The following is a 124,971-nucleotide window of genomic DNA, read 5'->3' as shown; positions in this document are numbered from 1 at the left end:
TGCTCAGCGAGTGTCCATGCCAGTTTCCGATCACCTTGGTGATAATGGCCGAGTTGCATTATTGCCAACTTGCACCTCCGTGTTTTGTTTTATGGTCCTTACTTCTCGATAATTGACACCAATTGGCTACTTGGTTTCAATCGACGGGTGCAACAGTATGGAAAGCTAATCTATGCCTTATCAAATAAAATTATTTCAATTGGTCAATCAATATTTATCTGTTTTAAAATTAGAGCATAAATAAAGTTGTGTTTGTCTTTACTGTTGTATTAACAGTCTACTGAACCGAATACTGTGAGATTTTTTGTGAATTTCTATATGTGTGTATAAGCGTTCTGAATTAACAATGCCTCCACCACAAACATCGAATGTTTGGAATCATTTTACGAAGTCAGCAGACAAGCGAAGTGCAAGATGCAAATATTAAACTGAATTGATTAAATATATGTTTGTAGAATGTATATATAGTAAACCTGGGCCAACACATGGGGCATGCGATTCAACGCCAAAAAATGCTACATCCTGACCATTAACCAGAAAACCTCAAAATTTTACCAACTCGAAAACCACATCCTTCAACAAGTCCCAGAAAACCCATACCTCGGAGTGACAATATCAGAAGACCTAACTTGGAGCTCACACATAAATAGGATCACCAAAAAAGCAAATTCTACACTTGGCTTCCTAAGACACATCCTGAAACACTGCCCCGAATCCTGCCGTAAAACAGCATACTTTGCCTTAATCAGAAATACTCTAGAATATAGCTCCATCCCAGCAAACAATCTATATGGGACCCATATGGGTCCCATGTGGGCACCTATATGGGCCCCATGTGGGCTGCCAACATGGGACCCAGATGGGAAGTGCAACCGGGCTCCACATGGGTCCCATCTGGGCTGCCCCATTAAAGTATATGGGGCAGCCCAGATGGGGCCCATATGGAGCCCGGTTGCACTACCCATCTGGGTCCCATGTTGGCAGCCCACATGGGGCCCATAAAGGTGCCCACATGGGACCCATATAGGTCCAACATGGGCATTCCTTTTACTCAATATGGGCTACAGACGGGTAGCCCTTTTACTCAATATGGGCTACATACGGGCAGCATTGTACTAAATTTGGGCTACAAACTGGTAGCATTGTATTCAATATGGGTACACAGAGCCTGTAAAATTTTGGACAACGCATTAATGGAAATTCAGGTTATGTTAGAAATAATATGTAGGCTGCAAACATGAAATACTGTTTGTTCAAATTGAACATCAGACAAAAGATTCTTGTATATGTACTTCCAATTTCATTTTTTTATAAATGTTTTATCTATTTCTTTTTACTGGAACAGACTGATATCAAAGGGTTTAAGAGCTTAATAGCATTATCCTGCAAGAAATACAAGGTTTTTGTTAAAAGACTTAAACATTTATTAAAGTACTCTCAACTTTTATTTACATAAAGTATTACACACATATACATGGATTCATACATACATAGCAGGAGGATCCCACGTTAACTATTCTACCAGAAAATTCTAAAATAATATGGTGATTCCAAACTTTTTGAATGTAACATGAGCAAAAATATTATACATGAAGTTGCTAACAAAAACATGTTTCTATCTAATGTTCTATCCGCATTGAGTAATGTTACTCATAATCTATAAACCCAAACCAACAGTAAAACTATTTTATGGAACAATAAAGACATAACTTCAAACAATAAGACCTTTTTTTATAACATTATATATGTCGACCAGTTATACGACTATATAATTAAGGACTTCTATTATTTTGATATTAAATATATATTACATATACAGAATACCTTCAAGTATTTTCCTGATGTACTACACATTACTACAAAGCATACCCATGCAGAGCTCCAGATAAGGGTCGTATTTTCGTAATTACGAATTATTTTCAAGTCTGTTACATATTTATTTCAAAATATTGTCATACCATTAAGAATTACAAAATCAAGTTACGAATATTATTTTTACATCGGTTCGTATCGATTTTTATTGAGTTCTTTTCACGTATTAAAGATCATTGCGGTGCTTATATAGAATTAGTGTTTTTCCCAGGAGGGCAAATGGGCATGGCGCATTACTTTCAAAAAGGGCATTTTAGCGCGCAGTTTAGGCAAAAAAGGGCAAAAACGTTCCGTGAATACCTGAATAAGGGAGAAACATGTAATCGCATCAGATGCAGCTGTGGAAAAAAACATAAAATATAAACAAGCACATTAAATGGTATATAGTAATTGATGTATTTAACCTACTATGATTTATATTAATATATTTACCTTGCAATGTACATTTAAGTTCCAAGCTGTTTCAAAACACTGTACAGCACGACAAACATAACTAGAAATGGCGCGGCAGAGGCCGACGCGTATCCCCACGCCGCATGTTTGACCCAGGGGCGCCCCAGGGTTGGTAATGGGGCCATGCATAGTTGAGATTGACCGTATTGTCATAAGAGAAGTTCAGTTTCAATTAGAAGTGAATCGGTGTAGAAATGAAGAAATTATAGTAAAAGGCAATTTTGGCTGGGCGTTGACTATGTGGGCGGGGCGCCCTAGGGTTGGTAATGGGACTATGCATAGTTGAGATTGACTGTATTGTAATAAGAGAGGTTCAGTATCAAATTGAAGTGAATCGGTGTAGAAATGAAGAAATGGTAGTAAAAGGCAATTTTGGGTGGGCGTGGCCTATTATGGGCGGGGCGCCCCAGGGTTGGTTATGGGGCCATACATAGTTGAGATTGACCGTATTGTCATAAGAGATGTTCAGTATCAATTTGAAGTAAATTGGTGTAGAAATGAAGAAATTATAGTAAAAGGCAATTTTGGGTGGGCGTGGCCTATGTGGCCGGGGCGCCCCAGGGTTGGTTATTGGGCCATGCATAGTTGAGATTGACCGTATTGTCATAAAAGAGGTTCAGTATCAATTTGAAGTGAATCGGTGTAGAAATGAAGAAATTATAGTTAAAGGCAATTTTGGGTGGGCGTGGCCTATGTGGGCGGGGCGCCCCAGGGTTGGTAATGGGGCCATGCATAGTTGAGATTAACTGTATTGTCATAAGAGAGGTTCAGTATCAATTTGAAGTGAATCGGTGTAGAAATGAAGAAATTATAGTAAAAAGGCAATTTTAGGTTGGCGTGGCCCATGTGGGCATGGCCTTTGTGGGCGGGGCGCCCCAGGGTTGGTAATGGGGCCATGCATTGCTGAGATTGGCCGTATTGTCATAAGAGAGGTTCAATATCAATTTGAAGTGAATCGGTGTAGAAATGAAGAAATTATAGTAAAAGGCAATTTTGGGTGGGCGTGGCCTATGTGGGCGTGGCCTATGTGGGCGGGGTGCCCTAGGGTTGGTAATGGGACCATGCATAGCTGGGATTGACCGTATTGTCATAAGAGAGGTTCAGTATCAATTCGAAGTGAATCAGTGTAGAAATGAAGAAATTATAGTAAAAGGCAATTTTGGGTGGGCGTGGCTTATGAGGCCGGGGCGCCCCAGGGTTGGTAATGGGGCCATGCATAGTTGAGATTGACCGTATTGTCATAAGAGAGGCTCAGTATCAATTTAAAGTAAATCGGTGCAAAAATGAAGAAGTTAATGTAAAATAACATAAAAAAAATGAGTGAAAATCTCTGACCCGGCCCCGCCCCTACCCCATAACTTTTGACCCAGGGGTCAGATCAAAATTCCGTCACTGTCACCGTCGCACATATGCTCATAGCTATCATGTTTGTAAGTTTCAAGGTTCCAGTGCTAATAGTATAGGAGGAGCAGGTGGCCAGGACGGACGGACAGACGCACATCACCACAATATCCCTACTTTTTCTCCGAAAAACGTGGGAATAATAAACATAGCTTATATGCTATATAAAATCAAATTACGTTAGAAAAGAAATAAAACGCATCGCAAAAAGCATGCGTTGTCGGCAGGATTCGAACCTGCGCGGAAAAACCCCAAAAGTGCGCTACCTTAAAATTTGCAATTTTACAAGAATACATGTAACAAACAGTTTTTACTGCAAATAATGCATTACTAAAACGGCGCAGGTGGAAAACAACTTATATATGCTCAAGAACTTTAAGTGTTCTAGTTTTTCATGTTGTTTTTTATCAAAATATATTCATTGTTTTTAAAACCTATTGCAATACCAGTTAACAGTAGTGCAGAAAATAGATATCATGGCTAGCATACGTACACAGAATAAATTGGTAATTTTAAACTAAACAAAATGATGTGTAACATTAAAGTTATTTCTATTTTAGTAACATTTCAATAGGTATCACATATCTTCTTTTGAGCTTGCATGACGATTAAGCTGAACGAAATTCACTGTGGAGGGATATCATGTTTAGTCTATTTTAGGCGTATTAACCCTCACCAAGTTCATTTCTTTGTTTTATCAATGACAGGAACAAAGAAACACTGATTGTTTTTTATGATAAACCTATTGAAGAACAATGTGCTTATACGCTTATGGCTGCCTTTTGTATGCTGACATTTCTTTTTAATTTGAATTTCAAACTACAAAGTCATTTAAAGTGACAAACCGGTACCTTTCAATGAAAATGTAAAGCTATAATTCTTAAACAATAGATAATATTTTGAACCAATAATGCATTGACAATTAAGACAGACAATATAATTTCATGTGTAAAGCTATTGAGCGGAAACAATATTTTTACTGCAGTAATTTTGAAAAGCAAAACAAAGACCATGTGCAATGCAAAGTGCCATTATAATAGCATAATTAAATCTCAATTTATTGGGCTAAAACCAGCTGTGTATTATTCATTACACTTATCATATAGACCTTGAATCCAGCCATCAAACCATTATCAAGTCATTATAATTTATTAACCATGATATAAAGTTTCGCATTTTCAATGATCACTTTTTAATAAATTAGCTCTTTTTGTTTCATTCAACTGAGTAATTGAGCTGAAGCCGTTTTTCAAGAAAGGATCTTAACAGATCCCAGAATTCATATCTAGATATATGTATGTGATATCGGGAAACTATCATGATTACCGTAGAGTTCAGCAATATCTCGTAGAGATCAGCGATGTCTGCCTACATGACGTATTTGTATATTCTTTTACCAAAGTTAATTAATAAATAATATGTTATGTGCAATAATATTGCTTTTAATGAATTTATAACAATCAAATTTCTAAAATCCGCAAAAAACAGATAAAAAACACGTTTTCACAATGTTACACATTGAAACAGTTGGTGACGGTTTCTAAAAGCATATGCATATATTCAACATAATGAGTACCATAAGCGTTCTTAAATGTGTTGTAATACAAACACTTTGTGTAAATAAAATTTGTAATCTGATTAAGGTAATAATTGTGTTCGCGTACAATGTTATTATTGTTGTCAATTAAATTACAAGAACACAAATTAATTTATTTTACAGGTGTCTGGTATACTGTATAGCAAATCTGCAAATTGCATAATTTACCTTAAGAGATTTGTTCAGAGATTTGTGCATTTGTGAACAATGTCGTTTAAGTAATATACTTATAAAACTGCAGAATTTTACCAGTTTTATATAAGTATAACTACACTTGAAAACATAGAAATTACTAGAAATGGCGCGGCAGAGGCCGACGCGTATCCCCACGCCACATGTTTGACCCAGAGGCGCCCCAGGGTTGGTAATGGGGCCATGCATAGTTGAGATTGACGGTGGAAATGAAGAAGTTAATGCAAAATAACATAACAAAAATGACTGAAAATCTCTGACCCGGCCCCGCCCCAACCCCCATAACTTTTACCCAGGGGTCAGATCAAAATTCCGTCACTGTCAACGTCGTACATATGCTCATAGCTACCATGTATGTAAGTTTCAAGGTTCTAGTGCTAATAGTGTAGGAGGAGCAGGTGGCCAGGTCGGAAAGACGGACGGACAGACGCACATCACGACAATATCCCCACTTTTTCTCCGAAAAACGTGGGGAAAATAAAGCAATATATGCATTATATCTTATTATACAAAGATCCACTAACATATAAATAAAACCATGTTTGTCTTATCCCATTTCTAACGATACTCTTTGCAGATGTCTAATATTGCGAGTAAACTGATCGCAAACAATATGCAAGCACTCGTTTCCGTGAAATATCGTGATACACCCACTGAGTAGATTACAAATAAGTATGTTGTTGCTATCAAAAACATGTTTATGCATCGTTGATTATCACAGACATTTCATTAATTCCTTCTGAATGTATAATCTCCATTGTTAATTCGATCTTTAACGACGTTATTTGCCATGTTTGCCGAGTCACAATTTAATTCTGTATGTCCGCCATGTTGTCAAAATGTCAAATGATGTAAGCGACAGGTGCGCATAGCAACGTAAATTTGTCTATACGTCCGCCTAATACGCGATTCTCATTTTGTTTAATTAGTGTACGTCTCAGTAATTAATTTAATAAATAATTATCTTTTAGACGATATCGAATAATAATTAATTTGTTTGTGTTTTTAAATGTCATTATGGGTAAAAATATATGTTTTGATATAACTGAATTATGTATGAAATGCCACGAGGATAACATCGAAATTTTCATCAAAAGTCTCTGAAGTAACAGTCCACGATTTTATCGTGGAGGAATACACATTACCGACCGATTAGTGGTATAACATATCGATTGATACTGACATGGGGTTATTCACGCATGACTAATTCACAAACGCGCTGCCTCGGAGGTCATAATCTGATACTAGTCGGCTTAGAAATTTGGTCAAGATGTTATCAATATGGACAGAAAACAGCGGGTACTCATAAAAGGGCAGGGCGGCGGCCTTTGGAAAGGGCAGCGTGGCGCTAAATGGCTTTGAATGGGGCAGCGTGGCGCTACAAAAAAGGGGCATGGCGATTCGCCACGCTAAAACGGCCTGGAAAAAACACTATTAAGAATGGTTATCGGGTTTGTTTAACAAAGCGCATTTTTTCCAAAAACACGGGTTTAACATATTGTACACAAAGTGAGCCAAAGTTAAATGTTTAGAAAGACATTATAGAAAAGATCTTATATGATGTTGTATGTTCAGTTGCCGACACAGTCGGAAAAGCTAAACAAAAATGCGACACGATGGGTCCAAACTTAAACACACAAAAAACATTGAACGAGTGGAAGGGACAAGTCCCGTGGCTAATCGTTGAAAAGATTGAAGGGGAGACCCATTTTAATTGTGAAATATGTAAAAATTCATCTAAGGCATGCAATCTGAGCACAGTTTGGGCATATGAAGGTTTTTGAAAAATAAAATTGTATAATACTGAAAAGACACTGTTGAACTAGTATAAATAAAGTTGCTAGTATGTTTATTTTGATTTTTTTTTGCATGAAAATAACCATTATTATTTATTTTTAGGTCATTTACAAAAAATAAGAATTATTTTCCAAAACTTAGTAGTAACGTTAAGAATAAAATTTCAGAGTTAAGAATTCTTTTTGAAAATCTGGTAGTAATTTAAGAATTTCACAAAACCTTATCTGGAGCTCTGCCCATGCATATTAAATCTTTAACCAATACAAGTAACACACCATGTACTCAAAGAACATTCGTAGAAAACATACTTGCGAGACTAAACCAAATATTTTATAAACTACAAATTAAAAACCCTGCAGAAAAATCCAAAACTCAAATAAATGGCAAATCCTTTTTCGAGAACAAGTCCACATTATTATCTTTGATATCTTCATACATTCTAGTGTTTTTCGTAACTGCACATGATATATATATATATATATGTCTTTTAAAACCTTCAAAAACTGGAATGCTGTTTCTTCTTTTGCAAAGGAATATATACCGTTTCATTTCCAGATAAAAAAAGATTGTATGCTTTCTTAGAAGATGAGCCTTAAAGGAATGGTTTAGGATCAATGGAGAAAAAACTGTCAATTACATTTACAACATTGCTTAATATATTTGATAAAAAAGCTTGAACTATGCAGCAGTCCTAGAAAAGATGGATTGTAGCTTCATCACCAAGATGCTCTTCAAAATCATCCATTTACTCAAATGTTCCAATTGGAAGACTGATGTTCTCTGGCAGTTGCATTGGCTCGTCATCAGTAGCTGACCTCGCCAAGAGCCGCTGCAGCATCCGCTTCATTTCCCTGTTCTCATCTCTGATTATTTCCAACACCGTTAAAATCTGTGTAACTGCATCTGACGACAGAGTAAAAAACAACTGTACCTAAAATTATGTTGACAATAATATATATCACAGCTGGGTCGGATATAATTATATCGGATGTGTGACGATATAATGGTGGCGGGCCCGATTTGTCCCAACAGCTGTTGTACAGCTAGGGCTGATTATAGCAACTTACACCTATATGCCCGTCAACGTCAATTTGTTTCTTTTATTAAAAGAAGTATGTATTATTATAGATCACTAAATGACTGTGTATTTTATATTTTTTATATTAGATTATCTGTTTACATCAATTATTTATGTAATTAATTATCAGGTATTTTATAAGCAGTAATTCCAAAACTAAAATTATTTTAAGTTAAAGTTTCAAGCACAAAAATCAGTTACTTTGTCCTATGAACTGTCTTTGGGAAGGCTCTTCAGCTGCCTGGACTTAATGGAGTGACCGGCCTCTGTCATTCACTGCTGTACATTCCTTTTAAAGTCGATGTTGGCAAACGAGGCGGTGGTGAATATTTTATTTTCTGAAATAAATTTGTACAATAAACATTATGAATTTAATTATTTCTTGATACACAGACTGTTTTCAGGGGTTTTTCAGCACTGTCTGCGCCTCCGGACAACGGAGGCACTCCCAAAGCAAACGGACCCGATCCCAAACCGAAATTATAAAAAAAATTCCCAATTTCCAAAAAAAAAAAAAAAAAAAAAAAATTTTTTTTTTTTTTTTTTTTTTAAGAATGAAATGTCTTATAACTTGTGTGACTAACCAGTGTTTGTTTTGGTCAAAAATATTTGCTATAAGGTTTTGACTGTTCAGTTCTTATCACAGAGTGTATCTGTAACTGAAAAAAAAAACTGCAGTACTTGAATTAACATTGAACATGCCCAATATTGCATCTGTTTACATAAAGAAGACAAAATAACCAAATAAAAACAAATTTATTTGTTAAACCACTGAATTATTTAAGCATGATTAATTCACAATTTTTTCCCAAATGAGCCGTTTCATCAAAGCAAAAATTCCCAAAATGACCAATTTTGTCGATAAAAAATTCCCAATTTGGTCAGACTCCTTTTCCCAAAATAGGCAGAAAAACCCCTGGTTTTAATAATCTGCAAATATGTGTTTAAATAATCATTAAAATTTGCCCACAGGCAGACAACCTTGGCTTGTGTGCAAGTAATCAAAGACCTATAAAAAAACATTATAGTATACGTCTTTGATGTAATACGTTTAAATTAATATTATCAATGTACGAGATGAGTAAGATTCTCATGCATTAGCATGATTACTTATTAAGTGTTCCATTTTTTCAGACATGCGCCTGTCTGTTATAAAAAGTTTGTATTGAATTTTAGGCATAATCAAGTTGAATCAAGCAGTTTAACTAAGAGATTGATCTATGGCGACAATCGTACGTAACGACTTACGTCGCGAAAATACATGACAAAGGCAAAGCGAATAAGAAATCTAATAATTTGCAGTTCAAATTATTAAACACACAGGCATTCATTGAAGTAACAGATAAATAAATAATGCGTGATCAGCAATATATATCTGATTTTAAAAGAAATAAAAAATTACGTGTATAATATCACAATTTAACAAATTACCGTTTCGAGTGTTTTTGTTTTGAATGTTTTCGCGAGGCGGAATTAACATCTGCGCATGCGCATATTATTTAAATACTACTATTTTTCTGCGCGATTATTTAAATTAAAATTATCTCACGAATATAACAACATATTAATCATAGTATATACATTATTGAAAACAAAGCAATATCAAAAACAGAATTTTCAAAAAATGTGCGCCCGATAGCTGATTTTGTCCTTTGTTGGGCGGCCCAAATGGGCTGCATATTATTTGCTTATGCATTGATTTTATATTTTTGGGTTAAATATTAGCAGTTGAGATCAAGTTTGTCATATATACGTTTTAAGAAATTAGTCTTTAATCAAATAAATAAAAGTTTATATCTTTTTCCTGATAGCGCAATAATATGGGACCTATATGGGACCCTTAATGGCATTCCCATATGGGCTAACCCATAAAGGTCCCAAATGACTCCCATTTGGGCTTACCCATATGAGTTTGCCCAGAAACAGCCCGGTAGCTGATTTTGTGCTTTGTTGGGCGGCCCAAATGGGACCCATATGGGACCTATATGGACTGCATATTATTTGATTATGCATTGATTTTCTATTTTCGGGTAAAATATTAGCAGTTTAGATCAAGTTAGTCCAGCATACGTTTTAAAAAATGAGTTTTTAATCAAATAAATACAAGTTTACATCTTTTTCGTGATAGCGCAATAATTTGGGACCTATATGGGACCCTTATCGGCATTCCCACATGGGCAAGCCCATATAGCTCCCAAATGACTCCCATATGGGACCCGTATGGGACCCATATGGGCCGCATATTATTTGCTTATGCATTGATTTCTATTTTTGGGTAAAATATTAGCAGTTTAGATCAAGTAAGTCCTACATACGTTTTAAGAAATGAGTTTTTAATCAAATAAATACAAGTTTACATATTTTCCCGATAGCGCAATAATATGGGAACTATATGGGACCCTTGTGGGCATTCCCATATGGGCTAGCCCATATGGATTTGCCCAGAAACAGCCCATATGGGACCCATATGTGCATGTTTGCTGGGATTGTCTGGGATCCACTCCTTCAAAAAGACATTGATAAAATTGAAAAGATCCAAAAACAATCGACGAGGTTCATAACTGGCGACTACTACACCAAAACACCAGGCTGCGTGACATACATGCTGAAGAGTATGAAGATCCCACCTCTCCAGGAAAGAAGGAAGGCAAACAGACTGATCTTCTTCTTCAAGGTGGTTGAGGGGCTGGTGCCAGCAATGCCTAGCCAAGATTTTCTAACCCCAGTCTGGCAATCCAAGCGTAGAATTACCCCTAAACATTTCAAAGACTTTAAAGCAAACAATATCGTTGAACAATATTCAGTTAAAAACTCTAAGTGTTTCACACCAATCCAGTGCAAAACTCAACTATATAGAAACTCATTTTTCCCTAAGACATTAATTGAATGGAACAATCTTGATGAAAGTGTTGTTCGCGCAGACACAGTTGACACGTTCAGGTCAACTGTCCTACAGTAGGACTAACCACCCTCTCCCCCCGTTGCGCCTACGCCGAAAGGTCCTGCAACGTACCTATCCAGATCCAGATAGCTTTTGTTATAGTTTTACGATGTGTCTTTTAAAAAGAACTTACACAATATAAATTAAGAAATCATTTAAATACGTTATATTGTTTTTTAATTCATAAACAGTGCAAATTAACGTTTTCACAGTGTTGTGATTATGGTAAAAGCCTTTTGTAGTTTACATACAAAAGAATACGGATATCCGGATATATTCGGATAGAGGATACGGTTATCCGGATACCGATTTCGGATACGATTCCCGTCCCTAATTATAACATTATATGCATAACAATATTGATTATAAATTTTAGCTCAGTGTTATGAGTTATTAGCTATAACGAGTGTACATCCATTTAATATTTTTGTACAATAAAGTCAATATCTGGAAACACAAATTAAATATAAACATTGATTAATAGGCCTAATTCTACGCGAAATAATTTACCTGATCACCGATTCAGGGCGTTTGCATCATTTCGCCTGAATAACTAAAAAAAAAAATGTTCGCTTGCTATTTACATAGGTGAATATTGAAATTCCATCAACATATTTAATTAATTCATGACAAGTAACCGAAAATTATATTTAAAAAGAATACTTCTTTAAATATTAAATGTAGATGATATAAGCATTCAAATTGGACAAACTTTTATTTTGATAATGTCGGATGTTAAAACTGTCAGGATAGGTTGTGAGCACTATGCCCGCACGTGTGTGTTTGTGGTATGTTTGATTTATTATGATTATCTTATTTTTTGTTTTAATGAATTGCTTAATTTTGGTAATCTTTGATAACTCATGTCAATGTAGCGATTACATGTATGATGTATGGCGATTACAAAATCTGTTATCTGTCACCATGGTAGAACATACACTAGTTCTATTTGAATGCTCTGAACCGTTAAAAGTACATAAGTACAGCTCAGCGATCCGGATGGTCAATAGCTGGGAGTTGTATTATTGCAACTAGAACATACACATGTAGCATGTAGTTACATTTTTATCATCATTCTTCCAAATAACTTTGCAACTAAAATGTTAACCTTGACTTATATGAATATTTTTTCCTTGATGTTTGAGATTTCTTATCTATTGCATTTGTATGATCATGGTTGTGCATTGCATTTCATATTGTGGCATCGGGTAATTTCGACGTTGGGGTATTTTCGACGATTGCGCATTTTCTGGTGTAAACATGGGTACCGCGCATGCTCGACGGAAGTCACCTGTTGTTTACATTGACTATACATAGCTCCATCAACGATGACCTAATTTACCATTTTATGGCTATACGGACGGTAAATAAACATACTTTTGTTCAAATATGGTACTTTTCATGCCTTTCAGGTAATCCCTAAATATCACCGTTCATGAATAAAGTTTTATTTTATTTAACAACAACTTAGATTTTTGACAGTTCGTCTGCTTCACTCGTCATACGTATACCATAGTAGTATCGTGATATTCATTTGAACCTGTAGTAAACTGTTCATCATAAAAAACGTGTAATAAGTTATGCGAGTCTTAGCATCGTTTTTATTGTTAATTAAGATATTAAATCAATAAAGAAACTGTATTTGGCACTTACAAAAACAGTAAAATATATATTTTGTAGCATAAGGGTCCTTCTAGAGGCCCTTACAGGAGGTATGACCCTGGGGATTTGACAGAAGCGTACCAGGCTGTGGTAGAGGATGGGATTTCAGTAGAAAGAGCTGCAAAGATGTTGGCAGTGCCCATAACCACTTTTAAAGATCGGGTTAAGGGCAGGGTTGACATAGATGTCTTAAGATATGGGCCGCACACTTTGTTCACGCTAGATCCAAAGGCATTTTAAGCTAGCCATTTGCAAATAATGGCTGAAGTAGGCTACGGTTACTAACGTCAGGAAACAATCAATTTGGCATCTGACTACGCTGGACACCTAGGAATAAAACAGAAAGCTCAAACCATAGGATTTGACTGGTTTTATGTCCAGATGGCCAAATTTGAAGTTGAACAAGCCTAGAAGTTTTGAAATATCGCGTGCCATGTCTGCTAATCCAATTTCGATCAACAATTTCTTTAAAGAACTGATAAACATAATGACTAAATATGACTTAACAAGCAAACCTGAATGTTTTTTCAATATTGACAAGAAAGGACTGAATGTTGAACATAAACCACCAAAAATTGTTTCTGGAAAATTATGCAAAACCCAGGCAGTTACATCTGGAAAGTCAAAAAATGTTACTTTGAGTGGATGTGTTAGTGGTGTCGGACACCAAATACCACTTTATTTTGTGTTTCCAGGTAAGCGTATGTTGGACTCTCTTTTGGCAGGAGCTACCCCTGGAGCAGCAGGCACAGTCACAAAAAGTGGATGGTCAAATTCTATCATATTTGACCATTACATGAAAAATCATTTGTATTTGTATTTGCCAGCTAGAGACAGTGGTTATGTTTGATATTGTATGATGGCCACAAGAGTAACGTATCTTTGCCATAGATTGAATGGGCAAAAAAAGAACACATCATTCTGTTTGTTTGCCCCCTCACTGTAATCATCTGTTACAGCCCTTAGATATCAGTTGCTATGGGCCCCTAGAACAAGCCTAGAATTCTGCCTGCCATAGACACTTAAGAGAAAGGGGTGGTAATGCCATCACCCGGTATAAAGTGTGTGCGCTTGCTTGCAGAGCGTGCACAAGTACCCTGACTGCCTCAGATATTCAGGCAGCTTTTAGAAAGTCGGGTGTATTTCCCTTAAATCCAAATGTGATAAGCCCCTTGGATCTTGCTCCATCAACAGCTTTCAAAAATAACAACTCAACTCAAGCTGTTCCTGAAAAATCTGATGAATCATTTTTTCAAACAAAAGGTGGTCACATTCTAAAAACGTTCAACAGAAAAAGCCAAGGAATACCCTAAGTAAAGTTGTGGGAGGCAGAGCTATTATAACAGAATCGCCAGTTGTTGGCGCAATAAAGCTTCACTTGAAGTCACAGAGCAAACAGTGTACAGATGTCTCTTCCGCTATACCCAGTACCTCCGGCCTTCAGATGAAACGAAAACAGCCCCCAGTTGAAGAGGTGGTCAGCTCTGACTCAGATGACAGTGACATTGCAGAGTCTGACAAGTGCATTATGTGCAAGCTCTTCTATCCCCCTTGCACTGACACAAAGCTTTCATTCATTAACATCGTCAAGTGGGGATGTTGTGATTTGTGTCAAGGATGGGTACATTTGACATTTTGTACACAAATCAAAGTACTAAGGCGGGGTGACTCTTTCCTTTGCCCTAAGTGTACTTCTGAAGATTAATAAAATAGACAGCTGACATAAATAAAACTGTAAATCAGTTCTTAAAGCTGTTGATTTCTGTTCAAACTAGTTAAATACAGTTTAAATATGTTCATTGTTTTATTGGACCATACCCCTTATCTTTGTTGAAGAGTATGGAACTATTTACTATTAGTGCAACACAACCGTCGAAAATACCCCACCCGATACGCAGAACACAACCGGTGAGTATCGGACATTTTTATGCCCCTCTTCGAAGAAGAGGGGGTATATTTCTTTGCTCATGTCGGTCTGTCGGTCGGTCTGTCGGTCCGTCCACCAGTAGGTTGTCAGACGATAACTCAAGAACGCTTGGGCCTAGGATTATGAAACTTCATAGGTACATTGATCATGACTCGCAGATGATCCCTATTGATTTTGAGATCACTAGGTCAAAGGTCAAGGTCACGGTGACCCAAAATAGTAAAATGGTTTCCGGATGATAACTCAAGAACGCTTAGGCCTAGGGTCATGAAACTTGATATGTAGATTGATCATGACTCGCAGATGACCCCTATTGATTTTCAGGTCACTAGGTCAAAGGTCAAGGTCACAGTGACCCGAAATAGTAAAATGGTTTACGGATGATAACTCAAGAACGCTTAGGCCTAGGATCATAAAACTTGATAGGTAGATTGACCAGGACTCGCAGATGACCCCTATTGATTTTGAGGTCACTAGGTCAAAGGTCAAGGTCACAGTGACCCGAAATAGTAAAATAGTTTCCGGATGATAACTCAAGAACGCTTAGGCCTAGGATCATGAAACTTGATAGGTAGATTGATCATGACTCGCAGATAACCCCTATTGATTTTCAGGTCACTAGGTCAAAGGTCAAGGTCACGATGACCCGAAATAGTAAAATGGTTTCCGGATCATTACTGAAGAACGCTTATTCCTAGGATCATGAAACTTGATATGTAGAATGATCATGACTCGCAGATGACCCCTATTGATTTTCAGGTCACTAGGTCAAAGGTCAAGGTCACGGAGACCCGAAATAGTAAAATGGTGTCCGGATGATAACTCAAGAATGCTTATGGCTAGGATCATGAAACTTCATAGGTACATTGATCATGACTTGCAGATGACTCCTATTGATTTTTAGATCACTAGGTCAAAGGTCAAGGTCACAGTGACAAATAACATATTCACACAATGGCTCTCACTACAACGGAGAGCCCATATGGGGGGCATGCATGTTTTACAAACAGCCCTTGTTCTCTATTGTAAACACGTAGACAACTTTTCTGATTAAGTTTTTTTAATAAAAATCTATTTACGGTAAAACAAATTTGTTTATCAAAATATTCATGACTTTGATATTTATTTGCATAATTTATATTGCCATTTGTTGAAAAATCGTTACATCGTCGAAAATACCCCACACCAGGATATATGTGAAATAAACAAACAAGGTTGGTTAGCAATACCCTGGTAAATCTTATTTAAGTTATACAATTCTGAACAAGAATACCGATAAACCATTAAGCTAATCAAAAGTAGTTACTGACAGTAGGTTGCTAAGCTTATTAATAAAATACAGCCAGAAAAGCTGGGGATCGTTTCAATAAGATATCGTATCGTAAATATTACGTTATCGTAACTCGAGTAGTTGCGATTGGATTTACGATTATCGTAAACCGTTTCAATTGACCTTTTCGACATTATTTTAAGGGAGACAACTCTGAGTGGATTAAGTGAGGTACTCGATCATCTACTGCAGTGCGTCTGCATAGAGTTCTGTCATAGAGTTCTGTGTTGATGCAATTATAATTTCCCAATAATTTGCAGATATAACTTATATGGTATGATTTTTTTTGTAATTTGTTATTAGCTTAGTTAGTATCTTTGATTTAATTGTAGTTCATGTTTATGCTTTATTTTGATTTTATTGTGTTTAAAGTAGGTAAAAACGAAACATGCCAAAAGCGGGTGGGGTATGGAAAAATATATTATTTGTTAAGTTTGGGCAAATTAGAAGTTTGATTACCTTTGGTAAAATACTTTTCCTTGAAAAGAACAATTATTTTAAAACAGATAACTATGCTGTCTTTAAATGTTATTAAATGGTTTATTGTTATAACTTATAGAAACCTTTTTTTCAGGAATATCACAGTGTCAACAGAAGTCAGAAACTGGAATACTGTATCTCATTCTGCATGAAGCTCAAGAATTCTACACCTGGAATGTTATTAACTCTTGCAATTAATATTATACATCACCACAGTTACATAACTATCTTCTTTGAAAAAAATAAAATAAAGATACTTCAGATGTGTGTCTACTTCATACCCTTACATTAAAAAATAACCTACACATTCAGAAATATAATAAAATGGATGGTGGTTTAAGTTGCTACACATCCAATGTTGTCATGTAGTCATTTAATATAACATGTGATGTGTTGACATGACTATTAACACTGCTAAGACAACATTTACTTCGAATTAAATTAAGTGTCCCTGGTCAAATGTCCATTGGCTAAATATCCATATTGGTGAAACTTACAGCAGTATCACAGTCATCCTTAACTGGTTGTTTGTTGGGCTATCCCCATTAACTACCTGTCATGGCAGATTTGTTCAAAACAAGACAACTATCAATGTTTGAAGAATTGTTATTGCTTTTACAGTCTTGACGCTAACCCCTAGCCCAACAGCCCGGGGCTAGTGAAATGTATTAAATTTGGGCTATTAAAATTTCCTGATTCATATAGTCGGGCTAGTGGGTATTTTAATCTGTTCTATTAATGCATAAAGATTCAGGCTAGTTGTTCAAAAATGCTAAAGTGAAGGCTGCTTGTATATCCTGGTTAGTCTGAGACATTCCAACAAGCAATAACTGTGACAGTCCAAATACTTGCTCATTAAAGTGTGTATAAAATTTACAGGAGCTTGTGTGTGTGTGTTTGGTACAAGCTCATCTCAAAAACTGATTCACTATTTAGTTTTTAACCTAATAGAAGTAAAACCTGACTGTAAAATGAACACTATCATTATAAAGATTTTGTTGTTGGGATGAAATATTATAAATTGTAATCCCTATGATTAACACAGAAAACATGAACCCAACGCTAATTCCTGTTGATGTAGCAGAGCCAAAAGACCTGGAAGTATAGATGGTTAATGGATGGTGTTCCTTAGGAAAGTACTAGTAGGTACTTGTTGGTTTGTCTGTTTGATACATCTAATAGTATATTTAAATTTTTTCATTAATAATATGGGGTTAACTTAGATTTCCTGCTCAGTGGTTGAATCTTCAGGAAATGTTAACATAAGCACATACATTTATTTGATACATGTGTCATAGTGTAACATTTACAGTTAGTGTTTTTATAGTCGGTCGATCAAGGCTTAAGATCAATTTAACAAATCATCATTCCCCAGTACTAATCCCATTGTGATCAGCCTGTAACGCATGAGTGAACATACCATGACCACTATTCTTCACTTTAACGCACTTAGTTGTTTTTTTTTTCACTTCACTTTCAAGTATTCAAGTATTCACTTCTAACTACATGCTTTCCTTTTATTAACTTCTCAGTATTTTTCTTCACTTCAAAGTATTCACTTCTAAGTACTTATACACTTCCAAGTACTTTTCTCACTTCGCTTCCTAGAACTTATTTTTACTCCTGTTTCACGAATGTTGTTATGTGTCCAGTTGTTCACTACACTTTGAACCCTTTTATGTATTGTGTGTGACTATTGTATGTAGAAACAATTTTATAATATGTTTTTCTTATCTAAGCATCTATATTATCAAAACTCAAAGTAATCAACACACTTATCACATTAAGTAATGTTATTTCTTATAGCTAATACATTCTAACCAACTTATAAGCACATTTATATCTTATTCAACAAAACCGATGATTTTACCAAAACGGATAAAGTAATACAGTCAAGTTATTCTGTAAATAAATCTTCGCCACAAAATAAGTTATTTCAAAAGAACAACTCTAAAATTCCAGGATCTAAGCGTAATTATACAGCAGTAACTATATCAAGTCAAACAAAACTTGAACACAAAAATTGTAAATACCGTAAATTTTATACTCTCAGAAATTAAAACTTGCAGAAAATATCAATAAAAATACTGATGTCTACAAAAAGAACAATACTAGATTACAAAACAAAATGTACAAAAAAAATCCAGGAAAATATTTTGGGCGTCAACAGGACTCGAACTACCGATCTCTAGATTACAAGTGTATAGTTCTACCGACTGTGCTAAGGCCATAGCCCACAAGACTGTACGGGGCAACTGTGATTGGAAAAGAGAGAGAGAGGGGGAGGGAGGGAGGGAGGGAGGGAGGGAGGGAGGGAGGGAGGGAGGGAGGGAGGGAGGGAGGGAGGGAGGGAGGGAGGGAGGGAGGGAGGAGGGAGGGAGGGAGGAGAAAGAGAGAGAGGGGGGGAGCAAGAACATGAACAAGAGGCTAAAATGGAGCCTTTTTTTTAAAGCAGGGGAGTATGTCATAGTGTAACATTTACAGTTACAGTGTTTTTATAGTCGGTCGATCAAGGCTTAAGATCAATTTAACAAATCATCATTCCCCAGTACTAATCCCATTGTGATCAGCCTGTAACGCATGAGTGAACATACCATGACCACTATTCTTCATAACACTTTATGAAGTTGATGAATAAAGTGATCTCCATGTGTTACAGTTATCCTTGATTGCCCACATACAGAACCTATACAACAAGAAGAAGAAAAAAAAACCATGACACATGTATGTCGGTGACCCTCGACTGCAATTTGGGTTACAGACAAGGTAGCCTAAGGTGTAATTATTTCTAAGAGATGAACCCGAGTTGAGGCTTAAACTTACCAACCCATGAGCGAGTCAGAGATCAGCACTCTACTGGTTTAGCTGGCCGGGGTAAGCTTTCGGTCAAAAGCTATTCATAGCTTAAGTTATAATGTTTGTATACCATACCGACAATAAATAAATATTGATTTGATTTGATTTGGGGGACTTACTTTTGCTTAATAATGATCTTAAATAATATTATAGTTGTCAACGATATTATTTTTATGTATTTTAAAAACACAACAAGTTAGGCTTGCAACAGAACTAATAAAAATATATGGATTATTATACAATTTACAAATCAAACATATTTAACTTAAATTAGGCTTGCAACAGAACTAATAAAAATATATAGATTATTAATTTATTATACAATTTACAAATCAAACATATTTAACAATAAAGTAGTCTTAGGTTTACTGAAATGTGCAAATACAAATTGTTTTTTATTTCTGAAAATTTAGAAAAATGAGCTAATATAAAAAAAAGGTTTAATTTTAATAAGTGGGTGTGTTTAAATAAACTTGCACTCAAAAATTATAAGAATCTGGAGTTGTTTTAATTTCTGACAGGTTTCTGCACACCGTACGGTAAGGTATGACCATGTTATTTTTGTCAGTAGTTAATTACGGCGCCGTTAATTACAATGGTACTGAACTATTATCGAGCAGATTTTCGTTGAACGTTATAATAAAAATAAAGATTGCTTTTATTAGTTACAAATCGGCAATTTATCGCTTTTATTTTATTTATAAAGTCAATATAGCGGATAGATAAGGTGTGTATACTGTAGAGCGAATACTGGCAGAACCCCCCCCCCCCCCCCCCCCCGAACCCTTAATCTCGCGTTATCTCGGCAGTCTCGTTACGCGTGATTTAATATTAAATAATGTCGAAATCGTGAATAACCCCATCGTAAATGTCCTCGTAAATCGCTCTCGCAATCTACGATTTCTTTATTGTACATTCGGTTTTCTTTTGGGTTATATTCTTCTTCGGTGTGTAGAAATACCGAAATCCCCGTAATTACCGAAATCCCCAGAAATCCCCAATAATATTTATTATTTATCAAAATACTGCGGATACTAAGATAGAATATTGCAAAATACAATCAATTCACTGATGAAAAATTGTTTTTATCCATGTTTGGTAGTGAAAAACTAAAATATATACATAATTTTATTAATTATTGGGATTCCGAGTATCAATCCATAGTGCATGCTTTCACAAGCACGATCAGGTACAGAAATCCCCGCTGTAAAGCTCTTCAAGTGTCAAAAAATCATCTGGGTGGCTTTTTGATATTAGAAAGAAGAGGTACAGACAAAAACTTAACAACAATATCCCACTTCTTTTGAAAAATATTGACTTGTAGGGGGGATTTCGGTAATTCTACATTCGCCCACCGAGTACCGAAATCCCCCATGTTTACATCTGAAAATGTCAAAAATATCATTTGTATTCTTGGTTTTTGGCTTTGCTTGAATGTTTACGTGCAAAAAATAATATTAATGTTAATTATTAAGCACACTTGACGGCATAAGTTGCCTCTTAGGGGGGATTTCGGTAATTCTACATTCGCCTGCCGAGTACCGAAATCCCCCATATTCACGCCTTACAGGGTCAATATGTCATAAGTATGATTGTTTCTTGGCATCGCATAACTGTTGATGTACAAATAATGATATTAATATTAATTTTTAAGCACTCTTGACACCATACGCTGCCTCTTAGCGGGGATTTCGGTAATTCTACACAAGAGCATAGACGCGCACCGAAATCCCCACTGTACACAACTGCAAGAGTAAAAAAAAAAACATCAAAGTGCTTACTTATTGTAAAAATATGTCAGACAGACAAAAACTATCAACAATATCCCCTGGTGACTTCTGTTGAAAAATTATCACTTAGGCCAGGGATTTCGGTAATTCTACATTCGCCCGCCGAGTACCGAAATCCCCCATATTTGCGCCTTATAGGGTCAATATGTCATCGGTATGATTGTTTCTTGGCATCGCATAACTGTTAATGTACAATTTAACAAATAATGATGTTCTTCTTGAATGCTCTGAGCTTTTATGAGTACGTACGTACAGCTCATACCCGGAGGGTCAATAGCTGGGAGTTGGATTATTGCAACTAACTGGAATTGTTACTAACGTCGTGACGTTAGTGGAAATGGAATTTAGAAATGTCTAATCATCATGCTGAATTATCAACAGCATCATTTCTGTGGAACATTGCGATATGCCTTATATAAGTGTTTCATAGTTATGGTGCTTTTAAAATAGTTCACTATCTGCCAAGATTGGAATGGTACTTGTATACAGGTAAAATACATAATTGTGCAGTGCTTATTTTACTAACATATTGTAGTGAAATAAGGTCACCTCCAACAGCCTTGCTGTTGGGCTAGCTCTTTAGCGACGCGGTTAAAGTGTCTGACTACCACTCTGGAGGTCGTGGGTTCAATGCCCGGCTTGAGCTCAGTACTTTCACATTAATGGCGACGAGGCAAAAAACGAACTGTGAATGCGGGAATGGGTCTGAGCTGTTTAATGGTTTCTGGGAGGGCCATGTGGATGCAAGACATGCTGTAGCGAGCGTGTCTGGGCCTTGAAACATTAAAAGGGGGAGGAGTGTAGTGAAATAAGGTCACTAAGGCTGTTGGGCTAGCTCTTTAGCAACGCAGTTCAAGTGTCTGACTACCACTGTGGAGGTCGTGGGTTCAATCCCTGGCTTTTGCTCAGTATTTTCACATTAATATCATACACTATCACATATAAATATCTATTTAACTCTTTGTATTAAAGCTTGATTCCTGAAAAAGTATGATGCTTATCAAGACACTGGAGTCTATTTCCCGAGTAGAACCAATACTTTGTGTCATCAGAGATGATCTTGAGGACCCTCCCTAATTCCCTCATTGCCAGTGGGGATCAAAGTGGGACCTTCTGATAAAAGTAGCTAGACAGACACTATAATTAAGTAATATTCCAGGGCAACCTTTTTACCCCAGGTATTGTCATAGCCAGCTCGTCGCCCGCCGTCTGCCTTCCTCATCGTGCTTAAACTTTGACATTTTGCTCTAAAATCAAAGTGCTTCCACCTGCAACTTTTTAACTTCATATGTAGATGCACATTGTTGAGTTCTACATGCAAGGTGTAAGGTCAAGGTCACTGTGACCTTTAAAAAATCTGACAAGCTTTTATTTATTCAAAAGTGCATATAATCATTGATGATTCTTTAATACCTGTAGTTACATATTTAAAACATTTACAATATGTGTTACTCATTTTTTTTGCTTTATAAAACATGGTTTACCTCCATGCACATCCAACGCTCTCAGTAACACTTGATTGGTCATTGTCGGCTCGGGTACTTTTTACATGTACCTTGAGTTCTCTTAAGTATACTTAAATGTACCCCGGGTCACCGATTACCCTCAAACGATATTGCTTATCTTCAACAAACTAATCTTTAAAAAAAACTGTTTCAAAATGCTTTTTGAGTAAGAGTTTTGATAATATAGAGGCAATTGTACAGAAAATTTGACATGAATGTGAACATAATTAATAAAAAAAATAGCAGACAACAACCGATTTAGCGTTAAAATTCCCGGGATTGTTTTAATATATTTACCGTACCCGGGGTACATGTAAGTATACTTAAGAATACCCGCGGTACAAGTAAGTAGTACCCTAGCCGTAAATGACCAATCAAGCCTCAGTAACTGTTCCTAAATTACAGTCACTGTGTTGCCTTTTTAACTCCAACACAAAAAGGTCTTGACAAATGAAATGTAGCAGTATTTGCACCATATTTGTCTGTGTTTAATGATCATATAAATAAACTTGACATGCAGAAAAATAATATACTTTTAACATAATTTTTATGTCCCCCACCACTATAGTGGGGGTGCATATTGTTTTTGCCCTGTCTGTCTGTTGGTTTGTCTGTCTGTTGGTTTGTTTGCTCCAACTTTAACATTTTGCCATAACTTTTGCAATATTGAAGATAGCAACTTCATATTCGGCATGCATGTGTATCTCATGGAGCTGCACATTTTGAGTGGTGAAAGGTCAAGGTCATCCTTCAAGGTCAAAGGTAAAAACAAGAAACCATCGGAGACGGGTGATGCTCCCCAAAGATTTTTTTGTCACAATATTGCACTTTATATTCAGATAAAAGGAAACATCTTGAGGGCACAGTAGTTGGGGGGACAAGAATATTTTTATATAAAATTTCAAAGGGCCATAACTCTGTGAAAAATCATCCGACCAGAACCCGCTGATAATATGCACATCTCCTCTTGGTAGTGAAGCTTCCCATAAAGTTTCATTGAATTCTGGTCATTAGTTGCTGAGAAATAGCCCGGACAAAAATTGTGCACGGACGGACCGACGAATGGATGGACAGACGAAGCGGCGACTATATGCTCCCCCCAACATTTTTTGGGGGAGCATAAAAAATCAAAGTGGCGCAGAAGGGGACAAAGCGTTTCCGACAAACACATTTTTTGTTTTTCCTGCATGTTTCCTGCATACATTCATTTTTGTGTATTAAAAAAAATATTTTCATTGTGAAAAATGCACTTAATCAGAAAATAAGTAGGTAACCATAAGACTTATTAAGTGCATTTTAATTGTGTTTTAAGTATATTTTCAAATAATTTAATTAACTTTTTGGAATAAACAAAACTGAAAAAGTACACACAAGTGTATTAAATTTGCATTAATTACATTTTCATATACATACATTTACCAACGCCTATTTATAATCAGTAGTCCTATAATGGTTTACTTATGGTTGAAAAAATGCATTTTGTATTGCTATTTTTTCAAAATATAGCTACCCATCCAGTTCAATATACAACTGTAATGTTAAATTATACACAGTGACACTATGTGAAGTTGGAATATAACATATTTTCAACAATTATAATGTGTTTTTTTTTCCTATTGTGTTAATTTATTTGACAAAATTATAAGTAAAATAGATACTTGCATATACAAATTCATTTCATGCTCTGAATGTATTTTTAAAAAAATCTGTGTATACTTTTTGTATTATTTGTTCTTTTCTAATGTTTAACAGCGATGGTATTTTTATTATTTTCATTGAATTTTTAAACTGTGTGCAGGCACACATCCACAGGGTTTTTATTTTTTTAGGATTTAAGAAAAAATCAAATTAAACACCTAGTGAAATCAATTAAAATGATACAATTATATATGCAATAGTGTCTATTTTACTTATATTTTGTACAAATTAATAACAGGTTAAACTGCATGTACTGCAGTGTTGAAAAAAACACTGTTTTTTCCCAAATTGATGTCTTATTCCAACTTCACATAACAGTGTGTTCCTAGAATAATGAAGAAATACTGGAATCTCAAATTGGGTCATATCATTGTTTCTAATATCTGCATCAGCAGTAACCCTTCTGAAAATGAAATGTGCTTTTTACCAAAATGAACTTAAAAAATTGCATTTTATCTGCACTTGTTTAAGCGAATCGTCTGCATTTTCTTAAGAGTACACTTTATTGCATTAATTATTTAGAATCAGATGAAGCTTTTTATCATGTTCTTTAAATTCGGAAGTGTATTTTTCTTTTTCTTTTTTATAAATAATCCACTTTTTCTTAGACAGTGGAGTTTTAAGTACATCTTTTTAATTTATAAAATGTTTAAAGTGTATCTTTTCTAGGTTATGACATATTTTTACTTTAGAAACAAAATAACTCATTCTTTAAAGCATTATTAGGTGTTTGCTAAAATTTAAATTAGTAACAAAGTATTTTTTCCATTGGGGCCATACAATCAAAATGTTCACCATGAAAATGCTGACAACTTCAAACATCATTCTTTTTAAGTACAAATGTAAGCGCTTCTTCTGCGTTCTCTGTATTGCAATCCACTTTATAATTTAAAGTGTATTTAATTACATGTTGAACAAAAAGATTGTGAAGTAAGAAGTTAAAGTGACATTATTCAAGAAGCTTCTTCTCTTAAAGATTCGCTAACACAACACCCAGTTTAAACAGTTTTAACAACTTTATTCGCAACAACAGTAAATATTTGTAGTGGTTATAACAATGACCCAAAGAAATATTATTTATATGATTTAAAAAAATCTGACTACATATGTGAAGGATTATTTCAATATCTGTGGAAAATATAGGGATATGGAGTAGCTGTACACACAATTTAAGTGGAACATTTTAAGTACAAAAGGGGCATTATTAAGCTAAATGCAGGTCAGAGATAAGCAACTTGGTCAGTGACCTCACAATGACATAATGACCCTGAATACATAAGTGCTTTTAATGAAAATATGTAATAGAAACAGTGATATAAGGATGTTGCATGTTTACCATAATTTTATGCACAGCTTATCATTCAAGGTATAGTCGAGCTAAAATTAAATATATATTTTACATTTAAGTTCAAATAAAAAAATACACATTTTTAGATGATGCTGGAACAGCAGCGTCCAAGGTTTGATAACCAGTAAAAAAATTCTTCACAATGGCGACCTATGTAAAAGTCCGATTGAGATAACTCGATTTTTCAGTTACTTCCCTTGGCATTTGCCACTGCGTAGGAGATTGCTCGTTGATTTTCATTGATAACATTCTCCTAGCAGAGTTGTCGTTCGTGTTGATAAAGGTAAATATAAATAGAACAGCATATCCTGGGGAAACAGATTCAATAAGTGTATCAGAACATTAATTTAAAATTAGTAATTTTGCATACATTTTATTTTTATGGACCAATGAAACAATTATATATTTTCTCTATTTTGTTTGATATTTGTTCTCGATTAAGTAAATAAATTGCGAATAAAAACATGTAAAATTAACTTTTTACGTGATCACAAAACTAAAGAATGCGAACGATTTCGAACCTGCAAATTGTAAACGCTGCACTGCTATAATATATATAGATAAAACAACATTTTTTGCGTAATTGTCCGTCCCGCTAGCGCAGTGGTAGCGGTTCGCTTTTTCACCTTTACGACACAGGTTCGATTACCGCTCCCGGCGCATTGTATATTTTGTATGTTTTGTGGTCACTATTCCGGACAGGTGTTTTTTTCGGGATAATCTCACCCCCCCCCCCCGCAGCATTTGACCATATAAAAAATTAAAAAGTATTTCAGTACAAAACAAATAGCTGGAAATTGCAGCTAACATTCAAAATTCATCCCAACTGTCGTCAATCTAATCTTATTAGGTAGGAGTGCTGGACACACTCCGGGTCCCAACATTATGCAGCTTTAGCGCGGAGGTAACTCATTACCTTGGAAAAACACAAATACACACACTGGGTGCAGCCTAGGCGCGTATAGACTCAAACAAGGCAACAAACTCAAGTGCGGGCACAATCATTTAAAATTTACATATTGAATACAATATTCTAACAGAAATTACACAACCACCTAATTGTACATACCATGTTTGATATTTCGTTCGATTGTTAGATTTCAGCATATACATGTATAAGGTCATTTCGCTATTAGTTAACTTATCCATATGTTCGTGGGCGAACTCGGATAGTCAAGTGCTCATACGATTGAGCTCACATGGTCCGGCTATGTGCTCATACCTACTTTCGAGAATCATCATGAAGGTATTGCCATACTTAATGAACAAGAATGTGACCCGCCTCCCAGTTTCGCTCAATGGGTCAAGTTACCCACGGGTACTACTTCCGCGTACCCCTAAACTTTTTTTCGTACCAAAAATGTTTCGTACGCAAATTTTTTTCGTACCAAATTTTTTTTCGTACCCAAAATTTTTATCGTACCCAAATGTTCGTATCAACATACACACTTGTGGTGATATAGATAAACTTAAATTGATGTTTTATATCCATCCTCTTCAAAAGCATCGTCACACCACTACTGCCAGTACTTTGATTTCTTCAAGAGTTCCTGCTGTGTTCAACTGCATGTGTGTATTATAACGTATTCAGTATTATGGGTATGAGTGTCCCATCCACTGCTCCCAGGCCTTGTGGCAGAATCCAACCTTCATGCAAGTTTGTTGTTGTACACGGACTGGAAACCTATGGAATGTATCATGTGTTTAAAATTAACAGTACATGATAAAGCATTTATATACATGATTTGATTAACTGTGTTTAAATTTTCATTTATTTACTGTGCTCAAGTTTTTATCATCTATTGATTTTTATTCACATATAGTTTATGTATCAAATTAAAAAAAACAAATGAGGAATAAAAAAAAGATGAAAAGTAAATAAATTATGATTGTACCATGCCTGTAAAATGAAAAATGATTTTAACTTTAATTATTTGACCCAATATCTATATAATATTTTATCACATGCTATACCCTGTGTAATATACTTTTTAAGCATTTTCATTGGCTTAGTTTTCGTTAATTGACCAATCGCATTTTGTTATTTCACCGAAATGACGTTGCAACGTCAAATGATGCCACGAAATGTAAACAATATTTGGGATTTATCATTATGTTGCGTAAATATTTATTTAATTTGCTCATTTAAAAGCATGTGATAAAAAAGATCTCACACTCGTTGTCACATCATACATGTACCATATTTTATTAAACACGTCTAGAAATTCATCAGTAGGCTCGCAAAAGGCTTACTTACAAAATTCCTGAACTCGTAAAATATGGTATGATATGACAACTCGTGCCAGATCCTATATGTAAGACATGATGTATTTAAATAAATAACATATTTTCTACAACAGTTTAAAATCATGATTGAGTAATTGATTTTAGAAATACAGACATTTACCGATCATATGTTTGCTGATTGAACTCGTGAAGGCATGTCAAATAACGAAAGATGATCTGCTGATTCCATGAAGATCTGCCAGCTTGGAATAGATGTTTCCTTTGGCCAAAAATCTTTAACTGATGTCAGTGATGAGTACCTGTTGGTGTAGTGCAATATGAAAAAGTTAATAATACTTCTAATGTAATGAAAATACTATAATATGTTACTGTTGTGTATGTGTGTTCAAGAACAACAAGATATTTTGATAACTCAGTAACTGATTTGTTATTTCATGATGATCATCACTTTGGTGTTTTGTGGTTGTAGGTTTGATACACATGTAGGCTAACAGTTGCCTAACTGGGCACATTTTACAATCCAACATAATTTAGCAATACATGTATCGTTCTGACAGAATATTAAATAAACATAATACAAAGAAAAGGAATAGATTGTAACGAGTTGTATAGCGTTGATGGATGTCACCCTTTACGTACCAGTCCCCTTATGTACCACCCCTTTATGTACCACTATCTGACCCTTTATGTACCATATATATAATATATAGAGATAAATACAGCGCCCTCACACTATTTTGGGGGAAGTATTCCATTATCAATTTTGTGAATGATAAATGTGTTTGGCTTTTCATGTGCTACTTTTATGTATTAAGCATTTATATATGTATTAAAATTACAATATAACAGAATAACAATAAAAAATTATGATTTGATTAAGAAAATGTATTATGAGATTATGTGCTGGACTATGTTATTGTTATGTAAAATTGAATAAAGTATAAAAGTATAAATGTTGTTGTAAATTGGTCTAATTATTTGAGGAATGTGTCACTTGTGAAGAAGGACCCATTTGGTTTGGGATTTTTACTAAAAAAACATGACATTTCACACCTGGCATAGGTGAGGAATTTAGAGCTGTTGAGCACCAGACAGTGTTATTAGTCTTCATTAGAGATACTGTAACCATGCATAAGGTTCATTTCATTTTAGCTTTATCATTTTATTTTTGCTATTGGAAATAAAACAATTTATGAATGTGAACAAAATTTTAATTATAATTCTAATTGAGATTTTTTACTTGTAATTTAGATTGCTACATTTATATATTTAACATATAATTTAGCAATATTTTACTTAGTAAGAACTGAGTTACTAAGTTACTGAGTTTTATTTAATTTTTTTTTTACTCTTAACATTACATTATGAATTGCAATAACAAAATAGATATAACATATAATTCAGCAATATTTTACTTAAGTAAGAACTGAGTTACTAAGTTAATCAGTTTTATTGAACTTTTTTTCCAAATTGTCAAAACTTTTCTGATAGCAAGAAATAAATGATTCAGTACAATGAATTGCAATGTTATAGTAGACAATATTTGATTAACTCAAATTTGACTCGATCAACACTTATTAATGCCCATTCACACTGCTATGAATAAAATGGACAACACCTTCATAATATATAGGTGGTACATAAAGTCTCAAAGTGGTACATAAAGGGACTGGTACATAAAGGGAATGGTACATAAGGGGTCACACCCAGCGTTGATAACAAACATTAAATATAAAAAACAAGGCTCCATTGAGTACTTATCCGAACAAAAAAACTTCCGAAATCACATGCAAATTGCAATGGAGATAAAAGCTTACAGCAAAATTAATCATTGCACAATAATTCGAGCGGCAGAAAGCGCATATACTTCAACTGCTGTTGGACAATATAATTGAATCACACATAATAAACACATAGGGTTTTCACGTATGATAAATTGCAATTTATTTTGATTTATTTATCCTTATCGAATATAAACAAAGGGCAGTAACTGACTTATTGATTCCAACGTTAAATATTTTGCAGAAAGTAATCAAGGGATAAAAAAACAATATGTTTACTTTCTCTGTATTGTCGTCGATAAAAAAGACGGAGCCAAAAGCTTCTTATTCTGTAAACTGGTTCCCCGTTGAATATAACCGTTGACTATAATATACAACAGGTACAGGCTATTGTATCGGCGATTTTAATTGGATAACACAGAAGTGCGTTACAAGGTGACACAATTGGCATTCTACCGACAGGATGTGGAAAATCGTTAGTATTTGAATCGTTGCCGTATTTCAGAAACAGCGTCATCTTAATAGTTTCACCATTAAATTCCATTATCGAGGAACAGATAGAAAGATATGGTGATTCGGCTATCCATTTGAATGAAAGTATTATTTCTCAATTAGATGACACAAATAAGGATCCTTCTATTGAAATAACGAGACTGAAAACATGCGGTTTTACTTATGTGATCGGACATCCAGAACAGTTCATCAAGAATTCAGTGTTCAGACTTTTTCGAAGCAAACATTGGCAGAGCTCTGTATCCCATATTGTAATTGATGAGGCGCATTGTGTGGTCAAATGGGGGCCGAGTTTTAGACCAACATTCCTGGAATTGAGGAAGCTGAAAGCCTTGTTCCCTGATGCCTTTGTTTTAGCACTGACAGCTACAGCTACAAAAGCGCTACAAAAACAAATAGCTAGAGAATTACAACTGAGAGAGCCAAATCTAATAACAACAAGCATTGACAGGCCGAATATTAAATTCGAGGTAAAAAGGAGACCATCTGTAACCAGTGGCACTAACGTTGAAAAGACTTATGATTTCATCTTTGGAGACGTTTTGAAGGAGCTCAATGAAAAACTTGATAATTATCCCAAAACCACAATCTACACGAAATTGAAATGGTGCGGCTATGGCTATGAAGAAGTCACAAGACCTTCAATTGATGACGAACTCAACCAATCCCTCTTACAACAGTTTGTTGCCCAACTGGTCCCTGTACAACCCAAGTGAGTATACTGTATTACTTTTTAAAGTTAACATTGTTATGGGTTATCCGTGCACTGGTAACATCTTTATTTCATGACTTAAATTATTAAGAGATTTACTTTACTCCAGTCTTTAAATTACAGGAATTTCTTTTCATATTTTTTTTTTGTCACAATGATTATCATCACTTATGATGATATTAATTTGCCAAAACTACTTTTTACAAATTTTAGCTTAGCCACCCCCTCCCCCCACCTCAAAAAAATAAAGAATAAATAAATTATTTTAAACAAGAAATATCTTTAAAAAAAGATATTCGGCGTGTATTTTCTGTAGGCCCTATCTTTAAAAAAAGGTCTGTTACAGTAAAATGTTTGTGAGTTACAATATTACGTTTCAGCAGATATATTCAAAACTTAATTACACCATCCTCTTGAAGTACACATGTATACCATACCAAACTTTATTTTGTTTTCATACGTTAATGATGTTATGTGTACAGACATGATTTCACATGCCCATTGGCGTCATATATTTTTTCCTTTTGATTATTGTTTTTTACTCCAATTCAATAAGCTTAGGCATATGTTTTTTGCGTTAAGTACGGCAATAATTTCATGGTGATTCCCGAAAGTAGATATGAGCACATAACCGTACCCGTGTCGTATGAGCAATTAAATGCGTGAGTTCGCCAATGAGCACATATGGTCAGGTTAACTAAAGCTACGCGTTATGACCCAGAAAACCGCAAACCATAGGCTGCTAATACCACGGACTCTAGATTACATGGATAAGAAACGGGACCGTTACGCCAAATATCTTGTTGTGTCTAAGTCACGTGACCGTGTCGTAACTATCGATCTTTTATCGAAGCGCCGAGGTTATACATTTGATGTACCCACTCACGTATTTTGTTAAATTATTGTTTCATTTCTGGGCCGATTTTGACAAATTATATATCATTAGAAAGCTTACGTAACGTAGTTTTCAGATATATACATATATATATTAAGTTTTTCTTCTGATTTCGGCAGCCCGGCATGTTATAACTTAAACTTTTGCAAACATTATACCGTTTTGGAGTTTTAGAATCTAGATTTACGGTTGACATGTTCGTACTTTATACCGATTTGTAGCGTTTATATTTGGAGTTCAGTTTTAAAAATAACATCTTGCTTAGGAGAATAGAATTCTGTATATGATAGAGAAAAAAAATGGTTTAAAAATGAAAGCAAGTAAGGAATGAAGGCGGAAGAAAGTAGCGCTCGGTCCTAACGAACCGAACTGATGCTAAGGTCTTGGCGATTATGCTTTTGTTGAGATACCGGCCATTGAATTTCCTTTGCCATGATTATTATATTTTTTATGAAATATATTGAAATATTTTGTTCTAGAGACATATCGATAAAGCTAAGTATTAATGAAGCTTAATAATTTAACGATTTCAGCTCTTGACATAATCAATGCAGTTTGTCAGCAATCTGCCTGATTGTAGTAGATACTTTAATTAAACAGTCGAAAATGTGTAAAGGGTTATTTGATGTGATATATTATCAGAAAAGGAAATTGTAAAGAGTTTTTATGAGATAATGAGATATAAGCATATGAAAGCTCTATTATTTAGTTAAGCAGTTTACTGACATTGGATATTGGATTTACAATGTAAAAACTATTGCTTGTATAACTGGTTGGTAAATTCAATGTACATTACAAATTCAGATATTCACCCTCATCTCTCCCTCTTTGTAAAGTTCAAGAAAAAACAATACTTTGGAATTAATGACAAACATATTACAAAACGAGATAATTATAGGCAATGCCCTAAAAATGCTATATTTCAAACATGTATCAATAACACGTGTTTATGCATGCACACACTAACAGTAAGTTTAGTTTACACACCCAAGTGATTTTATGTGACTTTTCCACCCATTTTCATTCACTATGCAAAAGCATGACTTCTCTCTAAAATGACAAAGAGTATGAGCCGTAACATGGGGAAATAGGTCTTACACCATGTGCAACCAGAGTAGTCAGAAGCTACTTGTCCGCTGAAACAGCACGTCAAGTATTGTGGTCTTATTACCGGACATGATATCCCCTGATCAGAGGGTTAAATTTGCAGATTGGTCTGAAGATGCACTATTTATGGCATAAGACCCATTTTTGCAAGGACGCTGTTCATTTGATATTTTATGTCTGTTTATGCAATTGCTGATTAGGACACATCTTTTAACATGTATTTGTTCTTCAAGAGTATATTGCTTTTGCAAACATAACTGATGAAATATCTAATTCCCGAGATCAGTTGCATACTTATACTTTTGAGTTTCAATCCAAGTATGGTACTTTTTCTCATCCAAGTCACAAGTCATTTGCTTTGGTACATTTGGAAATGATAAGAGTTTTCGTCCTGCTTTGTAAACAAATGGTTGAATTTGATGAATATCCTTTATCATTTCTGCTTCATCATGCAGAGAGGAAGTTCTAGTATGTCTCTTTGACCTGATGATCACACCGGTAACGTCATCAAATGCCTCTGAGACTGCTTAAATAACAGGCAATGCACTGCTTCTTTTAGTTATATTTTGGTCTGTTTTGTTTGAAAACATGTGCTTGATATTGGACTTTATGTCTTTCACTATGTGCTCCATTTTCAAATCACATGGAATGTGTGCATTTTCTTTTCCTGTAGTATTGACAAACATTCCAAAAAACTCTTCACAAGCTTTCTTTTCGGATAATATACATAACTGGTGAACTAGAAGACGGGCTATTTCATATGCATATTTTGAGCATTCATTGTTTGCCTTAAAATGTAACATGGTTGTTTTAAGCAATGCTAATCCTCTGTTTCTGTTTGGACTATGGCATAAACTTATTAAAGTTTTAAACTGCAATCCTAGTTCAAGAACAAGATGGCTGTACTGTTTGACATAATCGGGTAACTTTGGCTGAGATGTCTTCTTCTTCAGAAATAGGTTAACTTTCCTTCCATTTCCTAGTTGTACCTCAACAACAGTTCCATCACCTGAAATTAAACAGTATAAGTACATGTTTTTCATATGAAAATAGCAGAAATTGATTAAAATGTTTTCAAAGGATAAAAAATGCATTGTATATCTGCTTTTCATGAAAGCATTTCATGAAAACATTTTTACATACTTAAAAATAATTGTTTTAAATTAATTTTGTTTTTCCAGGTATATATTTCTCATATTTCAATGGTTTAATTATATTTAGACCTGATGAATGGTATTGTTTAATTTTTATCTGTGTACATTGTCTTCTAAAGTCAATGTTATAAAAAGTATTACTGTTTACTAAAGAAAAGTTTTCATTATATCATTATCAGGATATATTTATCAATATTTTGGTCATTAAATATAGACTGTTTTAACAGATTTATGTATTTGCAATAAAATAATTTATACTGCAATTATTGTGTGTAACTATATTTTGCCTTCTAAGTTGAATAATTGTGCATATTTTCCCTGTACATAGCACCAACTCTGTTTACATTTGACTGACATCTGCATTTGTAGGTCAACTGTCAGCTGATTGAACAGCTGTTTTCATACATATATAGGTCATGATTTTTTTAATTTTCCCACGCACCTGGTAAACACTGTTTACTCTGGTGGAAAGTGTACGTCAGTAATGTTAATTGCTGGTATAGTCAAGGGTGTGCTATGGTAGGTATGTTATTTAAATTTTTGTGTTCTATATTTAAAATGTCAGGAGCCATTTTTTCCAACAGAGGGAGTATGTAACAATGCATTGTATTGTTAATTGTAATATACATGTATTTGCCTGATTATTGTGTATTTCAATGAAATATGTAATTTAATATTGTTATTTAATTTGTTATTCATAATTGTTTTTCTTAATTTCAGGCCATCATTTTTATTATTATCAACATAAATATAATAAATAATATGTACAACCAAACCACTTCTGTTATGAATACACAACCGTGCTACATATGAAATATTAATTTTTATCTTTCACATACATTCAACTCCAGACACTTTGAATAGAGATGTTTTTTCGTCTTTAGCCCACACATAATTTTTGACAATTTCACAGAATTCAATCATGACCCAGGACTGTTTTTCAGCTTTGGTTTGTGTCTGAGAGAGAGGGCAATGTCTAGTTGGTGAGCTTAGTGGGTCATCCATTCCAAAATAATCCATAACTGCTTCTACAATGTAGGCATCAACGTATGAAACTATAAAGTCTTTATCTGCATCATAGTTTTCATTCACATTCTCATTTACTGAGGTTCTAAATATTCGTGTTGCTTCACACTTCATTGTCCCAAGTTCACCTGTACTATTTTCATTGTATAGTTGTTTAAAAATCAACTTCACATAGTTCATTAGCAGATGAAACATTTCGAACGTAATTGGAGACAGGCGCTCAAAACATTCCTTAGCACTTAGTCCACCTGCTCTTAGTCGTTTTGCACCAGAAAACCTTTCTCTGGTCAATTGATCGCCACCAATATGTGTTTTTATGGTACCTCTATCCACACCAGCTGAATTGTAGCATTCTGTGAGGAAATCCTCAAAAAAGTCCAGAATATCTACAACTTCATCATATTTCTGTTCATTTCTGTGTAGTACAGGCAAGGGAATTACATGATTCTTTTGGTTTAACCCAGCAGGCGTTAATTCATTCCAAACATTTTCTGGAACCACATCTTGATAGTTTTTTAAGAAGGGAATATGATTAGCTGCCACTTTTATCAATGAAATTGCAAAGTCTTTTTGCATGTTGTCATACTCTTGATTAGTTGGTAAAAAGTTCCTGGAATTAAGATGTTGGATGGGAATCTGTAGTTTAATGTCTGGCAAATGCTCAAAAGAAGTATTCTGGATTATAACTGCGGATCCGAATGCATGGTGCATCTCTCCATGGTGATCTTTCCTTTCGTCATGCACACTTGTTCTCCAATTGATATTGTCACCAACCAATCTCAATCTTTTCCCTTTTCTCAATGCATCGATTACTTCTTTATTGAAATATCCAGCATATTTTTCTATTAACTGGATTCTTCCACTATATGATAAGCAGACCCCAAGAGGCTGTAGTCTGTCAAAGACCTAGGAGAAATTTAAAATGAAAGAGATCAGTTGCTTAAATTCAATGAAAAAGTACACAAGAGATCAAAGTCTTTGAACTTTTGAAGTTGTCTTAACCTGTTACCAAAAAATAGCAGAATTTGTATATGTCTTCATCTGACAGTTTGAAACAATTGTAGGAAAAGGTGAGGTGTTTTTAATGATTAAATTTTTCTTTTTTTATAATGATGACTACTTCATCAGAGATATACTGTTAAATAAAAAAAAAACAGATATACCTGCTTAACCCATTACCAAACAATGCCTGGATATTTCAAGGTGTTCGAGACAACTCTATAAATTATATAGATACAAGTTGAAATTGCTCATCTCGAGCATGGAAGTTCTGTTTTTACCAAAATGCTTTACATATATATATATATATATATATATATATATATATATATATATATATATATATATATATATATATATATATATATATATATATATATATATATATATATATATATATATATATATATATTTAACTTCAAAACTAATATCAAAACAAACTGCTGTTTAAACAATCTTTGATTTTAAAAAGGTTCAAAACGTGTTGTCTTGATAAAGAGTTATCACATAATTAACAACAGACAATTTGTAAGTTTTTAACTTTTTCCCTGTTTCAATAAATATGTTGCAGACAAGTTGGAAAAAATTACAACAATGAATGCAACCTTTAAAAGAGCCATTTTCTATAAGAAAAAGAAAACCAGAAATTAAAAAAATAAGAAAAAGTAATCAGCTCATCTTGAGAAAATGACCTGTTTTCATTAAATAAGTGTGCTGTAAAGTTGAATCTGTACAAAGAACACTGTATTATGTGAATTGGGAATAAGACATCAAACTGGGAATGGACATCATTTTGGTGATTTTCTCAAACAAAACTATTCATTTAATGATCTTCATTTATTTTTGTAATGTATTATCTATAATTTAAGCTTAAAAAGCAATATTCCATGACTTTAAGGATTATAGTTTAAACAATTAAAAGTACAATCACAAATGCACCTGACATTGTAATAAAATATACAGCCTCTTTGGGTATGGTTGGGGTGGAGAGGGAGTTATAATGTGGGGGTGTGGTCATTTATTAGATGATCTTTAAAAAAAAGGAAAAACTATTATTTTTTTTTTGGGGGGGGTGGATTCTGGGGTGTGAGTGGAGGATGGTTTGGGTAAAGTCCATTGTGGTATGCCAGGCAAGTGATATGTAAAAGTATGAATCAAATCTGATCATCAAAAAAATATTTTTTTGGCAATTTAATGCAAATTTATTAATTTGACCGTAAAAGAAATATGACAAGGAACATAGAGAATATTTTAACATACTTTAAAATAGATTTATCAATAATATGCATATGCAAAGTGAAAAAAGGGCCATAATTCTTACAAAATGCTTGATACAGTTGTCTGCTCTTGTTAATAGGTTGGGGTCATGTTGATAAAGAAGTATGCAAAATATAAAAGCAATACATGTGCATGTCAAGAGACATAGGACATATTTGAGGTGGTACGCAAAATTTAACAATTCAAACACTCACAGGAACAGGAACGTGAGTAGGATAGCTCCACTAGATTTATTTCATATATAATAGTAGAGCTAAAAATGAAAATAAATTTTTATGAAATTTCTTCTGACAAAATGCTCTCAGAGGGCCCTATTTAATAGGAATATAAGGGCCTTTACAAGACAGTTACATGATAATTGTTCATTAAATCCTACTTTGTTGATGCTCATTAGAATCATCTCAACAACATAGAATTTTTATCAAAAATTAAAAAGTTAATGGTTGGAAAGGCCCTTTATCTATCTTCAGAGCTCTGGATCAGAATAATGGTGCATTGCGTAAATACACAAATTATTTTACATTAAGACAAAAGAGTAATAAATTACCTTTTGATCACAGATGTTGTCAAATAAGACAGTACCAACGATTCGTTGCACCTTGCTAAGCATCGTATTGCGTCCCTGGGCTAACATGGAATAAATCATTCCTATTCTTGGAATGTGACTGGCAGTTCTACCTACTTTCTGTTCATCCGAGATACTGTCAGGTACAAGAACAGCTAATATCACTTTAAGGAGAAATGGACAACTTAACTTCAGTTCTTGTACAACATCAATCCATTTGAAGTTCTTGAGGTCTTCATAGTCTTTAGACATAAGCACACTAACGTGTTCATGCTTCCTGTTAATTAAAAAGTCACAATTATTTGATATTTGCTTAATGAATGCATTTTCTATGCAGCTTTTCATGCCATCATGACTTAATAGACACTGAACTAACTGCTGTCTTGACCGTAAAGGTAGCTGGCTCATTAAGTCATTAAATTCGTTGTTGTTCATGAAGTCATCATTTTTATTAAAGTCATTGCTGAAACTTTGGAGTATATGAGATTCTTCATGGTATTTCTTATATTTCTTAGATCTTGATCTGATGTTTGTTTGTCTTTTTTCAGTTTCTTTGCAATAATCATGCTCTTGCAAAATACAAATTACAGGAGAAAGATATTGTAAATCAATGTTCTTCCTGACAATTGGTGTTGATGTTGTAATATATGTATCTACAGAAATTCTGGAGTCTGCAAAGGAAGAACTATCTTGGAACACTGGGGAAAGTTCAGGAAATTGAAACATCGGTTTTGAACATGATATTGATAAAGGAAAAGAACCTGTGTTTTCTCCTGAAACCGAAAATAAGGATTTTTTCAAATGTTTTCTTCTCTCACCCGTGTCGAAGGAATCACTTGAACCACGTTTTGAATATAATATATGTAAATTTGTTTGACACGCTCTCCGGAAGTCTGACACACTCTTATCGAGTCGAATTCCTCTTTTCTCACAAGCGCGACAAATCAAGCCACCAACAATATCGATTTCACCATATTTCAACAACAAACCAGATAAATTTTTCTTATTGCCCGATGCCGAATTCAACCGCCTGCCATTTCCGTTTTTAATTTCATCCTTACACACAGCACAGATCTCACGTTTATTAACTTTCCTTGGCGTTACTTCACTATGTGTATCCATCGACTACTATCTATAAATCTTATTTAACTAGAACGAGCTTTTATTCTTACCTGTCAGCTGTCAAAAAGTTCGGGAAATGTTTTGTTTCCGGTTCGGAAATGGTACACGGATTACTTCCCCTGAACCTCGTATAATCTCGCGATATGTTAACCGGTCCAAATTTTGACCGGTAAAATTAGCTTGTACCGATCCCTATATAGACGAGTTAATTGTTATTGTTTACATTCGGGATTTTCCGCGCATGCGCACTGACTGGTTGGCAAAAACACTGGTTGCAGTCACGTAAAACATATATAAAGGGCTTTTGTTTAGTCAATTAAACGATAAAAAATAAATAAACATTACAACTCTTAAACAATAGTGCAAATATATCATATTTAGTACTAATTAATGTATCATCATATATATATAATTTCCTCTTTATAAAAATACAAATTAGTTATTAGCATCATAGTAAACGTGGTCGGAAGACTAAATACTGACAATACCACACAACAAAACAATAAATTAGCCGTATTCTTTATTATAGTAAGACTTATAAAAATGATATTTCAAAACTTATAAAACATATATTAATTTGATTATAACTATAAATGGTGTGGATATTGTTATTGCTCATCAGCGACCAAAAGTGTATTATAAGAGGCGCATTAAATCAATTATGAAACAAAGCCATAAAAACGGAATACATTAACAATCGTTAAATGTTGTGGTAATTTTCTTTTCCATAGAATGAATTTTCGTTTCGTTTCCATTGAATTACAATATTAATAAATTTTAATATACAAATGAAAATAAAACCTGCATCTTGTGCAAATTGAACTGTCTTTGCATGTATATTGAAATCTCTTAACAAGTAATAAGGAGTGATACATTTAACAATCTAGCATTTTATGATAAATATATATATTAATTTAATTTATTTCACGCAAATATTGTTTATCCATTGTGATTGCTTGGTTTCATGATGGTGTTACGTGCAATGCAAGAAGTGTATGATCTTTACACTAGATTGACGAGTTTACATTTGCCGGTACCCGCGGTAAATACATCAATTGTGTAGCAGTAATATTGAACAATATTTTAAAGTTATAAAGCACTGTATTATAATGATTAAACTGGCTAACATATAAATACACATGTTCCTGTTAATCCGTTTCGGACAAATATCTTCTATTTTAATATGTTAAATTATTTATTAAAGCAAATGTTACGTATTTTGGCTTTAATATTTGGCTTGCTCAATATGACTGCTCAATATGCCAAGAGATGACATGGAGGTATCATAAAGTCTGCCTCATGTGGTCTATGCAGAGACCCAATTAAAGTATAGGTCCCTATGTTTATGACACCGGCATGTTTTCTGTGTAATTGTCTGGGCAGTTCCGATCATAACGAGATAATATGCTTGTGACGAACAACGGTGCAATTAAACACCAGGTTAGAAATGCTGAAACAAGTGTCAAAATTGGTGTGCACAATTAAATAAAACAATTAGATTTATGAATTTATTTGTTGTGTAACAAGGTAAGTTTGTACAGATATATTAAGATTAAAATCAGTTACTATATGTTGCGAACAAAAAGCGATCTATTTGTTGTTTGTTTCCATCCTTATTTGTGTTCTTTCATTAAATTTAATCTATTCTAAAAGAATTTCCATTTCTGAAATTTTGTATCTAAAATGGACGTGAAAATGCGGTTAGTAGAGATTTTTGTGGTAACCACATACCGAGCTCGAAGATAGTGTACGTTCCACTCCAGAGCTCGTTTTTAGTAAAAACAAATAATAACAACAATATAATCGTTCCAAAAATGAATTTTCACGCATGCCTATGTTTTATTCAGACATAAATAGTAAAATTATATTTGATACAGTTCATGATTATCAATAAAAACGATGATTATGTCAATCTTCTCTATATGCGCTTATATGAATTCCACCCCTTTTTGCCAACCAGTGGGCGGAGTCTAAACTTGGCAGGTGCGTGTGACGTCACGCGTTAACTCGTCTATAGAGAGTAACGATAGATAGGGGAAGGTAACCAATCTACTTATTCTGCGTCTATATGCACATCATACGCGGCGTCCATTTTGGTTTCGACGTAACTACGACTGCTATAAGATAAGATAAGATAAGATTTATTTTGAGTCGGCAAGGGTTAAACAACAAACATAAGCTCAGACAGCTTGTACAACCGACTATAAAACATGATGAATAATAAATAACAAGTGTATAAAAGCTGAAAGACTGGAAACAATTTGTTCTACAATTAAAAGGCAGATATACACATAAATATATAGCATGATATTACAACATCAGATATGGTACTAAAAAATTTAGATTTGTTTACATTAAAAGTCAGATAATTTTTTAAGAGAAAGAATAAAATATCAACTAAGACACGGCATGCAGAGCATAAAAAACATATCAAGCATAAAGAGCATACATAGCATGCAGAGCATACAAAGCGTACAGAGCGTACAAAGCAACCTGAGTATACAAAGCGTAGGGCACATAAAGTATACATAGCATACATAGCAATTCAACGCAAATAAAGCACATAAAGCATGCCAGGCATACAAAATATACTAGGCATACACAGCACACAAAAATACACCTAGCAAACAAGGCATATAGAGTATATAGAGCAAGAAACACATGCAAAGCACACAAAGTATACATGCAAACAATGCATATAAAGTATATAAAGCACACAAAAAACATGCAAAGCACACAAAGAGTACAAAGCATACAGATCACACAAAGCATATAAAGCATATAGGGCCTACAAAGCATATATAGCATGCAAAGCACACAAAGCATACAAAGCTAAGAAAAACACTAACAGCATATAACATTTAAGTAAAAATAAAGCATATAGAGCATGCTAAGCAACCAAAGCACACAAAGCTAAGCAAAACTGACATTATATAACATTATAGCAGAAAGTGTACTTGAAACTAAGTGATGTGATGCTCCCTTGCTGTGGAAATCCCATTCAGTCTACAGCATTTGCACCTACAGATTTTTCCATTCCATGTCCCAATTAAAGTTTTAAATTGCGAAAAATTTGTACATTTTCTAAAATCTTCTGGTAGGGAGTTCCACAGCGAGGGGGCAGCATATCTAAAAGAATTTTTACCATATGTTGTTGTGCGTACCTGTGGTATCTGTAAAATATTGGTATATCTAAAATTTATGGTTGACTGTCTCTTAACAATTAAATCATTTAACAAAGGTGGAGAAATTTCATTTATGATTTTAAATGTTTCAATAGCCATTGATCTTATACGTCTTATTTGCAAGGACGGAAGGTCTACCTTTTGTAAAAGATCGATATATTGAGTGCTATAGTCGTTGTATATAAAACGAATTGCCCTTTCTTGAATTTTTTCCATCTTTTTAATATTAGTTTCTGAACAGAAATGCCAGGTCATTGGGCAAAAATTAAAATTTGATAATACAAAGGTATGGAAAATTAAAAGCTTGCTTTTTACACTTAAATTTCTACCAACTCTTTTTAAGATGTTAATTTGAGTGGCTGCCTTCTTACATAATCCTTGTATATGAGTATCAAAATTTAGTTTATAGTCTATGTCAATACCAAGTAGTTTAACAACTTTTTCACAAGTTATAGTAGCATCACCTATCTTAAATGACGGTTTTTTACAAGAAGTTAATTTGCCTATTGCAAAAGATTGAAATTTGTCAGGGTTAGCTTGCATCTTGTTAAAGTGAAACCAATCAATAAGAATGTTACTTTCATGTTGTAAAACACTTATAAGTTCATAAAAGTTTGTTGTGTAAAATGAAAGAGTATTATCATTTGCATAATTGTAAAGGGTAGATTTGTTTATAAAATAGAAAATATCATTAATAAAGACATTGAACAGTAAGGGCCCCAGGATAGACCCTTGGGGTACTCCTTTTGTTATACTGGCCCATGAACTAACTGTATCTCCTATTTTGATTTGCTGCTTTCTGTTAAAAAGGTAAGACTGGAGGAGTCTGGACGCAGGCTCTGACATACCATACGCTGACAGCTTTGACAGTAATATATCGTGCGGCAGGCAATCGAAGGCCTTGGACAGGTCCATGATAATTGCTGCGGCGTAATGGTCTTTATCGAGAGCCTGCCTCCAATCCTCCAGGAGTTCTAATAGGGTGGTTTGACAGCCATGTCCCTTTCTAAATGCACATAAAAAATTATTAAAAATTTTATCAAAATGAGAGTTAAGTTGATTAGCAATTACTTTCTCAAAAATTTTAGAGGGCATTGGTAGGACACTTACTGGTCTATAGTTAGCTACTTACGTCTCGTAGACTTACGAGAGAATTCTACGATATCGTAAGTTGCGAAAGTTTATTGAAACGCAAAATGGCAAGTTACGATAATCGCAACTGGTTTACGAGTCGTAACATACTTACGAGAGCTGACCTGGGAGAATATCTTGTGAGTCTTAGAGTAGTATGTGTTTCCGTAGTATCGTCCCTCTTAATGCATACATCTAAATATTTGATGTGAAAAGATTGTAAAACCCACATATTTTATATGAACATCTATAGTTAAATGTGTATTCTTGGACACAACAACTGCATTAAAATCAGCAATATTTTGACAAAATCCTTGATTTAATTACATGTAGCTCACTGTAGTAAAATGTATAGAGACATATATTGAAAACACACCCAGTTTGAGAAAAAAGCTAAATAAAGATCTGTTGTAGGCACCATGCTGTAAGAAATTTTACAAATGCCGTGTGTGCCATGACGAAAATGAGACTCATGATGAGACTTATGTGATTGATCGCAAGGCAGTGGAACTCATCAAGTGTAGCATGTGTGATCTGGTGCAAAATGTAAGTAAAAATAATGCTTTTAAGCTCACAAAGTGCTCATGGGGATCCTTTAGGATAACATGATTGCGGTTGTCCTTTAGTGAGCAGGTGTATGAGGTGTGCATGTGAAGTTTTTTTTCTAACCCCGTCACAGATTTTTAGCGAGGCTGTTTTCGGAGAACCCGAGCTATTGTCATAGCCAGCTTGTCGTCCGCCGTCTGACGTAGGCGTCGTGCTAAAACCTTAACATTGGCCATAACTTTTTAAATATTGAAGATAGGAACTTGATACTTGGCATGCATGTGTATCTCATGGAGCTGCACATTTCGAGTGGTAAAATTTTAAGGTGAACATCATTCTTGAAGGTCTAGGGTCGAAAAAACAAAGTCAAGGGAAGTAATAAGCTTTAAATGGACATAGTTATCTGACCTGCCCACGTATATATTTTTGTTAAATAAATCAAAGCGGCGCAGTAGGCGGCATTGTGTTTCTGACAAACACATTGTGGTAAAAGGTCAACGTCAAGGTTATCCTTCAAGGTCTACGACAAAAAATACACATTTCAGGGAAGTAATAAGCTTTAAAGGGAGATAAATATTCAATATCGAACATTGCCACTTTATACATGTATATTTGGCATGCATGTGTATCTCATGGAGCTGCACATTTTTAGTGGTGAATCTACAGTTACGGTAGTGGCTTCTAATTATTTGCTTCTAAAAATAGAGATTTGTTATAGACAATTTTTAAAAGTGGCGCAGTAGGGGGCATTGTGTTTCTGATGAATACATCTCTTGTTGGGTCACTAGGTCAAAGGTCAAGGTCACTGTGACCTCTAAAAAAAAAAAATTCTGACAAGCTTTCGCAGCCGAGCCTGGCACCCGTTATGCGGTGCTCTTGTTATGAAACATTGCAACTCCACGAATGATCATTGGTGACCCTGTTATAAAATTATTAAACTGATCCTGTGTTTTGCATATGAATCTCCATAGCTAAATAGATTTTTTAAAAGATAACTTAAAAAATATCCTTGTTTAAAACCATAAAGGTGAAGGCATTAAGATTTGGTGTGTAACATCGTGTAGAGGTAATCACCTACCGGGTATGTTTGTTCAAATCATGCCCATGTTGTCAAACTGGCCATGCCCTGGGGGTTACTTGTTATCTTTATAATGATATAGTACAATATACAATAATCTAGTTAACCACACATGGGAGAAGTTTGGTATTTGGCATGTCACATGGTATGGTGGTCTTCAACCAAACTGGTTTAAATTATGCCCCTGTGGTCAAAACTTGACACGCCCAGGGGTGACAAGATTTTTGTAGACTTGTATGGCAGAAAACTTAAAAAATCTTGCTGTCTGAAACTGCAATGGCTAGTTATTTAATACTTTTTGTGCGACATCACATGCTGGTATTCTACTTAGATTTTTCAAACCAATGCCCTTGGATCAAAATTGGCACCACCCTAGTGGTTATTTTATTTTTACCCATCTGAACTAAAAGTGCTGAAATTAAGCTTTTGTGATCGCCATTTGTTTGACGTCTGTCCACGTTCAAACAATGTCTCTGGTGTGTGGTGTGCATTATCAACTTTTAGCTTGTTATCCCCCGCAATCGACAGAGGGATATTGTTTTGGCGTTGTCCGTCCGTCCGGAGCTATATCTCGGAAGTGCTTTGACGGATTTCATTGAAACTTAGTATTAGTATATATAGTATATATATATGGATAAGGGGATGATGCACACCAAATGGCATTGTACACAATCTGTTAATAACGGAGTTATAGCCCGTTGTATCTTCAAAAAAAAAAGCTATTTTGAGTGTCAAATATAACACTTTTGTGTCCAGAAGCCTTTTGGCAGGAGATATCTATTCAGCGAAATTACTTTTTATCTCTCTAGAGTCTAGAGGCCACTTTATTATATCCAATTATAAAGGAACTTAGTCACAATGTTTACTAAATTGGACAATATCAAGGCCGAAAGCGAATCTGATCTACATGCTTCCCAAAACTACATCCCAGGTCAAATCATAAAAAAACTTGTTACCTCTCTAGAGCCCCAATTGTTACTCAGTTTTCATGAAACTTGGTCAGTTTTGTTTTTGTTTTGTTTTTTAATTTAGACTTAATTATGAATATGGGTCTAGTGCATCTAATAATTAGGTCACCAGTTCAAATCTTTGTTTAAAAAACTTGTTATGTCCCTAGAAGCCACAATTATGAGTCAATTTTGATTAAATTTGGTCAGAATGTTTATTTTGATTATATGAAGGAAAAACCTCTCCCTACCTCAAAGGTCAAGGCCACATGTAAAGGTCAAAAGTAAAATTGGGCCGTAAAACAGCTTAAAATTATGTCTCCGTCACAACTTTGAATGTATTGGTGGGGTTTGAAATAAGTAGACACAAATGCAATCCATTATGAGGCAACAAGTTGAGTTTAAAACGTGTTTCCCTTTAACAAAGGTTAAGGTCACTCTTTAGAGATCACTTTAAAATACATAGATGGATTTTAAAATACTAGTAATTTGTTACAAATGCAATTCATCACAATAAGATCTGTCATGTTTTACAGGTGTCTCATAACCTCAAAGGTCAAGGTCACTTTGCAAAGATCATACTAAAGCATTTAAAAGCTTTTCAGACTTTTTTAATTTCTCATTTATCATGCTATTTTCAGATAATGTTACACTTATGAAAACCATTAGGACTTATCATTTTGAGTGTGAAACATGTCTCAATGGTGATGGTCAAACTTAGAGGGCAAAGGTCAAACTTGGCTTTAAAACAGCTTGTCCAGACTATCACTTTTTTATTAAACAATTCAATTTTAAAACAATTTGCCACAAATGACTAACATGAGGAGACTTTATGTTGCATGTATCTCGTGTCTCAATACCTGAAAGGTCAAGGTCACATTTTAAGGTCAAAAGCCACATTTTCCTCAAAAAGCTGGCGTTTGAAATAAGCGGAGTTATGAGACATGAAATGTGAAATATTGGGGCATTCATGCCCATGGACACGTGTCTTGTTCATTTAAGTCTATCCAATTGTTCTCTTTTAAGTTCGTGCCTGATATTAGGTAAAATCTAAAACAATTTACATCAGTGAACTTAAGTGAGCACTTAAGGGCCACACTTAAGGGCGGGCAATTAAGGCCCTCTGTAATAAAAATATGTATATAACAATAACTTCAATACTCTCTCATACCATATCAAGTCTGTGGCATACAGAGTAAAACACCTAGATAAAAGCCACAGTTTTTACACATGACATCTGCATAAAACAGATGGAGTTTCTACATGTCTGAGGTGAGTAACCTTGGGCATAATGACCCTCTTGTTTAAGTTAAATTAATACTTAAAAGATGATTTGACTGGCTAGATATAACCAGAAAATGACCGTATATGGAATGATATGCAGTCACTGTAAGCACATGATATGGCTCAACTAGCGAAAAGCAAGTTTTCTGGTTAAGGTAAGAAACAGAGATTTGTAATAACCTCTTGATAATGATTCACGTAAATTCACTTCTACTAATTAGGTGCGAAATATCTGTGAGAGCTGCAATGTGGTTTTTGGGAAATATTTCTGTGAGAAGTGTCGGCTGTACGATGATGAGGACAAGGGTCAATTCCACTGTGACGAATGTGGACTGTGCAGGTAAAACATGTTTTAACTAACTAAATATCATGTTATGAGTTGCGTTCTCAGAAAACTGGGTTTAATGCTTGTGCGTAAAGTGTCATCCCAGATAAGCCTGTGCAGTCTGCACAGGCTAATCAGGGACGACACTTTCCACCTAAATTGGATTTTTGCGCACATGCATTATGCCCAGTTTTCTCAAAACGCGACTCATATAGTTACAGGTCCTTTTTTGTGTGTAGCCCGGTTATATAAAACAAACCTGCTTATTGTGTTGGGCCTGACGGTCTTTAAAATTACTGTTGTAGTCCCTTGGTCAGATACTTATGTCAGCAGAAGTTGATTCAATGCAGAGTTTTGTTAAGAGCTTAGAAGTTAAGTTTATAATTATTTGATTTTGGCATTTTTCTAGACATGATCAAATTCGTATTTTCAAATGTGTTTTTTTCCCTTTAAGTCTGAGAATATAAGTTGTTTATTAATTTTCATATTGATATTGTATATGAAAATCTTACTTGCATGCTTTAGTGATTGATAATCTTACTTGAAATTTAGTATGGATTAAACTTCACCTGTGTAAACCCAATCGAATATTTTAGGTTGAGAATAACTGCCATGGAAATTAATGACTCTTTCAACAGGTGTGTTTGAGTTTGTTTTGTATATTTTTTATGTCCATATTTGATCCGTGAATCTGAAATATTTCCAGGATTGGAGGACGGTCCAATTTCTTCCACTGTGAAAAGTGTTGCACATGCTTGTCAAACCATCTAAAAGGGAAACACAGGGTATCACTCTTAATTTGTACATAGTATACATGATATTATTACCGGGGTAAACAATATCTTTATGGGGAAAATATTTTAATCGAACTAGATTGTCTATGGTGTCAATAGGTAAGATCCACATTGTTTTGTAAAATGTTTTTTAAACTAACAATATACAATAATTCATTGGGTTCTCTCTAGAAAATCCCATAAACATTCAATTTATTCTGTATGCATTTGCGATTAAAATATAAACAAAATAATATATGTACATGTTCAGTTGTGATTAGAAATGAAATTATTGATAACTTCATAACATAAGCTAATGTAAAACTCAAATGCAGCACTCTTGATAAGGATTGGACATAAATGGGAAACATGTCTCTTCATATTAATTTGCATTTAGCCCACGTTTTTAATAATTTGACTTTAACCTAGTTTTCCAACAGTAAGTAGAATCCCAGTTTTTCCTGAATTTACATTAAGCTAAGTTTTCCCACAATAACCATTTAGCCCAGTTTACCCACTATTAACATTTAGCCTTGTTTTTCAATAATGAGCAATTAGCCAAGTTTCCCCGCAATCTGCATGAAGCCCAGTTTTCACAGAATCTGCATGAAGACCAGTTTTCCTGCATTAAGTCCATTTTCCATTATTAGCATTAAACCCAGTTTTCCCAAAATGTGCCTTTAGCACAGTTTGCCCACTACAAAAATTGAAGCGAAGTTTTCCCGCAATATGCATTTACTGGTAGCCAAGTTTTCTCACAATTTTCATTTAGCCCAGTTTGTCCACACTTTGCTTTTAGCCCAGTTTTCTCATACTGTGCATGTATCCAAGTTTTCCCACCAAGTGATTTAAACCCAGTTTCCTACAATACGCAATGAACTCAGATTTTTCACAGTAGGCATTAACCCAGTTTTCCAACAATAATTGTAAAGCCCATTTTTTTTTATACAATATGCATAAATCCCAGTTTGGGTGACAAATTGCAACAATTTAAAGACAATAATGGTATTGGAAGAGATGGCTTCTGCTTAAAAAGAAAAAGCCCAGTTTTTGTATTTCTTTTGTTTATCACAGTGCATTGAGGAGATCTCCCGCCGTAATTGTGCAGTGTGTCTAGAAGACCTGCACACATCCAGAAGTAATGCCCACATCCCACCTTGTGGTCACTTGATACACAGGTAGGCAGTACTTGAACATGAGCCTTCAGTTGGGATATTAAGTATCCCGTTACTTGAATACTGAGTCGACTTAGGCTGACAAGAATAAGTAGCAAAATTAATCGAGAATAGTCACATCTATAATAGCCCTTTCTGTTTGGAATGAAAGCTCAATTCAAAACTGTGAATATAGTATTATAAGCAAAAGCTGATGTGTGTTAAATGTTTACTGTCTCTTACTGTTATGCCTGTGATCCTTTTATTCCCGAAAACGGAAGTAAGTGCCCTTGAACTTAGCTGTTGGAATTGCTCATTCTGTGGGTAGTAAGAGTGGATATAAGTAATATACGTAACCAAGTAGTGTGGGATATAAGTCATCTGTTGTGACAAAGAAGTGTTGGATATAAGTCATGTCTATGAACAAGTAGTGAGGGATATAAGTCATGTCCGAGACAAAGTAGTGTGGGATATAAGTCATGTTTGTGACAAAGTAGTGTGGAATATAAGTTATGTCTGTGACAGAGTAGTGTGGGATATAAGTTATGTTTATGACAAACTAGTGTGGGATATTAGTAATGTCTATGACAGAGTAGTGTGGGATGTAAGCCATGTCTGAGAGAAAGTAGTGTTGGATGTAAGTCATGTTTGTGACAAAGAAGTGTGGTATATAACTTATAAGTCATGTCAGAGACAAAGTAGTGTGGGATATAAGTCCCTTTAACAAGGCCCTTGTTCAAAATTCTTGTAATGTATCAAAACATTAAGTTACTTTTACTTCATATAAAAATGTTTGCAAATACCAAAAATTATTATATCTTTTTCATTACACTGATTTTTTTCCTTTCTGTGTCATAAATCAATTATTTCACATTTAACCTTTGTCATATCATATTAAGATCATACTTGATTTTCAAGCCGAACAAAATGTATCCGGATATGTTCAGATTTGATTGGTAGATATAATTATACTTTTCACCATCATGTAAATTGAGTAATTATTGTTTTTAAGTACTTGTATGGAGCAATGTGCACAGACTGGGTCAGTAACTATGACAACAAGAGGTATTTAGCAGACAAGCATAATGTATCAAACCAATTGTGCCTTACTCTGGGAAAACAGGGTTCAGTGCATTTTTGTAAAGTGTCATCCCAGATTAACCTGGTCAGTCCACAGGACAACACTTTCCGTGTTTGTAAAGTGTCATCCCAGATTAACCTGGTCAGTCCGCAGGACAAGACTTTCCGTGTTTGTAAAGTGTCATCCCAGATTAACCTGGTCAGTCCGCAGGACAACACTTTCCGTGTTTGTAAAGTGTCATCCCAGATTAACCTGGTCAGTCTGCAGGACAACACTTTCCGCCTAAACTGGATTTTTGCTAAGAAGGGACTATTTCTTTATATGATAAATATCATAAAAGCGGAAAGAGCAGTTTATGTTTGTGAAAAAATAAGTGTGGGATATAATTGATTAGTCATTAGCCTTTACGCATATTTATTTAACTCCATTTTTACAGAACGAGGCTTATTTATATTAACAAGGTGAATGTTAAATGGCTTTATAATGGGCTATTCAATTCATAGGTTTGTCTCTGTCATTAACACAATAAAAGGGGATAGACTTGCAAAAAAGAGCGGTGTCAAAAAATTTGCTATTATGAGTGTGGACATGTGACTTTGCATGAAGACTCAACAATGTCTGGTTGAAAAACTCTAATACACAGTAAGAAAACACAAGAGCAAAAGTTTGTTGCAAACAATCAAATTATTTATTGGGATTAAGTAGTATAAAATACACTCTAAGTATTTAAGTGATGCTGTAAATACTTTGCTGTGTTTAATTTACAAACAAAACATGTCAAAACGACTTATTATGATAACATTTTCTCTATACTTCTTACCTCTATTTAAATTTAAAAAAAATTAGTATGTATAGGATTCAAAAACGAATTCCAAGTTTTTACGTCTTAAAACATAATGTCTGAAATGAAAATTGTATTATTTTTTTGCAGCAAGTCATGCTGATCTGTAAATATCCAAGATCTGTCATTCACTTCAGCAACTATTACTGCCCCACATGTGCTGAGAGCCTGTTTGACATGAAGCAGGCGTGGAAGATACTGGACCAGGAGGTGGCCAATACCCCCATGCCTGATGAGTACAAGGACTACCATGTGGCAATACTCTGCAGGGACTGTCATCAGGTGAGATCTCTTTATATAGAAGGTGAATTTTTTATTTATATGTACATAGTGTTGCTCTATATATGTATTTTTGTGATCTTCATATTCGTAGTGGTTTCCTTGATACAAGTAGTCATGATCTTGATATTTGATTTAAATGGTGGTTTGCTGCTATAAATTGTTATAAAGTGTTGTTCTTGATATTAATTATGATGCTCTTTATTGAAATGGTGGTGTTCTTGATATGTATAGTAGTGCTCATTATATAAATGGTGGTGCAAGTGATATAAATGTTGGTGTTCTTGATATAAATGGTGGTGTTATTGATATAAAAAGTGCTGCTCTTGATATAAAAGGTGGTTCACTTGATATTAATGCTGGCATTCTTGATATAAAAAGTGGTGCTCTTTATGTAAATGGTGTTGTTCTTGATGTGAATAGTGGTGCTCTTGATATAAATAATAGTGCTCTTGATGTAAATAGTGGTGCACTTGATTAACATATTGGTTTTCTTCATAGAAATGGTCCTGTTTTGGATACAAAATTGTGTTGATCATAATGTAAATAGGGGTTCTCTTCATATAAATTGTGGTTCTCTTGATAGAAATGTGGGTGCTTTTGATATAAATAGTGGTGCTCGTAATTCAAATAGTGATGCTCTAGATATAATATTAGTGTTCTTGATATAAATAGTGGTGCTCTAGATATACCGGGTAAGTAGAGTTATTCTTGAAATCAATAAATCTTGATCAGGTGTGGTATATTTGCTTCAAATTTTAAATGAATTATGTTACTGAATATTTTTAATAGAAGTAGCATTAGTACCTGTCATTCCTGACCCCTTTATAAGTAAATCTATATTTTCTAGTGAAGCAATTTTTAAACACACATCTGATATGTCAATTTAGTTTAATTTAAACCTATTTATTATGCCCCCCCTTCGAAGAAGAGGGGGTATATTGTTTTGCACATGTCGGTCGGTCGGTCCGTCCACCAGATGGTTTCCGGATGATAACTCAAAAACGCTTAGGCCTAGGATCATGAAACTTCATAGGTACATTGATCATGAAAGGCAGATGACCCCTATTGATTTTCAGGTCACTAGGTCAAAGGTCAAGGTTACAGTGACAAAAAACACATTCACAAAATAGCCTCCACTACAACTGACAGCCCATATGGGGGGCATGCATGTTTTACAAACATCCCTTGTTTTAGCTCAATTGCATCAGAAGCCTCAAGCTCTCGAGTTGGTTTCCTGGGCCTATTACCAGTACTTGATGTCTTTGGAAAGATCTAGAGAACTCTTCCCGAGTGGGGATCGAACCCATGACCTCCTGATCGATAGGCAGACACCATATCCATTACGACACGGCGAATTTGACATGGCAATTTGTAGTTATATATGTACTTTTGGAAATATAAAAAAACAGTTAGTAAATGGGAAATATAATACATGTACCAATTAACTGGCTAGATTTAGTTCCCCCTAAATATCGAACACATTTTCCATCACGTCCAATCCTTCTGTTGCCAAGGCTTATTTCTATGCATATGTACGTGTTACTCGCAAATTATCAAATGTTGAGCATTTCTGAAAGGTAATTTAAAGATGACTTCTTAACCTCCCAGCCTCATTATCAATGTATACTGTTCGCTTTTAAATTCAATAAGGTTGTTTTAATTAGTTAATTCTACCGTATAGTTAAATGTGACATTTGTATTGCCAAAATGTTACTATTTTGTGCTGGTGTGGTTGAAAGGCAATATAGTTCTAGCCAAAATAAAACCTTGGCAAAAAATAGCATTGCAGTAAATGTTATTTTCTGAAAAATCTTCAAGCTTAAAAGAAGTAATATTGTATTTTCAGAAGAATAAGGTTCTGTTTCACGTGATAGGATTGAAATGCCCGAAATGTGGCTCCTACAACACATGTCGCTCAGGTGAACGATACGAGACTAACAATGTCACACCACAGATACAGCGTCAGATGTCAGATGTAGTCTAGGAACAGTGGTCAGAAGAAGCACAAGGTCAAGGGTCAGATGGGGCTCATGGTCAAGGCTCAGATGGGGTCTAGGATCAGGGAAGGCAGGAATTGGAGTTGCTGAGGTCGTTGGTTGATTCCTAAGCAGGGGCTGTCTCAACATCATCATGTTATAAGTGCTAATGACAGTCAGGCAGGGGTCAGCTCAAGGTCATCAGTGATAGAGATTGGGCAAGATGAAGTGTTGGGTAGAAGAAGATATAACAGGTCAACTGAAGAGGGTGTGGAAGTTTCATGGAATGGTGACGGAGATTCATGAACCCAGTCTAATCAATGTGTTTGACATTGTAGTGTTCAAACCTTTACATGGTCTTATATTTCAAGGCCCCTAAAAGGTGACGATCCGTAATTATAACTGATTTTTTAATACTTTTTGCATATTTTATTTATAAAATTTATAAAAAAATAAAATATATATGCTATTGGAAATTACCATAACAAAATTGTCGGTGAAATGGGGCTCTGTTTGAATGTTCATGCTTTTCGCACAAGCTACTGTTGCGTTACTGGATCACGGAGTCCCTGGCGTTGATTCACTCCATTACAAAGTGCACATGTATTTATATACGCGGGCATAGTAAGTCGCACAATTACTCGCATTGTCTTACTACATAGAGAGGAGAGTTCAGGATTATTTCTGGCGATAGTCCATAAACCACACACTCCGTCAGACCGTATTTGTTGAGCCAAGAAAGGGGTACTTCTCTGAACACTCTTGAAACAGATTTACATTCCTTTTTTGTGTAACGTGTCGGCGGAGCATGGTTTTCCACACACTTTTTACCGGGAACAGGCCTTCTGCAATGTATTGATCCAGGATGTTGTGTAGTTCGTACTTGCATAATATCGCACGTATGTCAGGAATAAAACCATGGTGTTGTTTGTCAAAGTTTTCATAATACAAGAGTCTGCTGTTAAACAAATGTTTGGCCATGTATGTAATCGGCAGGTTACAGAGTTGTCCTAGAAAAACCAGCTTTCTGTAATCGACTATTGTCTCCATAGGCACGGTATGGATAGCACATAAAGTAAAGTTAGTTGCCGTGTTTCGTGGCAGACCCTGTATGTGTTTTAGGCAAAACCTATGAGAGCGTTCTAGCTTAATTATGTCCTCTGCACTTATTGAAGTCCACAGTTCACAGCCATATAATGCGTTAGGTATCACAACAGAGTTATAAACTTTTATAGATGTTGATGGACTGAGTGCAAGGGGAGATATTCCACTATTAACGATACTCAGATATGTCCCTCAAAGCTTGTTGCACGCGTCATCAGCCATTCCTGTAGCACGTAGAAACGGGTTGCACTTCAAACCGATGTGAACGTAGGAAGATGCCTCTTTGATTGTGTGAGTACCGAGTTTGAAAATTCGGTTTGTCTCTCCCTTCAAGCGTTCATTAAAAACAACGACTGCACATTTGCTCGAGTTATATTGGTACTGCCACTGTTTTGAATAGTTGCTACAGATTTCAAGCATTGCATCTAATCCATGAACAGAGTATGACAGCAACAGCATGTCGTCGGCGACTGTAGGTGAGCTGACCCGAATATCGTACACACAGATACCAGCCCCAGATTTCTCTAAGGTACTGATAAGCCCGTTGATGTAGAGTAACGGGAACTGCGTCCACCTTGCCTCGTGCCCTGAAGGACGTCGAACCACTCTTGAGTGATTCCCCTGATACCGGATACAGCTAGACATGTTCGTGTATATAGCACAGAATGCAAGAAAGCTTGTGCTGTCAATGTCTGTTTCTGTATACAGCTTGTAGAGCATCCCGCGGTGCCAAACGGTATCGAAGGCCTTTCTGCCATCCATAAAGCATGCATATAGCTTGGAGTTAGACTCTCGTGCAAAATACACAGATTCACGCAGAATGAAGGAAGTCATTAGGCAGGGTAATCCTTCTTGGAAGCCACCTTGTTGCTTATTTATATTTGACATATTTACTTTTGACCTTGTCAAAAGGACTGATTCGTATAATTTTAATAAGACGGAAGTGCGAGTTATGGCACGACGTGTGTTCCCCCCTTTGCTCATAGTAATGATGACGCCACGCTTCATGCTGTCTGGGACGTGTCCGGTACGTAGCATCCAGGTATAGATGTTCGCCAGCACTGGGGATATCACATGTTTTGCATTAATTAGATGTTCATACTGGAGATTGTCATATCCACCAGCCTTTCTCTTCGGACACGTAGATATTATGTGATCTACGGTTTCTGGGAGTACACGGACTTTGGGGTCTGGCTTTATATTCGTCACAATAAAATCGAGTTCCGATGAGACGTGCTTTTCCCAACTATCACTGCTATGAACATCATCAGAATCGTGATGGGGCTGATACAACTCCCGGAAAGTGTGGTACCAGCCGTCTGAGATACTGTCTCGGTCCCTCACCGTTGTACCATCAAAGTTGATACCCGAGCTAAGACTAGAGCGGTTACGGTTCCTGCGGGCGTTTACCATCTTCCAGAACTTGTGAGAGTCGACTTCGGCCATTCGATCAATTTCGTTATTTAATAGATATTAACACATTTTCTATGCAGACGGCGAAATTCTCTTTTAGCAGTTTTATACGCAGAAAAGGCTTGGTCTGTAGCGTCACGTGGCCGACCTTGACGCCACCACTCTCTTCTTACCAGGGACATACTGTCGTGGGCCGCAGTGAGTTCCGAGTTTCAGTATGGCTTTAGAAAGGAAACATATTTTTTCTGCGGAAGTGTAGCGTTTGCATAGCTGGTAAGTCTTTCACACACCCGCACATATGCAGCGTCTATACAGTCTTTTTGTTTCAGGTCACAATGCGCTAAATCGTGAATATCGCAATCATACATTAATAATCTATTATATTTATTAAAGTGAGTGTCATTGCATTTACGCCAATTAACCGACATTATCGTATTATCACATGCATCAGTTTTACGAGTGAGTACATCGATCGAGCAAATGATAGATCTATGTCTGGAGACATTCATACAATCATCGTCTAACAATACAATTACTTACACAGTCAAATATTTCAACAGGCACACAAACAAAGTCAATAATCGACTGACAATTGCCATCATATGATATATATGTTGCACTGGCCCCACTGCATTTGTTAGTTTTATTTACTGGGACAATATTATTATCTGCAAAAAACCTATACAGAAGTGAGTCTCTAGATCGCGGACTTTGAGCATCATACTTTGCGTTTAAGTCACCAAGCAATAATACAGTTCCATTGATCGTGTAAGAGTTCCATATGTCATACAATTTATCAATATAGTTTCTAAATATATCAGCTGAGTGATTGACACACGGCAAATATACCTGAAATATGAAAATGAATTGTCCCGGTGATGTCTGAAATTGGACCCCGACTATCCTGTCATCATCAATGGGAAGAGGAACCACACAGCTGTCCCATCGTTTGTGCCACATCAGCGCCACGCCCCCAGTTCCTACCCTCCGCGCGCCTGGGACTAGGAGCGCACGGTCACAAACGCAGTGCGAGCGGTAATCAGATGACAAAGAATCAATAAAATGCATATTATGTGGATACAGAAAATGTTCTGATATACCACAGAAGTCAATATTATGAGTATTTAAAGAGTCACACAAATATGAGGAGCTTGAAATCAGCCCCGTTACATTCCATGTCATGAGTTTCATAATTATCAATAAGAGCGTTATATTGCAAAGTCATACAAACATTTCCATGACAAATAGCTGATATGATATGACACAAGATGACGATATTAGTCAATATTCACTGATTCAGATTCAACCGCAGAAGAGTCAGAACGATTTACATCGTAGTAACGCTGCGACCACATGGAGTCACGTGATTCGAAGCCGACATGCTTGTTGGAGCACTTGAAGCGTGGGGGTAGATCGCGGGTTCTTCGGGTTGTCCCGGGTCGGTGGCTGTCATCTCGTTGTTGTCTCAATGCCTCGCGTGACATCCATGGTCGGCAAGTAATACCATGCGGCCAGAATTCCTCTTGCATCACCTTGTCTGCAGAATGATCGGCTTCAACGTTGAGTCGGACTATAACTCTGTCGCGAGAACTTCTCACGGGAAAACTACGAATGCTCGTTACAATTGGCCCCTGTAAATTTACCATAGCCGTCTGGGTAAAGCGCCCGTAGGTGTGATGAGTCCATAACTGACACCGGAAGTGCTGGTCCGTTTGGATGCATGGCCTGAATCCGGAACTATAATAACGTCAGTAGGTGACTTTGTACCAACAGAGTGGTGAATACCGCCTGGGCTACACAATGGTTGCCACTCTGAGTCCACTTCCGGTTCTTGGTTTGGTGGAGAGTAGGTTGGCGCAGCCTCGTCACACGCCGAAATGATGACCGCATTAGGTGGTGACGTTGGTCTCCTGGGGTACTGGCTATCCCCAGAGTTACTAAGTGGCGACAAGTTACCTCTCTCGGCCGAATTTTTGTTACATGGGGGAATATTTTGCCTTGCCTCAAATGGTTGCACAGCCGATGTGATAGAAAAGACATTCGTCCTATATAGAATGTTCTCCGTGCTCGAAACTCGCCGGGAAACAGCTAAAATGGCTGATTCGAGAGGTTGTAGCGTAAGTTTCAGATCATTCACACTTAGGTTGAAATTGTTCAAGCAATTTGACATAAACTGTTTACATTCAAGTAGGTCACATTTTAACACTTGAAGCGAGTTGGTGAAAGTTTTCATTTGGTCAGAGCGTATTTTTTCTGCAGCATGTAACATTTGTTTCATGTTGAGAACATCGGTTTGAAGGGCCGTAACATTGTCTTTCAATAGTAAGACTTCACCGGAAGTCATGAAACATGACACATCAGCTCCAGTGATTGTTTTCTTAGGTGTCTTGCCCTGTGAGGGTCTTGATTTGCTGAGGCTGATAAGCTCCCGGATGTCGCAATAGTCTCCCCCTTCCATGACCGACACTAGTTTGTAAATGTCTGTAGCAAGTTTCACCGAAAGTTTCTCGCCTTTCCGAGTGGTCACTCTCCCATTTAGGTCAGCTTGAACCCCGAACGGAAAGTCGTCATAAGCTTTTAGCGCCTCAAAACACATCATTCTTGATTCCTCTAAATCGGGCTCCGAGTATTTATATTCACGCAACAGGCGTGATATGAACATGCCCTCCGGTAAATCTCTGTACCAAGACACTAAACGGTTATATTCTTTAAGAAATTTGACTTCTTTTACAATGCCCGATAAGTTAAATTCGGAGGCCATCGAGTCTGAAAGGAATGACAAATCTGACATCCCAGGGCAATCCTCTAATTGGGCACGCTCGAGCGGCGTTAAATCTACGGAGTCCATCTCAGATACCGTTATAAGCACTAATATTCGCAGTCAAGCGTGACGAATTATTTGTCGTGTGATAACGAGCACTTGTCGCAATCTCAAAGTTCAAAATTCTAACAAAGAAAACTATACAGGTAAATGAGATCTTTGCTGTCTATTGAAGTAATAAAACCCGGATCTCGTTACTTATCAAAGACTCACTTGTGCACATATGTGTCCTTATCTCATATCCAAAAATCCACTTTAAAGGACACAAAACACATAAAAAACATCAAAATAACAGAGCGCGTTATAAATACTGTTTTTTTACTAGTGTATAAAATATTAATCATGGGACTACAACAATAAACAGCCAATTTATTAATTTATGATGCTAGTTGCTACTGTTTATTATTACAATGTCTTACTAAATGATCACAACGTCTACGTAAGGAGTTCTTTTACCAACTTGTGGTAAGTTGTTTTATTGCAAGTTTAACATTTAGTTGCAGACACTGGTCGACATATAGGCTAAATTTGCACCCGAACAATCGCTTTTCTTCAACATGTTAATTGCCTTCAAATCGTCCATTTAACAGCCCATTGACAATGTTTTCACACACGTCTTAATAATGTGACAGCTGATTTTTGTTTACAGAGAGACAGATATAGACTCTACAAAGTTCTATAAAAGTTCACATATGTTCCTTTGAAATTGAAGTAAACCTACAGAACCAATTAACAAGATCACAATGGCTAAAAACTTCATTCCATGGAAAATTTCATAGTTCAGGAATCCCTCCTTTGTTGATTTCTGGAAACCAACACTGTCAGTTTTGCCCAAAAGAATGGCTTGATTGATGTCCAGTGCTTGGCAGAACAGCTTCTAAAAATGGAGAACCAACAGTGAGCACAAATCTTAAAATTTGATAAATGATGCAGGCGTTTTGTAAAGTTTTTTGTTTAATTTTGAACAATCTGGAATATTGTGGTACGAAAATCCGACAGTGTTAGATTTAGGGGTTTTAGGCCTAATCTGTATATAGTGATATGTAACCTCGGCAAAGTGAGACGCAGCAAGGTGTAAACAAGTTGAAACTAAGCTAAAATACAAAACAGTTAAATCGCAATATCGATACATTTTGTAAATAAACTTGTTTCTGAAGGATTACAACCGCAACTTACCAGATTATTGCTAATGATCACATGTAAAACTCCTTTCTGAGAGAACTCCTTTCTGAGAGCGAATGCAAACTGTGTCATGAACTCTGGCATGTGAACAGCACGTACTGTAGGGTGGCGCATTTGAAATACCGCGAGAATACCGATGCCGACTATAATATTTTAAATGTTATTATTTATAAACAAGCGTTTATTGATTTATGAGGATAATAATAACAATCAGAAATCAAATATATCGAAGCAAATAGATTCGAAAGAAATCTGGATTTATGCAATACATTTAAGACGGGTTATATTAACGAAAATATGTTGCCTAAAGTTATCGCGTTTTATAGTAACCAGTCTGTGGAATATGACTTGTTGCCCGTTTCGGCTAAAGGCCGGGAAACAGGCAAACCGGAAGAAAAACAAAAAATTGCATTTTGGCGGTCAAAAACATATAATACAATAACATAGAGTACGATTCGCTACTTAATAATTACTGCCATGACGTATTATTTCATGAGGAATGCATCTACGTGTCATATAGCATTTGTCGAAGTGTCTATGTGCTCCAGCGCTCTATGATTTTCCATCGCGAAAATAGGTGACGGCAGGAATTATTTGACTTAATAGCCTATAAGGTAATGTCTCTTTGTATTTCAGAAAAGTGATACAAATTAACGGTCAACGCCCTTCGGGCTTTTGCCCGTATTATCAATGAATGAGATAAGTGAGATAAGTAAGATGCTTATGCATTAGCATGATTACTAATTTAGTGTTCCATTTTTTCAGACATGCGCCTGTCTGCTATTAGTAGTTTGTATTGAATTTTAGGCAGTTTCAAGTTGAATTAAGCAGTTTTAACAAGAGATTGATTTATGGTGACACACGAACGTAACGACTTACGTCGCGAAAATACATGACAAAGGCAAAGCGAATAAAGATATGACCAATAATTTGCAATTCAAATTATTAAACACACAGGCATTCGTTGAAGTAACAGATAAATAAATAAGGCGTGATCAGCAATATATATCTGATTTCAAAAGAAATATATAATTACGTGTATAATATCACAATTTAACAAATTACCGTTTCGAGTGTTTTTGTTTTGAATGTTTTCGCGAGGCGGAATTAACATATGCGCATGCGCATATTATTTAAATACTTTAATTTATTGCGCGATTATTTTAATTAAAATTATCTCTTCAAAATGACTTCATATTAATCATAGTATATACATTATTTAAAACAAAGCCATATCAAAAACAGAATTTTCAAAAAATGTGCGCCAATAGCTGATTTTGTCCTTTGTTGGGCGGCCCAAATGGGACCCGTATGGGACCCATATGGGCTGCATATTATTTGCTTATGCATTGATTTTATATCTTTGGGTAAAATATTAGCAGTTTAGATCATACATACGTTTTGAGAAATTAGTTTTTAATCAAATAAATAAAAGTTTATCTTTTTCCTGATAGCGCAATAATTTGGGACCTATATGGGACCCTTAAGGGCATTCCCATATGGGCTAACCCATATAGGTCCCAAATAACGCCCATATGGGCTTACCCTTATGGGCTTGCCCAGAAACAGCCCGGTAGCTGATTTTGTCTTTTATTGGGCGGCCCAAATGGGACCCATATGGGACCTATATGGACTGCATATTATTTGCTTATGCATTGATTTTCTATTTTTGGGTAAAATATTAGCAGTTTAGATCAAGTTAGTCCTACATACGTTTTAAGAAATGAGTTTTAATCAAATAAATACAAGCTTACATAGTTTTCCTGATAGCGCATAATATGAGACCTATATGGGACCCTTGTGGGCCTTCACATATGGGCTAGCCCATATTGGTCCCAACTGACTCCCATATGGGCTTACCCATATGGATTTGCCCAGAAATAGCCCATATGGGACCCATTTGTGCATGTTTTCTGGGTCAGGCACGTACGAATTTTGAAGATCTATTGATACAAAGTAAATTTATTTATAAATCTTTCTCCGACTTTTGCGGCGTATAAACTTCATTTCAATGAATGTGCATAGAACCATTATACATGATTTAAATCCTTCTTATGCAATCGTAATTTTATGTCAAAATTTTATGAAGTCTTTATAAAAGCATTAATGTGTTGTTTTTGTATTCCAGTGTAAGATTGTGTAGCCATTTCATTTCGTGACGCAGCTTCTCGTGAAAGCATGTTTTAGGTGACTGATTATCAATGAAATGATACTTAAATCTTACATTGAAGTAAAAAAAAATATATCCATAGACAGTGATCTTGAAATATAACTTGTCTACGCAAAAAGTAACAAACCTGTTTTAAAGTACTATATGTTTTTTCATTTATCAAATTTAAATCGTCTTTTTGAGTCTACTTTTTCGTATTATACCTATCTCGCTACTACGAACTTTCAGCAGTGTTATACCTATCTCGTTACCAGTTTCCTTGAGCATTATGATATCGATCTCGTTACTTAGTACTTTTAGCAGTACAATATCTATCTCACTACCACATTCCTTCAGCTGTATGATATCTATCGGACCACCACGAACCTTCAGCATTAAAATATTTATCTCGTTACCACATACCTTCAGCATATGCGTATCTATGTCACTACTATGTACCTGCATCATTATGTTATCTATCTCTTTACCACATACCTTCAGCATTATGATATCTATCTCACCACCGCGTAACTTCCTCATTATGATATCTGTCTAAGTCAAACGTACCTTCAGCTGTATGATACATTTCTACCTACCACGTACCTTCACTAGTATGATATCTATCTCTCAACTAGGTACATTTAGCAGTATGGTATCTATCTCAATATCACGTACTTATCGCAGTTTGATATCTATCATGCTACCACAACCTTCAGCAGTATAATGTCTATCACACTACCATGTACCTTCAGCAGTATGATATAAATCTCACTACCAGGTACCTTCAGCAGTGTGATGTCTATCTCGCTACGACGTACATTCAGTCGTATGATATCTATATGACTTTACTTATTGTAGTTGATATCTTCCTCCGTTAATAACATCTTTGTGTGTTAAAGAGAAGGGAGGTGGTATCTGCGGGTTGGTGTTTGGGTGGTATCTGCTGGTTGATGTTTGGGACCTTTATCTTCATTCAACTGAATTGTTAAAGTTGCCTTTTCTCTCCATTGTAGCAATCGTTCCTGAGTAAACCTCATTATGTTGACCGATACCAAATATTTACACACATGATTAACTCAGAATGTGTTTCTCGTTATATACAGTCATTGACTTAGAAATGCTATTGTATGTTATTGTGGTCAATGGCCTTAGAAAAAGTATGCATGTTTGGTCTTAGTTGGTTTGTAATGATATCCGTGTCTTGCATCAAATTCATGTTATTATTTCAAAACTTAATTTGAAATACCTGAAGAATTGAACCAGAACTGTCTCATTTGCTGAAAGTGATTTTCGCCGAACAAACTTACAATGTTCCGGTTAGATGAAAACATGGTTATATATCTGCTTAGTATTTTATATTCCCACAAATTTTAAAGACTTCAAGACGTTATATAAACGAACACTCGTAAAATTTGGAAAATATTTGTGTCTGATTGTGCAATTTAGTTGAGTACACGAATAGCTTTAAAGTAATTGTGCCTTACAACTTAGCTTTTGTAAATTACAGGGTAAGTCATGATCTGCATCCATATATAATTTCACAGATTTATTATACCTCATGCATTCTCGTGTATTCAAGCGAACCCGATAGATGATTTTATGAAATTTGTTTTTGTTAACAGGAAAGAAAGCAGCTGAAATTTGGACCTTAATTGGAGCTAGCATTTCCGGTAAATATTTTATTACATAATCATCATCATCATCATCATCATCATCATCATCATCATCATCATCATCATCATCATCATCATCATCATCGTCGTCGTCGTCGTCGTCGTCGTTATCACCATTTTCTTTTTTTTTGTCTTCTAATTATCAGTTTCGTCTACATCATTATAATCTGTTTTATATGATTATAATAATAAATAATAATAGAATATTAATTATTTTTATTATTATTAGTAGTATTATTAGTATTATTGTTGTTATTATTATAATTATTATTATTATTATTTATATTATTATAATTATTATTATTATTATTATTATTATCATCAGTATCATCATTATCATCATCATCATAATCATCATCATCATTATTATTTTAGTATTATTGTTACTATTATTATTATTATTAATATTTTAATATTATTATTATTATTATTATTATTATTATTATTATTATTATTATTATTATTATTATTACTTCTTTGTTTTAAATTAAGTTCTTGTCTCGCCTCAGCCATCGTCGACTGGACGTTTTCGAGAATGGCTGTTGCTAACTGGCCTTGATACCCTACGAGATGAAATGTTTTGCATTTTGAAGATAGTGCATGTAAAAGTCAATCCTTTATAATTTAATCTTTTTGAATTCCGCCTATTGTGCTATGATGCAATACAAAGGTGTTGTGTTTAAATATATATATATATATATATATATATATGTTGCCAATGATGATCTTTCAATACATGTGTCATGCAAACACCGATGACCGCGGTGTCAGCGCCTTGTCAGCACAGAAGAGCACAGAAAACAATAAACACATTTGGGTCGTGCTCTGTGAAAAGATGGTTTAATGAATGTGCGTAGAGCGTCCCAGATAAGCCTGTGCTGACTACACAGTCCAATCTGGGACGACACTTTACGCACATTCATTAAACCCCCTTTTATTAAGTCTTGGACGAAAATTTCCGACTAAACTGGATTTTTGCTACGAATTGACTTTCTTTGAACGAGAAATATCATCAAAGCGGAAGTCGTCGTCCCTTTACGCATATGCATTGAATCCGCTTTTCAGAGAGCACGGCTCATTTTATTTACGCTCCGTAAACGCCCCGGGTAGATGCGATAGATGCGACGTAAACGCCCCGGGTAGATGCGATAGATGCGAAGATCGCAACATTATAAATAGAAAGGTGCAAAACATTTTATTTGTTTGGTTTTCACTATTTCATTTTCTTTCAATATCTCGCAACTACTAACTTGGCAAATACTAGAATTGGTCAATGGTTGGAACCCTTGCGTGGTTAACGTCTTTTTTTCTTTTTCTTTCTATATTCTTTTTCTTGTATTATACTGGGGCTGTTTATTTCCGATGTTTACAATTTTATCAATTTGAAGCTTTTCATGACAATCTTCATAACATACAAAAATCTGCAAACATTTTAAATTCATAATTGCAACGCTCATGATATTAATAAAAAATTGATTCATGACAAATGTCTGCTTTACAGAATTCATCAGTGTGGTTGGTTTTCTCAGGTTTCACGTGTTCCGTGAATAAATGTCCAGAATAAATTAATACAACAACCTATACTGAAAGCCGTTTACTAAAGTCTTAAAAAACCTACCCACAGTGAAGTATTTATATAAATATTGGTTAGGTTCATTCCGATTCGCTTCGTTTAAACCCTGACTAGACTGGCAATGCAACGTTATTCGTTCGGCAATCGTGACGCTGACGTGATCGATAAATTATTGATTATTTACGATGCGATGTGTGACATCGTTCAACACGGAAAAGACAATTGCCTTCGTTATAACGATATTAAAGTTATTTGTCTTCTTCCGTTTAAGTGCATGCCTACATGAAGGTTCAAACACGCCTACCGAAAAAAGTAAGCCCAAAAAGGTCGTGAAAACAACGTTTTTGTTAAAGTTAGTTACAACAAAAGGGCGCAAACATGAAAAGTTTATATGATTGTCGTAGATTTGCGTTGTTCGGCGTTCTTGAATTGTTGGCTCCCTTGATTAACCTTAACATGTCTGACATTTTTAACCCTTCCCCCTCGGCAAACCCATGATATTTATTTGCAAATCCGACCAGGTCGCCGTAGTGTAGGGGATATGGTGTCCGCCTAGCGACCGAGAGGTCACGGGTTCGATTCCCACGATGCGAGTCATTAAATATCCCACAGAGACACCAAGTACTGCTTCTAATCCCAGGAAACGGACTCGATAGCTTTTCGAATAAACCTTAAAACCAATCGAGCTAATTTAAATAGGTTTAAACTAAATCTGACCATGGTTTCATTTTATATGCTTTATATGAGTATAATTGTACAATTATGTAAAATCGGTAATTCATATTCATATTGGGTATGTGAAAAAAAACAACAAGAGACGTGTTTGTCAGAAACACAATGCCCCCTTCTGCGCCGATTTGAAGCCATATATTTCCTCTTTGACCTTGAAGGATGACCTTGGCCTTGACCTTTCACCACTAAAAATAAGCAGCTCCATGTGATACACATGCATGCCAAATATCAGATTGCTTTTTTCAATATTGCAAAAGTTATGACCAATGTTTAAGTTTTCGGACGGACGCACGGACAGACAAAAGGACTAACGGACAGTTCAACTGCTATATGCCACACTACCGGGGGTCATAAAAACTTACAATGGGAAAACATGAGTGTTATTTTACAAGCCTATTTAATTTGAACCTTTTACACATGACAGCACAACACTTTACATTATTTAAGCGTATACCGATTCCCATACGAATTTAATAGAAAAAAACACGTCTCTGAATTAATTTTGTCACTGGATTATTTACATCTCACATGAATTGTAGTATGATTGTTATTAATCTACAGCAATCGTAATCCTTTGTAAAGATTCAGATACTTATTTGACGTTAGTACATATAACAGGTTGTAGCCTTTTTGGTACTGAGATTCAAGCCACGATTTAAGTTATTCTATTGTAAACGCAAATGAGATAGCGTGACTCCAATTTACTGCAAATGAGTGGCAGTAATTGATGATATGAATGCTGTTACGTGTTATGCTGTCGTTAAGTTAGAGGGACTTTTTAACAAATTTTGACATGTATTGAAGTTTGTCATTGAATGCTTTATTTTGATAATGTCAACATTCGATCTAAAACGCTTCAGTAAAAATACGAGAATAAAATTAAAGAAAGAAAAAATGTAACCCACAACTGGGCTCGAACCAGTGACCCATGGAGTAAAGGTCTATCGCTTACACCACTCGGCCATCCGTGCTCATACAATTAGTTATGTATTTTATACTTTACATAAGCAACCCTCGTAGGATAACACAATGTAACGACAACAACAGAACTCTCCAAATTTATTCAATCGTTTCGCGTTGTAACGTTTTATAATTTTCAGGTTTTTAAATCGTCAAAAGATGCATATCATGAATATTTTAGAGCATGGTTTATGTTCAGTATTACATTTTCCTCACAAATATCCTATTTACAACGAAAATTTGCGAATCTGAAACAATTTTTTTACTTTTGTCCATTTACCAAAACGTGAAAAGGCCCCTTTAAACAGCGCGGTACTAATGCCTTTGATTTTTAGCAAACTACGCAATATTTTAAGATCAAATATTTTTTAAATGACTGTATTTGTTCTAAAATAGTCGATTATGGTATTGGTTACTTCAACTGCCTTCATTACATTTTTCGTTAAGTAAGCTGGTATACATGTCTATGTTTTAGTATCATTTGTAAAATGGAAACGCAAAACGTGTAATGTCGCGCCTAATATTGTTCTACCCATGTCGCAACATAAACTGTTAAATGGCGCCACTATGAATATTAATGTTCGTAATATTTACGGGCCTGAAGTCGGATGTTGGGTCATTGACGGCGCTGGACGTGATAAATACGACCCCTTTGATGCTTGGCATCTATCTTTTATTTTCAAAATATTGGAAAGAAAAAATTATGTTTCATACGGCAATTCTAACAGTATATAACGTTCCGAGGTTACTTTATTTAAAAACCGTCAATAAACAAATTCAAAACATGAAGTAAATTTGCAAATTTAGGAAAGGCTTAACACAAATTCTACGCGATTGTTTTCTGTTTCATGTTTTCACTTTAGTAATTGTAGGTGAGGATGTTTCACAAAATAAATAACATTGAAGAATTTTTGTAATGGAGCCTTCTGTCATCTATTTAATTCTTCTCTGGTAAGAACAGCAACATATCAATTACATGGTTATTACAATATTTTCTTGCATACACACTAAGTTTTATGTTAATGCATTGTAGTGACGGTTAAAAAGCATGCATGTTCCTTCTATATAAATAAAAATTATTGAACTTTAGTAAGACGCAGGGCAATACGTCGTGCGAATTTCATTCAATAAAACTTCAAATTATATCCATGGTGTGAAGTTGAGGAATTGTAAACGTCCATTTATCTTTGTTACAAGTCGTTAAATTTTCGGTTGGCTGCATTCTTTTGGACGATATTTTGTTATTTTAAGTACGTTGACCTGTGCAAACTCATCAAAATCATCTCGAGATTTACGCTTCAAAACCTTCCGCTAAAATAATTAGGCGAAAGTTCGAATTTTAAGTTAATGTACACACTAATGGCCTTTAAGCGAACTCCCGGTCAACACTAAAACATAATTATAGCCTGCGGCTTCGGTCCGTTTGAGGGCTGTCTCTAAAATAACATAAAGGCAAGCATGTTATGTTTACATATAGCATACCGCACATTTATTTAATATTTTTTAATAGATTAAAACATACATACATAAAGCTTTATGATACACCAGACTCTCAACAATTTTCTGTTAACATTTTGTAGGTCCAATGTTCTACAAATTTTTACGTTGTTAATTGAAGAACATTCATCAATTAAGTTTGACGCTCTTTGGAAATGCAGTTTGGTTTGGTTTAGCGTATCCATGGATTGCCTTCTACATTTATTAACAGTTTCTTACAAAGAAAGTTCGAGCACCGTAATTTTAGAACCCATTGTATATTGTCGGGACATGCACGAATCTTTACATAGTAGAATATATCAATATTGCTGAACGATTTTCTGTGAGGGGTGCTGATCGAGTTGTGGATGAAAATGCTAGAAATTTCATTGAGCTTGGACAAATACATCAAAAGACAATGCTCCACTTAACTTCCAGAGTGCTTCAAGATAGATTGGTGACCGGTCCTCAATTGCAAAACTCAAAATTCACAGAACCATTCAAACTTAATGCCTTATTTTATTAATTTCCAAAGAAGTGTTTTATGTAAAGTATAATATTTGATATCATACACGATTAAACAGGCGTAGTGGTGGACAGTTTAAAGGTAAAGTAGTAAAACATGCACACACAAACAATGTTCCGAATTGCATTGATATTGTTGTTAATTGTTAGTTTTGTAAAAGTTAATGATGAGATTAATAAATACTTTTTTAATTTATTGCTGAAGTCAATATCCTTTGCACCAAATTGTGTCCTCTAACACGCCATTGTGCCACAGCGATTAATTCTTTTTAAAATGCAACGAAACTTATATCCCGTTATAGCATTCATTTTTCGCCTATATTTGCTATAAAACTTATATCTCATTATGGCATGCCTGTTTTTGTCGACATAATCAACTAATTGTTATTTGTTGTTGTGTTAATATGTTCAATCTCATTTAAATCATCCCCAGTCTTGCGCTTTATTGCAACTGACCTACCATACAGCCAGCTGTCACTTATTATTACATTATAATAGCCGGCGGGTTCGGTCCGCTCTTTGGTTGAGCGCTGACAGGGAGGTCACTTAAATGAATTAACGCTGGGGTCACTTAAAGGAATGAAAACTTAGGTCACTAAAAGGAATGAAGGCTGGGGTCACTTAAAGGAATGAAGGCTGTGTCACTTGAAGGAATGAAGACTGGGGTCACTTAAAGGAATGAAAGCTGGGGTCACTTAAAGAAATAAACGCTGGGATCACTTAAAGGAATGAAGACTGTGGTCACTCAAAAGAATGAAGGCTGGGGTTAATTAAATTAATGAAGACTGTGGTCACTTAAAGGAATGAAGACTGGGGTCATTTAAAGGAATGAACGTTGGGGTCACTTAAGGGAATGAACGCTGGGGTCACTTAAAGGAATGAACGCTGGGGTCACTTAAAGGAATGAACGTTGTGGTGACTTAAAGGAATGAACGTTGTGGTCACTTAAAGGAATGAAGACTGGGGTCACTTAAAGGAATGAACGTTGGGGTCACTTAAAGGAATGAACGCTCGGGTCAATTAAAAGCATGAACGCTGGGGTCACTTAAAGGAATGAACGTTGTGGTGACTTAAAGGAATAAAGGTTGTGGTCATTTAAAGGAATGAAGGCTGAGGTCACTTAAAGGAATGAAGGCTGAGGTCACTTACAGGAATGAAGGCTGAGTCGCTGAAAGGAATGAAGGCTGAGTCGCTTAAAGGAATGAAGGTTCGAAGTTGTGTTTACTATTTCATATATAAACATGTAAATTTAATCAATCTTTTAATGAACTAAATCATTTTTAAAGCTTTACGAAACAAAACAAAAAACACTCCATTTTGCTCATCATTTTGAAGGCATGAGGTTGGATTCAGATTTTGTAATTGAGGGCCGGTCACCAATGAAAATTTAATTTAGTGTACCCGGTAGTCTAGTGATGGATTTGTTTTCAGAGCTAGCCATTTATATTTCATAAACAAACTCCAAAGAAGAACCGTCGAGTACTGACACTAAGGACTCGACTTTATCTTGTTTAGAACTTTCAAATGTTAGAATATATTAGTATTCCGTGATGTATGCAAATCACGTCGTTCGCTTTTCATTCATTTATCGGCTTGTATAATTCAGTGTTTTAACTTCATGCGCCCACCTCGGAAATGTTGATTTTTTATGCTCCCCATATATATATAGTATGGGGAGCATATAGTTGCCAGTTTGTAGTTCCTTCCGTCACACTATTTTGACAGTTTCTCGTAGCGCCTTCAATACTTTACCGATCTCTTTCATATTTGGCATGTAAGTACCTTGCATGGACCTCTACCTTTTGATGAGGTTTAAGGTCACTGGGTTCAATGTCAAGGTCACCAAGGCTAATGATAATAGATTTTCCGTCACACTTTTGTTACAGTTTCTCATAGCGCCTTCAATACTTTACCGATCTCTTTCATGTTTGGCATGTAGGTACCTTGCATGGACCTCTACCTTTTGATGAGGTTTGAGGTCACTGGGGTCAAGGTCACCGAGGCTAATTATAGATTTCCATCCCACTTTGTTTACAGTTTCTCATAGCGCCTTCAATACTTTACCGATCTCTTTCATATTTGGCATGAAGGTACCTTGCATAGACCTCTACCTTTTGATGAGGTTTGAGGTCACTGGGGTCAAGGTGAAGGTCATCGATGCTAATAATAGATTTTTAGGTGGTTATTAACACATAGATTTACAAAGCGCATCATCGGGGAGCATCCATCAGTTTCACTGATATTCTTGTTTCCTAATGATACGAGAAATTTCGAGAACCGTTCACATAAATAGACTTATCGATGCTAATAATAGATTTTTTTAGGTGGTTATTAACACATAGATTTACAAAGCGCATCATCGGGGAGCATCCATCAGTTTCACTGATATTCTTGTTTCCTAATGATACGAGAAATTTCGAGAACCGTTCACATAAATAGACTTATGTAAATAAAATAAATTGAAAGTACACTCAATTAATTTGCCACTCCTGCAGTGCAGTAATTTGCAATTCATGTACACCAAAAAACTCAAACCCCAAAATTAAGTTAGCACGTTTGCAATAGTGAACTTTTACACGCAATCAAATAACGGCATTTGTACAAATGCGATAAATAGTGTATATACATAATAATCGCACCACAACGATTAGAATTGCGGGAGCTGTTACTTCCATTCCCCAAAAACACACGGGCTTCGACGTGCTTGTTGTTTTCTTGTCTTTGTATAGGCTATTGTTATGTCATATGCATCCGTGGAGAGTTCATTGTTTAATCTGAGCTGATTTATAATTGCATGTTTACCAAAAAAGGTACTATATAGTCATACATATTGTTCGATAATATGCCAACCTTTCTTGATCGTCATATTTGTTCATATGTAAATACTTTGTATTGTATGTTTCCTGTCTCGGTCGCTTTTCTTTTGTGTAACCGTATTTGACCATAGCACATAGAGCCGGATTGCAAATAATCTTTACAATTCATTGAAATTGTTAAATCTTAGCCTTTGCAATGCATTTAATCTGTAAATCTACAATGCAAATATTGTGTTACCGCTTAAAGAACTACAATATAAAAACATTTTCATTTGAGGAACTTTACGAGTTGTTTTGTAAATTGTCGACTAGATTCCAATAGAGATACCCCGGTTCAATGCATATAAAATTAACAGTGGCGTAGTAAACGTACAAGATAAATGTATTACTTAAATTTAAGTATTCAAGTATTGTAAATGTAAAACAAGCTGCACATATTTCTGCTGTACAGAGAAAAAATGTATCTAAAGAAAATATCAAAACGGACCTTCTATTTTGTCTGTATGTATTTTGAATGTAATGTGTAAATGTCGATACTTTATTTATAGCTATATTCTCAATTTAATAAGTTACGTATGTATTAGAACAGTGAAAATTTCATTCATGAAATGTTAATTAAGAAGAGTCGAATACTTTTAATATAATATGCTTATACATTAAAAACTCTTTCTTTCAATAGTGTGACGAGGTTCTGTGTATTTAATGCTTTACATAATCGACATCCTGAAAAAGTAAACACGCTCACATATATCGATCAATTATTTCGCAGTCGAAGACTTATTTAACGACCCTCGGTATATCCATACCTTATGTAAGTTAAATTTTAGCAACCCCTTCAACGGTTTCTTATACCTACATTTACAACGGCTAGCAATCAACACGTTTATCTTTTACAAACGTCTTGATGTTCTGGAAATATCTGATTGGGTAAATATATAATTATTGTTAATATATATAATAATCATCGTCAAAATAATAATAATAATAATAATAATAATAATAATAATACTGATGATGATAATAATAATAATAATAATAATAATAATGATAATGATAATAATAATAATAATAATAATAATAATAATAATTATTATTATTATTATTATTATTATTATTATTATTATTATTATTATCATCATCATCATCATTTTTATTATTTTTTTTATTTGACGTTGAGGTGTTATTCAATTGCAGTAAATGATTCGTACTGTGGATTTTGAAGATATATATCAATTCAAAACTACGGGGTTCCCGTTAAAAATCATTGGTATTGAGTATGAACTATGACCATTTCAGTTGTGTCTATATCTCCTCTTACATGAAGCGGTTAATAAATTGCCAGTTCATGCATGCTGCTTGATGACATTTATGTGTTATTTTATTTACTTGCGTATGTTGTTCAAACAATTTAGCGTTCATGCTTGTTAATGCCTATCTTCCTTTATTTCAATAGTAATGTTTCTGTTTTTGTAATTGCCTTCAAATTTTCTGCTGGCAAACCGAAACGTTGAATTGTTAATTTATACAACAGTTTCTAATGTTAACTTACTTACTTACATTATTTGTTTGCCTTAGTGCTTTAGACGTTTTAACTTGCAAATATAGAGAGCCATTTTATGCTCCGTTGATCTATAATGTATGACTTGCGTAATTAAATTAAAGGGAACAAATAAACCAAAATACTTTCAAGCGCAGATTAATTTTGACAACACATAACTCTCTCAGAGGTTCTGTAGTTTCCAGGTTGTTAACTACTTTTTATCGAAACACCGATTTTGGGGACTTGGCTGCTTTTGAATGAAAGCACATTAAGTACAGAAATGAGATTGTGAATTTAAGTTATTAAATAAAGGACATCTTGTATTTTCAAATTACACAACATTCGAAATAAATGATAAACGAACGAAGTGAAGCAATATTAACTGAGTTGGGTGATGATCTGACATGCCAGTTGTAGACGATATCACGCCTAATGCAAGCAAATGATTCATCAAATTGTTAACTAATGTAAAGACGGGCGAATGGACATTTTGAACATACAATCACGTTGCTACTGTGCGATGTGCGCGTGTGTGTTCTTGTGTGCGTGCGTTTGACGTTTGTACTTGTGCAAAATACAACGCTTTTTTATATCCGAAGCTTAAAACTGAGAGAACACGAGCTAGAAAGCGATATTTATCTCGTGATCTCGCATCTGATTATCTCAATTTCGCGTCGTAATCTTACAAACTCCAAATTAATTGTCGACAATGCAAAATCACAATGCAAAGTTGCAATATAACGACATTAATATCACAATAAACAAGGTCGAGAACGCGAAAACACTATACGAGGCAACAGATTACGAGGCGAGATCGCGAATTAAATTTTTTATCTCGCGTTCTCGCATCGTGTTCTTGCGTTCTCACGCGTGTACTCCAGAGGTTTCCAATGCGCAATAACGAATAGCAATCAAATGGTATTGCATAACTGTTAAAATTATTGAATTATCATGACACAAAATGGATGTATTATCAGCTACACGCAAAAACATGTGATTTACATTTAGAGATTAACGAGAGATGCAATTAAGTTATTAATATGTGTAAACATGTGATGTAATGGAGAACAGTGGCACACAGAAGTTACAGTAAGTTTGTAACGAATAGAAAAATCCAGTAAGCATTTGCCATAAAGCAACATAAATTGTAACATGTCAAAAATGTCACACTGGAATGGTCATTAAGCAATATGAACTTGTCATTAAGGAATATGCTATTGTCATTGAGAAACAAGAATGGACTCGCAGTATTGTCTAACATACTCTGCATGTTCACCAAAAACCACATTTCGACTAAAGTACGTACGCTAGTACGTCAAATCTAATTTAAACACATCTCCGTCAAAAGACCAGTGGCTGTGCTGTCTGGTTCACGCAGTGGTTGGTACACGCGGTTTTCACCTCTTAAAAATTCGTAACCAACTTTCGTACGTCTATAAACATTAATAAGGTAGAAGTGATGGAGCACACTCCTTACATAACACAGCCTCAAACTTTAAAATACACACATACCCTCATACAGTGACAGGCGAATGTTGGAATGTTATTGTTAAAAGCACGTTCGAATGAAATAGATATATACATTTTAATAGATAAGAATATTTATCTATGCTAATATGAAACAGTTAATATTGAAATAGCTGTAAGGTCACCAACCTTTTGTGTTAAAAATCTTCGAATTATGTCAATAGTGCGATATTCATGTATAATAAACCGAACGACACAACTCTTTGATACAAATCTTAAATTTTATCCGGTGTTTGTTTTACATAAGTTTGTACATAACGCATGAAAGTGATTTTAAATTTTTAATAAAATATCATCCGGACAGATTTTAATTATTAAAATTCGTTAATTTATGTTGCAAGAAAGCGTTTCTTATGCAAAACCAAAATCGAGGCATTCGAAATCATGGTATGGTATGAGGCAGCTATTTAAAAAGACGGATCGTCATAATTACATGTTTAATTAGTCCTTTCACCTACATTTTCTAATTTAATGTAATGCAAACGTTCATTTGAACTTTGAACACAAGTATTGAACACACAGTATGCATGCCATTTAACGCATTAAGAAGAATGGAAAAAACAGCAACAGCATTGGGCTGCATTTGGAGTCAGTCACACACCGGCACGGAGTGTTTTGAAATTCATAAATTTGTCGTCGGCAGTCCTCGCTTAGCGATCACTAGCCTTATTTGGTAACCACACTTTATACTGTTAGTGATAGTCGTGTTGTCATTTGAACGACAATTGTGAAGTAGTTTATGTATTTTTAAGTAAATGATGTCCTTCCGCAACCGAGGCTACATGAAGTGTGGATTCGGAGTTTGTCCCGAAGTGTCTCTCCTATTGTATAAGCTAACTAGACTCACGAAAGTTGGGAAGAATATTGATTGATTTTAAGCTGACCTTTCCAGATATTTATTTGTTACTGAAAAAAAAATCAATTTTAGTGTGGTCTTGTATTGTAAGGGGTGCCGAAGTTCCCGAAGAAAACTCCACCTGTGACCATCAACCAAACTCATATGCTTCTGAAAAACTATTCTTAACATATTATTCTTCTTGGTTTAGATAACACACGATGTGCAGGAGGGTCTTGATCAATGTGCTGATTGTGGCCTTCTGTTCTGGCATTTTGCAAGCGGAGGTCTGCAAGATAGACATGAAGGAATGCGTCTTCCATTTTGAGGTTGAGCACCGACTAACCATGATGAGAGGTAAAACATTGGTCTTTCCGCACGGTGGTAATGTGTTTGCGTACGACGTTAGTGACACATCCACCGCTGAACCAATTCCACATGACGAGGTGATTACAGCCGATGGGTGGGAGAATCCAAGACTTGTTTCTGTAGTCAACGGGCAATTCCCAGGGCCAAATATAATCGTTTTTGAGGGGCAACAGATTGTCGTGCATGTAAAGAACAAACTGAACAGTCACGGAGTTACCATTCATTGGCACGGTCTTCATCAGGTCGGCACGCCGTGGATGGATGGGGTCCCGTTTGTGACACAATGCCCGATACTTCCAGGACAGTCATTTACCTATCGCTTCAAGGCCAGTCCAAAAGGAACATTCTGGTGGCACTCGCACGCAGGGGCACAGAGAACCATGGGTGTGTATGGAGCTTTCATAATCAAAGAGAGAACCGAGACGACCACAGAAGATCTAATAATGCAAATAACGGACTGGAACCATGACATGGATTCTGACACGGATCACGCGAAAATGATCTACGGTGTGTACGATGGAAGAAAGAAATGGAATCCAAGCCAGTCACTAGATAGTAGTTTCTTTAGTATGTTGCTTATACACTCTTTACTTATCAATGGGAGAGGACGATACTACCAGGAGAATAATATTGACCACAATGGCGCTCCTTTAACTGTTTACAACGTCAAGTCAGGCAACAAATATCGGTTCCGAGTTATTGGAACTGGTGCATTATATCCCTTCAGGATATCAATCGACTCGCACACATTGACTGTTGTTGCCTCTGATGGTTACGACCTGAAACCAGTTGAAACAGAATCATTTGTCATTAATCCAGGCGAGAGATTCGACTTCGAGATTACAGCCAATCAGCCGGTCGGTAACTATTGGATACGTGGCATTACGTTGGAGAAAGGACGCTACCGCCGAGCAGATGCAATTTTACGCTATGAAACCGCTACTGCGTCTGACCCAAAGACAAACCGCCAGCAATGTACAGCTGCAAAGACATGTTTAGTTTTAAATTGCCCTTTTACATATTATCCAGAAGCATACACTGAATGTGTAACGTTTGACCAGTTGAAATCTGCTGTAAATGACGACCCAGCACCTGTCTTTGAGCCTGGCATGTCCAAAGAATACTTCCTTAATTGGGCTTTTCCTGGCGTGAAACCTTACCCGGGTTCAGTCAACGGGCACCCGGGTTCAGTCAACGGGAGAGACTTTCATACCCCGGATGTAAATCCTCTTTTGCAACCAAAGGAATGGTCATCCCCTTGCAAATCTCCAGAGTGCGGCGATGACCGACATTGTTTGTGTACGCATGCGTTAGAAATAGGTGGTGGGGATACTATTCAAATGGTCTTAATGAACATGGGAATGGGCAAAGGATGGTCGCACCCTATTCACATGCACGGACATTCGTTCTACGTCCTGAAAATGGGATACGGGAATTATAATTCATCAACAGGGGCGATACAAGGCGACAATTCAGATATCGATTGCAGAGGACCAGTTACCGACCCTAAGAAATCATTTTGCAACAACGCAACATGGAGTAATGCGGCTTGGCTCAACGGACGTGTACCGCGCTTAGAGCTGAACAATCCTCCTCGTAAAGACACGATTATTGTTCCCACTGGCGGATATGTTGTCATTCGGATAAAGGCTGACAACCCCGGTCTCTGGAACATGCACTGCCACATTGAACTTCACAGTATGGACGGCATGCTTATGCTGTTAAATGAATCGTTCACTGAAATACCATCAGCGCCGAAAGGATTTCCAGACTGCCATTCGTATCCGCCATCTCCTTACAGAATGAACCTTATATCGAAGGCAGAGGAACACCAGCAAGGTAATGGTATTATGGTATCTTATGATTTAATCTGATTAAAATGTCCAGATAATGTTTTGCAAAACTGAGAGTTGTGTCCGAATAAAAAAAAAATTAATACACATTGTTGTCTTCTTTGATTTAATATATTTCGTAATTAAATTACTTGCATATAATGAACCTTCATTTACAATTAATGTTTAGCAAAAATGATAGTTGCATCCTATTAGGTTTTACCTTGTTGAACATACTCATGTTGTTCGGGTCTTTGTTGAAGTATACATGTTTATCACGTCATTGTCTAAACGTTAAAAGTAAAAAAGAAAAAAATATATATTTTCAGATTATACAGTTAATACCATAAGAGAAACAATTTCATATAGTTTGAATTTAATCAATAACTCATCGGCTCTTTTTTTATAGCTCAAGAGGCATCGGATTCTGCAATAACGAAGGAAAAGTACCATGTACTTCTTGGCCTACTCATCGCAGTACTTTCGCTGCAGACCATTCTTGTGCTATGCATTTTTTGCGTGTGTTTGAAAAAAACAAAGTCTTCCAACGACAAGTATACATTGAACACAAACGGCGCAAAAAACGGTGGGAATGTCAACAAAGGTTTCAATATGAATAAACTGTAGACATGTGTAGTTCAGTCTCAATGCACTGTATACCCTTCACGATAGAATTCGATAAAATATATTACATGGACTTAGACAGTAACTAAATACACCGTTCATAAGCACAGCTCAAAATTGCACACATTTTGATACTCAAAATGTTGAGTGGTAAGCATCGCATTTTACTAACGATTCGTCACAAACGTATGGGAGCGTAATGAAACGGTCTTCTTTTAATATGTAAATATTTGTTAAATATCACTGAGACTGTACTCTCTTTTCCATGATCTGTAGTGAACAAGAATCCATGGGGAAACAGAAATCCAAAACCAAAGTATCAATACAGATATATTTATTCAGCGGACATGTAATACGGGATAACTGTACGTCACTTGATCGTCCTGAAAATTTGCAATTAAACAATAATTCTCATTTTATAAAAATAACTAATTATACGGTTGCCGTTGTAAACAATTATAAGTATATATTAGATTTCATACGACAGTCGGTGGGGAATCAATATCATATGTACATGCGTTAAAAAATTTAAAGCACTTATAATTTTGTACAAACTTACATAAACGACAGCGACAAAAAAAGAAAATCTTTGACAAAAGAAACCTTTAATTTATTATGGTTTATATATTGCATTTATATAACAGTTAATTGTATTTAAGAATACGTAAATATATCTTTCGAAAAAAGTATCTGTTTACTTTCACGTTTATTGCTTGATTTCCCGATACAAAAATCGTCAACTTGTTAAACGATCTATTCGAAGCTGTTCTTAAAATGTTTGACGTTCTATTTCAATGTAATCCTCTCATTATTTAACTTTCTATTTCACTTTAAACCTTACAATGCTGAACGTTCTATTTCAATGTAATCATTTAATTGCTTTACGTTCAATATCAATGTAATAATTGTACGCTTCATATCTTTTACTTTTGTATACATGTTAATGCACTTTGTGTAATTTTGTATATATAATCACTGGGTATGTATTGCTCTCCCTATGGATGATAATAAAGAATCTATCGATCTATTCAAATTATAAGAAATATTATGTTTTTATAAATGTATTCATAAACGTTTTGCATTTCAATCGCGACCTAAACTCCGTCTATTTATTCGATGCTTATTCTTTTTCACTTTGTGTTTATTGGATTGTTTAGAACACTAATCTTTGATTTACGTATTAATAAACATCTTTAGCTTTTCATTTTACTTCACTGTTTTTATTACTGTATTTGTCATGAAATAGGATGTGTTTAGTTGTAGACTTGGTGTTGCTTTATTACTCCTATGGATGAAATGGACCTGGTTTTAGAAAGTGTCTTATGAAAGTCTGTATTCAAGTGAAACAAGTCAAGCTTTAAGTTATCGATCTGATCACTGACTGCAAATTGCATTGCGCATTGTCCATATTATTTGACTCAGAGCACTTACGACTTCGTGTCGCAATCAATAATCAATTCTTTTGTGTACAAGGTTGCCAAATTATACTTTTTTCGACTTGATTTTCAACTTAGATTCTTTGTAGCTGCAAGCCGTAAGGTTCGTTACACAAACCAAATCAAAAAGTTATTGTCGGCGAAACGCTTAAACTATTATTTGCTGCTGTTACTTGCTATGTATATATTCCAACTTCAAGTATATATATAAATATTAAATATTGAACATCCAGATTTATGATTCTGGACTTCTGGCGTTCTGTTAAAATATAGCAAAATGAAAAGCAGGCAATAAATGTAGAGTTATAAATGCTTAAAGTTCAGACTCATACATCGCCAGTTGTAATATTTCACATAACCCCGAAATTACCCCGGTAGTACATACTGCAAAACTGTGATCCGCTATTTAGCATTTATTCGTTATACTCATGTGAGTTTGCAGTATCTAGATAAACACGTTATGTTATAATAATTCACTTTTATGCGTTAGATTTCGGACAGTTTGATGATCGTTTGATCGTTATCATTAATCAGTCATTGAGTCAACTCAATAAATATTCTTTTATATTCAAATACAACCACAGCAGTATATATCTCTTTGCTAACGTTTTCTGGGATATATTTCACGCCGTTGATTTTATTTAACTAATTAAACGACTAACCAAAAAGGTATATCATTTTCGTTTAATTTGTTGATACGTTATAATATACGTTTACTGTACTTAATGCACAGAACTTCTAAACTTAAAAAGCGATTATGACTACTTGCTGCAATGCAAATAGTAAACAACATCTTGTGTTTAGTTATTTATTCCAACTTTTTACATAAGCTGATTTCCAGTCTACATTAAAGTTAATATTTTTGGAACATACACTTCAAGTATTTTGCGCACATTTTCACAAGGCACCATGCTCGCTCTTTCAATAAGTAGTGCAATTTACACTGCATGCCGTATATCCTTCTTGACAAGAGCGATATGGGAAAGCATAGCCGTGCGAGGTTAGGCGGGCCGAAAGCCAACATGGTCAACTTAAGTTAAATATTCTATTTAATATAGCGATTAATTATACTGAGGAAACTCTATCAGGAAAGTAATTGTCTATTTTAATCCTCTTATTTTATAACAGAACATTAGCGCCTTTTTAAAAAACGAGTTTACACAAGGAGTCAACAATCAAGACCCTTAAACGACCGGCTCCTTTATTTGTGGTAACGGTGTGTATGGTTGTTGTTCCGTCGTGTAAATCCTCTAAACATGTCTTAACAAAGGATTTCTTGAACGACTCTCGGCATACCAATGTATTTTGCCGACCCATTTTTTTATTTAATTGTATTTGTCTTTAGTGAGCATATATTGTAGCACAACCAGTAGTAAACAAGTTTTTCCAATCATCTGCAACATGAACTTACCACAATGCTTCTTAGGCAGACTGCATTTTATTATTTACGCACATTTAAAGTACATTTCAACTGTGTATGACAAATTGATTAACGAAAGAATTTAACGGCCTAATACGCGTCTTTGCTTGATGCGATGCAGCAGAATAGTACTGACTTACTTACACTGTTTACTCAGTTTCGTTTTTGGAAATTCAATTACTAATTTGTTTACTGGCTATACAAATAGTTTATATTTCGAAAGAATTTTTTAGCAATACGATTTTTGTTATATCTGATCTAAGAGGTATAGCACCTTTAAAACATTACATTATCATGTTGCAAAATTCCCACGGTATCATGTTTAAAAACTGCCTCATACTAAAACACGAAAGCGAATTCACTCTAAGAACAAGTAATCTTCAGTAATATGACATGCTTATTGTGTTAACGTCAGGAAGAAATCGCCTTCAGTTATTAAAACAAATCGTTATAATATATACACTAAGAAGAAGCAGCCATAGTAATATCAAACATTATTATGTATACTCTATGAAAATGCACATCCGCCTACGACGGTCCTAAGCCCTTTTGATAAAGGTTGAGGGCTGGGCGTAGGGATAGTTACCCTACCTTGTAAAAAGGTTTATACAGAAACGCCAAACAGCATACCGACATACTTCAAGGACATGGAAGACGATTGACCCCCAGCTGGGAGGTGTATGAAGCCGGGCTTTAAAAGACAAAGTCAACTGAAAGCCGTTAGACCGAAGACCATCGTCTCCACTAGGACTACCACCATAATTGGTAAATGGGATTCCAAACCCATGTACGAGATAAGGAAGACATCCAAGTTGGCCGCAGAGATGAGCAAATTACACATGACCATCCCATGAGTCAGCGATTCAAGACAAACTGATTCCGGGCAAAGAAGAAGAGACTCAACATGGACATAATCCAGTACTACGCCCCGACGAACGACAGTGAAGACGAGGCAAAGAAAAACTTTTTAAACAGACTGTCAACCATCATACAAGACAGACAAGAGAGAAGTATCATCATTCATTGTAAAGGGCGACTTCAACGCCAAGATATGCAGAGACAGATGATGGTATGGATATAAGGATCTTATGGGGCTGCAAGGTTAAAGCAAGAAGAACAAAATCGGTGATAGATTCGCTGAACTGTTTGCAACAAGTCACCTGGTGTTTTCCACGACAGATGGATACACTTGGCAACTTTTGTTTCCCAAGACCCATCAACGGAGAACTAGATCGACAAACACTACATCTTGGCGGCGTTACATCGCTCTCTTCTGGATGAATACATCTAAAGGAGTAGAAGACGTTGCTTGGTACCGTACCATCATCTCCTAGTCGCAAGATTAAAACTGAAGCTGAAGAAAAATCGGACTTGGAGAGGTTCCAAACGCCATCGTTTAAAATCGCTAAGCTTAAATAGAAGCAAAACGAGTTTAAGATCATCCTTCCAAACAAGTTTCAGATCATATAGGAGCTGATTGAAGAAGAGACAATAGAGAAGACGCGGCAGACAGGAAAGTGCAGTGACCCAAATATGCAAAGAAGTACTGGGCCCCGAGTCGTACACCAATAAGGAGTTGAAATTAGCAGCGTCTCTGCAGAAAGTTGAAGAAAGAAGATCCAACGAATCAACAAAGTGCCAACAACAGCAAGACAAGAGCATCAAAAGAATAATTCACAAGAAGAGTGAAGCAAATATGGATGTGAGGCGAAGTATCAAATAGACAATCGGAACAACGTAGGGACGCTGGAAACCGATCAGCAGCCCACCAGAAAAGAACCAACAACCTTAACTCCATCATCACGAAAATAGCAGGAAAGTGTGACAAGCGAGAGGGGATTGTAAGGGACCGGGAACCGAGGAGCTATAGCACTTGACTAAGGGCAGATGCAGAGCTTGATCGAGCAATTCCAGGAGCTACTCAACAGGCCAGCTCTTGCCACCACATCGGGGATAACGAAAGCTACAAGCGATGCGCGACAACAAAGAGACACACACCGCCATAAAACGGCTTAAAAACGGCAAGTGAGCAGGATCTGATAGCATACCGACAGAAGCGCTGATATCGAGGCCAGTGTAAAGCTACTCTTCCCTCTCTTTGGCAAGATATTGGCAAAGGATGGAATACCAACAATACAATACGACGAAGCATTTGTAAACGGAGACATGCATACCGACGAGCAAGCAAAAATATACAATCTCTTCTTAATTGATCAGATATTCTGGGTGATGACACAGATATAGAAAATCAACACTTGTTGAATTAGTCGTATCTCCTGAACAATACCCCATCTCTATGTGTGATCTATAAATTAAGCCCGGAAACGTACTGCAATGTCTTGCTATAGGGAAATCTGCAGGTCTCAATAAATTTTCGCCTTTTTTAACTCGGGTGATCTTTCAGTAATAATAAGCGAATATCCGTTATAATTTTACTTTTGATAAAGTGTATGAGAATAATATGTATATGCGTTGATTTGTACACAAACTTTATACTTACGCAATTGTAATATGGATTTATATATAAGAACTTAACAAAACATCAATAAACACACATATATAATTCTCTTTTAATACAGTGCTACCTTCCAAAATACCATACGTATGGGCATTGTGCATGATTTAAACAAACTTGATAGAACACCATCACTTAAATTAACAAATATATTCTAGACATCTGGGCCTTGTGGTTTCAGGGTGAAAGATAGTTAATTTTTTCACTAAATACAAACAATTTAAACTATGTACCATTTTTACCCAAGATGCATAATTTGAACAAAAATGGCTGAAATTATATATAAACATTTACATAACAAATTCAAAGCCTGTGGGTCAATCGGGTTAAGATAAGACGATGTTTGAAGTTTTATCTCTTTAAGGAAAACAAGCAATTCCCAATGCAGAGCCTCTGCGTCCAACAGTAACAGTGATTTTTTAAAGAGGACACTATACATATAAGAATAACAAGTAACTCAAGAGAAGAGAACACTTTGACCAAAGATATATGATTCGAATAACCCATGGGCCTTCCGATTTCAGACGAGAAGTTTTTTAAGAGAACCTTATGGATTTTTTTTTTTGCATTAACTTGCTAACATACGACGTTACATTCCATATATTGCACCCTAGGTATTGTCAATTAAGAAAAGAAATTAAGTTATTTGGTAATACAAGTCTGCATTTCTATAAATTATTTGACCCCTGTGGTGTGGGAAAATTGGGTGTTTTACATTAACTGCAGCTCTGAAACAACATTTTAAGGCGATAACTTTGCCAGTGTGCCCGACAATGTGATTCCGGCGTGGTGACTTATCCCTTTGCAGCAAATAAAGCAACAAAGACTATTGAAAGCTTACTCTAATTGTAAGTAGCATTGTTTATAATAATTATAATTGTCAACACATTTACACAACATATTTACATCGACCTACCAATATGTTCTATACACATATGGCTATATCCTTGTCCTCTATAAATTAGTACCTCTCCCTGTGGCCATCAGGTAAGAGTAGTCATCAATACATATGTATGTTGGATTGGTATACCTTATCACAGCATGGGCAACAGTTATTTTCGAGTTCCACAATTTAAGCAATAATGCTTTAAGTACAATTATAACTTCTATCATCTCGTGCAATTCTAGGGCAACTATAACTCTGTACATCTCTGCGAACGTTCGCACGTATTTATATACAGCATAAGTGCAGGGCAAAATCTTATATTCCTCAATTGACAATATCAACTTCTCTACTCTCAATAATCTATAATCTCGATATCTCGTAGTCATTAACAACATGAGTCTCAGTACTGAAGGGATAGACAGCCCAAGCTACATGATTGTTAGAATAATGTGTATGCCAAATTCACTTTGTATCTCTAATATTTCTAGGGTGCCAAAACCGCATAAAGACTGATTGAAAGAGAATTTAGACCGGGTGGGTCTCACACGTCTGTCCAGGGATCCTCAACATAAATGGCGGATGCATTTGGTGTAAAGGACCTAAGCAAGAAACCAATGGTAATTAACTAAACTGGTAGATGCATAACCAACATAATAATAATCAGGTGGCACAAAAATGGCATGGGAGGTATAAAGTCAACTGTTACATCTCAATCTCATAACGGGGTGGCATATCCCCAGGCGCCTAATTATAAGAGACCTGCCGGGCCCTATATTTAATCATAATGGCGAGAGCCTATTACATAAGGAGGACTAGAACGGGAAGTATCCTAGCCCACCGGCCTCATAGTAGTACAAAAGATGTGTACTAAAGGGTACAAAAATGTGAATCAAAAAATGTAAGTCCTCCCTACTCTAATTCTGTAAATCACACACCGAGGAACTTAGCACAGGCTTGCAAGCATAAAATTTGAAATACAAAAAGGCAGGCTCCTCTCCCAGCATCAAAACTAAAATAATAATGTCTTTGTAGGTTATCACATGTCTCCTCATTACATCTCAAACAGCCCTGTTGATGCATTTGGTTAACAATAATGCCCTTAAATTCTAGAACTCTTTTATAGTCCTTATTTCAACAACTTACATATACAACAATTATTAACTATGTAGTACATTAAACAAGTAACAATTATGTACACCTATATCCTTGTAGAGCAATAAATAATTTACTTTCTCTAGAATTTTAGAAAATTCTCGAAAGATCTCTAATCTCTCCATAGTCATGAAGATAAGTTAATTATAACTCACTGTCCTAATAATCTGGTTGATTAAAAAAGGGGGGAAAAATATAACGCAAAACTGTACTGAAAAAATATTAAACTGTTTTCAACAATAAGATTTAACTTTTATAGGTAGTGCAAGTAAAGCCTACGTCTCCACCCCGCCCCGTTAAAAGGAGTAAAGGTATGTTAAGGTTAGTATAAAGAACTAGGATATAAAAGTTAAATCATGTACTTACATTCAGGTCTGTCCCACTTACCATTAGTGAACAATGTAAAGGTTAAATAGTAGTAGTATAACATTTACTATGAATATAATTTATAACATATATTATAAATATATTAGTGAATTACTATCATAAACTATTAAGTTATAATGTCATTAATCACTGATGTCAGGTGTAGCCCACATCTTCGGGTTATAAACATCGTAGTTGGGACATCGTAGATTGGACATCGTTGACAAAACATTGTATATGGGACATCGTAGATTGGACATCGTAGACAAAACATCTTAGATGGTACATCGTAGATTGGACATCGTAGTTGGAACATCATAGATTGGACATCGTAGACAAAACATCGTAGATTGAACGTCGTAGACAAAACATCGTAGATGGTACATCGTAGATTGGACATCGTAGTTGGAACATCATAGATTGGAATAGTAGACAAAACATCGTAGATAGTACATTGTAGATTGGACATCGTAGACAGTACATCGTAGATTGGACATCGTAGTTGGAACATCGTAGATTGGACATCGTAGACAGTACATCGTAGATTGGACATCGTAGTTGGAACATCGTAGATTGGACATAGACAGAACATTGTAGTTTGGACATCGTAGACGGAACATCGTAGATTGGACATAGTAGATTGTTATCGTAGATTGGACATCGTAGAGGGTACATCGTAGGCAATACTTCGTCGGTGATACATGGTAGGCATCTTAGTATAAATGAAAAACATTGTAGACTGTTTATTGTAGCCTGGATTTTGAAATTAATAGTATATTATGCTGTTAAGCATAAGGTTGGAGGTATGAAGGAATAGTATGGTTGTATTCTTCTTTCATGTTTTGTTTTTAATTTACTTTTATTTATTTATAAGCTTCTCCTTGTATTCGATTTTCTTTCTGAGTCCATGAAGGTGGTAATAGGTAGCCTATGTCTTGAGTGTAAGCAGGTCTTCTTTAGTTGAGGGAAGGAGGGCCAGTGGAATGGTTGAATCATTTCTTATGAAATTCAAGATAGTTTCAAAGTGTTTGGCTGGTCTGTCAATGAAGATTTCAGTTTCATTTGTTTCCTGTGTTAGATGGTGAAGTAGGGAATATGGTTCTTTACTCAGGGTGTGTTTGGATGTTGTAAATATGTATCCTCCGACGTTCAATTTTATTTTAGAGTTATTTTGTTTTTTTTATTCTGTTAATTTGTCTTTTATTTTTTTTTCTTTGAAGGGATCTTCTTCGTTTTTAGGTTCTTCTTCAAAGGTTGCTTCATTATCAGACAGTGTGCTTTCAGTACACTGAATGTCTTTGTAAGAGATCAATTGTCTTGGATTGTCCATTTTGTTCAGAATCTTATCAAGTACGTTATTTTTTGGTTCGTAAGATTGTGTTACTATTCTCTTGTCTATATCTAATGGTGTTCTCGATGTGACATTGTTGTTTGACTGCTTATTCTCCTTGGGATGATAAAGCGTTTAGGCAATCTGCCCTCCTTGTGTTCCTCCTGCTGATGTCCCTGTTTTTGGGGTGGAGTTTTGTTTCTGAAATGTCTTCTGGGACTGGAAACTCCAATTCTATGTTTTCCGGAGCATTTAGTTTCCACATTTTTTCAAATTCATTATCTTCATCTGACAGGTATAGGTCTTGTTGTAGGATGTTATGGTTTGGCTCTTTGTTTACATGTGGCAGGTTGGTTTTGATGGGGGCTTTGGACTTCTTTTCTTCTTTCCTTTTTATGGCCTTTTATTATTTCTTCATTTGTGATTTCTGTTTTTCTTTTATGTTCTTCGAGTGTTCTTTGGATTACTTTACATCTACGTTCCACTCGTGTACTAATGTAGTCATCGACTTGTTGACCTTCTTTTTCGGACACATTTTGTAGAGTGGCTTCTATCAAGTCTTTCATGTGTTCTGGTGTTTCAGGTTGGTTGTTGTTATGGTGTTTCATTGATGTCGCGACATTGGTGTGATGTACTAAATGTTCTTGAAAGGCTGGTATACTATCCTTGTTTATCATTTCGAGATGTGCCACTATTGTGTTTTAATGCAGTTTGATAGGTATGGAATCAAAATTAGCTATTTGTAATGGTACAAGTCCATTTGAAGGTTGTACCAATGCTCTTGCAAGCAGGACACTGTGTTTTTCAAAAAGATTACGGTTTGGAGAGGTCACACCTAATTTTGCGTTGTCATATGGGTCAATTGTTCTTCCAGATATCACAATCTCGCTTTCTGGTGGTATTTCTATATCTTCAGTCGAGGCAATTCTGCAGCCGTGAACATCAAATTCATTTGTATGGCAGTATACTTCTCCATTGATTTTCAAGATCTGTCTGCTTAGGATAATATCACAACTGTGGTTCATCATAAAATCTCTTCCAATAATGAACTCATTGGATATGTCTGCTAGGAAAACTGAATGTTGAAACAGTTGTTTGTCAATTGTAAATTCAATGTTAATTTTTCCATGAAATTTAGCTCTATCTCCTGTTATTCCAACCAGTATATCATGGTTTGGTTGAATTTGGGGTTTGTTATCTTGCCATTTGTCATAGATGCTCTTTTTCAAAATGGTTATGTTGGATCCTGTGTCTACTAAAGCAGTAATATACTGGTTTCCAATCTGTATTGGTAGAAACAATCCTTCATGAACTGTGTCTCTTAAGTTATTTACTGGAATCTGTTGGCCCTTCTCATCGGGTTTTCGGGTCTCCTTGTGGGCCTCCATGAAGACCTGTTCTCGTTTCCCTGGTTTAAATGAGGTCTGTTTTGAGTCTGGGTCCTGTTGTTTTCATTAAATCTCTGCCACTGTCTTGGTCTTTCAAATGTATCTTCCTGTGGGAAATTTCGCTGTTGTTGGTGATTTTGAGGACTTGGTCTTCCATAAGTACCCGGAAATGGTGTTGAAGATCTGTCTCTGTAGTTTGTATTTCTCTGGTTTGTCTCATGCTTATCTTTTGATAGTTTTTCAAAAGCATCAGCCAATTTCTCGAGAGTTTTTGTTAGCTGTGTGACCGTTTCGTTTCCACTTTTTGCATCATCATTGTTAAAGGTACAGTTGGAATTGTTGGGCTTTACTATGTGCTCAGTGTTGGGTTTTTTTGAAATGACTAGACTCTGTTCGTCCTGCAGAAACATGAATGGACTGTTTTCTTCTGACCTCTGCTGTTTTGTATGCCTCAAACCGTGTTGCTATTTAGGTTGCCTCTGACAATGTGATTGGTTTAGCCTCTCTAAGTTTCATGCGCAAAGTTTGGTCATCAATCGCTTCAATAAAATGGTCTCGAGCCAAAGTATCTGTGAATTCCTTGGTTGTATAAGGGCCAGCTTCTTAATGTTTTGAGCCAGTTCAGGGATGCTCTCTTCTACTCTCCTAGTACGGTTCTGTAGTTCAGTCCTAAATATAACATTTTGATTCTGGGAACCATATCTCTCTTTCAACTTATTGATCAAAGTGTTTATGTCTGTTTTCTCGTGCCTCTGTAGCTCGGTAAGGATGCCTCTGGCAGAGCCAATGAGACTGTTAGCTAGGTGAAGGCCTTTTAGGTAGGGTGACCATCCATTAATTTGGCAACTAATTTCAAATGAGTCTATGTATTCATAAATGTCCTCTTTTCCATCATATTTGGGTGGATGCACTTTTAATTGTACATCATTGGAGTATTCTTGATTGTACGAGGGACTTCTCCTAGGTCTGTATGGATAATTCACTCTGTCATGGTCACCTCTGTCATATCTATGTCTGTTTAGATTTGGAAAATCTATCTCTGAATCCGGGTTGGACAATGATCTGTCTAGGTTATGAGATCCGGGTAAATCTCTATCCGGAGACATGCTTCTCCTGGGCTGAGAAAAGCTAGTCTCCATGTCTGGATTTTGGTTTGTATTCAGGTCATGGGGAGCAACTGTAGAGCTCCTGGTCTCTGTATTGGGGGTTGTGTTACTTGGATTGGACATTTCCTCTTACAATAAAGGAATATTTTGGGACTGGGTATATCAAACTCACTCGCTCACTGTAACATCAAACATTCATTTTACAAAATTTAAAATCATACATTTTTATACATTGTAATGTTTATGAACAACTGTAAAGTTCGGTAATGTTACAAGCTTGTACTTTATGTTGTTGTGCAACAATTGGTTTCTGTGTATTTCAGGCAGGAGCTGTATAATAAATTCCAGTGCAGTCCGGAGTCCGGAGGAAGCTTAATTAACATACAGGTCCTTAAGTTCAGTGGAAACCAGCCACAGAATCTCGTGGAGCTAGTCCATTCACATTAGCGCGCGTTATGAATAGATGGCCAATCTTAACATAACAAGGACTGCTCATTGAACTTTAAATGAATGTACGAATAAAAGCAAAGTACTGTGGTGTTTGTTGTCACTATGAAAACAATATAGGTATTATGGTTCATAGCAACCATATACGGAAACCTGGACAATTCTTGTAATAATCGACCAAGATGATACTGTGACGTCATATATTTACATACGTCATATATTAAGTGACGAATTCGTTACATAATCTAAAAGTGCAGTTATTGCAAATTATATATGAAAATTGTGTCTGAAGTACACGACTGTCGAAATAACCCGACTTTGTTCTAAATCCTGTGATTAATATTATTAGAATTGTCATATGGAATAATTGGATCAATAAACACATTCTCAATTGAAAGGCATGTGTTATCTCTGGCAACAAGAAAGCAACTTCTTAAAATGGTAACTGGTTTATTGTTATAGGTAGTGTTCTAAAGCATGCGGATCAGGCTAACGTTTAAGGTTTGTCATATTACATATATTCAATTGATTGTCCGGAGCAATAATGTCTTTCTCCTTATTAAATGTTTGCTCCGGTCGGAGGAGTATTGATGGATTCATTGATCCGGATTGGGACCTGCTCCAGACAGCGTTTGCTATGACGTCATAATTTACCATCCGAAGTGAACTGATATACGTCATCATGTACATTCAAACGGAGCTATTCGGCGAAGTCTAAACATTTGTTGAATTTTATGAACAATATATTTTTAGTAAATCGGGAGCGGGAAATCTGCATTAAACTGGTTTGAAAATGATTCAATCGTCATTCTTCTTTCTATATATTTTTTTATAATTATATTAATTGATCCCCGCACTTCTGACACCAGTTGTTCCGCCGCCAGCCACCCCTGCCGTGGTGGTACGGTAACGGGACAAGGTTCCAGGCATATGCACGCAGGTCCGTTGTTGCACAACAACGATATTTAATATTTGTATGGAAGGATGACGTAATCCGAGTTCCGGTTAAGACATTGATTTATTTTTCTATTGGGTTCGCATGGTATTCATATAATGGCATTGGTAATTACATCAAAGTACATAGGTTATACACATGCAAAATCTGGTACATTGATGAATTATAATATTGTCATATCTAGGCATAACTGTCTCTGAGCTCCGTACCCATCATAACAATGGACAAACATGGCCGCTGTTTATTATTATTGTTGTCAGGAAAGTAACTGGTTATTTATTATAACATATACGGAGCAGATCCGGGTGGAACTGTTCTGAAAATACGGGAATGTTTACTATGTTATATACTTCACTTTCTGCCATCCGGAGTGGTTTATATTTAAATTACAAAGGAGGCTTCGTCGGAAAAGTGTGAGGAAAGATTGGCCAATGCTCCGGAAAAGTCTGGGTTTATATACCCTATGAATCACTCCGGATGACGTCATAAAAAGTATGACGTGTACGCAGCTCTGTAGAATAAGACTTTACGGTCATAACCGAGCAACGTTTCGGCGATGTTCGTAGCGCACGGAACAGGCCGAAGCGTATAGTTTGAAGTCAACATGTATATTCAAGGATAATATATTCATAACAATTATTTATATAACTATAGTAAACCAACATAAACTCCGACATCTTGCTAGTTAGAGTGAAAACAGTAAAATATAATTTAACATCCATTATACTGCAAAAGTTTGAGGGAACGCCCATGACGACAATTCGATTCGTCTCGGCATTAGTACTATATTTAGATCGAGGTCTCTCGGACATGCAGGTTGTTTAGCAAATAAAGTTACAATTAATTATGCGTAGTAGCATTTCATGACGAAAGCTTTTTAACAATATATTACATATATATAATTCATTAAAAAAAACTTAAAGATATGCTCCTAGGCTGATTATGAATTTAATTCTTGACTAACGCAAGAACTGCCAAAAAAATTGCAATAACGGTTTGTTGAATGTTAGATGGCCCTTTTTCCGACTTAAAAGAACTACGACAGTTCAGTTCAAGATAAGCTGCACGGTTTACATGTTCCACAATTTGTTTTGTTTGAAATGTTTTGATATCTATTTAATGTTATTTATTTATTTTCGCGGAATCCTTTATCCTGAAGTTGAAACAAAATACATAATTATAAGAAGTAACAACAAAATAATCAATTAATAGTCTCTGAGATTCAGAAAACAGCATGACAATATCTGTTAAGGCAAGAGGCAAAGTTTTAACACTGGTATTATTAAGAATTGTCAGTTTTAACACCGATTAATTCCTTCGATGCGCTGTCAATGTTGGTTATGTCCTTTTCACCAATATTCAGGTACCATTCGGGCAGAAACTGGTATCGGGGTTCTGTTGTTGTATTGTGGCTGATTGTGTCCTCATCTGACCTCTCAAACAGGTGAACAATTCTAGATAAAAAATAGTTTTCAATATTAGATGACAAATATTGAAGTATACTAGATAATTGGTCATTCTGATCCAAATTATAATACAAAATGTTCTGCTTCTGAGCAACGCTGATAAAAATATATTGCATAAAACATTTCGATAAATGCTTGTTTTTAAATAAAAATGACAAGTAAAACCAATTCAACAAACAAACAAAAAACAAGAACAAACAAAATAACTGGGTATCCATCGAATTTAAGACAAATATGAACGCATACAGACGCAAAACCCTAACAAACCCATAATAGCAATAACCATGAAAGACTAAACAGCCCAAACAAATCATAATTATAGCAGCGCCATGAATATTGGCAATTCACCGAAACCTTTGGCATCGGAACTTCAAAACAAGATAGCCCTTGCTGGGTCTGCACACTCTAAGCTTTAAAAGAAAACAAATCCTCGTACATCAAAATAAAAAACGAAAAGTCAAACAATACCACCTCTTAGGTAAAATGGTATCTTTAAATCGGAACCACAAAACAAAGCAAATATCCTCAACAGACAAATTTAAGATGTCTTCACCCAAATCACATCTGATATTGTTCTTACCAAGGGCCCCAGCCCTCTTCCATCTATACCAGACATCCCTTGAACAAAATAATTTAAAAACAAATCTATCACAAAACCCTAAAATCCACAAAGCTTCAGGTCTGGATAGAATTTACTGCAAAGTATTTAAGGAACGCAGTACAGAAATAACTCTCTAGAGCCTGACTTCTATCTTTTACAAGAGTCCCTGTCTCTTGGAAAAATCCCAAAACCAATTGGAATCTTACAAATGAATGGCCATTTTATAAAAATGGAGAAAAATAAATGCTATAATTAAATTACATGCCAATATTACTTACATGCATTCGTGCATTTGCAGTTATATAATTATACATGCCATTGCTAGCTCTATCATGATTCACCCTAATAACAATTTTTATATGACCTCAAACACGGATTTAAACCTTCCCGTTCTTGTAAAACACAGCAAATATAACTCCTCCAAAACTTAACACAATCAAATAATCTAGATATTTAAACTGCAATATTCATGAATTATGTTAAAGCATTTGAGAAAGAACTCCCCCCTCCAAGCACCGTTTAAACAAACCTAAATTCTATGGAATTAATAAAAATGCTTTCGTCTGGATATATGACATATTAACAGATAGAACCAACACCGTTGTCCTAGAGGGAACCATGTCAGACAATGAACTTGTAACCTCCGGCGTCCCACGGGGAACTGCCTAAGGATACATCTTGTTTCCGATCTACAGAAACGACTTTCTTGTTAACAATGTACATCAAACCTACACCAACCCCCACCCCTCATCCCTTGAAAAGAATTGATGTCAAACATTCGGAATAAATTTATTTATTTATGCGACATTGCTGATTTTGGTAACTGATGTTTGTGAGAATGACCGTAACAATGTGTATTTCATAAAAGTCCATTTTATCCTATATGGCACGCTTTAGTTCCTTTGCAAAGCACGCAAAGTTCTTGATGCGATTCGCTGTTTTGCTATGAGCCGTATTAACCGCTATATGAAATAAATTTGACTAGTTTGTTTCATAGAACAATGGTGTTTCTTTTACTTAACACTAAAAACAATATGTGTGTACGTTACTATACCTGTTAGCGGAGAACTCTCCCGTGACCGACACTCGTTTCTTGATCCATGTCAGCAAGTTGTCAAGAAAGTGGAAACACACTTTTTGATTCCATGGCTAAAAGTTTCACAAATATTTGTGTTACGTCCTTTACTCGTACACTATGAAATAATGCAAGAATAGTATGTACGATGTATTACTCTCCACACTTCCTCGAACAAAATATCATGTTATAATGTATGTGAGTCCGTTAATGTTGCTGTTTATAAATGAAGTGTGTGATGTCTAAATGTTTCAAACTCAAAATTTATATTTTAAAAACAAAACAAAAAAGATTAATTTGAACAAGACTATTGCCAAGCAATATATGTCCGCTACCGGCTTCACGATTGTCAGCAATATATATAAAAAATATTTGTTGCCACAGCAACCAGCATTTTTGACGTCGGACGAATGAAATGACGTACATAATGTCGATATAGCCATCTATCCATGTTTCAAGTTTCATGAATAAATATAAAGAACTTTTTAAAAAGTGTGACAGACTCACAGACTCAAGGACTGACGGACACAGAGCGCAAACCATAAATCCCCTCCGGTGAAACCGGTAAGGAACAATATTTATATGTAGCTTATATATATCCACGGCTAAATGCACAACGAGATCTCATAATATTCTAACATCGGATTTGATCCCATACTAAATAAAGGGACAGAAATCACATCAAGATGTTATTGACTTATATTAGACAATTTAAAATCGAAATATTACAAAAGTTATATTTAAAATGGAATATAAATTCTTATTAAATATATGTATATATATGAAATAAAATAACTGATTTAATCCTAATAGATATATAACCACAATAACTTTACATACCAACTCAGAGTTCGAGATGCTACTGGTCTGGAAAGATTCCATTCTAGTCACGAGCCCTTCGTTATCCCTGAATCCGCAAAGTCTTTCTTTAACGCCTCCTAACTGGCTTTGGGCCCACCACTGCAACAACTTGAACCTAAGGCCGTAAACGTCCAAATAAATAAAGTTATACCACGAATCTATAAACTTAAACCCATGTATGCCTAGCGTCTAGAAAAAAGGCATTGGCAAACAGCGTAGACCCAGATGTGTAATCTGGGTCTACGCTGTTTGCTTAAATCAACTTCTGTAAGAAATATTCTAAATATAGAAATAAATATACCAGACATCCCTAATTTTGGAAATACATTTAGAAGGATGGGAGAGTCCACTAGGCATAAATGGGTTAGTCATACTAAGTATCAGTTGAGTCACTTAAATAAAGTGTTAAACAAAACGCATTTTAGTATCACAATCAACGTAAATGATATAAACGAAAGTGCCCAATGCAAATATGACGTCAAAGCGAGATCAAACGCGCATTAATGAAAAACGTTCGTTGTAAGGCCATGTGCGCCTTTGTTTTGTAATTTAAATAAGTTGTGTTCTCTCTTCAAACAAAATAAATGAGAGAATTCCCATATAAATCGTTCGCAAAAATGTTTGTCAGGAGTTTATTTATCAAAATTTACAGACTGGGAGCACATTGTTCTTCCCTATATTAACTGGAAGTGTGTACCATGACCCGTACTTACAACGCCAAATATTACACACCAGTTTCATTTCAGTGTGGATCATCCAATAAAACATACCTTTTAAAACTGTCGTCCTCTCTTGCTGAAGAAATATGTTTCTTGGTTTTTATTTCAACAAATGAGCCGGTGTTCTTATCGTATGCGTCTATTTCGCAGTTGAACACTTAAACATAAAAAAACATGATTGATAGCATGGTTAAAAAATCGTCATGAATTCATTATTATAATTGTAAATATGTTCCATTCGTTCGGATGGCATTATGTCGTGTTTCACATATCAAACAAACAGAAACCGTAGAAGACTTACCTAATGAATGTGCATTTATGTTCAATTGATTTACTAGTAGATATTTGCCATGTTGCCCCTGCGTTTTCGTACAGTCTGATTCATCTGCAATGTGTGAAAATAAACAACGTACCGTGTAGTACAAAAATAATGCCATTCGAAAAACGCAACTATAACCTCAGCATGATACTCAAATAACTTGTCTGGAGATATTCAAGAATGTAAAAAAAAGGGTTATTGTTCCTAATTCATTTCGAAGACTGTTTAGATTTATTAAACACAACCGGGACATGCACGAACAGAATTATCATGGAAGTATGGAGCGATTGATCACCATACTGGTATTTACTTAATGTTTAGATACTTTTAGTAGCGCTCGATTGGTCATTGTCGGCTCGGGTACTACTTACATGTACCCCGGGTACTCTTAAGTATACTTTTTAAAAGTATACTTACATGTACCCCGGGCACGGAAAATATACTTAATCGTATCCGGTCGATATTAGACTGTACCCGAGTTGTATTCCAACACAAAATCCGATGTCGTAAAACGCGCTACCGATTACCGTAAAACGATATCGTTTATCTTAAACAAACTTATCTTTAAAAAAACGGCATCAAATGCTTTTTGAGTATGAGTTTCGATAATAGTTTAGTTTATTCAATATATACAATAGCCATACAGTCCATGAGTATACATGATCAAAACATAGTAAACTAGAAATGGCGCGGCAGAGGCCGACGCGTATCCCCACGCCGAATGTTTGACCTAGGTGTGCCCCAGGGTTGGTAATGGGGCCATGCATAGCTGAGATTGACCGTATTGTCATAAGAGAAGTTCATCATCAATTAGAAGTGAATTGGTGTAGAAATGATGAAGTTATAGTAAAAGGCAATTTTGGGTGGGTGTGACATATGTGGGCAGGGCGCCCCAGGGTTGGTAATGGGGCCATGCATAGTTGAGATTGACCGTATTGTCATAAGAGAGGTTCAGTATCAATTTGAAGTGAATCGGTGTAAAAATGAAGAAATTATAGTAAAAGGCAATTTTGGGTGGGTGTGGTCTATGTGGGCGGGGCGCCCCAGGGTTGGTAATGGGGCCATGCATAGTTGAGATTGACTGTATTGTCATAAGAGAAGTTCAATATCAATTTGAAGTGAATCGGTGTAGAAATGAAGAAATTATAGTAAAGGCAATTTTGGGTGGGTGTGGTCTATGTGGGCGGGGCCCCAGGGTTGGTTATGGGAACATGCATAGTTGAGATTGACCCTAATGTCATAAGAGAAGTTCAGTATCAATTTGAAGTGAATCCGTGTAGAAATGAAAAAATATAGTAAATGGAATTTTTTGGTGGGTGTGGCCTATGTGGGCGGGCGCCCCAGGGTTGGGATTGGGGCCATGCATAGTTGAGATTGACCCTAATGTCATAACAAAAGTTCAGTATCAATTTGAAGTGAATCCGTGTAGAAATGAAAAAATTATAGTAAATGGAAATTTTTGGTGGGTGTGGCCTATGTGGGCGGGGCGCCCCAGGGTTGGGAATGGGGCCATGCATGGTTGAGATTGACCGTATTGTCATAGGTGAGGTCCAGTATCAATTTGAAGTGAATCGGTGTAGAAAAAAAGAAGTAAATGTAAAATAACCTAAAAAAATGAGTGATAATTTCTGACGCGGCCCCACCCCAACCCCTATAACTTTTGACCCAGGGGTCAGATCAAAATTCCAAATAGTGCAGGGTCGCACATATGCTCATAGCTACCATGTGTGTAAATTTCAAGGTTCTAGTGCTTTTAGTGTAGGAGGAGATAGTGGCCAGGACGGACGGACAGACGGACGGACAGACGGACGGACAGACGGACGGACGGACGGCGGAGATCACCACAATATCCCCACCTTTTTTTCAAAAAGCGTGGGGATAAATATATAAAGGCACGACATGTGACCAGTGTTGAATTACATAAGTTGTTAAAATAGTATCAATACATGAAAAGGTCTAGGACAAATTTTGTTGGATTACAGCATTTTGAATCTATTTAACAAGTAATGCTATATCGATAACATCAAAAACAACAAAGACAACTCAAAAAGAGAGCGAGAAGTAAAGTTTGAGTAATGAATTATATACAATTAATCATAATAATATTTATACAGGTGTCTTTGCCAAATGCTATATGTACAAACATAGCTAAGTTTTTGTTGGTACTTGTATTTTCCGATTGCATTAATTCAATAAATTTTATCATGTTTGGTCTTTTCCAATAATATTTATTCATATACAATTTCCTAGTATCAATATATGAGGAACATTCTAATAAAAAATGATATTCATCCTCAAGAACATTGCAACGTTGACATTTTCTATCTTGAAAAGTTTTAGCTTCAGGTTTATGTCATCTGCATGATTCGATTTCTAATCTATGAGATGAAACCCTTAATCTACAAAGATCAGATCTGAACTTATTTATACTAACATTGTTATATAAGGCTGCAATTCAAATTTACAAAACTGCCTGTAACTTATTGCTAATGAAGAATCATTTAGTTCTGACATTCAATTTTGAATAAATGTATCATTTAATCTGGACTTTACCAAGGATAAAAAACACTTCATCACCTACACCTTGGTTTAGCCATGCATATTGACATCCTAAGGTCTGCAACATATTACATACAGATTTTGCCCAAGAATGTGTATTTGGTTTATTTATTAAATTCTCACACATGTGGCCATAAATACACTTGACATACTTATGATCTTCTTACTGAATTATTTTCAACCAATACCGTATTACATTAATGGCTCTTTTAGTTATCAAGGATATTCTTCCAAGTTCCCCATATACACAGTTATTCTGTGTTTGAAATTTCACGCCGAGTAGTGTTTTGCTAAAATATTAGTGAACTCTTCAATTGCCATCGACTCAGTTAAGCCCCATTTTCTTACCCATAATTTAAAATTGGTAAAACAAGCCGATCATACAACTCTAATTTGGTATGTTTTAAAATTGTTGAATAGTTGATTAAATGTGCGTAAAGCTTAAAAACAGCCTTTGAGGCTTGACCTGCAAGAGTGTCAATGGTATTTGCAAAAGATGCACATGTAGTTAATACAATTCCAAAGTATGTAAATGATTTAACAATTGCTAATGCTTGGTCTTTGTACAAAAATGTAATATCCCTTCGAAGTTGTCGCCCTTTTTTGAAAATCATAACCTGTGTTTTATTTGGGTTAACAAATTTTTTCCACCTATCACAATATTCCTCTAACAAAGACAAACCTTTAATTAGTTCTTCCTCAGTTTCTGCCATAATTACAAGGTCATCTGCATATAACAACAAAAATAATTTTAGCATACCGATATCTATTCCCTTAAAACCATTTAACATATTATGTTCTTCTAAGTCATTCAAATAAATAGAAAATAGGAATTGTGATAATGATTCTCCTTGTCTTACTCCTAAAAATATAGACGCAATTTTACAGAACATTGACATAAATGTGAATATAATAAATTAAAAAAAAAATAGCCGACAACGACCGATTTAGCGTTAAATTTCCTGGATACCTTTTAGTATATTTACCGTACCCGGGGTACATGTAAGTATACTTAAGAGTACCCAGGGTACATGTAAGTAGTACCCGAGCCGACATTTACTTGAAGTAAAAAAGTCGATCACATGTTTACCTGGTTTACTTTCGGTTAGAAGCTGCTCCATTTTCCATCCCCAGTAATAGGATTTATGCCATACTCTATTGTGTGGTTTCTGAACCTCTTCCCATTTATTGTTCCTGTCAAAACGACATATGTGATATGCGCCGTGTTGAAGAATAACTGCAATTTTCCATTGACAATGTGAATACTTATTGAACGGGGTGCGCATGATATCGGTTAAAATGCCACGTCTACTTACAACCAGATTGTTAAGTTCGCTCGTTGCAAGGCTCCTGAAATGTACATTAAATAGCAGTAGGAAACATCATACTTAAAACGTTAAGACAATTTTTCCCTTAAAGAGGCGTTTTCACGTTTTGGTAAATTGACACAATTTAAAAACAAGAGCACCGCCTTGCGGGTGCAGACCGCTCATCTATTTTCTTTATGAAGGTGAAGGGACTCTCAATTTCAATCACAAAGGAGGGAGGGGTGGAGTGAAGAGGGGTGCATGGTGTGGGGGCGTGGGCATTTATTACATTATCTTCCAAAAATGCGGAAAAAAATGCAGAAAAAAACAAATTCGGGGGTGGGTGGGGGGGAGGGGATTCTTGGGTGCGATGGTTGGACGGTATTTCAAAAATCAAATAATAAAAATAAATATTTGTGTGTTTTAACCGTTTCAAAAAAAAATGGAGGGGGTGGGGTGGGGGGGGGGTAAGGTGTGAGGGTGTGGTGGTCATTTGTGAGATGATCTTAAAAAAAAAATTGGGGGGGGAGGAATCGGGGGGGGGGGGGAGGGCACGGGGGATGGTTTGGGTGGAGTCTATTGTGGTATGTCAGGTAAGAGTAGTTTTGTCAAAGTATCAATCAAATCTAATCATAAATAAAGAAGTTATGGCATTTTAGCAAAATTTAATAATTTGACCTTGAGAGTCAAGGTCATTCAAAGGTCAAGGTAAAATTAAACTTGCCAGGTACAGTAACCTCATGATAGCATGAAAGTAATTGAAGTTTGAAAGCAATAGCCTTGATACTTTAGAAGTAAAGTGGATCGAAACACAAAATTTAACCATATATTCAAAGTTACTAAGTCGAAAAAGGGCCATAATTCCGTAAAAATGACAATCAGAGTTATGCAACTTGTCCTTTTACTCTACCCTTGTGATAGTTTGCGAGTGTTCCAAGTATAAAAGCAATATCTATGATACTTTAGGGGTAAAGTGGACCAAAACACAAAACTTAACCAAATTTTCAATTTTCTAAGTTTAAAGGGCCCATAATTCTGTCCAAATGCCAGTCAGAGTTACATAACTTTGCCTGCACAGTCCCCTTATGATAGTTAATAAGTGTTGCAAGTATGAAAGCAATAGCTTTGATACTGTAGGAATAAAGTGGACCTTAACACAAAACTTAACCAAATTTTCAATTTTCTAAGTATAAAAAGGGCACATAATTCTGTCAAAATGCCAGTCAGAGTTACATTACTTTGCCTGCACAGTCCCCTTATGATAGTTAGTAAGTGTTGCAAGTATGAAAGCAATAGCTTTGATACTTAAGGAATAAAATGGACCTAAACACAAAACTTAACCAAAATTTTCAATTTTCTAAGTATAAAAAGGGCACATAATTCTGTCAAAATGCACGCCAGAGTTATCTAACTTTGCCTGCCCAGTCCCCTTATGATAGTAAGTAAGTGTACCAAGTTTGAATGCAATAGCATTGATACTTTCTGAGAAAAGTGGACCTAAACGCAAAACTTAATCGGACGCCGACGCCAACGCCGACGCCAACGCCGACGCCAAGGTGATGACAAGAGCTCATTTTTTTTTTCAAAAAATAGATGAGCTAAAAAATGTTTCATATTCGCAAATATTCGTTATTGTGATGATATTTGTGAAGAAACAGTAATACTGAACATTTCCCGGCAAACACCCGACGTTGAATAGACGTCGAATATTGGTTGAATTTCGGTCGCGACGTCGGCAACCAAAATACAACGTTGATTCATCGTAAGAATTGCGACGTTCAAACAACGTCGGGAAAAGACGTCTATACGACGTTGTTTTTTGGTAATAAAATAACAATGAAGAAGAAATGTATACCCAGCAAGCACGTAACGTACAAATAACGTTACGCTTAAGGTCTATTTAGGTAATGATCACACAGAACGTAACCAGAACTTTTTCAGAACGCTGTAATAAAAATCAAACTATCAGTATTCGTAGCATTAATTTAATAAATGAAATATGTTATGAAAGTCACATTTTAACAGTATATTTTTACGATCCTAGGATGTATTGGTGGATTTAAAACGTGTAACGTTCCTGTAACGTTCTCATACGTTTTTGTCGGAACGTTATCGGGAAAACAAATTTCAACGTTACATTCCTAACGTTCGCAGAACGTATAAAAATCAAACAATATAAACATGTACATTAATTATGTTTTCATAAAGAATTTGACGTTATTGTTGTTTTTTGTTTGTTTTTGTTTTTTTTACAAAATACGCTTATAAGTAGATTTGCATTTTGACCCGTGTGTGTACCTTCGAATGTTTGCATGCGCGATTCTCTTGTTATCTAAACCAGCAGATCTCCCGCGTGCGCGCCACTCGATTCATTTGCTCACTGACCTACTGGCTAATTGTATTTTCAAACTGTGCTGTTATTGAATGTAAACCTTTTTCGGCGTAGCAGTTTAACGTCACTTTTGACCTTACCTGACCTTTGTAAGTGTCCAATAAAATTGAAATAAAATTTCCCGCGGCTAGACACGAATGAATACACTTAATTCATTCCATTGGCTGATTTGAGCATACCACCAGAACATTAGAAACATGACCGCCTCTTTGTAACACTGTTTTACTGCGTGTCCAGCATGAAACAATTTTATCTCCAATGAAAAGGCTTTAATTAATAGATAGAACAGTTTTACACTCAAATCTCGACATCAATACAGTTTGTACGTGCACCTTTTATTTTCAGATGATTGCCAGCGCCAGAACGTTTATACTTAAAGTCTTTGTTCTCATATTTAGTAATTACTTCCATATTCCTGTCTGTGTACTTGTATATTTAAGTTCATAAAAGTATCGCTTTTTCCTATCCTGATATTCGTGTTGGCCAAACCAGTTTAAATTGTTTTCGAAATTGAACATTTGACATGTAAAAGTATACAGTTTTAAACAAGCCGTCGTTCCAGCAGTGGAAGAGTGGCCTCACTTTAATGCATTGCATTCCAACCCGCAAGGTATCAGGGTCAGTTCGCGACCAGTAAAATAATCGTTATCAGAAATATGTTAAACAAGAGATCGCCAAGCAATATTGTCCCCTACCGGTGAAACTCCACCATTGTCAGTATTATGTTTTATATGTTGCCATAGCAACCAGAATACTTGACGTAGGAACAAAATGAAATGACGTGCATAATCCCCATATTGCCATCTATCCATGTTCCATGTTTCATGAAAAAATATGAAGAACTTTTAAAGTTATCGCAGGATCCAGAAAAGTGTGACGGACAGACTGACAGACAGACAGAGCGCAAACCATAAGTCCCCTCCGGTGTCACCGGTAGGGGACAATAAAGATATTCAGCGATATAATTATGGTATGTCAGTACTTGATTCTTAATGTGTTTAAAACAATACCATGATAAATATTTTTATTTTTTTATTAATTTAACAAGAATTATTCCACCATATTGACTAATGTATCAAGCATGAGCGCGATGATTCTCGATACTGTTAATAATCGAATCAAAAAGCAATGCCCGACAAACCACTAAAATAGGTTTGTTCGAAGAACGCGCGTTTAAATATTTAAAATATGTACGGATACTTCGCGTGTGGCCGGTTGACTCATATGTTTTAATTTCACTTCCATTCTTCTTTTGGTTTTCTGGTTTGCATCTTAGGTTTATGACCAGCAATATGTAATAATGTAAAATAAGCCGCGAAAACTCCGCGTAACATCCCGTACTGCGCGTGATGCAGCTAAGAACTGCACAGAAAAAGACATTCGCTATATTTGATCTCATTCATTGAACTCTTTACCTTTCACCAACTCCAATTACAATCAACGCCGTACATCTTTTTTTAAAGATATTTCTTGTTGATTAATAATGAGAGAAGTTGGAACCTACAATCGACGATAAACAACAGTTTGCGAGGTAGGTTTTATTGTTATTTCAATTTGTAATATTAAAATTTATATCATTATGCACTTTCTTTGAATTCAAATTCGGAATTATGGGAAATTCGCACCACGGAGACTTCGTCAGGGTTGGCATATTGACCGGTCAATTGAGTATTGACCGGGCCAGTGGTTAATACCTGGTTAAAACCGGTCAATACTGGTCATTATTGGTCATTACTGGTCAACACTGGTCGATTGAAAATTGTAGCATTTAAACATCACAAAGCTATTTTATATTAAATCAATAATTATTCTGTAATTGATAAACTTTTTTTTTAAAGTTATTTATTGTAAAAAAAAATCTTTAAAGCTGTAAAAATTACTTCTTTATTATTTATGGAAACGGCCTCAAATACATAAGGACTAGGGCATATCTTTATCTCAGTGTATCACATCTGTTACTAAAGTATTATTACTATTGTAGGTACCATTGCATTTCACTTATCTATTGATATATCTATTTGATAAGCAGATGGACAAACAGAACTCTTGTGTTTTCTAGGGTCATAAATCTGGCCCCTAAGCCTTAATTGGTAATAAAATGCATGCAGTGTTATGTCTCTGATATTGACAATGAAGCAAATCTGCCCTTAGGCTATTTCATATCACTCACACAAAAGGAGATTACTTACTATTAATTAAATAGTTACTTCTAACTTGTCTCCTTTCTGTATTAAGAGGGTTTTTTCCTTTCATATTTAAAAGTTCTATTAGTATTGAAATGAATACGCAATCAAAGTTCTTGATTTTGACAACTCTTCTCTTCAATTATTTTTTTCTTTTAATAATTATTTCTTATTATGTTTTTTTTAAATCAATGGAAAATAAAAGTTTTTTGACTATTTTGTTTAAAAAGTATTTAAAGAAATCTATGCAAAAAATACATGACAAGTAAGGGTCATGTAAAAAAAGGTTCCATTTTAGGCCCTATTATCAGTTTTGGGTGCCCCAACCTGTATAGGTGAGAAGACTGTGGGGACAGTGGGGCATAAGGAATAACTCATACACAGTAATTGACAGGTTCTTGTTGAATCAAGCACAGAATTATCTGAGCATTCATAATTCATTAGAATTGAAAAAAAAGTTCAATCAACCAGAAAAATCCAATTGACCACCTTTGACTAATTTGAAAATTTTTGAAAGATTTGCCTACAAATTACATGAACAGGTATAAAATAGTGGGTATTAATAGCTTAAGACATTATTGGCAACATGTCTGTTAAATTTATGTTATCAATATTGTTTAATTAGGCATGGAATATTAATCAAAATTAGGGGTTAAGTTCAATCGACCAGTATTGACCAGTAATGACCACTTCGGGAGTATTGACCGGGGCGGTTTTAACCGGTAAAAACCGCCGGTTAAAACCGGGGGTGGTCGATTGGTGCCAACCCTGGACTTCGTACCACTTTTGATATACTAAACGTTCACTTAAAGTCATATTTTGGTAGCAATTTGTTGATGAAAACATTCTTGAAAATACATGTAATTATGTGAAAAATAAATATGTACACTTCGACACCGTTATTTTGAACACCGATAATCTGAATTCACCGTTATTGAAAAATAAATCAAAGTCAAAATTTTATCTTAACCTCAATTATTAATTTTATTAAATTCTAAAATTGAAATATATAATTATTTAAAATTTAGTTTATAAAAAGTGACTGTTGGTTATGATATGATTAAAGTATTGATCTTGTAGATAAATATCAAATTGAGATATGCATTGATACAGTCATAAAATACATTATTAAATTTTAAGATGTAACGCTAGATTATTTTACCATGTATGATAAAAAATTCGGTTTCATATATGTGTATCTTCAAGATGTCGCATAAATGTGTGGTTTCTTGGTGTTATTTGTGCAGTACATGAATGTCTTCATTGTTTTGTCTTTTTTTTTCTCCGTTTTATTAAAAAAAAAAAACAGTTGGTTATTTTGATATTTTTTGTACTTGCAGGACAACTGGGAAGACACCCGAACCGATCCGGATTCAAGACAATAAAGAACAATAGTGCGATGATATGTTTTTGTTTAAATAACATTCATGCAATAAATTTGTGTAAAATAAAGATTTTTCAACCTCAATTCAAAATTAGATTTAGGTTCGTTTTAGGTTAAATGATAACGTTATTCCGGAAACTATAAAGCGTTGCAACGCGAAACGATTGAATAATTTGGAGTTGTTGTTATATATTCTAATGCTACGAGGATTGCTTGTATAAAGTATAAAATACATCACTCATTGTTTGAGCATGGATGGCCGAGTGGTTTAAGCGATAGACTTTTACTCCAACGGTCAGTGGTTCGAGCCCAGTTGACGGTTACTTTTTTTCTATCGTAATTGTATTCTTGTTTTTTTTTTTTACTGGAGCTTTTTAAAACAATTTTCAAAATTCTCATAAATATCAACTTGTAAGTAAACACGGTTATACTATAATAGCCATTAAAGGAAAAATGCCCCGCCCCCGGCGGCCATGTTTTTCAACAGACTGAAGCCATTTTCTAACTTAGCCCAGATGTCATAGGAAAAAAATCGTCTGACCAAGTTATGAGGATTCGACAATAAATGACACTTTAAGAGTGTTACCATGATTGTACTATAGCCATATAGGAAAAATGCACTACCCTCTAGCAGCAATGTTTTTCAACAGACCGGAACCATTTTCGAACTCATCCTAGATATCATTAGAACAAATGTTCCAACCAAGTTTCATGAAGATTATACAATAACAGTGACTTCAAGAGTGTTAACAAGATTTTACTATAGCCATAAAAGGAAAACTACTCCGCCCCCTGTAGGCCATGTATTTAAACTAACCGAAACAATTTTCGAACACGTCCCAGATATCATGGGGACAAATCTTCTGACAAATTTCAGGGGAGATCGGATCATGAATGCGGCCTCTAGAGTTTTAATCAGGGGAGCTAAAATAGCAAGGAACAAGGGAGGTTACATATTGAATATCACTGCGACAATTCTGAATCATTCTAAATTGGAAGAAACTCAATTCGAGTCCAAACTTTGCAAAGAACACTTAGCAGTTATACTTTCAAGAATACTGCAATCATGGAGACTGGTAAAACAAATTTACAAAAGCCAACAGGTATCAAAATGTATTTCACATAAGTTACCTGAGACATTTAGCAATACATATGATATGCTAATTTTGGTGAATACAAGTAACTTCTCAAACAGTTAACACATAAAGAGATTAAGATCACACATAAATCAGAGTATTTAGACTGAAACACTTGTTTAAATTTTCACCTTAATGCTTAGCTATCAATTGTTTACCTATCGTTTCTTCCTACATGTACATAAATCACAAACATGAAAACATGATCGAGGTAGAAACATACCCAACCTTTTTAACATCGTAACGTTTAACAACTTCAACGCTTCATTCAACCCAAGATTATTTTTTAGATCACTTTAAATATTAAACCATTAAAAGAAAATCTAAGAGTGAAGTTGATGGAAATACCCCGATGAAAAAAAAGGGAAAAAGACCACCCTTTTCTTTACCCTGAAAAGTACATGTTACAAAAAACATCCGCTGACTTGACAAATTTACGTTTGAACACAACATTTCTGTGCTCATCATGCTTGAATCATCTGCTTAACAACTAAACAATAACACATATATTTCATACATATATAATAGGATGTGAAACATGCCATCAAAGAAGTATGTATATGCTTGGAAGAGAAATGAAGTGTTCAACTGAACCGTTACTTGAACTTTTAGATTGAACTATGGGGTTGTAGGAGATGAAAGTCAAAACTTGAGTTGTTATCTTTACCTTTCAAAGAATCATGGCAGTTGTACCTAATACATTTTCTGTTCATGAAGAATAATAACCCATATTAAAATTGAAATCCTTCAGCGCATTAAAATTACAAAGCGGACAATTATCTGGTCGTACAGAAAATACAATAACCCACCCAACCACTCGTCCAATAACTTACAGTACAGCTCACGCAAAACCAACAAAGTCCGCGTCTACGCCGCGGACAGATTCTTCTGTTAACGTATTTTCGCCGCGTATTAACTCAGCATGATGCCGAGGTACTCGGCGAAATTTCGCGGAGTGACGCCGCGTCTGTTTCTGCCTCGGCATCGATTCGCGGAGTCACGCCGCGTACATGCGAGTGCCTCGGCATCATGCCGATAATACGCTGGTATGTTTACTTCTGTGCGATTGTTAAAATTTCTCAATATCTGCATACATTTAATTAAATTCCCATCGGATGTTATCTGTCAAAACAATGATGTCAGTAACTGGATCTATATAAGGTTTAAGTTTACACAGTTAAATCCCGTAGATGATTTCGGAAACGAGACTTGCTTTAAACGTCGAAACGTTATTTATTTTCATAAGAATCGCTATAATGCATATGAGAACCAAACAAGCATACACAGACGACACAAAATATAAATAATGTTGACTATTTTATGAAAATGATGGTTTATTTTAAGTGATAGTATGGCATCTAACAGTTTATAGGTGTCTATCGCAACCGTTGTTTATTTTGGGTGTTTTCACTTCATATACACTTACATTTGTTAATGCAGCATCAACATACTAAAACAATATCCTGGAAAGAGAAAAATAATGCATTTGAATATCAACCGTACTTTCGTTTGACAACTGATCACGCATGAAAAATTTGAACCTAAATTTAGTTCTAGTACAGATACGTTCATACGACACAAAGACACAATTTTGTTTTACGGATCATTTCGGCTTACAGGACTGGGTGAGTCACGTAAAATATCGAATATAGAATATATTTTTATAAACAACTTGTAGCAAGATGAGTTGCAGATAATTGGTCAGTAATCACATTTTAACTTACTCTTTTGACCTGTTAATTTTTTTCAGCTCAATTCAACAGTGACAGACTTATCCCGGAAAAGCACGAGTTAAAAAAACAATAATCACCCCGGTACAAACAACGCTGGACCATTATATCAACCAATGATAGCTTACTTTAAATCATAACGGTTGATAAAGTGTGTGATTTTGAAAGGATTATAAATGGGTCATGTTTATTTATACCAGCAGATTAGTGGGGTTTTCCAAAAAGTTGTTTTTTCCGGGATACATGTAATGCCCATAATATCACTTCAAAATAAATTACTTACAATTCGTCCCGATTTACTGAAAAAGACTTCAGGTGATATACTTATGCTAAGTGGGAATACCGCCGTGGAGGTCTTGATAAACGGAATTATCGAGTAATAGATAGAGACGTTAAAAGTGACATGGATATGGTAGTCAAAATAACATTGTTCAAATGACGCACAAATTATTATTATTTTGACAAAATTCGCGTGTCATGTAAATCTTTGGTTCTGCTAGAAATCGCGCGAAAATAAAGATAGTTATAAAGTGTTATCACGTTGTCCGCATGTCAAGCGTGAGCATTTACATGTACATTGCAATATAAAAACAATGTAGCGCAGATAAAAGGGATATCGTTATTTTTTTGTTAATTTCGTTGCAATTGGAAAAAAACGCAATAATCAATAATAATCAAGAGTTAACATACATGCTATAACTACATGTATAAACAGAATTTCGCGTGCCCGCCTATTTACAATGTGGAGATAAGACGATATTCAATACCGGTAACAATTATTTTTTTTATTTACTTTGTAATGTTGAAGTGTTAACAATGTGTTGTGTCTATATATATTTCAAGTTCTCAATCATGAATTCCCAATTGTAACGCTTAACTCCATAGTTTTCTTGCAAGCCTAATTTTCGTTATCCGGACAATCTTCCCTTCGTTATTTTGACAACCCGGACGCTCGATTGGTCGTATTGGCTCAGGTACTACTTTAATTACCCCGGTATACTAAATACCTCTGGTACGGGAAATACGACTGTACCCGAGTTTTATTCAATCACAATCGAAAAACGCACATCCGAATTACGAAACAAAATCCTTTTTTTAACAAAACCTGAAACCTGTCTCAACATGGTTTTTCAGTATGAATTTCGATAATTAATGGCCATTTCACAGAAAATTATTAACACAATTATTTTGAAAAAATGAGCCGACATCGACCAATTTAGCGTTAATATTCCCGGGTATGTTTTACTATATTTTCTGTACCCGGGGTACATTGAAGTATTCATATACTTAAGTGTACTCGTGGTACTTTAAAGAAGTACCCGAGTCGACAATGACCAACCGAGCGCTAGTTAATAAATTGTTGGGAGACTCCGAAATAAACATGAAAACCCATAAATAATGTTCTGTAGATACCATGTCAAGTGGCGCTATTTTCTAAATAAATTTTATTTTATTTTATTTTATTTTATTCCTAAAAAAATGGTGTTATTAGCATCAGGGTAAAAGTAACAAAAAACAAACAAAGTAAAGATATAAATTTGTCGTATTATTTCTTGTACAAGGAATAAATCAACACTTAAAAACGACAACTTATTTTCAATAGGTAACGATGGAGTTTCAATTTACCCGCTTAATACATAATACACACTTTTTATATAGACATTAAACACGTGTGATTGAACTGGCTAAAATCTATGCAACATGTAGTTTATGATAATCTGTTTTGGCCATATTGCTTTTGATTTTTACCTGTATTAATTAATTTAGTATTTTTGGCAATGCATTACTTAATAAATTGTCTGCCTATTGCCACGTCCAGAACAAAACATGTCTACCACCCGTGGTATATGACACCATGTTGTTAGTTAGTATACGGTGTACCGGGTAAATGTTTTTACAGCATCTGATCATAACGAGATAATCGGTTTGCGCTCAACAAAGGGGGTAATTCAACACCGGAGTGTACATGTATATGCTCAAATGATGGTGTCTCGATTCTTGAAACAGTTGTATCTTCATTTAGAGAAATTAGAAAGAAACAATTTCACATTCTTATGCAGTCGGCAAATAAAAAAGACATTATAAACTTTGCTAAATATATGTTTAATGCTAATGAAATTCGTAACTATATAGACAATCAGTTATAACTGTTAACTTTCGCAAGACTATAGACATGTTATTTAATTTTTTAATTGAATGTTTGTATAATTAAATAATTCTACAATTTCCTCGTGTTACAGTTGAAGATATAATTAAATTGATTAATCTGTTGTATTACTGTCTTTTTGTAAACTTCTCTTATTAAATCAATGTATTGATATTATACACACTGCGTAACTTTCTGTTTTGTGGTAAAGAGCATTGTATTATGCATATATGCTAATAGAGGTTGTTGTTGTTATTGTATCACGACAATATGTAGAAATTAGAAGTTCAAGTTATGTTTAATACATGTATGTTGAGTGCATGGGATCGATATATGTATTGTTTATTTCAATCCTTATTTCATCCTTATTTGAGCACTAAACACTATTTCTTAACGAAGTTCGTTTCGAATCGTTTCTCTTGTACAAAAAATGGTAGCAAATATTTTAGAAAGATCTCTCGAAATATTGAAAAGTGTAAACACCGAGCGCATCATAATCTTGAACACTTTGTTACAACATCAATAACGTTTCAAATACATTTTCAATATTATAAATGTCTTATTCAGACATCGATAAAAAATATTTAATGACGGGGATTATTGTGAGTTTAAACTACTATGTTGTACAGTTTCTACTCGCGCTTAAATATTTACCTTATTTTGCAGGTGCGAGTGACGTGACTCGTCAACTCGTCTCCACGAATGCAATTTAATAATAAAATAATTGACAATCCTTTCGGTCCCTAAAATTTTTTCCCTTAAATTGTTCAATAAAATCATTTCATAAATGTGATCGTGCATTTTTATGCAGATTATAATTTCGATGGTGTTAGATAGGTTATATCTCGATTATGGGTTCGTCGTGGCTTCAAACTGATAATAGCATAAATAACACAGGGACATTTAATAAAATACATGTTGACATTTGGATAAGGAGACATTCATTTTATATTGGCAATCCCGAATTGTTCTACAAACAAACAAGTGAATATCAAAACATTTATTTTTTATTGTTACACATAATATTTAGTGTTTTTCTGTCGTCTTAAAATATTATAGAAATGTACATGTACACCACGCATAAGTGGAAAAGGTTACAAACTAGAACGAACATGCGCAGACTTCATGAGCGATGGACAGTTAGAGCATCGATATAACTACATTACATCAGCATTTTGTTTAATTTCAGACTCCTTGCAGTTTTCAGATCATTATCTCTGTGCTTTATTACTCGAACTTGTTAGATTCCGATCACATGTGCTACTGAAAATAACCATCGGGATTGTGTTTTATGGCTCAAACAAGCACAAAGTGGGTACGACCCGTCTTTTGGAGCGCTAAATGTTAGATAAGCACGTACACTTAATTATTATGGTGGTCAGTACAAAAGTTCTACCGAAAACTGACGACTGCATGTATATGATATCGGAAACGAGACTTGCTTTAAACATTGAAAATAAATTTCATAAGAATTGCTAAACACAAATGAGAACAAAACCAATATACACAGACGACACAAAATATAAATAAGTTTGAAAATTTACAATTAAACATTTACTTCCATTTTTCCCGATTTCCAGTAAATTACTTGTAGATGTTGCATAAAATCTAAAGATAAATTAAGTTGTTAATTGGTCGTTTCAAAAGAATATGACCGATACACGACGCTTTTTTTGTGCAATCAGTATACATGTACATTTCAACAATTGTTTCAATAATTAAGGAACTAAAAGCGCGTAACGCTAACGACACAGCGTGTTTGAATATTATTTTATTTAGAGTAAATGTCAATGCCAAAAAATTCGCGAGATGCTTCGGTAATTTGAAATTCACTACGAAACTCTGAATCGAAATTAAAAGATCCCACTGCTGTCTGCATTCCAAAGTTTTTATTTAGCAATAAATACACATACGCCAATTATCACGCTTTTTATCCGGACAAAATAATTCATTAAATGATGTGCAATATTTATTTGTGACTAGAATTTGTAATAGAACATGAACTGTACACGACGCGCGCACACCGCGTCAGGTGACTTACGCAAGTTGGAATACCCCTGTCCTGATAGAGTACTTATTTCATCAAATCATTAAATAAAATCTTATGCAGAAATCCATTTGAAACTTTAGACAAATGTTGAACATTTGTGTAAATGAAATTCTTAAGCATTAGTTTTGTCATTATTTACCCGAATTTGCTTTTACAAATGGAAGACGCATAAACGGGTTATCGGGTAATGGATAGAAACGTGAGAAGTCGCATGTATGCGGTAAAGAATGCGGATAATTTGGAAATATGATGAAAATTCTAATAACGAACATTTTCAATGTATTATGTAGTGTATGTTTTTTCGGAACGTAGTTGCTCTACATTTAATAAACATTATGATGCAAAACTCGGGATCATTTTCTATCCAAGATAAATTATAGTTCATAACATTCTTCGCCGAGTGACTCGGCGTCATATCACCAATTTCCTCGGCATCATGCCGAGGCGTTTCGCGGAGTCGAGATGCGGAGTGACTCCGCGAATAAACGCGGCCACTCGGCGGCAAGATGGTCGATGCCGAGTCGACTCCGCGTTCACTCGATGTCGCCAAACTTCGCGGAATTTGCTTTTTTTGCGTGAGCTGTACTGTAAGGACAGACAGTGCGACTACTATATATAACTTCCTTTGGATGCATAAAAAATATTAAAACAATCGAAAGCAACTTTACTTCGTTATAATTATGGAAATATTCATATAATTCAACATCTATAAGTATTATTAAGTCTCATAATTACAGTTCCTAATACTTCAAACAAGAGTGTTAACAATGTTTCGCTTAAGACGTATATGGAAAAATGTTCCGGTCCCTTGCGGTCATGTTTTTCAACAAATCGGTTCCATTTAAGGACTCGTCCATTATATCATTGGGACAAAAATAATGACCATGTTTCATAACGATCGGACAGTACATGTGACCTCTATAGTGTTTACGGGGTTTTACTATAGCCATATAAGGAAAAATGTCCAGCCCACTGGCGGCCATGTTTTTTAACTAACAGGAACCATTTTCGAACTGATCAAAGATATAATGACATGCGTATAACAAATGTTCCAACCAAGTTTCATGAAGATGGGACAATAACTGTGGCGTCTAGAGTATTAACATTGTTTTCCTATAGCCATTCACGGGAAATACCCCGCCCCCTGGCAACCATGTTTTTCAACAAACTGGAATCATTTTCGATATCGTTCAAGATATTATTAAGACAACACGTCTATCCAGGTTTCATGAAGATCGGACAAAACATGTAGCCTAACAAAGCAAATATGGACGCCGCACGACGAACAAAGGGCAAAATGCGATAACATGCGAGATACAAACATAACAACTTTAGAAAATGGAAAAACACGACTTACTCAGAAATCCATTTAATCATAAGATCAATATTTTCAAAAAAATCTTCAGATTTTTCTTCTCTATCTTCATACCCATCCTCTAAATTCAAACTGACATTATTTAGATCCTCGGGCCTTTTCAGGTAACGCATTTGGCTTTCATCATACGTAATGTTCATTTTTCTATCTACAGAAATATGTCCTCTTTTCACAGGAGAGGGAAACTGACCACTCTCTGAAATAGGCTTACGACGTATATGAAATGTAGACCCATCCGATTTGCGTCTGTCCATTGTTTCGAATTTTTCTTACCTCCTTAAGAAAAACTAGTTATATACCCGGTTATGCTGTCTTCTTTTTTTAAAAATGCATGTTAAAAAACTTCCTTACGAAATACTGGTAAAATACCCTGTATTGCTGTCTTCTATTTTTAAAAAATGCATGTTACAATTACGTGTTCAAGTTTTGTTTGGATATTCAGTCGTAAAAATAGTCTTTTGAAATGAATACATATTATGTAATCGGTATTTTGGGTATCGATCCAAAATACCTGTAATGATCGCTAATCAATATTTATTACTGTAAATGTTGTTTGGGAATCCAGCTAACATTATTTAGATCTTCGAGCCTTTTCAGGTAACGCATTTGGCTTTTACCATACGTACGTTATGTTATTCTTTTTATCTACAAATATATGGCCTCTTATCATAGGATATGGGAGCTGACCGCTCACTGAAATCGGCTTCATACTTCCACGTAAGGGAAATGTAGACCCAATCTGGTTATATACCCTACTATGCTGTCTGCTATTTTGAATGCATGCAAAAATAAATCATTTAGAAATACTGGTTAAATACCATGCTGTCTTCTTCTTTTTTTAATGTCTGTGTGTACAACTTTTGTTTGGTTATTCCGTCGTAAAAATAGCCGTTTGCAATGCATACATGTTGTGTAATCAGTATATTGGTATCGATCCAACTATCTAACATGATTGCTTATTAATGATCAATTGTAATTGCATTAAAGAGTTATTTGGGAACCCAGCTTATTCAACGAATCAACGGCGAACATATAAGTTACAGTATCGTATTACGATTCATAATAACAATATATAAGAGAGATTGTTTGCGTTCAGAAAGCGGTTTATTCGGAAATGTGATTTCAATTCGATCAACGCACAATTAACGTTCCATTGAGTTGTGTAGTGTCAGGCTTTTGTTTCCAAATGAACTCAAACATCTCAAAACATTCTTACATTATCAATTAATAATTTAATCTCATTTAAGTGATGAATTGAAGTTGTAAATCAGTAAAAACAATATTTATTCACATACTATACATGCTGTCTATACATAATGCATGCATTATTCCATCAATACTTTACTTAAACTTTTTCAAGTATTTTTTTGGAATAAGGGATAGTACAACAACACAACAGGTCACCCTATTTAAGTAACCCATATTTTCTATCGATTTGAATGATGTTTTGTTGCAAAACATCAGTATATTTTATTTAGGAAAGAAATTTCCATAGTAATGACTTGTCGATGTTCTTCGTAAGCCGAGCGAGAACATCTTTTTCAGACGAAAATACATATGACTAAGACATATTGAAATAATGGTTTGCCAGATAAGTTACCCTCAACTATTATATACTCGATTAATGACGTCTTCGTAAATTCGTCAATCACGGACTCAAGATGAGACAATATACGCTCCGTGCGTAAACAAAGTACTTGCCTATTTACTTTTATATAATTGAATTGATACTCTGTTTTGTTTTCAGTGTAAAATACACAGTGTTTTCACGAGTTGCCTGTCTCAACTAAATATATAATTGGTATAAAAAAAATATTTAAATAAAGCAAATAATATCACTTTAGGGTAAACAGTCATTAATGCAGTGCCAGTATATGAAAAAGTTTAACTTTAAACCATCCGCTGCCTTGTTTGTTTCAAATAAGTTTTCTAATATATAATAATGGACACGTTAACTATTAAAATTGCAATTTAATAATAGTACAAATATAGATTTTTTATGATTTTGTAATATATAGAAAAATATACTGGTAGAGGAGGCAAACATATCATTTGTTTTCATTACGATTTTGGACAAAAAAACAACAAATTAAGACCTTTTTGTTTTGGCATTTTTTGTTCAAATCCCCTTCAGCAATAGTTGATACCACACCTTTAAAGGCAACTCGAAGTAACACCAGAGGTACTACGCTAACCGGACATAACATGAGACCCATTTTAAGGACAAAATCAACATTTCTATTAGTAAAGGGGCCCATATTCAGACCTCCAGGACAGGAAAAAAAGCAAGAAGTTTATAACTGTTCATATATTATTTTTATCAAATTAATTGTAAAACAAAACATGAACACAATTACAGGAAATGAACATTTAACAATTACTTTCCAATAAACACAAATATCACATAACCATTTTGACTATCACATTAACTAACATGGACGACGTGATTGCTAGGCCAGCTCGAGAAGTATAAATGACTATTCAAAATGACATTAAACAAATTCATACAAACACAAACCCACACATCACAGTACATTTTGGTTCATGCCATCTATGACCTCAAGTGGCCACATGGTTGCCATGTCAGCGTTGTGTCCGAGGTTCTGTATCTTAAAAGGGCGGATAACGGGAACGCTGCCTGTCCGCAGAAGCTGTCCCACTACCATCACATACTGGCCTGCAATGGATACCAACGTTTGGTGGTATTTATGATGTTGCATTTTTATGTTTTTAAATCTCCAGCAATTACGTCACAACTTGAAACTCCATTAAAACATTTATATTTTCATACATTGAAATAAGGGGTAAAACAAACAAGAGCACCGCTTAACGGATGCCATGCTCGGCTGCCGGTGCATTTTAGAAGAAATGAAGGCTTGTCAGAATATTTTTTTAAGAGGTCACAGTGACCTTGACCTTTGACCTAGTGACCCAAATATGGGTGAGGCGTGTAGAACTCATCTAGGTGAAGCTCCATATGAAGTTTCAAAGTTGTAGGTGGAAGCACTTTGATTTTAGAGCCAATGTTTAAAACCTTGACAAAATGTTAAGGTTTTAGCACGACGCGGACGGCGTACACGACACGACACGACGAGCTGGCTATGACAATACCTCGGGTTTTCTCCGAAAACAGCCGAGCTAAAAATGAATTAATTATATGTGGTCATAATAATCATGATTGGATTAGCAAGGATTTTTTCATTACGATCGGGGTAGCGTAATCAAAGCTGCCGCGGTTTGATGATTACTCATCAAGGCAAATGTTTGTTCAGTAGGAGTCTACATCATTATTGTTATTTTGCTCCTATATGTGCAGTGATTGTTTTCATTTTGTGACAAAAAAACTTGTAAAAGTGTAGTTTTGACAATCTGTGAACAAGTCACTCTTCTCGGACAAAAGCAAGTCACCTTCATAGATGTAACATCAATACATTAATAAAGATTGAACCACTTTCAGTGTAGTGCGGCGTGGCTTGCTGTAGTGAAGCACAGGAAGGCAGAGCATATCAAAGTATACCATATAGAATAGCAAAGCTTTACTGCACCAGTTATACTAACGCTATCATGTTATATTATAGCATAGCATAGTTAGGCATCTCATATCGATACTTAACATATTATAAAAATCATAGCATAGCATACTGTATAACTGCATAGCTTCCATGCCATATCATGATGTGTTATATCATAGCATGAAAATTATATCATAATTTACGGCATACTTTTATATTATAGTTAAGCATGACATATGATATCACAGCATAGCATATGATATGACGTCATATCATAGCTTAGCTAGCATATTACAACATTTCAAAGAAAAGCATAATAGAGACTCGAGTATTTAAATATAAATGATTCACATATTTTAAACCGCAAACATGCGTGTTTATAGTTTCAATATGAGCTGTGTTTATGAAACACAATGCCCCTATTGCATTTGATGCCGCACAGCAGATGTTTGAGAGAAAACTGTACAAGCCCCTTAAGTTCGTAAAAAATCAATATTCCTGAACAAAACTTGAAAACAAAACTTGAAATTGATTGGCAGGTCATGTGCTATGTGGACACACACACCAAAACAATCAGTATGTCAATGCGATTTGAAACATTCCGGAAAAGTATTATAAACAGACAATTATAAGGTCCCTTAATATGAATGGACCGGAACAAACTCTTAATTGATCTGTAAGTCCTTTAGGTTGACACACACACACACCAACCATAAGGTTAATATATAATCAAGTCTTTCAGAAAAACAAGAGATGTGTTTGTCAGAAACACAATGCCCCATATTGTGCCGCTTTGAAGCCATATATTTGACCTTGGAGGATGACCTTGACCTTTCACCACTCAAAATGAGCAGCTTCATTAGTTACACATGCATGCCAAATATCAAGTTGCTATCTTCAATATTGCAAAAGTTATGACCAAGGTGAAAGTTTTTGGATACACACATACAATGAATGAATGAATGAATGAATGAATGACAGACAGACAGGCCAAAAACAATATACCCCCGATAATTCGATCCGGGGGCATACAAAAAATCCGAAATACTGTTATTCTAGAGATAATTTCTGCCCAAAGCAAGTAACTTCATGGCAATTAAATGGATAGGAACATATTTTGAACACTGATCTGTAAGTCATGTCGATGGCGTCACACATAAAAACAGTCTGATATCTGCAAATGATAAGGAAAAAAAGTCTAAAAAACAGTTATTCTAGACTAAGAGAAATTTTATATGTCCACTTCCCATAACTTCGTCAAGAATCAATGACTTGGAACAAAACTCTAAATTTATTTGTACACTGATCTGTAAGTCATGTCGGTGGCCTCACACATAAAAACAGTTTGATATCTGCAAATGATAAGGAGAAAAAGTCTCAAAAACAGTTATTCTAGACTAAGATAAATTTTATATGTCCAATTCCCATAACTTCGTCAAGAATCAATGAATTGGAACAAAACTCCGAATTTATTTGTAAGTCATGCAGGCAGACACACAGCAAACAAGATCCCCGCATAACAGGTGCCAAAGCTTGGCTTCGAAAGCTTTTCAGATTGTTTTTTTTAAAGAGGTCACAGTGACCTAGACCTTTGACCTAGTGACCCAAAATTTGGTGTGGCTTGTAGAACTCATCAAGGTGCATCTACATATGAAGTTTCAAAATTGTAGGTGGAAGCACTTTGATTTTAGAGCCTATGTTAAAGTTTTATATTAGAGGTCACAGTGACCTTGACCTTTGACCTAGTGATCTAAAAATGGGTGTGGCGTTTAGAACATATCAAGGTGCATGTACTTATGAAGTTTCAAAGTTGTAGGTGGAAGCACTTAGAGCCAATTTTAAGGTTTTAGCACGATGCCTACAGCTGACGGCGGACGACGAGCTGGCTATGACAATACCTCGGGTTTTCTCCGAAAACAGCCGAGCTAAAAATTAGACAATTAACTGAACCTGTTTAGGAAAAAACTCCAGGAAACAGAATGCCGGACGGACCGTGGATAGATGGACTGTGCAACTGCTATATGCCAGCCATATGGTAATGTAACGACTCGCCCCCTTAACGACTATATCTTAATTGGCAAAAAGGTTTCATACATATTTAGGGTATGGGTACTTGTCAAGGAAATTTGGCCAAGAACAGATCATATGTTAATGATTGACGTAGGTGACATTGATACCTAAAAAAGTTTGGAGTATTTACACAATTAGTAATGTGACAGATATAATAAGAAAGAATGTCCTACTGGCCATAATAGCGATGGTAATTCGCAAAAAATATATTCAAAATACTAAACAGTTGCGGCACGTATTCAAATATTTTATCAAATTTAGGCCAAACAAGTTGTTTGTTTCCACACACATATCCCAAAATAGGACAGGTAAGCCTACCATTTTTACATTTACTTCTTTTCTATACACAAGTTATTTGCTAGTTAAATGATGATTTTGAACAACATAAATACTACAAATATGTATTTCTTACATATCTTCCTTAAAATGTAAAAGTTAATATAATCAAATGTAGCAAAAATGATAAAAAAACTCATCTGGAACAACAACAAATAGTTGGCACTAAAAGGGACTTGTTCAGTGATTTTCGCAATTTTTTTAAAATGGCATAAAATTTGTTTAAATCTATAATGTTTTATTTATCTTATGTGATTATAATGGCAAGAAAAAAAATTGATTACAAAAATATTGCCTTCCCCAAGATCTGAACCCGCGACCTCTGTATGCAAAAGTGAACGCGCTACCACTGCACTAAGCAGCATTTCATGGAATGTGAGGGAAACTTAACCGCTATATAAGTACTCAACCTATTTTTCATATTATCGCTGAAAAGCTTAACAAATGCTTAATTTTTATTTTAGCAATTTTGAAATATCATTATCCCTTACTGAACCAATATTTTAAAGTTTATCTTATGACCTATCTTATATGTCGCGGTGGTGTAGTGGATGAGGTGTCCGCCTAGCGATCAAGAATTTGTGGATTCGCTCCCTACTTAGGGAGCGTTCTCATTATCTCCTCCATAGACATCAAGTACTGGTTCTTCCCAGGAAACATACTCGACAGTGTCCATATCTGCCTATAATAGGCCTTCCTGTAATAGTCAGCAATTGACTGTAGGAAGTACGAAGTATAAGAAGAAGTGTTAGTTTGCTTGTTTAAAAATAATGCAATCATCTTAAAGAGAAAGGTTAGAGGTGTGGTTTATAGTCTGCTTCGATAACGTATGCATCTTCAGCCGACTTCGACATTAACCCCCCGGACACTGGGATTAAAGTCGTCCGTTTACACATGGGCGGGATTCGAACCAGGGACCTTTGGATCCCTAGACCAGCATCTTACCACTAGACCACTGTCCCCACTAAGGAGTGTTAGTTTGCTTGTTTAAACATAATGCAATCAGATTTGTTTTTAATCTATGACAATTATTTTGAAACTCCTCAATTTAACAACCTGTGAACAAGACACTTTAAGATAAGGGTCGGTCGGGTAAGAAGAATCAAAAACATTTTGATGCATTACTGGTAACTTTGCTGGCCTGCACAGTTTGTGTCTGCTGTGCTATTTTGTGACATCCTTTAACAAGAACAATAGCTGTTCCATCGTCTATCAATATGCTGTCAAATGAGTCCTTTGTCTACAATATAAGAAATATGCATTTAAAGTCACACAGAATGTTATGGATGCTGATTTCTGCCATATTGTTCTAGCTTGTTGGCAGGTTTGAAGTTCAACAACACCAGAACACATCAAATCAACAAAAAGGCGACTCATATAATTGTCGTACTGGCGTCTTTTTTTGTTGATCTGTAGGGTTTTTGTTTTTATCTGCCGTTGGTCAGTCTGTTGGCCAGTTTTGAAGTTGCTAACACAATAGCAGGCCTGAACGACAAAAATACCCCTGAAAACGTCAAAAATAGTGAGAAATTGCATAATTATCAAATCGTGTATTTTTGAAATTCTTTTAGGTATATTAATTTTGGTTGTTCTCTCCTGTTGGTGTTTGAGCAGGTTTGAAGGTCGACAACAAGCCAGAACAACAAAATTACCAGCCAGTATGACAAAAACTGCAACAAATCAGGGACCTATACAAACAAATACAATGCGCATCCCTTTGTTTGTATAGGTCCCAGAACAAATGTCATAACTGTCATGTTGGTACTCATTTTGTACAAACATAAATCATTCCAATGCAGGTTTTGCCTCTAAAGGTTGTTGTTTCTAACAATGTGTGTTTCTTTTGTCAATAAAATATTTTTGTAACACATTAGCAAATCATGCATTAATGATTTAACCAAAGAATAAATTAAACCACTCATTTCAAGGCTGCATCAATATTAGCCAGTTACATTTGAAAACTGTTTTTTTTTCAAAACCTTCAACCTAAAACATAAATGCAAAATGGTGCACATATTATAAACTTACCTCAATGATTATTCCTTGAGTAGTGACTATGGATAACTCTATTGTTTTGCCCTCATATTCCGCAGACCACGTTTGGCTTGGACTCTCAGGTGAGGCACCACTGTTACCAGTCGAGCCTGCGCAGTGCCTGCAGTGTGTCAGATGGGTGAGGAACATCTTCCAGGCTGGCTGATCTAGGATGCGACTCATTGTGTCATGTGTGCCTAAATCACATGACCACGACTGTGCTAGAGGAGCAAATATTACCATTATAAATTGAAAATGTACAATTGACTAAAAGTAAAGTATTAGCTTTATTTATTATAATTAGGGATGGTAATGATTATCCGGATATCCGAATACTAGTCAAGTATCTGAATTGCAAGAGGGTCAGAATACTTAATTAAATGATATTACCTCGGTTGTTATGCAAACTTAATAATGTACCTTATAGTATATTTTGACGTTAATCTGTATACCAGACATCATTGACAGACATAAATCCTTTAATTGGTTGTTGCTCAGCGAGTGCCCATGCCAGTTTCCGATCACCTTGGTGATAATGGCCGAGTTGCATTATTGCCAACTTGCACCTCCGTGTTTTGTTTTATGGTCCTTACTTCTCGATAATTGACACCAATTGGCTACTTGGTTTCAATCGACGGGTGCAACAGTATGGAAAGCTAATCTATGCCTTATCAAATAAAATTATTTCAATTGGTCAATCAATATTTATCTGTTTTAAAATTAGAGCATAAATAAAGTTGTGTTTGTCTTTACTGTTGTATTAACAGTCTACTGAACCGAATACTGTGAGATTTCTCGTGAATTTCTATATGTGTGTATAAGCGTTCTGAATTAACAATGCCTCCACCACAAACATCGAATGTTTGGAATCATTTTACGAAGTCAGCAGACAAGCGAAGTGCAAGATGCAAATATTAAACTGAATTGATTAAATATATGTTTGTAGAATGTATATATAGTAAACCTGGGCCAACACATGGGGCATGCGAATCAACGCCAAAAAATGCTACATCCTGACCATTAACCAGAAAACCTCAAAATTTTACCAACTCGAAAACCACATCCTTCAACAAGTCCCAGAAAACCCATACCTCGGAGTGACAATATCAGAAGACCTAACTTGGAGCTCACACATAAATAGGATCACCAAAAAAGCAAATTCTACACTTGGCTTCCTAAGACACATCCTGAAACACTGCCCCGAATCCTGCCGTAAAACAGCATACTTTGCCTTAAACAGAACTACTCTAGAATATAGCTCCATTGTCTGGGATCCACTCCTTCAAAAAGACATTGATAAAATTGAAAAGATCCAAAAACAATCGACGAGGTTCATAACTGGCGACTACTACACCAAAACACCAGGCTGCGTGACAGACATGCTGAAGAGTATGAAGATCCCACCTCTCCGGGAAAGAAGGAAGGCAAACAGACTGATCTTCTTCTTCAAGGTGGTTGAAGGGCTGATGCCAGCAATGCCTAGCCAAGATTTTCTAACCCCAGTCTGGCAATCCAAGCGTAGAATTACCCCTAAACATTTCAAAGACTTTAAAGCAAACAATATCGTTGAACAATATTCAGTTAAAAACTCTAAGTGTTTCACACCAATCCAGTGCAAAACTCAACTATATAGAA

General features: G+C 35.4%; 5 protein-coding genes and 1 long non-coding RNA gene across 8 annotated transcripts; 2 read left to right on the top strand and 4 right to left on the bottom strand.

Moving 5' to 3' along the window:
- Positions 1–27,315: 27,315 nt before the first annotated feature.
- On the bottom strand, positions 27,316–30,173 carry LOC127861658 (uncharacterized). 2 transcript variants are annotated; one of them, XR_008040309.1, is made up of 3 exons: positions 30,077–30,173; positions 28,335–28,473; positions 27,316–27,611 (listed from the first exon to the last, which is right to left on the bottom strand). It is a non-coding gene; the product is annotated as an uncharacterized LOC127861658 (long non-coding RNA). The 2 variants fall into 2 exon arrangements; XR_008040310.1 differs by lacking the exon at positions 30,077–30,173 and adding an exon at positions 29,992–30,055 and having other exon boundaries at positions 27,317–27,611.
- Positions 30,174–32,697: 2,524 nt separating this feature from the next.
- On the bottom strand, positions 32,698–39,466 carry LOC127861636 (uncharacterized). Of its 2 annotated transcripts, XM_052400311.1 has the most exons (3): positions 38,187–39,103; positions 35,176–36,268; positions 32,751–34,191 (listed from the first exon to the last, which is right to left on the bottom strand). In XM_052400311.1, the coding sequence occupies exons 1-3, from the start codon at positions 38,928–38,930 to the stop codon at positions 33,710–33,712; spliced, it is 2,319 nt and encodes a 772-aa protein (XP_052256271.1). In that variant the 5' UTR covers positions 38,931–39,103; the 3' UTR covers positions 32,751–33,709. The 2 variants fall into 2 exon arrangements, 1 of the variants encoding a protein (XP_052256271.1); XR_008040303.1 differs by lacking the exons at positions 35,176–36,268; positions 38,187–39,103 and adding an exon at positions 39,377–39,466 and having other exon boundaries at positions 32,698–34,191.
- A 4,204-nt stretch (positions 39,467–43,670) lies between these two features.
- LOC127861651 (RING finger and CHY zinc finger domain-containing protein 1-like) lies at positions 43,671–54,468 on the top strand. The gene is made up of 7 exons (XM_052400339.1): positions 43,671–43,782; positions 47,719–47,837; positions 48,529–48,607; positions 49,670–49,773; positions 50,762–50,791; positions 51,809–51,953; positions 53,800–54,468. The coding sequence occupies exons 1-7, from the start codon at positions 43,708–43,710 to the stop codon at positions 53,935–53,937; spliced, it is 690 nt and encodes a 229-aa protein (XP_052256299.1). The 5' UTR covers positions 43,671–43,707; the 3' UTR covers positions 53,938–54,468.
- Positions 54,469–76,476: 22,008 nt separating this feature from the next.
- LOC127862802 (uncharacterized) lies at positions 76,477–78,498 on the top strand. Its single transcript, XM_052402070.1, has one exon. It carries the CDS (start codon positions 76,477–76,479, stop codon positions 78,496–78,498), a length of 2,022 nt encoding a protein of 673 aa, XP_052258030.1.
- Positions 78,499–93,333: 14,835 nt separating this feature from the next.
- Positions 93,334–101,026, bottom strand: LOC127861649 (decapping and exoribonuclease protein-like). The gene is made up of 7 exons (XM_052400337.1): positions 100,772–101,026; positions 100,364–100,408; positions 97,105–97,188; positions 96,855–96,960; positions 96,064–96,199; positions 95,203–95,297; positions 93,334–93,535 (listed from the first exon to the last, which is right to left on the bottom strand). The coding sequence occupies exons 1-7, from the start codon at positions 100,965–100,967 to the stop codon at positions 93,364–93,366; spliced, it is 834 nt and encodes a 277-aa protein (XP_052256297.1). The 5' UTR covers positions 100,968–101,026; the 3' UTR covers positions 93,334–93,363.
- Positions 101,027–117,776: 16,750 nt separating this feature from the next.
- On the bottom strand, positions 117,777–123,609 carry LOC127861652 (uncharacterized). The gene is made up of 3 exons (XM_052400340.1): positions 123,331–123,609; positions 122,428–122,542; positions 117,777–118,061 (listed from the first exon to the last, which is right to left on the bottom strand). Exons 1-3 carry the CDS (start codon positions 123,577–123,579, stop codon positions 117,910–117,912), a joined length of 516 nt encoding a protein of 171 aa, XP_052256300.1. The 5' UTR covers positions 123,580–123,609; the 3' UTR covers positions 117,777–117,909.
- Between the last annotated feature and the right edge of the window lie 1,362 nt (positions 123,610–124,971).

The sequence above is a fragment of the Dreissena polymorpha genome, chromosome 16 (genome assembly GCF_020536995.1).
Source record: "Dreissena polymorpha isolate Duluth1 chromosome 16, UMN_Dpol_1.0, whole genome shotgun sequence".
Classification (NCBI taxonomy): domain Eukaryota; kingdom Metazoa; phylum Mollusca; class Bivalvia; order Myida; family Dreissenidae; genus Dreissena; species Dreissena polymorpha.
The sequence above is the reverse complement of the archived record's forward strand: the minus strand, read 5'-3'. Positions and strand labels throughout refer to the sequence as shown.

Coding starts and splice junctions, on each gene's coding strand:
- LOC127861636 (XM_052400311.1), bottom strand. CDS start 38,930: ATGTTTCAATTTCCTGAACTTTCCCCAGTGTTCCAAGATAGTTCTTCC. Junction 36,269..38,186: donor ACAACATCTGTGATCAAAAG/GTAATTTATTAC, acceptor AATTTCTCCTAG/GTCTTTGACAGACTACAGCC. Junction 34,192..35,175: donor CAAAGTGTCTGGAGTTGAAT/GTATGTGAAAGA, acceptor GTTTAATTTCAG/GTGATGGAACTGTTGTTGAG.
- LOC127861651 (XM_052400339.1), top strand. CDS start 43,708: ATGGCAAGTTACGATAATCGCAACTGGTTTACGAGTCGTAACATACTT. Junction 48,608..49,669: donor ATCTAAAAGGGAAACACAGG/GTATCACTCTTA, acceptor TGTTTATCACAG/TGCATTGAGGAGATCTCCCG. Junction 50,792..51,808: donor GAGCAATGTGCACAGACTGG/GTCAGTAACTAT, acceptor CATTCACTTCAG/CAACTATTACTGCCCCACAT.
- LOC127862802 (XM_052402070.1), top strand. CDS start 76,477: ATGTGCAGGAGGGTCTTGATCAATGTGCTGATTGTGGCCTTCTGTTCT.
- LOC127861649 (XM_052400337.1), bottom strand. CDS start 100,967: ATGCGCACCCCGTTCAATAAGTATTCACATTGTCAATGGAAAATTGCA. Junction 100,409..100,771: donor TCTAACCGAAAGTAAACCAG/GTAAACATGTGA, acceptor TGTTATATGCAG/ATGACCTTGTAATTATGGCA. Junction 93,536..95,202: donor GGAGAGTTCTCCGCTAACAG/GTATAGTAACGT, acceptor TTTTTTATCTAG/AATTGTTCACCTGTTTGAGA.
- LOC127861652 (XM_052400340.1), bottom strand. CDS start 123,579: ATGGTAATATTTGCTCCTCTAGCACAGTCGTGGTCATGTGATTTAGGC. Junction 122,543..123,330: donor CTCAAGGAATAATCATTGAG/GTAAGTTTATAA, acceptor CTTATATTGTAG/ACAAAGGACTCATTTGACAG. Junction 118,062..122,427: donor GCAGGCCAGCAAAGTTACCA/GTAATGCATCAA, acceptor TATCCATTGCAG/GCCAGTATGTGATGGTAGTG.